Here is a 106,490-nt window from a genome sequence, read left to right on the forward strand (position 1 = left end):
AAAAAAAATCTGCATCTATCTTCTAACTTTGGTTAAAGCTTAGCATCAGAGTACCAGCATGTTAGGTTGCTTGATAGCTGTAGTAGTGGTCATGGTGAAAGTCATTTATGATGAGTTAAGTACTACTCAAGGGCAGATTTCTCATGCAGTGGTTTAACTGATATATCTTGCAACCTTGCAGCTAGATTTTCAGCTACATTAATGAGGACCATCGCATCACAGACAGATCCTACATCTGCCGTAGAGTCAAAAGCCAGTGTTTTCCTTCTCAAGATCTGAGGTAATTCCAGTAGTTCAAAAGCACCATTCAAAAGATCCTTATTTAAGGTTAGTGGTTATACACTACAAATAGTAGCAGGCTAATACCTTTTTTTTTTTTTTTTTTAGCAAAGCAAACAAAAAACATCAGACAATGGCTTCTCCATTGGTAGTAGTCATTGTACCTTAAAACATAGAACATATCTACAGTCATTACAGAATAAATATGGTCAAACATAAATATATTACAACACATATCTCAGTAGAGTATGGATGTTTGTGAGAGGTAGGGGTTGCAGGTACCTACAAAAGGCCCGATGAAGGGTGTGAGGGGAGACATCACACCTGATACTGTGTAAATGATGAGAACTTGTTTGTGGCGTAATTAAAGAACAAAAAATAACAAAAAAAGAGAATCCCCATAGTTCGAAAAAGCCACAGAAAACTTTTTTACTGTACTTAAACACTAGGGAAAGGCTCCACACACTCTCCTAAAGTTTGACCTTGGACAAAAGGCAGGTCATATCAGTAGTTAGTTGCTACCTTTTTCTTAAACTTATAATAAGTCTTGAGCCCTGAAGGAATAGTTCTATATTTTTGGATATACAATTGTTTACTTTCTTGCAAAGAGTAATATGAGAAGACCTATACATCTCTTATGACGGTAAATGTGAAGCTACCGCCAGCAGCCAGTTAGCTTAGCTTAGCATAAAGACTGGCAACAGGGGTAAACGTGGTCCAAAGGTAAAGATGCCATACTAAAGACCTTTAATGAGGTGAGGGGAATGGATAAACAGCACATAAATACGGTATACTCGCCTGCGAATATTTCACATCAAAACGATTCAAACTGGTAGCAATGTGAATTTGTTACAGTTTGCAACAACAGTTGTTCAATAAAAGGTCTAAATAGATTCCTGCAGGCAGAGGACAGACCAACCTGATCCTATTGACCCAGATTAGCAGCTGGCCCTCTGTCTAAAGTAAGTTGTTGTATAGCCTAAACTACTGTTGGCTCTTTTATTGAGTTTCCTTTTAGCAAAAAACTAAGTGAAATTGAGTTTCAGCTAGTAAACAATTATGTAGTGTGTATGTCTGGGGCTCTTGTATGCACTGCCTTTTTCATGGTTGAAAGTAGTAATAAGTTTGTCGTCTTGGTTCGGACTAGATTTCTGATGTATGGTCCTCATGAGTATACAACACAACAGAGTGGAGCTTCACATTTACCGTAAACATGTCAGGGGTATCCGCCTTCTCGGCTAACACTCGACAAAAAGATAAATAAAAGTAAATACCAAAACGTCAAGCAATTTCTTTAAAATTGTTTGAGGCCAAGATTATCTGCAGTGTAGCTCATTTAGTAGTCTCAGAAAATACACTGTTTTTGTATTAGACTTCTCTACTTTATATTATATATCAGCCCATTGGCCGTCATACTGTAAAACAATAACACAACCATCCCTCACATAATATTTCAATGTCTGTCTGTAGCACTTCTTTGTCACCAGAGGATTGCAATGATTATTACATGCATACAGTACAGTATATTGACTTTTACACTGTCACACTGACGCAAATCAATTAGATAAGTTGTCACTAAGTGTTTACAGCTGTAGAAATAAATATCTGTGTATGTAGAAAGACACATATAACAAGATTAGTTCAAGGTACATTATGATGAAATTCTGGAAATGTTATTTACCGGACATTTCTTCCTTTGAGCGTTAGTTTTTATCTACTGTTTGTGTAGTTGCTTTCCCAATGTTTAAACGTTTTTTAATCCCTTTGTATGATGCTAAAAAAAATGCATAACAATTTCAGAAAAAAATTATTTCAGGTTCAAACCCGCAGACATGTTTGAAAGCCATTGCAACACTGTTGGCATGAAAACACAGCTGGCTCTTCTTTAGAGTTAGCAGTTTGGATGGAGGACCTGACAGTAGCCTTGTAGTACTGCAGAGTACGTAGTGTCTTGTATGCTTTAGCTGCCATTTGGGAACTGGGGATGTCAATAGGATGTAGGAGGATAATTGTTAAATGCTCCTCCACCACACTCACATATGACAACAGGGTCCAACAAATCACTATTCTTGCCTGTTCCTTGGCTACTGTTTCAGGGTAGATTTAGGGGTTTGGTCTCTTCATGGCCCTCAGCGGACTTGAAGGAGTAGGCCGTTGTGATCCTGGGGAATGCACTTCCCACAGAAACCACCACAGCGGCCGTAGATTCTTGTTCCGTCCTACAGACAAAGACAAATGAAAAAGGGAAAGAGTGGGCAAAGGGCAGCTTTTGACATGGAGAATGAACGCTTCATAAATGTCAGTGGGGATTCCTCTTCAGTGAATCAGACAGAAATACAACGTGGAAATTCAGATGACATTTCAGAGCAACAATCTCATTCCAATGCTCCAAGACCCAACACAAAGCCCAGTTACACCCCAGTTACTCTACATTTATAACGTAATATATTCCAAATAGCATCAGTCATACACAAAACAACCATTATATAAATGTATTGTTAGCTTCGTACCTCAGATCTGTGGACTTTGACGGAAACATAGTTGCCCTGTGATGTCCACTTGGTGGCCTCAGCCACTTTGAGACCAGTGCCAATCAGATTAATGCTGAACTGGCCCTGAAATCACACATCAGAATGAGTTATTTCTGAGCTGTTATTTATGCAGGAAGTTTGAACTCATATTCATATGCAGGAAAAGGCAATAACTGCAGAAGGAGGGGCTTGAATACATACTAGTAAGCACTGCAAAACGAGTAACAGAGCAGTTGGAAGTAATTGACTAGGAAAGGGCATTTTCTCCGCAGGTCCAGGGAATTATAGCAGCAAATGTTTAGTAAACATCTTTTCTTTGCCTTTCAGGCCGCTAACAACAATATGATACAAAAACGTTGCATGAGACAACAATGTACAGTATTTTACAAACCTGTGGACACTTGGCTGCACTATAACAATCTCCTGCTGTTCCAAAGGGCACAGGTCGACCAAGAAGAGTCTGGGAAAACTGGAGGTCCGTGACTGGTAAACAGCAAAGATACAAATATAGAGTCACAATGTGCACCAGCAGAAGTAAACATTGACTGAAGACAGCTGCTCTAAGGTAAATAACCACACAGAACATCAGCAACTACAGTTTAGGCTATTAAATTTCATTGCAGGGTTAATGCCACTTCACTGTCACAGCGGCAGATGTTTTTCTCTTTCTAGAAGAGCTTTCCAGAAAAAGGTTTTTGAAGTGAGATTTGGGGTTTGAATTATTACTAATTCATCTGCTTATCAACTCTAAGCCCTTAAAACCCACAATACAATCTATTTTATTGATTTTACATTTTTTTAAGTTGTGAATATCTTAAGATTCAAGAGGTAAATTCAAAGAATTTAAATTTCCTATGATGTGTTCACCTGATATCAGACATAATTTTCAATTGCTTAGACTCCGTTTACATCTTCAGTCAACTCAATGAAGTGGGCAGATTCAAAGGTCTGGACCCAGGCGAAAAGAGACAATAAAAGATCTGATAAGCAAGGTGTAACACTTGAAGCTTATGAATCCAGATATTTTACTGACGTGGAACTGGATCCCTAGTGAAACCAGCTATCGGAAATAGTACATACATCCCCTATTACAGTAGATCTGTGAGGAAAATTTAACTTTATGTAAATCAGATCTTTTGTTTAACATTTAGAATCAGTGACTCAATCTGAACTTTATTTCCCTGACTCTCCTGTTCATTCCCATAAACTCTACATTGTCACACATGATAACCATGACCGGTACCTTTTCCTTCCCTCCTTTCACATTGCCTGTATAAAACAATGATGAAGTTCACGAGATGCTTCCCTTCGTCTTGAACACATTAGCCCCCCCCACCAAACACCCCCCCACCCCCGCCCAGCTCTCCTCAAGCCGTCTGAAAGCCAAATGAGTACCATGCAGATGGTGGAAACGTGCTGTCAGGACCCAGACCAGACGAAGAGGATGACTGTGTAGGTTCTAATCCAACTTCCCCTCAGCACAGACACAGACACAGACACAGACACACACACACACACACACACACACACACACACACACACACACACACACACACACACACACACACACACACACACACACACACACACACACACACACACACACACACACACACACACACACACACACACACTGCGCACTAATCCACATATTCTAATCAAAGACATACTTGGACACAACAGGGAAGGTGGAGCTGACTGTAATAATGAGTAGAGGAATATGGCCTGAAGATGTGTGTGTGTGTGTGTGTGTGTGTGTGTGTGTGTGTGTGTGTGTGTATGTGTGCCTGTTAGTGTGTGTGTTTGCTCTGTGTGTATGTGTGTGCGTGTGTGTGTGTGTGCCTGTTTGTGTTTGTTTGCTGTGTGTCTGTGAATGTGTGATTGCTTGCATGATAGTATAAGTGTTTGATACTGATGCATGCGCGGGTGTGTGTGCGCCTGTGTGTTCAGGTCTTCTTGTGCGTGTGCTCGCCAAAGACAATTTGTGCGAGGCAGCATCACATATTGTCAGTCCGTGCTTGAGAGCAGGCACGCATGTCTGTATGTTGCAAGCACGCATTCCTTTACTCTTGTGCTCACGTGTTTGTGCTGAGAGGCCCGGTTTTCAAGTCCTCGCCTAGTGATGTGAGCACGGAGCGCTGAGAGGTCATCGTTTTGACTTTAGCGGGGAAAGTGAGGGGAAAGCGGCACACACATGGTATTTGGACGAGTCTTTATTAAGCACTACAGGACTAGGCGTCTGTGGGTTAAGAAAACACTGATGTGTGGTCTCATTACAATAGGCAGTGGCGTAATCACAAGGTAATTACGCACCCATTATCCTCAGGGAGCTCAGGTCCAGACGAACTTTGCTGAAGAGTGTGTATCCCGCGGCAGAGTAGTCATTCCTGCAGTTGCAGTCCTGTCTTCGACTGCCATTATATGGACATTCAAAGGGGTTTAGCAACCTTTGTATTAAGGACAAACAAAGACAATGACAGCTATTTAGACATCACATAATCACAGCTCAAGTGGCAGTCAGTCATCGCTGCATGATACACACCTTTGCCCATACACCTCAGAGTAGTTGTCTGTCTGACCGCTGCGCAAGGTCACATACTCCTTGGGGAAATCAGTCTGCATCTCAGCACAGTAAATCTGAGACCAAACACATTGAGACAATACATGAGAACCTGTGGGGAAGCTGCAGGATTCATGACATGTAGGACCATTTCTGACAACCTGTAGGATCCGGGACTTGATTTTGAGATAGTATTCCCCATCTATCTTCACACCCAGTCTCATCTGGACCTCTCGGCAGGAAGCGAACAACTGGCCTGGGAGAACAAATATAAAAGAAAGGAAAGGTTTCAGTGCAACAGCAGGGAAACAAGAAACTTTGACACTGGAGTCTGCCCCCGCTTTTGAAACTCAACTTGTGCAAGACGGTCAATAAATCTGTTGTCAACAAATGCCACAAGGATTTCAAAAGCTAATAAATTAAACACCACGATGAGAACGGATTGTAACCTGGCTCTCGTCCTAATAAATGAGAGCCGTTGTAAATGTCTCCTTATTTGTGTTGCCTCCTCTGTTTTCCTGGAGTGCTATACAGCTCACATCAGGCTGATTAGCATTAATACTTGACCACAGAACTGGCTGTCACCCGAGCATATCATTTTAATTTCGGCAGTGCCTGACTTGGCAGAAGCCAAGTCAGGAATGAACAGCTCAATGCGCAAATACTGAAAAATCTGAAATGTGGGGGAGTGAACCTACAAACTTTGGCCCGCTGCCGGGGTTTCACAGAGCTTGCAAGTTCACAATGAAGGCTGCCTCTGCAACAGCAAACACCCCTGAAGCATTTTAGCAGACTGTCCATTTCCCAATTTATAGAAAACTGCTGGCTGACTGTCTATTTATTGTTAAGTAATTACTCTGAGAGGCTTAAAGTGGAGGTTCGCTGTTCTGCCTAATGTGTTAAAACAAAGCAAAAAGTTGAGTTTCTGTAAACGCAATCAGACATGGTGTTGGTTGCCATGTACGACATAGTCAATTTAATACTACCTCTCTACACATTCCTGGTTGGCAGTAAGCACTACATGGATGTGATGGTAGAATTTTTTGAGTTATGTTATGTTATGTACTACTGTACTACAGCCAAAAAGACCTCTGGGTGTTTGAAATGAAGGAAGTGAGGAGAAGGAATTTGACTTACATTCTCTGTCTTGGCATGCAGCTTGAGACTCGGGTCTTTCTGAAGGACGGCAGTGTTTGGACAATTGGCCCTTGGAGGTCACACACTCCACTCTGCGCTCCATCACTCCAGCCCCGCAGGTCTGCGAGCACTGGTACACAAAAAAAGCATTCAATCACACAATTATAAAACAATAAGCAAATAAGCTGCAATCAGATCCATATAGACAAGTAAGATTCATCATCACACACACAAGTCATTTGTTAGCTAGAGAGGATTTCTCACTGCCTAACAAGCGCTGTATGCATCACCTTGCTCCATGGGCCGACTTTCCAGTAGGTTGTGTGCGGACAGTCTCTGAGGAGGCAAGGCCGGGAGCCAGGTGGGTGGGGCTCAGGGCAATGAATGCCGGTAGAGGAGGACTGGGCAGCAGCGTACGAGCGTAGAGCCTGAGAGGAGGACGTCACGGAGCAGGAGACTATACGCTTCTGGTAGCCCACACCACAGCTGGCAGAGCACTGAGCCACCCACAGATGCACACACACACACACACACACACACACACACACACACACACACACACACACACACACACACACACACACACACACACACACACACACACACACACACACACAATGACTAATGACTGGCATAAGTTTGCACAGGGCAATTATATCCAACACAGAAGCGAGAATATATTCTGGGCTATTAATGAGAATCTGTTGTGTGACTCATTGTCCATAATTTCTTCTCTTTAATGGGATAATTTTTTGCCAACTGTATTGCTGTTCTTTGTAAACTATGTATCTCCATAACCTTTTAATAAGCTACAAAACAGCCTTCTTTACAGCTTTGTGACAATGTTCTCTATTTGGCAATCCAGTGAGTTTTCAAATTATCTATTTATCTTAAAAAGTTGGAGAACTTTCTCAACCTATAAAGTAAACAACCAAAATCCAGCTTTCCAGCTTTTCAAATGTGAGGATTTGCTGCTTTACTTAATTTTTCATTTTTTTTAATGTAATACTTTGGATATTTGGATATGTTTCATTAGTTTCTGTGTGTCCTGGATTATGGTGATGTTATCTATAGAAATGGCTCCTTCTCCAGTCCTAAACCTCTAGATTCAGCCTTTCACTCTGCCCTATGACTCATTACCGGTGACAGTTATTGTACACATCATTGCCTCTTGTATGAAAAGGTTGAATGGCCATCTCTTTCTGTAAGACGGAAAAGGCATTGGTTTCTATTTATTTATAAAGCCCTTAATTTGCGAGATATATATATATATATATATATCAGCCAGCTAGATATATCATATCAGCTCCTTATTAAATGGTCCTAGAGTCATTATCTGAGTTGTTCCAGTGCTTGGCTAATGCTAGTAGTTTAGAAAATCTGCCTTCAGTTTTTGTGCTGCACACTCTTGGTAGATTTTACAGCAAATATTAAAAGTTTGTAATTGTACTCAGGTCAATTTAAAACCATGTTTACAGACTACTGCACTCTTTTTTGTTTAAGCTTTTTCTGGCAGTTTTTCAAGCCTTTATTATATAGGACAGACAGGAAATCGGGTGAGAGAGAGAGAGGGTGAGACATGCAGCAAAGGGCTCTTGATGTCGACATTTCTTCAATGATTCCTTGAGATCAAATAAAGGTTGAATGAATGGATGAAACAGCTGTATTTGCAGCAAATTACTTATTTTACTCCTACCTGTGACCATTCCCCGGTAATCCACATGTAGTTGCATGGAGCTCCTTTGCAGGGCTGGTGTGATGGTGGCTGCGACAATGGCTCACAATAATCATCCTGGACGGGTGTCATCCCTGGGCCCATGCACCCCACCTTCCTGCTTCTCATGCCTTCTCCACAGGTTGCATTACACTACAAAGAAAATGTAAAACGGGAAGAAATCAGTTAAGAGTGAAGAAGAACTGGCAGAGGGGGGGCAGTGTTGTACTTTCACCAACATTGACTTCTCAGACTCCTGCTTGCCTCTCTAGCTCTCCAATTGTACCCTCCTCATTATGTAAAGCTTTACACAAGAAGAGAAAATTAAGTGTTGTGTGACAACGCCAACATGAGCTCTCAAGGAGCACAATCCCAAACATATGCTCTGGTTGACAATGTTTCCATAAAAGATAAAAGTTAAGCTGGTTTCCCTCAGGCTCAGTATGGTTTATAGGGGCATTTAAAAGTAATTATATGAACCAGAATCTTACAATTATTTTATGTAAAAAGTCTGTTGATTTTCAGGGCCAAACTGTGGACGAAACAAGGCCGTAAGTTCTTGAGGCAGCACAGACAGGAATCTGAACTCTGCAAACCTTCTGCAGCGTGAGGACACAGTGCTATGTCCCTATATGGTGCCCCTCTTTTATGCCTCACTTTCGAGGACAAAGCACAGGACATTAAAGAAAGACGAGCACATAAAAGAACCGTCCGCTAGCGTGACACAGAACAGTGATATTCAGCAGGACAAAAGGGATGATGGCCATCAGTACTTTAAGGTTTGATATGATTTGCCGACTGATAGTCATCACCAAAGCCCTCACGATGGTAGTGAGAGACCAAGGGTACCTGCAGGTCATCCATTTAATGGTGCAGAGAAAGAGAGAAAGAGCTGAGATCTCAGCCAATAAAAACCTTAATGAGATGGTTAAACATCTGTTCACAGGGGACTTGTAGATGGGAAGAGAGTGAAAGAATGAGTCTATACTTACTTCTTCCCATTCCCCGGAGACCCAAGTGTAATGTGTGCATTCTGCAGTTTGGCATGGCCGGACAATGGCAGGACGCTGGTGAGCGTCACAAAGATTCTCTCTGACCCGTCCAGTGCCTTTTAGTCTGCAGTAAACATCTCGGTTCTGAACTCCGACTCCACAGGTGATAGAACACTAGTAAAACAGACATATAACACACATCTGACTGAGAAAAAGGCAGTAAATGGAAACAATTTATGGCATACAGTATACAGCCAAGGATATAAGTTATGAAAATAAGTAATGTGGAGTGAGACAGTCATTACTGCGAATGGAACCCCGACAGGGTGATGCGGGACGGTGGTTGATGGTTTTTGAAAATCCCTGTCACTGTTTCCTGATAACCCAATCGCTCTGCATTATCCTACTTATTCAACAAAGCTGTGAAATAATAGATGTGACACTTTTTATTTTCTATTTTCAAATCACTCCAACCTCATTTCTCTCATAGGCTGGTCTTAAAGGAGGACTCTAACTGATATTACACGTGAAGTTCAGTTCATCAGAGTTATCCTGGCTTGGACTTGAAGAGTTCAAAATGTTAACAGAAAGTCTGCATTACAAAAAATAAGGGTGGAGTTTAAAATAAGTGGGAAACCGAGTGGCATTATGGGAAATGTAGAATGCAGTGTTTTTGGAGTTTGATCAATACTATGGACAAAGAGTGCTGCTTTGATTTTGGTCCCTCTGCATCCGCTGCCAATGTGTCCCAGTGGCTAACCACTGTACTGCAACAAAATAATTTTGTTCTGCTACAAAATAATTTTGTTCAGTACCCCATGAAGGTTACATATTTGAAAAAACTTATCCTAAAGGATAACAAAGCTATTTTAGGAGGGAGATGTCATCTCAATGTAAAGTCTACACCACAACATGATCTGAAGGGCTTAAGCAAAGACATGGGCTGTACAATGTGGTAGCAATGTGGTAGAAACCAGGAGAGAAAACCTGGGTATGTGCTGGATTATTGCAATAGAATGGGCGACATCTTAATACATCTATTGTAGAATGGAATGAGACAATAAACATGTCTTCCCGTGAATCTTTGAAATGTCTATCTGTGATGTGCTAAAAAATAGTGGCACAATGAGAAGACTTATAAAGTCAGCAAACTGACTCAATTTGCTAACATGTCAGACACAAACTATTGATCATAATAGACCAAATGGGGAGGCAGCTGCAAAACCACTGAGCGTATTTAATTAAGTAAGTGTGCATTTTATTGCTTATGAATTCAAGATGTAATTTTCAAGAGAGGAATTGTGTTGTTTCTTCTTTCATATGTTTCATAGACTCACTTTAATGTGACAATAAAATGTTTGTTTGGTCTGCAGTATCAGATTTACTGCTTTGATGCTCCTGAACAATGCACTTAATAAATCCAAAGCCAGTTTGTCGCTTCTTTGTGAGACATACGGTTTATCTGGGGTCACACAAAGGTCTATCTCAAACATCTCTTTGATGTGCTTTGAGAAGCATACCTGCATACTGAGGAAGCACTCTGTAAGGCTTGAGCTGATCAGCCTGATTTCTCTCCAACTCTCCTACAGACCTCAAAGAACAGTGCCAGGCCTCAGCGATTTCACACAGTCAGAAAATTTGTGCATTATACAGAGTATCAAATTTCCAGAAAACTTCCAGATGTATTTGTGTTGTTCGTTTCTCACTGCAATTGTATGTATCATTACAAAGTGTGTGGTTGAATGTGACGGGTCAAGACTTGAGTTTGGAAATAGAACAAAACGTTCCACATGAAATCTGACCTTCAAATAAAAATAAAAATGGCTTTGAAAAAAAAATCGTACAAAGCATGGAAATAAAACCTGCTGTTAAAGTGATTATAGTCACTGTTAACTTCAACAGAGTTTTAACTAATCCTGCTGTGTGAAACTCGGCCCAGGAATGCCGTTTCTGGGTAAATATATTTATGTTTCCAAATGTGTATGCATATTTAATGCAATAAAAACAAAATTACAAGATTCCAATCTAAAATATTTCACTGAAAATGTTTGCACAGCATTCAGACAACCACTAAAAAGAGGAAAATTATTATTATGTCTTTGGCTTAATGGGCGGCAGCAGCTCCTCCAGCATGTTGGCCGTTACATCCCAGTCAGAAGTGACTTCTGAGAAGGCAGAGTAACTGTGGAATAACTCAAACAGTGGGTGCTGAGGTTTCAAAGTTGTCACATGCATGGGTATTAAGATATAAAACATGTCTTTATACCCTAGTTGAGGATTTCATGGCTGCTGGTGGTATGTGGAAGAAGATGATTGCTTCCAGAGAGAGAGTGAGAGGGGAGGAGGATGGTAGGAGTTGTGAAAGGAGGAGGATGTGGGTCTTCATGGACCTTTTGGGATTCCACAGTTACTTGGAAAGGAGGAGGGATATGGTTGATTTTCAAACAAGAAATGTAACGATTTTTGAGAATATCTCGGATCCAAAGAAAGAAATGGGTGACAATATGTGGTACACTATTTTAGATTAAAGCAGCTACAATGTTTACTTTTAATTTTATACTAATTATCACCAGGCTCTACAGAGCTTTATAACTTCTTTTTACTCATTGTTTTGGTTTTCCTGCCCATCAACTTTACTGTTTAAATTCAATCTCACACTCACATTGGATTCTGAAGTTAAAAGTTGATAATATGCCAGTGCTGTGTTCACAGATATTCACAAAGCACTCAAGTGGCCAAAAAGCTGATATAGCAGGTTTAAGCAGCAACCAGTGCAAACTTTTTGTATGCATTGTATTTCTGAACTTACAATATGCTTGTTCCTCAGGATAATCTGACAGAGCATGACAGATTATTCCCTTCATTCTGCTCTATGTCTCAAGACACATTTGGTTTTGAATATGTTCCTCCCTGTGGGATCTCAACGGGACTTTAAGCCAAAACTGTGTTGCGGTTCTGCAAGCATCTCCTCTTGGCTCCATGATGAACTATTCCAACACTTTCTCTGAATATTTCAAACCTGACTAATCTTAATGTCAAGTGCACTGCATAAACAGTTTTACAAATCCAGCCTGTGATGTTTAGTTCACACTTGTGGAAATGACACTATTACTCTTGTCCAAATATAAACTGAGTAGTGATTGGTGTGTACATGCCCTACGTCTGCAACCCCTAGGAAACCTTCTGCTGTGTTTGTGCTTGTGTGTCAGCTGCTAGCAGACGTTATCGTTAGTATGGTCCCTGAGAGAGAGCCTAGGCTATTTTGTGAGCCAGAGGAGATGATGAGATGAGCATACATACCTCCCTCCACCTGTTGGCTTTCCAACAGGGGCAACCTTGTGCCCGGCAGGCCTTCTGCGTCCGAGGCCGAGGCAGATGACTGCAGTGTTGCTCCTCTATTTTGGTTTGGTTCTCATAAACACAGGCTATCTCCCGCTGCTTGGTCCCCTGACCACAGCTCACTGAACACTAGAGAGGGAAGAGGAGAGAAGGTGGGTGGGTGTAGGGTGGAGAATGAGAGAAAAAAAGGGCATATTAGCAAAGTCCTGTTGAATGTCTACTGATGGTGGTTATGATCATGGTTATGAAAAGGTATTACAAAATTAAATATTTAAATACCACCACAAATAAAATGATATTTGCCTCAAGACAATGTAGACACAAATGGAATCAATAGAACCAAAGATGTTAACATTGATGTATAACAAAGTGTTTCTCTTAAACCATTTAGACCTCAACACAGGAGCACTCGGTGCTCCTTGCGGCATTTCATGGCCAAGTGAACACACTGCAAACACATTTAACTGAGCAACGTAAATGGATTTCACCAAAAGCTTTTGTCAAACACTCACACACTGATGGAATGCAGCCAACTATTTAACCTGTAAACAGAGGAATTACTTGTAGATCTGCTATGAACGGCAAAGAGGAAGAAAAGATGTACACAGCGAGACAATCATGTGGTACGAATAAGGAACACAGAAATACTTCAGGAAAGCTATAGACACGACAACAGAGAAGGAGAAAAAAACACAATGAATAAAAACCAGACACCCTGATAGCTCTGAAAAAGGCCTTTGCCTTAGATCGTGGATGAAAATATTCTCGAGTCTGCGGTCCCCATGAGGCCAGACAGCAATTAGGGTGCCCGCTATTTCTGCTTGACAAGTGAGCGCCCCCATACAAAGCCACTGTAAAAATGGGGTGCTGGAATCGAATACACAAGACGAGGAGAGTTGCATTTTGTCTTAGCATATTTTCCAGTCCAGATAATAAACATAATATTGCATTGTCCTCTAATTATGATCTCAGAATGTTGCATAACACCAAACACACAGTTTTTTTCCCCCTGTGTGCTCATAGTACTGATCATACTACAGATGATGGACCGTGGATGAAACCTAAATTCGCAAATGTCTTGATTTTGTCTTTTCTTTCTCCAGTTTCTAGGAGCTAAAAGGCATTTTTTCCCAGTTTAATAATCTCTACTGATCAAGGTTCGAACATCTATTTGAACCCTTCAAACAAAGCCACCTCCAGCCTTTTATTCTTAAGTGTGGTGAGGGCAGTGGTTGACACTGCACACACATGCATCATACACATTGTAATTACTGAGGCATTTTAAACACAGGGCTGGCTCAGCTGACGGAGAACATCAAAGCTGAGGGCTGGAGCTGAGTGACTAGTCCTGAGCATGGCAGATTCACATACCCGCTGCACACTCACTCAAAAATGATAACAGAACTCCCTCTACCTCAGACAAGAGCAGAGACAGGCAAACATGTTGGAGGTGGGGGGTTGGAGGCTGAGGGTTAGCCCCTCCTAACGGCTGTAAAAGCAGGAGGAGAAAAAAAAGAGAAAGAAAAAAAGGGAGGAAGAAAGGAAATCGCAGCCATACGGGCTGTGCTCCCCCAGCTGAACTGTATCATCATTTTAACAGTGGGAGAAAAAGACGCTAAATGGCGATGTGCTCCTCCCTCCACCCTGCCAACCTCATCTGTCAGCCATTAGTTAATCAGGGCTGGTAACACAGAGCACGGAGAGCTGGCACAGCTTGTGGGACCAGAGGACAGCTTCACCTCTGAGAGCAAGAAGAGGGCAAGGACTCAGGGACCTTCTGCTTCAACCGATCGACAGCTGGGTTGCTTCACTCACCAGCACCCACTCAGGTAAGACTATTTCAATTATCACATACTTTGAGCCGCTACAAGTTACCGTCTAGCTGCTTTATTCTCTTTACTCAAAAAATAGTATATGTCTGTTGAGAAAATTTAAATGGATGATTGCGTGTCCTTTGAAGGTTGGTTGCCGTATTATTTTAAAGCATACTTTGTATCATGATAACTTTTGGTGTATGATTTTTATCCGAACAATATATGTCATATTCTGTTTAAACAGATTATGTTGTTTGCTCTGGTAACTTACTATGTACTACGTAAACGGCTACTTTAATGTGTCCTATGGTGTGTTTTGAATATATGGAAAGATTTTCACTTTAATGAAGGAGAGGAACAACTCCTTGAAAAAAACACATAAATCAATGGGTCACAAAAGAAATGAAACACTTGCCTGCCCACATTGTCCCAGCAACTATGGGACATCTAAGGAATAATGTGGATGACTATAAAATGGGATGATTCAACCGTGTTTGAGAAACAAGTTTCTGTCAAGCTAAACAGAATGTCTGCAGAAAGAGACATAATTGATATGCAGGCAGCTCTCCTCTTATTGATTCTACTTAGTGGCTCCAAAGCGGCTTTCTTGATTTGATAGAGGTTTACAGTTCTGGAACAAATCACATAATTGAGTGCTAAACCAGACCCAGCTAATTCATGACTTTCCTAAACCATAAAACAGCCCAGGGAGTTTTGAACATGTCTGAATTTGATTAAATTAACAAAAAATGTATTACACATCCTTCTAACAGGATAACCAGACTGATATCAGATACTTTTTTGAGCATTAATGTCTTTGTCTAGGATTGGCAGGCAACAACCTCAAGATGACCCCACCCACTGCTTTACTGTGAACAGGTAAGCCAATAGGACACATGGAAACTGTTAGGCATCCAAGAGAAACTCGACTAGAGTTTAAATATCTGTCACTCAGCCAATGTGACAAAGAAGCTCATGCTGTACAGTACCTCACACAGAGAAGGTGGATTCCAAGCCAACAAAGATCAAAACTGCTTTGTGTGTGAATGTGCATTAATTTGATCACTGATCACTATGGCTTTAAGCTATGCATGAAAACATTTATTACTGCGAGAACCATAATTACGCTACAAAAGTCTTTTTGTTTGGTGATGGAAGCAGAATGTATGTTGGGGCTTAATAAAAAACAAAACCTCATGAACACCAGAATTTGAGTTTTGCCAAATGCCAGTGATAAATATGTGGATCTGTATTGAACATTATTGTTTGACATGCTGTTCTTTTTTTCTTCTAAATTTCAGCTGGTTTCTTTACTACTATGACGATGTCCTGGGAAAGTAATGAAACAAACTGTATAATGAAACAAAATCTGCTAATAGGACTACATGTTTTTAAATATATCATAACCGTTTAAAAGAAAATATGCCTTATTAAGTATAAAGTAAACACTGCTAAAAGGCCATTTAGACCACCAATAAGGGTGTTTTGTTAAATGTTTCCTATATTTAGTGATTCAAAGTAAGACCATATCTTAAAATATGAGCGCCAAGGTCAAATTCCAATCACATTGCAGCATGTTCGCAATGCAAAAGGATGGTAATACCAAGCATATGGTAACTGTAGTTACACAGACTCTTCAAAGGAGCTCAGTGTTGACCCGGAGCAAGAACAAACTTGCAAGTGTAGACTGTGAAGGCGGGGTAGAATTATACCCTGGGCTACATGTTGTCAAGGTTGTGAGATACTAAAAAAGTAACTGCTCTCCAGGGTCAACCATGCTCATGCTAAATCTTAATTTATCAAATCATGCAAGGAGCAAGTAGTTTGGAACTGAATGCACTGTAAGATAGTGTCGTGTCTTTTGCATAATCGGTATCACCAAGTCTTCTGGTGCATAGATTAAATTGCAAATCAGAGAAAGAAGACAAGGGAGGAGGATAAAGGGTCACAGAACATTCAGGCTGTTTTTTTTGTTCATGGTATTGTTTTGCAGGGAGGTTTCAAAGACAGAAGTCAAAACAACACATGTTGTCAACATGGGAACAGCTGGTAATAGCGGCGTCATGGGGCAGAGGAATGTCAAGAGTCATAGATCTTTTATCCATCAGGCCAAAATAGCGACCCTGACTTCTTTGAAACCAAGCACAGGGGCAGTGTGAAATTTATATATTCAACTCAACTCACGCTAACCTTTACTAACTCTAATTTACTTTATCCATGACTAATCTCACTTAACAGGCTTTGAACTGTAGAAAGGATGACTAAAACATGTACATGCAAATATCTCCACATTGGCTAGTAAAGAACAGGAGCGTGATGAATTTCAGTTGTGACAATTTGATTCCACCACATTATTAATCCCAGGAATGGGTCTGATTGTATTATGTGGAAATATTTTCCTTTTCTCAGTGCAGGTCCTGACAGATAATCAGCTGCAGGAGCTTCAGTGCACTTTTGATTGACTAAAACTAAACAGCATATTCTACACTGCATGCCAAAGTACGACTTTGCCATCTTTAAAGAGTTAAATAAACAACCAGTTGAGTAGGCATAAACAGTTTCTTCAACACAGTTTCCTTTTTAAGTCAACACCACTCAGAAAAGATACACCAAGAAACCATAAGTCAAAACGAAATGACAAAACAGCCAAGTTTTTCCGCCTGTCTAAACATTCCACTGAGAGCTTTTTCCATTACTATATTATACTGAAACATGCAGTATCAAAGTCAAAGCAGTACTCTGCTGCAGATGGGAATGATGAATAACCATAGGAAAGATAGAAAACAACAAATGTTTGATGACAGAATTTGAAAAATACAGCAGACCAACCATAAAGTTGTGACCTTTGACACACTACATTCAAGTCTAAGTCCCTCTTCCTGCTAAATGTTACACAGCTGCTTTTCTAATCTGTCATAGCAACTTGCTTGCCACAGCTTGCATACAGGGAAGAATGGAAAAAGAGGATGATACTGAAATTACATTTACAAGACAGGGAAAAAAGATCAGAACATAAAGCAAGTAATTCAAGAGAAGGAGAATGATATAATTTATTTTATGGCCGCAATATAGAGGCGATAGGGAGCTTGTGTTTGACAAAACTGCTTTTTATACTGTACTACAACTATGTCTCTCTTCTATACAACAAATGCCTCCATCAGAGGAAAAACCAACCCAAAACACTGTTACCAGTGAGAAAAAATAAATAAAAAAGAATTTATTCAACCTGCCTGGTAGATACACTTCCAACACAGCTCAATGAGAATCCCTTTTGCCAGTTGCCAGTTTCCATCAATGGTTAACACACATTGGTGTTTCCCACAGGGAGTTTGTCTCAGTTTACTCAAGTGCATAATGCAATGGAGTGAAGTAGGTCCAAATCCTATACGTTGATGTAAAAGTGCTGAATTGTTGTTATGAAGCTATAATAAAGAATAAGTACTGTACATAAAAAGCTATTTTTTGTACACCTAACGTTATTTGAAAAAAGTCTTCCCAGAACATCCCTTAGAGCACATTGAACATTCAAAAATGTTAAGAAAATATATAGAGGTGCTATGATAAGTCGTTAAATCAAATAGTTTGAAAATCGATAACTTCAAATTTTCCAGCAAAATTACTCAAAATATGATGGTTTAGTTTCTCACATGTGAGGATTTACCACTTTTCTTTGTCTAAGTTGATTTTATGTTGGACTTGGGGGAACTGGACGGGACGTTTTTCACTATTTTCCAGTCATAGACAACAACAAAAAAAATCAATAAATCAGGAAAATAATTGTCGGATCAAGTTATAATGAAAAGAATTGTTAGTTACAGCCCTTAAAGTATACAGTGCACTAATACTCAAGGGTGGGTTTTTTCTTTGAACGCTTGTGTCTTTTAGTAGCAAGTTGAAATAACTTGGATGAATAGTGCATCAGGCACTGACTGACATACTGGAATTTCCTCACATCTGTGGACCAGTGGGTCTGCTAACATAGAAACATTAGAAACAGACCTGACAGGTAGCAAACTCACATGGAAAGTACAACAAATTCAAAAGTACAATACAAGTACAGCTAAATCTCTAACCCTCTAAAGTGCAGCTTAAACATTGCACAGTCTCGTACGTTGATGTTGAAATGAAGGACTATTAGCTGCCTGTTACTTAAAGTGGGCTTGAACACCCAATCTATCACTGTCTCTCCCATAAGAGGGGAAAGAGCTCTTTGACATAGATGTTATCCCACAAACTCCCATTTCGCTCAATCAACTTGATAGCACCGACAGGCCTGAACAGGACCAGGCCCCATCAAGTCTAATGCGGTAGCCTCATGTGGGAAGAATATACATGTAAGTGGAGTCTAGAAAAGCGACTCCTAGAGGCTTAAAACCACTTTATAATACTTGACCGACGTCTTGAGGAAAAACAGGCGCTCTCTACCTGTGTCAAAGTGAGGCCATGTTCACTATCATGCGATGAGCCTGGGGTTGACCGACCTAAATGCTTCCAGACTTTCACGCCCTGTCTCTTCTCATTTTGTCTCACTGCATCTGCTCTCAACCTCGGATCACCCCAAAAATAACATCTACCCTACTTAGATGGCCCCTCTCTTAATTTCTTCATTCATTGTGGTTCTGAAACACTTCTTATTCCTTTCCAGATGGAGCTTTACTTCTACAGGGACAGCATTAATATAATCTTTTGACCGCTATAATAAATTTTGACGATGTTTATGCAAGTGCGGGAAAAAAAAATGTTTAATCTGTGTTGTGTCTATGTACACTGGGTAATATATGTTTCTTATCTTATCTTCATGTTATTCGTCTGCTTGACCCATAAAGAGACTTGCCTTTCTAATGTGAAAGCCATGCTGTGATCCAAATATTCAAGATCTTCAGATAACATCTCACAGCATCTGGTTTTCTGCTTCCCAAGTCTTAATGGTTTGCCACAATTTGTAGGCTATAGTGCTTGACTTTTAACCAGCAAATCATCAACTGAACTATTTTGCTTTCTCTCAAAGGCTGAACTGAAACATTATCTTCCGACTCAGTACTACTAAATTAAAGCCATGACAAGAACCATGGACCGGGGGGGGGGGGGGACTTCTAGCCACCGCTTCAATTGCTCACACTCGACTGGCACATGGGCAGGATCAGGAAACACAAGCTCAATGATGTCACGACCAACTGACCCCAGGGTGACAGGTTTGGAGAGTGTTCTTCCCCACTGCCCTCAAGCCACAGTCAAGTATGTCAATGTTGTGCATGTGGATTTCATTTGAAGCAGCATGATTAGTTCACAGACGCTCAATTGCAACCCCCCAATGGAAGTCCATTCTCGACAGGAAACGGTATGTTTTTGTTAGCAACAAACAGGCATAAATTACTCAAATGGTGCCTTGGTTTCCAATTCATCACACACAGCCTTATTGTTGGAGCTTTCACACATTTGACATCGACATTGCTTTTAAGGTAATTACCATTAGTTAATGATATTTACATTTCTTATAGTTTATTTTGAAATGTGTCTGCATCATAAATTTGTGCAATAAATATGATAATTGTCGTGTGTCTTTTTATTCTTTATATATGACAAATGTGTATGGATGACCTGTATTTGGAAATTAATATAGTTTTGGCAACTACCAATGGATTTTTAAGATTGGAAATGATTAAAGGTCTAGGGGGAGAGAAAAATGGAGGCAGATTATTTTGGAGATACCATCTAAATCAGTGATTTGATTACATTTGAAAAATAGGTTTCGGAAATTATTGTCCTATTATTTCCAACATGAACTCAAAATACTCTTGTTGATCAAATATGTAGCAGGAAGCCATGTACATTTGTGAATCAAGATATCATTATTAATATAGCTATTTCCCTGTTTTGGTTTATTTCCAGGATATTAGCTTACATCTGAAACTTGAAAAAAAATAAAGAAATACTGAAGAAAAGGCTTGGCTAAAACGTCTCACATGTAATGGTATCTGTGGAATAATAAATGTGTTCCCAAAGAGGGGATTAAACAGTATACAATAATATGAACTATTTTTCATGGTTGAGATATATTTAAGAATTTGATAAATTGAAAATGCGTAACAACAACAACAAACGATCGATATTGCTGGTGTTTTTATTTAGCATAGCGAAAATATTTTGGAGATGAAACTACCAGAAGAGGCCATTACATAAGGTAAGACGCCCTCTGAAACCACGAGAAATATTTTGACAATTTTATCATCCACTGGACTCTAAAGTGCATCAGCTTCAGCTTCTAAACATTTCACTGAAACAATATTTCAGTTCTGATTTGATTAAAGTATTAAATGGTAATATATGATAGAAGCACATCTATAAAGGTAATTTGATAACCGATGTTAGCCTCTAAGTCTTATCATTTTAGATTTGTAGGCTTCACTGTTGCTTTATATTGGGCTGTATTAAACTGATGCTTCCCTGTTATTGGTTAATTAGAGGTTTCCCAATGTAGAATGTAGTGATATGATCTATTTTGAGGAACTTGAAGCCTGCTGTAACGTATTTACATTATTTTAATATACTGCCTAATATCACTTGTCATACAGGTGCTTTAAAAAGTTACTTTTCTGTGTGTTTTCCTCCAAAGGATGACCTTGGGATGGTATCAAATACATAATTCAATCATCAGTTTTGTGTAAACACTGGCTTTCCAGGGCTTTTGTTTGGATCTCCTCAACTAAACAACCCTTGCCAGCATGCATTAATACCAGTTATTGTTGTAGTAAAAGTAATACTCCTTCGGTCTCATGCCAAACACATTACAGAGAGCTCCATTAATGCAATAGTAAACAGATGTGCCACCCAGAGCCAAAGTTTGATTTGGACTGTACATGTTTTCTCCAGGGAGATTACAAAATAAAATGTTATAATGCATAAAAGAAAAAAGGCCTGCAGTGTTTTTACACTACATTATGCAGATGTATTTGAAGTACTACAGATTTTAATAATGCCCCCCCAAAGACTTACAGATTACTGATAAAGGCCACGGAACAGAATGAAGTCAATTGAGGGTCAAACACCAAAATACCACATAATGACGTACAAGTATTTTCTACAAGCTGCGTATAGTGACTCACTTATATACTATACACTGCATAACCATGCTGTATGTATTGCATGCCCATGATTTAGCAGAGCATATTAGTGTACTATGAAAATACTGTATATAAAAGAATAACTGTTACCATGTTAAACCAATAAACTATATTCCAAGTGTTACTATTTTGCAGTCTCTTATTTTGTTATTCCATCTTGTAAGGCTGACCCAGAGAGACGTCTGCAGGATTTATATGTTCATAAACTAGCTGAAATTGACCTCTTCCTCAAAGCAATTAATAAAGTTGTTAAAGGTACAGTCTTGTATTTTGTTTGCCAGGAAAATATTGCATTGAGAAACAACACAAATTTCACAGTTATGTTTCTTTAATAATCTTTACAATGGTAAAAAGCTAATTCAACATGTTTATGTAAATTTGCATGTGAATGAAATAAATAGCACAAAGACACAACCAACCAAAACATGCAAAATAAAGTTGAGTTGCCGCGGTGAGTTCGGCAACTTTGCACCACAAGATTAAAAACATTAAGGAGTGGGAGTGAAACTGCCATGGCTGAGGAGTCTTGGTTGTGGCGGAAGTCTTGGCTGAGAATGACACACATATACACACAGCGAGAGAAGCAAAGGGACAAAGGAGGAGACTGCACACATCCTCACTGAGAGGACGCCGAAATGAATACAGACCCAACAGCAACACTTCACCTGAAATATGTGTCATGAGAATTTTATGTGTCCTTAACCAAAATATTGTTCAGGGTTCTTACGTCACATTTTAAAATTGGCCACAAAATGTTTGTCTGAATCTGCAAAGATGCACAACCACTCCAAAGTGTCAGAGAGTGCGTGACTCAGAGTTCAACACATACTGTACATGGTAAAAGTACTGTGGCTCCTGCATTGAGTAAGAGCTGTACATTTGCCGTGATAAGTTAGAAGTTATCACAGAGCCTGAATTGTCAGTAAGTGTAACTTACACCCTGGAGTACACCTCTACATCCCTTCAGCAAGGTGAAGGGTTGAACCACCAAAACAATAGTTCATCTGGTGTTTAGTTGTTTAGTTCTTTAAGGCTATAACAAGTAGGAACATTATGAGCAGCTTCTTTTGACCATATTATCAAGATAAAATCTGTTCTTCCCACTTGACACTGGCTCACTAGCCAGATAGATTAAGATGTTTATGATGTTGTGGTGCTGTGAACTGCCAAGAATTAATAGTTTCTGCATGCTAGCCTATCCCAGTAGCATAATGTTTTAAGTATGGATTGGAAACAAAGCTGACCTTAGATTCTGAAAATGTAAGCAAGTGTTCTCTTTGCATACTGTAAAAGGTCCTAACCAGTAGCGTTCAGGTGACGTGTGTATAATGACAAATAATTCAAGTAAAGTGTTACATCAATCTAAACTGGAACAAAACATTAAAGCTGCAACAATTAATAATCTATTGTAAACAAATAAATAAGTTTCACTTGAAATAAAAAAAAAAAAAAAGAAAAATCCTTCAGAAATGCAAAAACTGGCCAAAGCAATAAAGACAACAACAAACGACTCTAACTTTATAAGGAGGAGGTATCTGTGTGCTTTAGTTTGTTTTATGGACAACGATGACAGGTGGGGGAAAAAAACAAAAAACGGCTCAATGATAATCCAGATTTTATGTTAAATAAGCACTGATGCTACCTACCATTAATAGAATAAATTAAACCATTCTAAACCTGTAAGTATGACAAAACTCTATCTTCATGATACACAATAAGCACCATTATATACTGTTAAATGTAATAGCACCTTATCATACTGAATATCAACATTCTATAACTTCCATTTCAAAGTTGCCATTATGTATGAATGGTACAATGTAGTTTAAAAACATTTATGCCTTTTTTTCCTATGTGATATAGACTGCATCATTCATTGTACAATATACTTTATTGACACTTAAAATAACAATTAATACCTTAAGAAAAACTATTTCCTATAATGCATATTTTTCAATCATTTTGCATTCTAAGGCACAAACTTTTAATTTAGTTTTTGGGATATTGTTTTTAAAATGGAGTTGTACTGTATCTTTTGTTTAATACATGTAGTTGTATTTCCTTTTGTGACTGTTGACAATGATTTAAAAGAGTTTACCCAGACAGAGATGAAGCCATTCTAAATTGCATTTCGACTTAAGTAAAAAACACATTATCAAAAATACAAATGAAACATGTTTTGAAAATATTTTCCTCTGTACAAACTGTATTTACTCATAGAGAGATACGAGAGGTCTGACCAAGAGCACCAGCAAAAATATTAAATAGAAATATTCAGTAACGAAAACTAGCTACTTGAAAAATAAAAATCGTACTGTACAAAGATACACATACAAAATATACTGACAGTAATTTGTTGCTGTTCAATAAAGGTCATAATATTAACTCTTATACACAAATATACACTTGTGTATACAGGATGAAGAGAGCAATTACGACCAAAAAACATTTACTTCACACCTCACGCATGAAATAAATATTTTCCAGAGTTATGCCTCTGCAAATATATGGCATTGTTGGACAACACTGTCCTGATTTATAGGTTTTAATTTGGAGCCTTGGCTCAAAATGGGATCCATGTGTTTTCAATGATCCCCTAAGTGAAGCAGCATTGTGTGTTTTTGTGTATTTTTTTTTCTTGATTCTAATCAGCACCATGCCACTGCAGGGCCCATCTGGGTGGGCTGGAGCTGGCTAGCCAAAAGTGGCGCTAGATACCCAGGGCTCACTTCAGGATCTCTGACAGTTTAGGGCTAAAAACACACTTCATACACACGTCTGAAGTAATTTCTGCAAACACCATGTCTACTCACAGTGACACGCCCTCAGTGGGGAAGAAAAGTGTTGGGGGAAAACGAGTTAGTACTATCGTACCGGCTTCCATGGTCGGCGGTGCCAGGAGGCGGAGCCTAGGCAGGGCTGCAGGTTGCATTGCTCCATGTCAGGCGGCTTGTCCAGGATGTCGCAGTTGTAGTCGTTGAGCCTCTGGCCGTTGGGCCTTTGACAAACAACCAGGCGGGTCCTCCTTCCTCCACCACAAGTCTGGGTGCACTGAGTTTAGAAAAAAAAAAGTATGTTTAATAATGTCCTATAATTAATCACATTATATTAAACTTATAATGTGCTTCAGTAAAGCCTTACTAACCTGTTTAAGCACTGACTTTATAAGACCTGTGACCTAACTTACAGTTGTGTCATAATAAGATTGGACAAATGCCTAGTGTTTGAATAACAAGTGATAAGAGACAGACAGACATTCATACGGAGGAGGCATTAGGGCTGCCCTCTTAGTTGATTAGTCAACGAATCGGTCGATTCGATCTTAGTCGACTAATCATTTTTTATTCTTTTTTTCATGCTGAATGACTTGTTTCCAAGAAACTTTCAAGAAAACTTTCCAAAAAACTGATCACACATCTGGTAAACACAATATTTAAAGTGATGCTTTTGCATGTTTTTTTGTGGAGAAACTCAGTTTTACAGATCTGTCGATTAAATCAACTAATTGATAAGCCTACAAAATGATATGAGTGTTGTTGAGTTGTATGAGTTTATTAAGAATGCCTTGGATGGAGGACAACCAGGACAATGAAACACAAAAGATGTGTGGGAAATATAACAAGGTTCACAATGATTGAGTGAGAAAGTATGACAAAATCTGTGTTTAGAACTCCAAATATAATCTTACCTCTCCCCAGACACCGTAGTTCCACAGAGGACAGGGCCCAGAATCACAGCCTTTGGACTCAGCAGGTTTGACCCTCTCCTCGCAGTAGCTGTTGCTGCGTCCGTCAGCATCCTGACAGACCACCACACGCCTCTGGAAGCCTCCTGCACAGGTACTGGAACACTGCAGAGCACACCGTGTGTCAATGGGACTATGACAGATACATCCATGAAAGTAAAACAGATCATGTAAGAAAGGCCTAGTGTGAGTTATCAAACACAATTTCTTTAGACGACTGGGACAGGTTGTGTGGACTTTTTTTTCCATGTATATATTATTTTTCCTTGTGTTCTTGTGTTAACTATTCTAAACTCAAACTTCTCAACTCAACAGTTACTTCTGGTTTTCTACTAAGTCCCATATTGTCACTTGAGCAAGTTCTATTTGATAAAAGGCCATGTGATACAGTTGAAAGCCCTGGAGAGCACTAGTAGTTAAGTCTGTAAATACAAATTCCACTGATTGAAATATGGTGGTTTCAGTATTTACACCCCCCCCCCCCCCCCCCCCCAAAAAAAAAAAAATGGAGGCGCATATATGCAAACACACACAAACAAACACATAAACAACATGTTATACTGAATTTACCTGAGTCTAACCAATACCAAAAGCAGCTGTGCTGTTCAAAAGGATCTTCCAGATATGGACAACATCAGTCCATGAAGGACAAGCTCAAACTCTGAACAACACAGCCTTGAACAGATCAGTGGGTACACTCTGCATCCAATTAAAATGACACATCCCCACTGTCAATGGGAGTGAGCACATTCAATGCTCTCTACATGTGAGGGAGGACAGCACACAGTGAGCCTGAACAGCAGTGCTTCCAGTCAGGTTCATTATGTGAGACTGGGATGAATGCCTCTGCTGGGAGGGGGAACAATGTTCTTCTCATGGCTTCCAGAAAAACAAGATAAAACCCCACAAAACATCTACAATATTCCAACTTCCAACAAACTCAAAATTGATCTCTAAAATAGAGTTTCACAGTAAAAATAATTAGGTCTTTCGATGGAGTAACAGCCATCTATTAAGTTCCTTGTACTTATTAGGCGAAAAACTGAAAAATGCCAACATTAAAACAACACATTCAGATCTTTTTTCATGAAACTGGGCATGTGCTCAAGTGAAAAGAGAAAGATTGCATACCATATAATGGCCACAGAGATTTAATCAACTAAAAACGAAAGGCCCTCATGCAACCTACAAGTGGTTGTGGGTGACAGTAATAGTAAGAGTCACCCATTACTTTACCTCATGTGCTACCTATGAATCGCTGTTAAGGTCAATTTTGCCCCTCTACCATGTAAAGCCAAAAATAGCTCTTGGCTCTCTTGTTTGCGATAAGGTCTGGTCTGAGTGCACAAGAGCAGTTTCACGGCAAAACGGATGCCAAAATAGCACCACAAAGCTACACACAGGAGACATAATTCCAACTGCACAAATGTACCTATTTTGGAATAAGCAAATGTGAAAAAAACAGACACGGTTAAACTTCAAGGACACTAAGAGAATACGAAGTTTGAATTTCCCTGAACCATTTGGGTTTGTTCAGCCTAAGAATTAAGGCTCTACCTTGAGGTTATCTAGAATATTTCTTGGTTACACAGCTATAGAGTCCCTAACATCTATATATACACTGACACACCATGTACTGTATGTATACACTCTGCAGTCCCTAGTATGCATTGCAACATGTCCCTTTACCATGTATGGCCCTCTGCCCTGGGAAATGGAAACATCTGCTACCTCCAAGTGAATGTGTTCACAAGAATGTGTTTACAGAAACAGACACACACAGGCCTTCTTGACAACACCTTATACATACTATATACCATGCTGGCCATATATGAAAGTTAACCTTTGTGTGCTAAAAAAGAATATTTATCAGACTCCAAGCCAAGAGAGGATCTTCATTTGTTTCCTGAACTGGACAAGTAAATGATGCAAATTCTGACTGGTATTTCCAAAATGATTCTACCATGTGAAAAAAAATACTTCTGCACATGCTGAACATACTGCGCCCCAGGGTCCGGTCCTCCACTGGTTGTCTGCTGAGGGCACGTTCCAGCTGCTGTGCCCAGGATGGCGTCCTGGGTCCTGGGGATATCCGTAAGGCTGATCATTGATGCGCTGACGGCGAAAGATAGAGGAGCAGGATGCAGCGGTACACTCCTGTTCTGTTGCAGGCTTCTCATCCGGGTCACAGAATGACTGATCCACTGACTGGTGGTAGTTAGAGCAGACCGCCTGCCTGGTGATTCTTCCGACACCACAGGTCACGGAACACTGGGGACAGAGGAAAGAGAATCAAGATGTCAAAAACTGAGTTGAGGGAGGGGGACCGTCAATTTCACAAACAAATAATATTTAAACATTGAATCTTGAAAAATAGTTATTATGTTTCATATGTGACTGGAGTATTTAGCAGAAACGTAGCAAATTGCCTGCAAGGTATTACTTCGTAATGTGAAGCCTTGTGATGTGAAGCCTTATGAGTCTGTAACTGTGAATGGGATTAGAGATCTACTAAATAAGACATGAATTTAATTAACTAAAGACTCAGTCCTTTTAGATAATTAAAAGTTAAATTTAATTGTGGATTTAAAAATGAGTTAATTTCACATGAACACATGATAAAAATATCATGACATCTGTAAATCATCCATGGCCTAACCCTAACACAGTTAAACAATCCCACCGCTGGTCTTTTAGTGACATCATCCATCCTCTCTTGCCATGCTTACATTGGCAAATCAATACATAGCTGTCAAAAAGCACAGCAATGTTTAAAGCCCATTTTGTTTTAGAGTGATTTGAAATTTGTCGGGGAATAATAAATCGAGTGATTACTGAAAGTTTCCGGAGTAGAAAACTTCTGTATTGATCGGACACAGTGTCGGATATTTTACTCACAGGAGACCACTCTCCGGCGCGCCATTGGCCACAGGGGCTGAAGCAGGCAGATGACTCCGGGGGCCGGGGCAGGTGGGTGCAGTGCGACTCGTCAGCGACTCCTCCCTGTGCATCTCTGCAGCTCACATAGCGCTCCCGCTTCCCCTTGCCACAGGACACCGAACACTGGAGGACATGCAGATACAAGCAGAGATGAGATAAATATTTGTCTTTTGTGGAATTTAAAAAAAAATGTTGTACTGTGTGGTTCTTTAAAATGATGCCGTTAGCTGCATTGTGACTGTTTATAAAATACACCGCAAAATTGACTGGTTTTAAGTGAAATGTCAGCTGTGCCATACAATCTTTGCAAACTGGCAGCCCAAAACGGCATTGAGTACTACAGTTTATACTGTAAACAATATATACTGTGCATCCATTTGTCTATAGAATCTGTACTAAACATTTAATTACCCAGATATTGTATAGTATAAAGTGACATTGGTAAGCTGCAATTATGTTCAATTTAACCAAATATCTGCTTAAATAAAAATACAAAATGGCTGTGTTCCCATTGATTTGATTCATACGTTTTCCCAGCACAATGCAAAACACATAATTCCAGAAAGTTCTTGTTTTGGGGCAATTAAATCTTTTTTTTTTTCATCTATGAGAAATAATTTTGTTAAGCACACTTTGCATTTGATTATTAAACTTGTTTGAAGGTAAATGATCTTGGTCTGACGAATAGACCTTGGTTTAGGCTTGTTTGTTTAATGCTAGCAAGTTCCTCGAAAGTATGTAATGTTTTGCTGGTTTGTAGACTGAATTTCGGCTCAGTAATACTTCCTGACATCACGCGTTCACGTTGTTAGGCATTTCTTAGACTGTAAAAGATAAGATGACATTTTTGTGGATTGTCACAAACAAATGCATTCATAGCTAATAGCTAATAGCTTTACCCTGCTTACACTCTCAAAGGGACATCGCAGTTAACAGTTCTGAGGGGATGAATACCTAATGCAATCAAATGGCTCCAGCTCAAACAGGCGTGTTATAATCTCTTTCATATCAATGTCTCTTAAAGACGGCAGCACTTCCACTGCTCAGGGGAATATATGCATGTGTATGTGTGCGTGTGGTGTGTGCATTATGTGTGTGTGTCTGTAAGACCACACCGGCGCTGGCCTCTTTGACATGTGAGCTCACACCGACTTGCAGATTGACAGATGGGGTTCAATCTTAGAAACCGTAGACTCGTGTTTAGATGAAATCTGGTTTTCATTTGCGACGAGTAACAATGCAAAGTATCAGAGAGACAGAGGGGCCTCTCAGCCCAGACAGTGGAGCCTGTGTGTGTGTGTGTGTGTGTGTGTGTGTGTGTGTGTGTGTGTGTGTGTGTGTGTGTGTGTGTGTGTGTGTGTGTGTGTGTGTGTGTGTCTGTATATGTGTGTGCATGTGCAGATGTAGCAGGGGGTAAAATAGACAATGCAAAAGAGGATCATGGTCCTGTAAAGTATGTACTATCTGAAAGAATGTTGGAATATAGAATAAAGTTTAATATGTCAACCTAATATTAACAAACATAACATAACACACATAAAGGAGACCAATCATTACTGGAGTGTGGTTTTCTTCAATTACACACACACACACACACACACACACACACACACACACACACACACACACACACACACACACACACACACACACACACACACACACACACACACACACACACACACATACACACACACACAATCTTATTCATCAGCATGCTCATTTTTAATTTTTTTTCAAAGACAGAGGAAAGTCTTATTCCAGAGCCAAGCTCAAAGCAGTACAATAATTTGTTTACCATTAAACAAAAAACGCATCACTTTTGTTTAAGGTAAACCCACAGACCGTAATATTCTCTAACAAACCCAATAAACCCAATTTGTTTCCTTACCGCAGTCCAGGAGCCGTATCTCCACTGAGTCAGGAGCTGAGCAGAGTTGTCAGGACGAGGTGTGCTATGTACTGGAGAAGCCCAGGGACACGCGGGCATGTCACAGTCCTACAAAAACAAGCGTGCAAATACAGTAAAATGAGTAAATATTGTGAGTCATACATCACAACACTAAAGCAGTGAGGTAATATGTCAAAATATCTTGAAACACATTTCGGAGACTCTTTTGTATGCAAAGATGGAGGTTGAGGAAGTCTCCAACACTCTTTACTTTTATCATTTAGTTCCATTTCTCAAAGGTTTTTAGACTCGCCTTTTACAGTGCCTGTAAATGTTTTGTTGACCTGGATTCCAACAGCTGAGACAGATCACCTACCTAGAGACTGAAAGGTCATCAGTTCAACAATCTCTGACTCCATCAGTCAGTATGTCCATTAATGTCTAAGAGCCCTTATGTAATACATCTAAACCACTCCGTGTGCCGCGGCCTCATGGTCTGTGTCCACCTTGACATTGATTTGGACTTTGGGTCAAAGCAAAGCAGAAGAGGCGAACATTTAACTAAGCTGCTTATTTTAAAGTAGGTCACAACTTTTGCTTGATTAAAGTTTGCTTGACCTGAGGAGCATCATCAAAGAGTGACGATCAAGGATACTTTGCAGGTGATCAGCTTTTAACCAATCAACAGACAATGGATAAGAGCCCTCCTAAAATAAAACATCAAAATAACTGAATGAATGTGTTACTCGCTAAGCTGTCAAATTTCACTTAAATGACCGACTGGAATCAGATTCTGAGTGACCCTGAAACACAAAAATATGTCGTACAGTTGCTGAATCATGCTTGATTTTAGATCTAGAGTGCCTCATTTATATTGTTGTTTACAAGGCATGGGAGTTGAGAGGCAGTGAGGTAGCTACTGCTTGTCTTCCTCACCCTCTAGCCCACCTAATTTGCTGATTGGTCTTGCAGTTGCCAGGCTCACTCAGTCCTCATTTGTTTTTTTCAGGCTTAAATTTCACTTCAACAATTAAAGAAATTCTTACCTTCATGGCATTTTACACTTTTCTTTTGTAATCTTAAAATGCTCCTAATAAGCGTATGGAACACTAAAATGTAAAAGAAATCCACCAGGGCAAAAATATTCAATTCTCATATATTTCTGATAAAAGTCTGACCAGTCATTCTGTTTAGTCCAAATAAAATTATTTGCCTTTGCTTCCTGCCTGTCATCCGTCGCTCCTCTTCACTCACACCTCATGCTGCATTCCAGTGCCATGGAAAGTCCGAATTTTCGGCCCTCTAACTAGGCAAAGTGCGCTGGAATGCCTGTCAAAGTGGAACCTCCTACTAGCAACATCGGGGTAGGTCAATCTCCCTCGAATTCGCCAGTAGGAGGTTCCACTTTGACAGGCATTCCAGCGCTCTTTGCCTAGTTAGGTCCAAATCTTCAGATTTCCAGTGGCACTTAAATGCAGCATTTCTCTCTCCCTGCACGTGTCGGGGGGAGGAGAGAGCGACATACAAGAAAGGTAAGAATTGCTTTAAGAAGATGAGATTTGAAGCTGTACTGCTCAAAATCTTAGGGATCAAATAACTGTGTGTAATCTCAAAGTGGTCGCTCGTAGTTATGAACCCACTAAGAATCATCCCCTCACTCTTCAGTTCTGATCAGCTCTACAAAGCATTTTAGCATCCCATTGTTTTGGTGTCCCACCCCTCAACTTTTGGTTCGGTTCTCCGGGTCTCATAAACCTTTGTTCACTAAAAAAAGTTCTGAAAACCAAATGTATGCTACCTTACCATCACAGCAACAACAGACAAAGTTAACTACTAGCTGATGAACATAGTGGAGTACTTCGTAGTGGTGCAACGTGTGTGGCAAATATTTCTTCCAGGAGTTTGTAGAATCCAAACACAGAAATAATGCTACATACTTGGGCCTAACACGGGCCGAGCTAGTGCAAACCACAAGAGTCCAAGTGGTTAATGTTGCTCCGTGTCTGCTGGATGTTAAAATAGAAAACTGCATTTGGTCGTGCAACCCCGTACTGAGCAATGACAATAAATGAATGTTAGTGGACCCATATTCCGTATTGTCTAAGAGGGCTCTGCTGATTGTAAACTGCATATTTCAAGCTTATAGGACACATTAAATCAGGGTGTATTCTTTTATAAACCAATGTACTAATTTCTTGTTTGCATCCAGATTCCATCCCAGATGATGCGAATGACATCTGCATTCAATCCTGTATACCATTTAAAGGTGGTGTTTTTAATAACTTGCATTTTATTTCTTTATCCTAAGAGCAAATCACAGAGTCTGGGACAAATAAGGGCGAAATTAAATGTTTGAGTTTGGAGAGTGTATGAGCAACTTTTTTTTACCTGACTGTCTCTAGGCCTTGCTGCAGCATTGCACTCTCTGTCGTTCACTGTGTCGCCATAGTCCCCTGACACACACCTAACAGCTCTCATCTGGTAGCCGTGGCCACAGGTCACCGCGCACTGAAAGATAAAATCACACACATACATACACAGAGAGAGAGAAACCCGGTCAACCACAAGTTATCTCAAACTATCTAAGTATGTCAAGGTTGATATCTTAGATGGGCCTCAGTCATGATTCAGCTCAGCAGAGCCTGGCTCAGACTCTGACATGCACACACACACACACACACACACACACACACACACACACATACACACGTATTCACATATACACCCATAGTCTTAGGCCGACCCTTTACCCAGTTCTTAACTCACATCAGGGCGATCCTACCACATTCAGGTACAACATGAGAGCAGAGGAAGTGCCACAGGATAGGTTTATTTGAGCAGTAAATTATAATTACACAGGCATTAACGAGCTGATATATTCCAGCTCTGTAAATACCACTATCTGACTTCATACAAACACATGTCAGGGAGGCATTAGATCTAAACGTATAAACTAGACTATGAATGGCCATAGAGACCCGTTCATGCAGGCTTCATTCCTTTTGTGCTTTACCCAAACAGGGCTTAATCTATACAGAAACAATTGGAAAATTATACATTTTAAATGCATAGGAAAGCGTGTATGCATGTGTGTGTGTGTGTGTGCGCACACACACATGCAGATTTAGTCTGACAGGATATGAGGGCAAAGTAAAAGCAACATGGAGGACATGGCAGCTGGAGTCAGAGCACACTCCTCCGTAACTTGTCATTATATCAGGTTACACACACACAAACCTGAAATATACACCATCACTGCTGCACACCACATTCTCTCTCTATGACGACACACACACACACACACACACACACACACACACACACACACACACACACACACACACACACACACACACACACACACACACACACACACACACACACACACACACACACACACAAACACACACACACACAGTAACAAGTCAAACTCCTAGACAGCAAGCCACACATGAAACCCATTTCCACAGTCAAACACAGCATCAAGTCACCCCGCCCCGGTGTGCCTACGTATGTCTCATCTTTCTGTGTCTGCAGGACTCACCGCTCCCCAGACGCCGACCTGCCAGGATGCACACTCAGGCTGCTCGCAGCTCCCCACAGCAGGAGGTTTGCTGGATGGGTCGCAGAAGTGCTCGCTCAGCTTTTCCTCCCCGGCTCCAACGCTGCAGGACACTTGCCTGTGCCTCATCCCCTTCCCACAAGTCACCAGGCACTGGGGTTGGGGAAGGGGTGTGTGGTAGAGTGTGTGATGATGGTGAATGAAAAGGTAGAGGAAAAAGTAATTCATATGAAAGTGTGCATGAGTGTGTGCATGTGAAAAATCAAAATCCGACATTCCCTCATTAAAAAAATAGCAAAATATGATATATATTATATGGCAGGGCTGTTATGTTGGGTTGCACTGAATGTGGCCACTAACTGATAACTGCATTGTATTTAATGGCAATCTGGCCCATTATATTATATAATACACCCCTGACTTTACGGGGAAGACCCAGGACTAGGTGGAGAGATTATATCTCCATACTGGCCTGGGAACGCCTCGGGATCCCCCAGTTAGAGCTGGTTAATGTGGCCAGGAAAGGGAAGTTTGGGGTCCCCTGCTAAAGCTGCTGCCCCCGCAACCCGACCCCGGATAAGCGGTTGAAGATGAGATGAGATGAGATGACCCCTGACTTTACTGTTAACCTCTATTAATGCTGAGCTGTCCTGAAAGCAGGTTTTCTTACTGTAAGTGTGTTGATGTTTTTAGATTTATGTATTGCGTGGTTGTGTGTCTGCACGTATGTGAGAGGTTCCCACCTCACTCCACTCGCTAACTGTCCACTTCGGACACGGCTGGTCGCTGCAGGTTTCAGTGACAACCCTCTGGTGTTCATTGCACTCCCGGTCCACCAGCCGTCTACCCAGGTTGTTCATGCAATAAGACTCTCTGCTACGGCTCCCGCGTCCACATGTCTTAGAGCACTGTTAACAAGAAAGCATTAAACATGTTAAGCCCACTTAATCAATCTAAATCTGATAATATCTCTAATAATTGTACAAATGTGTCGCTTTTATCTGCATTTAAATTGTATTCAGTGTGTTTTCCCAGCATATTTAATACAATTCTACGACTGACTGTACCTCTGACCAGGCGCTGTACTGCCAGCTCTTAAGCAAACAATCCCCATGGCAGGGCTCTCTGGTCTGAGGTTTGGCGGCATCTCCACAGGCGCTGGCATCCATCCTCTCACTCTGTCTTTTCATAAGGCTATACTTCATACACTGAACATCCAGGCTGCGGTAGCCTGGGCCACATTTAGCAGTACATTCGCTCTTTCCAGCGACATGCCACCTGTGTGAGAGGAGGTGTAAAACATTAGCGTTGTGTGTCCGTATGAATCAGTTTTGTGGGTGCATGAGTGTCTCTTTGTGTGTTAATGCGCACCTGACTTCACAGTCGGTGTTGCAGGGCTCAGCAGCAGCAACAGGACGAGGTAAATGTTCACAGCGTTGGTCCGATACCTCAAGGAGATCACTCTTACGCACACATACCGCCTTTCGTCTTCGATCACCTGCACACACACACACACACACACACACACACACACACACACACACACACACACACACACACACACACACACACACACACACACACACACACACACACACACACACACACACACACACACACACACACACACACACACACACACACACACACACACACACACAGAAACATGGGTTCAAATCAGATAACATCTGGCAGACAGTTTACATGCCGAAATATCACATTTCGTCACCTTTAAAAACTTTCACAGTTTTCTGACATTCAGTTCTTCATCATACAGCCTTGGGGGTCCATGTCGGTCTAAGACCCCACAAATACATCTCTTTACTGGATCCTACTGTGCCCTCTGACCCTCCGGGAGCCTGACTAGTTTGCTTCCAAAAGGGAAATTTAGGTGTCAGGCAACGTAATTGGCCGATGTCACATTGGGGTTGCTAGGAGGGAGATTTATGGAGGGAAGGGATGAGTGACGTGAGTGTAAGTGAACGAAGAGAAATGCTCATTCTAATGTTCCCTGACACTTACATCCATGTCCATGTAATACAATTTAATGCATTAAGAGCTGTAAAACACATTATGGTTTATATACCATAAATTTCAAACTACACGGATTTTGGTGGTAAATCTTAATAGATTATATCAAGAGTAGCTGGTAAATCTGTCAGTTAGACCACAAGGCTCTACATCAATAAACGGTTACTCTTGAGAACAAATGTTGCAATTTGTGAAATAACTATGGGCCTACAAGTACATAAAAAAATGTGTGTACTATAACAGTTCCCAGATAATCTGTGCAATTATAGAGTTTTATAAGATTCACAGATGCCAAAGAGAAATTATTATATTCTTCATGTGCGCAGCCAAGCTGAGGTTTTACCCTGACAGATGCGGTTGCATTCGAGCCAGGAGCCTGAGGGATCCCACACAAACTGCTCCCTGTGTTCCTCAATGGGTATGTTGAAGGAGTAACGGACATCTGGGTTGTAGAGGTTTCCCACACATAAGACCTGTGGAAACAATAGTGGGAAAAGCAAGGTCAAAAGACTTAAGAGTGCTTCTCTTATTTTGTCTAAGTCCACGCAGGGATAGCACCCTTTTAGACAGAGATCTAGCATTCTATGTTGGTAAGTAAGAAAACAGAAAACTTTTAAAGGAAGACGATATAGAGATCGGGACTAAACGAGGCAAAACAGAGGATACACAGTATAAATAATGTAGGAAACTAACTGATACAGAAAGAGTAATTAAGTAACAAAGAGAGCGAAAAGCCTCCTCCAAATACCTGCAGAACGAGCTCCTCCTCAATGCGGTCAGTGCAGTTGATGCGCTCCACTTTTGTGTCTGAGCCACTGTAGTCAATGACGGTTCCCTTGAAGGTGATTTCCCTTTTGAACATGGCCACCACAAAGTTCCCATTCAGAAGGGAGTTGGACTGGCTGTCAGATAATGCTGAAAGGGACACAAACCATAAACAACACAGAACTCCAAATGAGAAAGAATTCAGTGCAAGTGATGGAATGTTTGGTTTCATTACAAGAGTTTGTCCTCTTGCAGGATTGAGGTTTTGGGAATATTTATGAAATGTGGCATTTATTATCCAGGCTATATGTTAAGTACACAGTCTTTGAGCTGCCAACCTATTGTTCTGCAAACATCGTTTCAGGGGAGCTATGTTGAAACACTGGTAGCATTAAATTGCAGTTATTTAGAGTTAGACTGCGTGACTCTTCTTAATGGCTGACATTGTAATGCAAACAAAAGACCTCCACTGACTGCAAATACAAACAAGTATATAAACATACACAAACACATGGATAACACTTTAACATAACAATAACACAATAACAATTTGCAAACTAGCACATTAACCCAAAATGAAAACCGACCCCCACTCTCTCAACATCACACACTGAGTCCAGAAAACATGAAGCCAATTACAATCTGAGAGCGAATGCGGAAACAATGTATGTGATTTAGTCTTTAGATGCAACTTAGTTTACATTTAAGTCTACAAATTGTTGAATGCCAGCTAGTTACCTTTAGAACAACTCTGGTTGTTATCATTGACACAAGTTGAAAAAACAACAATGCCTTAGGAAATGTGCAGACAGTCAGAGAGCCATACACATAGAGTGAACCTCAACATACATGAATATCTTCATCTGGTACCCAACAGGACATGCTCCTTCTGAAGCCTATTTTCAAGCCTATTCAAATGCATACCTTCTTGCTTAAACAGTGGGAAAAAAAGAGTTAACGTGACATGTGTCACTGTGCATATTACAAGATTTGTTATTCTGCACACAAGCTGTTCTAAATACCTTTAAGTCTCATGTCAGATCCCCACATTCATGTCTTATAATGTATTTACATTATTTTGTTTTCATGATTGCTTTCTGTGTTGATTTATCCTCACTTTTTCTTATATGTTGATGTATTTCATTGCGAACAAACCTTGTGAATTGTTCCCATGTGTTCTTGACAAAGCACAGGTGTGTGTCCTCCCCTGTGTGAATTGTGAAACAATGCTCCTGATAAAGGTCTAGTGAGCAAAAATGTGGCTTTGTCTTTAAATACTTGCATTGGAATGGTTTTGCACCACAGCATTGTAAGAAGGTAAGTAACTTCACAAAGTGCTACACAATAAAATTAAAAGAAAGACACAATATAGAGACACAATATAAGAGTAACACATAATATAAACCTTAAAAATAAACCAATAAATTATACCAAACAAAGGTAAATCTAAACAGGTGGGCGTTGAACTTCTTTCTAAACGTGTCCGGAGTGTCTAATTCTAACGGGAGAGAGCATCAAAGTTAAATCTTCATCCACAACTTCAACGGCACAGTCTCCTTTTTTTGTCATGAGTGCGGTGATCTGCTTAAAAATACTGCACCAGAGTTAAAAAAAACTGACAAGGCGTTGCAAATACCAACCCTGTTTAATACAGACAGACACCACTTGCTCAATGTGTGGTTGTGGCACTCAGTAATAGCAGGAGTTGAGCTTTTCACAGCAGCATGGCGGCGAGACCCAGCCAGATGTGCTTTCCGACAATTTGACTTAAAACATCTTGAACCTGACTTGAACCATTTGAAAATGGGCACCCGCCCTTACAACATAGGCAAAACTTTTTTTTTTTCTCTCTCTCTCTCTCTCTCTCTCTCTGTCTGTCATTGTCTCTCACGTGCAGGCACGCACACGTGCAGGCACGCCTGCACACACACACACACACACACACACACACACACAAACACACACGCACGCACGCACACACACACACACATAATACACACACTAACACACACACACACTGAGCCCGGTGGGTCCATCTAACCCTATACCCCTATATCCACTTTCATGCAGCCTGCGCTCCACATGCCACTAATTAGCACCTATTGCTGCCTCATTTATCTTTCTCAGGGTCTGACAATCCATTTGCTTTCCCAACCGACCAACCTCTTTGCCATGACCAGATGGATAACGCCTCTCTACGTTTCCTCCGTATGCACCCAGTACAAATGACAGTTTCCTTTCCTTTCTGAAAACAGTTTGACAACAGTTTGGCCCATGTCTCCTTATCCTCCTTCACAAAAGCCTGCCTTTACAGCTCTGGGTCAACAAGTCTGGGTGGTTTATGGTCATGTTAAGGGATAATGACATTGACCTATGAGATGTGAACTGAAGGGGTGAAATGTATACATCTTATTACACTGGGCTGCTTCCATTTTGGATTGATTGTCCCAAGAAAACCTGAAATTTGAGCAATGTTGCTTAAAACAACATTGTTGCACTGACACACACATAGCACACTTACCAAGGTAGTTATCGTCTTCTGGTTTTCCAGAGTAGCTGACTTGTTTGATATCAATGTTGGTGGCTCCAGCTGGGATCCGCACAACTGTGTTGTAACCTGAAGAAAAAGAACAGATGGAGAGACAGACAGAGTGAGACAGAAAGCACGAAAAGTTAAACAATTTTTAAGAAGTTTCAAAAGGGAAGAAATAATATCAGTGAGTGGTCCCACCTAGATTTTCATACTAGCTTCACTATGCTACACCAAACTCCAGTCAGGGAAGTCCGGTTCCAGCCACATGGGATTTAAATGTCACACTTGGAAAAATACGAAAAAAAAGTTGAGTCCTCTCAAATAACCTGCAGGAGACCTTGTTTTAGTCTCAGAGGTCCGACCGTGAAATGATATGTTATTATTCCCTGGACCTACCTTTGGCCTGTAATTACGACACCGGGCCTGTTGTCCCATGATAAACTAACATACAAAACAAGTGAGCATGTCAAATCCAAGAGGCGACAAAAAAAATGTGAGGATGGAGACTGAACATGTTATTAAATAAGCAAATTAATATAAATAAAATTAGACCAATTAAATGAAAAAATAGTCTGTATTCTTGTGAGAAGTGCTGGGTATGAAAGCTAAACACTTTTTTGGCACTGACTGAGATGATCTGTAACAGCAAGTATCAGAACCTGTTAGCTGGAATTGAATGCTTGATTAGATTTGTACTATTCTTTGCTTTTGTAAAGTTTAGGTCAATCGACAAGAGATAAGCTTAGCTTAGTTTTCTGAAAAATATATGTATATTTCATGTAAGTGCAAGTAAGGTAAGCCAAAAAATAAAAGGGAGTAATGGCTACAGATTCTGTCCATTATAATTAACCCAAGCTAAATGCCAATTGTAACCTTCTATGGTTAAATAAAGAGAGAGCAGATGAGGAGGAAAGCAAATGCACAGTTGCTATTTAACTGCTATTTAATCAGTTAAGTAAACCCACACTGTTTGCCGGACGCCATCTGGTCTTCCAACTGCTTTCTGCTGCCTCCAAAATAAAATAAAATACTGAACAGAGTGAGAGGAAAGGTGTGATTTGGACGGATTTGATGGTTATCCTGACACCTTGAGCCACTCGGGGGCAGCACTTGGTTTACATATTTCCTCTCATCAGCCATCTAGATCTTTTCACACAAACACAAAGACACCCACACCCACACCCACACACACACACACACACACACACACACACACACACACACACACACACACACACACACACACACACACACACACACACACACACACACACACACACACACTCACACACACGTAGGCATACACATACTTTAACAACATCATAAGCCATGTAAACCATGACTTTTCCATTGAGGCCACACTATACAGGAAGCTACAACTATGCCTATTCCTTCACAATAAACTTTTCACCACCACACAAAAACCTATACACAATTTACTGTTACTGTTTTGTGTGTCATGTCAAATTCCCTCCCTAAACACTGGGGACAGGATAAGCTCTTAAAAAAACAGGGGCGTATGAACACCCCGCCGTGGAAACATGCTATCCACAAGCCATCAGAGGCCACATAGATCCCCCAGCTTAGCAACTGACCACACACACAATCCTTCGCCACCACAGAGTGACCCAGGGATGAACAGTAAACACACCACCCCGGGGGAAAAAAAACACAACCATGCTGAACTCAGGGAACGCTGGGGTTTACCTCAAACATGCTTCCCTCTGCCACTAGCAAGAAAGAAGATGATGTATTAATAGCCTGCAGGGGAAAATGTGAGGCGTGACGGGTCTTACCCTGATGCAAGTTGTCAGACGATACTGACATTGTTGATGACAAACATCTGCTTTTTGTTTTGTAGTCACTGTGATTGGATTATTCTTCCATTCTGAAACAGGAGACATTTAACCCCCAAGTTTGTTTTTCCCGTTTCCATTTTAATGCTCCCATTGCTTTAACATAAAATGTAAGCCTGTATCAAGTCCACTTGTAAATCTCAGGTACAGCTTAACTGTAAGCCTTTTTTTTCTTTACTTGAAACTTGCCAATCTAAAAACATGGAAAAACCTAACTTCAGTCCAGTTTGGCAGCCCTTGCACAGCGGCAGAATTTAATTATAAGGCATATGTACTGAAAGGACTTTAGCCTATAAAAAACACAGTTAACAGGTATAACTGTTATAACTAAACACCCTTAAAGGTGCTTAGTTATAACAGTTAAAATGTTCAAATATGGCTTCATTCCAATGGTCAGTCTTGCATCTTGACTTGGAATTTGCTAAAGACATAAAAACCTAGAGAAAGACCTGAAAAGTAATTCTGTCTAGTCTAGTGACAAAGGGAAGTAAAGAACAAGATAAAGACAAAGATTGACACTTAACAGAGAGAAATCAAATGGAAAAGGACAAAAGGGTGAAAGACAAGGCCTAGACCAAGGAGCAGAGGGATATCCTGCCTGAGCTGCACTCCCACTTGTGTTCTCTTTCTTAAGGTCAAGCCAGATTTCCAGGGCTGAGCTCAGTGTCTGGTTTGGTTAAATGAAGTTCTCAAACCCTGTACCCCCAACAACCGAGCGCCGAAAGAAAGCAGATGGATAGAGACGCTAAAGCTCAGTGCCAAACTAATGCGGAGAAAACATGACAGAGGCCACACCCAGGGCTTTTATGCTAATGCTTCTGCTGTTTTGCTGCCCAGACTTAAAAAGGATTGGATGCAATCAGCAGTTGGCCCGCATCGAAGCACCGCATTAAGCAGCGACACTTCAAAGGGGTGATGTCAGGTTTGTGTTTGCTATCGAATAGCCTGACAGAGTGAGATCGCTGTGTTCATCAGTTTCTAAAGCTTTAGAAAAGATTGGTGTGCAGCTTTTTTTCAAATTTGGCTGAAGCACGTAGTCTTGCTGAAACAATCTTAATATGTTTAAACATAACCAGACATCAGGTCAGCACCTAATATGCACATATTTCATGTCAGTGTCACAGCCACACGGTTCTGAAGTCTTTCTTACCTCTTCTATGTTTACTTCGTGTCAAATATATCATAGTTCCTCTGCAGAAGCAGCTGACATACAGTGTGTTTAATAGCAACACCTTTTTTTGTGAACAGCCAGCTATAAGTGTACCGTACATGTAATCTGAGCAGTGCAACTTACCATACTGAGCATCATTGAAGGTCCCTGCTAGGGTTTTACACGACGAGTTGTCACCGCCACACACTCCACACTTGTCATTCCTGGCCTTAGAGTTGAGAACGTGGTCGCAGCCTGCTTGCTGAAGAGGCACAGATGAAGAGAAGATAGATGTTTGGGATTTAATGAAATATGACATACTTTGCTTAAAAATTATTAGTTTGAATGTTTTCAGCTACACGTATGAGCAGTGAACCTGAACACCATGAACTTGACAAATGTGGGTGTCTCTGATTGTGACTTTTAAACACTGAAAACTCAAGTTTATTCCGTACAATTATCTACAAGACATGAATCATGTAAAAGAATGAGAAGACTGACAGCCAAAATGTAACTTTGACCCAGATATATGACACTACATATCACAATTGCATTGGAATAAGTTAAAGCCAAGATAGTGTTGATGTTGATTATAAGAGACATACCCTGCAGAGTCCTTGAACACAGATGTCGTATGTATCTGGCCCACACGGCGTGCCATCAGTGACGCGGTCCTTCAGCTGATAGTACGCTGTAGTCCCAGCAACCCGGCAGAAGAGCTTACAGCGATCCTTCATTAGTACTGCATGGAGATAGAAAAACAAACTATGGAAAAAGTTGGACTACAGCTCATTAAGTTAATTAAATTAATAAAATAATATTCTAAAAAATAACAAGATGAAAAGCCTCGAGATGACTTACAAGTGCTGATGAAGTAATCCAAAACATCGGACATTTTTGATCTTATTCATATTTATTATGTTTTTTTGCAAAGTTCAGAAGACTCCTGCTAGAATTGGCAATCTTGGCCTGTTTGCTTGTATAGCATCAATTAAATGAATAAATCACTTGCAGTAACTTAGACATGGTGGTCTTTGCCAGATGGTAATCTCATGTAGCTGGGCAGGCCATCTCAGGAAGGGATGAGATACGGCTGCAAGAGGGAAAGCTGCCAGGAGGCTCATATGGAAGGGCTGTGTTGTTTCAATGTTGCTGTTGTTCATTGTCTTCTAAAGATTTGCTCTTATCATGGGTATGCAAAGTATGACAAAGGAAGAACATGCACCCATTCTATCTGCTCTCCTCATGTATTAAAACTGCATTAGATTCAAATGCACAAGCTACATAGATGTGACAAGTCTGAATGCCTGGGCTCCACATTCCACAACACACAATGTGGAGTCCAGCATTTTAGTTACATTTTCAAAACTAACTGCATCACTGGCTTCAAACTACATTGTATAGTTGGATGTAAATAGTATCCATCTTTGATGTTACAGCACAGTTACCACAAGACATTCAAATTACATGCTTTAGGATTTCATTGGTATACTCACTGCCACTGTACTTGGGGACCCAGCGGACAGTGGGAGGTAGACCGTTGATATTGAAGTGCTTGCCGTCAAACTGAGAGCACTGCTCTTCTCGGAAATCTTTCCGTCCTCGCGGACATGGCTCAGTGTTGCAAGAGCGGAACTTCATCCTGCGGCCCACACAGAACTTCCCGCCATTTCTGGGCCTAGAGCAAGACAAGACAGATGCACCTAAGAGCAATGCACCAAACTTCAATTAAAAATGTCATGCTTGCTTGTTTGACTTATGCTTTATGCCTTCAAACCTGCATTGTTTACATTTAAATTCACACTAAAGAAACAGTCTCTCTGACTGAAAATCAAGCTGAGGCTAACTGAATCTGACATGCAGGTTTGTTACTTACTTAAGCTTGTTTACAACTTGTATGACTGCTTTCTTTTTTACCGCTTCTCTTACTGTTCAGAGGCTTACACATAACGTAACGGCTTTTATTGTCATAGCTATCTGATTCTTTCTTACTCAGGCTTGTTGCAGTCTCTAGCATTGCTCCGGGTTCCTCCACCACAGGACCTGGAGCAAACACTGTAGGGCCCCCACGGACCCCACTCCCCGTGGACCGGCTGCAGGTCCAACTCCTTGTTTACACACATGCCATGTCTGCAGTACTGCATGTGAATAGACACAAAAGAAATACATGACTGCAACTCCTGCAGACCTGAAGACAAACGCAGAGTGCAGAATTAGTGCAGGCACAGCTGTGAGTGCTGTTCTTCTTTGCCTTCTTAATCCTCTGTTTAGATCTCAAGCTATATTTTAAAAGAAATTCTAATTCAGCTATTGTTTACCCTCAAGGAAGACATCCAACTCCTCCAGCTGTCCAAAGAGAAATGGGAGAAGGAGGGAGCGGCATGGATACAGACAAAAATAGAGATAGTGCAAGACAGAAAAAGACAGGAAGTGTCAATGAACCAGAAACTGAAATGTACAGTATGTGCCACAATACTTCCTTTATGTCAACCAAATCTATAATGTATTTCAAGTTTTTTTTCTTTGTGGGAGCTAAGTCAACAGTTAAGTTCTTGCTCTGTTCTCATCGCAGTCTGAGACCCACAGGTTGTCTGATGTATATAAAGCATTATTGTTTCACAGCCTCTTTTATTTGCCACACTGTTTTCAATATGAGCTCTGTGTAAATAAGCCTGGTGTATTGATGGAAATGGTGTTAGACATTCAACACAAAATGTGTTCAAAATGAAAACTTTTTGCATGCCAGAGACAATGGAGGAAATTTCTCTTCAGCCAGGATTTTAAATACAAAACTACATAATACCTTTCATATGGAAGACCCACTTAAACATAAAAAAATGAAGGCACCTGGTATCAAACAGTGTGTACCCACTAACCAACCTTTGCCAAGAAGTGCTATCACCGCTTTCATAAGCAAAGCACGGCTGGCCCATTTCCCTTTGTGTGTAACCAAATCCCCTTCCCAGTGACTAAGATATCGGAGGGTCCTGTTCACTGAAAGAATGCAGGACAAGACGGCGTCTGTCTGGGTACGGAGCCCGCCGTCCGGGCACACAGGCACAGTGGCACCATGATAAGGAAACTCTAGAGTTGTGATAACAAGAGGAACAAAGTTCATTACTGGCTTGTCATCAGGAGCTCCCTTCTGTTGCTCATGCTGTCTATCTCTGCAGATACACAGATTTAAAACATTATACCTGGAAAGAGGATGCTCTTTGCGGACACCTGGATTTGTTTATTTTCACCATATTTCCTCACAGAGTTTGGTCTCTGAAGTTGATGCACAAGTTGTTTCTTTCACTGCCAGCTCTTTCCAGATGAAAAATGCAACTACTATCAGCTGGCCACACGCCCATTTCACTACAAGACATTCAATCCCCTACTCCTGATGAAAAAAAGATTGTGAGACCTGAGAAACCGTGTGAGATCCGCTTCACAGAATTTTCATAATTACGCTAATAAACCAGGGAGGATATCAGTCAAAGTCATCTCCTGGACAATGGGAAATCTTACCAGTTTCCACTTTAACATAAATTCACAACCTAGACATTATCTTAGGTGAACACCTGCAAAAATGGCAAGTCAAACACAAACACATGGAAACATACAGAGAATTTGGCACCGTTGCCCTACTATCCTGGCTGAGTTTGCATGTGTGTTTTACACACTTGCAGGCCTAATGATGGAGTGTAAAGTCTGTGTACAATGACAGACAGGTGTTAACAGCTGCAGGGTATGGACTAAACAAGCCACAAACATTTCCATAATGCAGACCTGGTTTGACTTTCTTCCTGTCTGGCTCCACTGTAAATGCAAACTGAAGGCACTGATAATTTTATTGGAGCACAAACAATGGATTTAGAGAACAATATAAATAAAAGTCACTAAAAGGAGTGTGATAAAACATTGTCTGGAAATGGCTTCCACACCACAAAAAGGCAAACAGGTGCTGGTCTTTATTTGGTTCAACAACAATTTCAAGAAAAAAACAGTAAACAATTTCATGAAAGAGTTCATGGAATTGTTAAAAGTCTTTTTTTTTTCATTTGACACGACAAACACTTTCTCTCCCATTATAACCCCAGGGACTGTCAACTGAGACCTGGACATCCCTTATGCACCTCCCCTCCACAGCCTCCCACCCCCCTTATGGGAGATTGCAAGGACAACGCAGGGACCACCACAGTGCAACCAAGCGGCAGGACCTGAGGAACTGTCAAACACAAGGCATACTGTCTGTCAGAGGACCAAAGCCTGTCTAAGCCTCTGAGGCATTCCACTCCCCCCGCTGGCACCCTGTGTTTACAACCGTTTTGTTTGGCTTGAAAAGGTGATGTGGGTGAAAAGAAGAAAGAAGGAAAGGGGGGAGTGGAAGGAAAAAAACATCTGTGTGAGATGATCTATGTGTTTGTGTGTGTGTGTGTGTGTGTGTGTGTGCGAACACACAAGTGTGAATGTGTGTTAGGTGTGAGAGTGATTGCTCAGAGTCTGGAGGCATCTGGAGGCCACGCTCATTTCCAATTAGCCTCTCTTTCCGAAGTGCACAAACACACCTTTGGAAAACGGGGAGGAGAAAGGCAAAGCTCAAACATGCATTAAGGACACCGGATGACCCTCTCCTAGAAAGATTGTCGAAATTTGCCCTCAATTGGGAATGTGGTGAGACATTTGAAGGTCTTATGAGAGAACCATGTCCAGCTGTGACTAGCATGTGTTTCAAATTAGGAATTTCACAAAGACACATGCTGACTCACCAACTCATACGATATCATCATAAGACATGTGCACGTACACATACTGTATATCACATGCATGCATTTTGCACATATAATATAGATAACATGAAATGGACACAGGAAAACACACAATACCCTTGCCTCTCTTTAAAATCACACCCAGACAAACTAAATAAAGTTTACCAACTCAGCCATACAGCCACAGAGAGAACAAAGAGACCGGCATGCTAGCCCCAACAGAGGGAATAGTACAAGACAGCAGCATCTGCTCTGAGCTCCTCAGCTGGCTGGTTTGGAAGTTAATGCCCTGTAATTGCCATGGAACTGTTGCAGAGAGCACCTCAATTCTGAACCCAAGCCATACATCACTGCAGGAATGAGAAGGCAGAGGACTGATTTAAAAAGCCCTCCGCTCTTTCATTTTAACATGGTCATTTCCAAAAGGCTTCATCTTTCATGTTGCAATGTTTTTTCTCATGGCTCTGAGTTCGGAGTTCACTTTGGCTTTGGCCTGTTGGTGGTTTGTGTTTTTGTCTCTGACGAGTCCACTCCACAATGTAAAATTAGAACAGACTGCGATCAGGAAGAAAATGGAGTCTGGAGTCACCTGTGGTGAAACACGGACCGCTGCTGTTGATATTCAAAAGTCGTTACTCACTATTACATGAGAAACAATAAGAGAGCCATGATGCTATGCAGTAGTGACAGATTCTCTGCAGAGCTCTCTCTGGGCGGGCAGGAGACTGAAAATAAGTCAAATGACAGCTGTTATTATAGACTGGATTTACACAAACTCGTTTTTCAGCCAAAGCATGCACTCTTTTCCCTGTTAGCTCCATATTTTCTCTTTCTTTGTCTTGAAAGGGTGTGAAGACAGGAGGAAGAGAGATGACAAGAGGGAGGGGAAGGTAACAAGAGAGACAACATGATGCAACCGTGACCCCAACCAACCTCTCTTTTCACTATCTCCTGACTTTGTTTTCATCTTCTTTTTCCAGTCTCACAACTCTGCAGCTCTATAGAGATTTTTAGTATCGTTTAGCTTATTATTTTGCTTTTAAATCTGCATTAAGTTTTTGACCACTTGGGGGCAGTACAATACATAAAAACATTGTATATTTAAGCCCTGCGAATTCTGCTCTCATCAACCTTGGTTTTATTCAGCAGCAGAAGGCAGTGGTTTTCTGAACAGCTGATAGAAGAAGCTAGCTGTTATTAGTTAGCTAAGCAAGTTCTTACCGAATCCAAAGGCACAGACATTTTTCTCAGGAGTTGATGGAGCTTAGAAATGTTGAGCTTATATTTGATAAGTTGCAGACTCCAAATTAATGCTAGTCTTGCTCCGTGTCCGCTAGATGTGTAAATAGTAAACTTTTTTGCTATCATGCTAGCCATATGAGCTTTATTGAGTATGTCAGTCAGTTTTTGTGTTTTCAGCTTTCAGAGAGTCATTATGTCATTTTTAAACATTAAGTAAGTTTTTAACGGATATTTCACCTTCTCACCAATTCACACAATAATTTGATTTTAATAACTGTACAAGCATGTTTGCCACATTTTGACACTACACTATAATCATCCAAATATATCTTCCTTCTTTAACACAGCAACCAACCAAGCTCCACTCACTGGCTAGTGGACACATTCATTCCATCAGCAAACTGCACGAGTGCTAAGACAACAATCCTCTTCCCCTCAAAGCAATTTCAGTCAAAAGCAACTGGACTGGTTATTTGTCTAGGAAGACGTTTCACCTCTCATCCTCTTGTTAGCCCAAATCAACAGATATGTCCCTGATGATGGCAACATCCTCCAAATATCCAGAGATTAGCAGAGAGTGACACTGATACCAGTCTCACAATCCCAAGCTCCAGTACAGGCACACACACCAACACAAACACAGACCCCGTCCCCACATCGTACGACAAGCCTGTCAGGCTGCCAGGGAGCTCGAGCCAACACTCAGTGCCTCCGCCAACAGACTTCATTCTGCCCTGGCTTCACTTTTCAAGACCTCGCTCTCTCACTCTAATTGGCTGAAACCAGAGCAGGTTGTCATTCTTTTCTGAGGAATGCTCTGGATATCAAAAACAACTTCCCGTTTATTCACTTACACTAACCACTCAATTAAGCCCCTATTAAGATAATGTGGGAAGCTTTTGGGGTTTTACACGTAAAGAAAAGTTCCGCAAGCACTCATCAAATTGAATGAAATCCAAAACACTTGAATGTTTTGTCCTTTTGTAACAAATTCCCAAACAAGAGTACATTCGCAATAGCTGCCGCGTCCACGGACACACACAACCTTGTAAACACTTGACCTCCATGCCAAATTTCAGTCTCCTGGGGCAAAAAAAGTGTGGCCTCCAAAGGTTTGGGAGATTTTGTAAACCTACCAATTGTCAGAGCAAGCTCTAGAGCTGTTGGTTGCAGCTAAAAATGACAAGGGAGCTTTTAGTCACATGTCCTCACATTTAATTGACATTAAAATGAACAAACGCAAGAACAATAAAACTTTGACAACAAAACACAACAGTTATTCAGGCTCCAACCCCGCTTATTTCCCCTCCACCACCCACTGAGTACCATCTAGCAAGAAACAGCACTGGGTTCTTCAAATTGTGTGGTTGTGAATAAAGGGCTAAGTGGTCCCCTGTTTTTGCCTGGCAGGCTCTTATTGACCATGCTGGCTGGGCCCTAATCTACAAATACACAATCTGCATGCGTGCTTACACATACATTAAACGTTGATAACCCTGCAAGAATATTAATGCAACACGCACACACGCAGGACACACACGCACGCACGCACGCCCACCCACACACACACACACACACACACACACACACACACACACACACACACACACACACACACACACACACACACACACACACACACACACACACACACACACACACACACACACACACACACACACACACACACACACACACACACACACACACACAGGCAGGATACTTTTGAAGACTTAGAGGGACCGAAAAGCGGGGGTAAGGGAGAAAGAGCAGGAGAAGAGAGGATGGAGGGGGAGGGAGGGTGGTGGCGGTATTTATAGACAACAAGTGATGGGATGCCCTCGTTAGTGCACGGCCCACTGATCCAGATGACAGACGCGCCGCCAAGAGGTCATGTGACTGCATTACTCTCTTTGGCGCCCTGTGAGAGGGCCTGTTGAGCAATAGGGAGGAAGCAAAGGGAGAGAGGCAGAAGTGGAGAGGCAGAGAGAGTCAGAGGAGAAGGGAACAGAGGGGGAGAAAACTACCCATGAACCCTCCAGTGCCCTATTTCAGCTATGCTGTATACAAACAAACTTTTTTTCACTCTTCATTTAGAGGATGGGCCTCTCTCCCACTTTCTGGGCACTGACCTCAATTATCCGATGCGGTCACAACTTTGTTTCGTAATCAAACAGAACAAAAAACTCTCTCCAGACAACGTAGTCACAAGAGGTGACAGCTAGCCGTTCAGAAAATTTACTTTTTTACGACAGATGACGTTTCCCATGTAAACGCTGAGAATGACATGGCAGGCTTTGGTCTAATTATAGGCTTTCAAAAAGATCTTTACAGGGGAGCTGTGGTTGCTAAGACAATACCTGCTGCTAGTTTCCCCCATAGAGGCCATAGCTGTAATCCTCCAGATCTGACATCCCCTAACACACATACTCCCCCTCCCATTCTGCAGACACCTCAGAGCCAGGAGATCGACCTCGTAAAGCCTTAGACCTGAACCTCATGACTTCTTTGAAGAAAGAATGAGAACGGAGTCAGAAGAAGGGGTGATAAGATGTGATAGTTGCAGTGCATAAAGGATGTCTATGACAAGTTTGAAAGGAAAGGAAGAAAAAAAAACAGGAAGAATAATCTGGGTTTGCAGATTATCAGACTTTTGAGGCACACAAAGATACTTGCACATACACACCATACCCAAATACCACATTAAAGAGCTCTTGTATGGGCAGGTGAGTGTCACTGCAGGGTCTCTTTCATCTCGCACCACTTCAAACAGCCCAATGCATGAAGAAGAAACTGGGCCCTCAGCATTACAAACAAAAACGGTATCTCCACTGACACAAAGAAATTAAGGAAAACTGTTTATATTTGTTCATATATAAAAAAAATACCATCAAAGGATCTCATATGATTTTGTGGTTATTAAGGTCTTTAGGTAAGGCCATGACCATGACATGAGGAAAATGTGTACAGACATTCATAGTCTCCAGAGGATGAACCCAAATGGCTTTGGTAATACCCTGATCTTAACGACAATATGTTACATAAGTTAACATTTTTGAATTTTTTGTAAAATGTTACGACAATTGTTGCAAAACATTTTGTACAATCATGTCCCCCAGAAAATGAAAAAATTACTTTGGTAATCCCTTAACTTTTCAATGTGATTTAGGGATCAGCAGACGTTTATATGACAAGGATAAATTGTAGCTAAATGTTGTTAAAGAGTAAAGTGTTATGTAAATGGTAAATGGACTTGTACTTATATAGCGCCTTTCTAGTCTTCTTACTTACGTGTAGTTACAGCCTTTAAATTACTATATTTCAGTGTAAGGTAGGTCCCAATTACAATGGTCATTACATTGTTATATGTAACTTCACTTTCATTTCAAAGTGGGAAAATTGCAGGGAAGTAATTAATTCCAATTGTTTTATAATAATTACAATTATTCTTATTTGTCTCTTGGAGGTTGCGCTGTCGTAATGAGAGTAGCAGAGTCCTAGACACGCTGGATGCTGGATGCTGGATGCTGGATGCTGGATGCTGGATACGCCATTATAGATCCCATATGCTTACGTACAGGTTACTTGACACAATTCTGTCAAGCCTAACCTACTGTTCATGCAGGAGCTGCCAGTGGAAAATGTCCTTGTCAAAAAGGAGAAAACTGGACACAGTAGAGTGTTGGGTTTTCCAAGAAAAATGGACCAACTCCTATTTTAAAGCCATACTCCGAGGGTGAATTTGTGAAAGCATGCTGAAGGCCGCAGGAATGATGTGCTTTGACAAGCGACAGGCTTTTGCCAACATCAGCTTGACAAGAAATGCTGTGGCAGATAGGATTTCTGATCTTGTTGGAGTAGTTTTACTGGTCCGGCCCACTTGAGATCAAATTGATCTGTATGTGGCCCATGAACTAAAATTAGTTTGAAACCCCTGGTTTACAGGGTTCCAATAAAGACCAGACATCTATTGTATCTAGCTTAGCCGGCTCAAAATGAGTTAAGGGTTTGTAGCTTATTAAAGCAAACCACTTAGTATGATTAAACCAGCACCATGTCTCCCAGATTCTCCCACATACAGGCTGAGAGCAGTATGGGAGCTGTGATCCCAGGACCATTACGGTTTAGCCTAGTTGTTATAGTTGGATTAAGATGTTAGCTATCCCCCGTTAACCTCTCCTCAGTTGACAGGGCTGATCCAGGACCTAACTTGGCGAGAAGGGAGATAGAGCCAGATGAAAGGATATAGGGGATATAAAACTTACATGGGCCCACACTGCAAAAGACTCCTGGGGGGCATAAGGTTAAGGAGAGACGAGAACCCTCCTTCTCTCTCTCCGTCTCTTTCGCCCTCCCTTATGCATGTTCCAAATGCCAAACACCAGCCCAAAACATCCTCATCCCCCTGTACCTCCTCCTTGCTCTCTACCTCCCTCCTCCCCTCTCGCCTCCTGCACTGCAGAATCACTGATGTGAGGTCTTTTGTGAGAGCACTGGCTGGCCTCAGCCTGGGCTCTGTTACGACCTGACCACTGACCCACTCACCCACTCATCCGCCTTTTAAAGAGGTTTTAGGGTCATGGGTTCACAACAAGGTGACTCAACTGTGAACGGCGGGTGGCATCCTCTTTCAAAGGGCCCATGTCTTCACCTTTCCCTCTTAAGACTCTCTCTCCCTCTTTTCCTTTCTGCCCCCCTCCCCTATTGCCCTTCTTTCTATGTTTCCTCAGTGACTGACCCGCCGTCTCAGACCTAATTAGCATAGCATCCCAGAGCGAGGAGAACATGAAGGCTAATGGGGGTTGGGGCCCGTAACAACACTGAGGGTAAAGCTTCAAGTTTCTAACTAGAGCCATCACCTGACCACATTTACATGGGTTTCTGCAACCAGAATACAGGCGAAGAGTAATGCATGATAAATTATTCCTTCTTCCTGGTAGAGGAAGTGAACTAGAATGGAAAGTCATCAGGATTCAAAGCAGCACTATGTGGGAGGTTTGGCTTGTGTCAGTAATGCATTTTGTCTAAAATGCAATGCGACCAGCTTTAACAACAATGCTGATTGGGAACAGAGGAAATACTGTGATCTGAAACAAATATTCAAATACTATATGGGTGGGCTTTACTGTATTTTTAGAATTTAGTGTGTCAGTCCAGTGGCAGCCTACCCCATAAAAATAGACTAAGGAGTTTGTTGTGATGCAGATGCATTTCATCCCACTACACTAAGAGAAGAAAACATTTTGGTATGAGATAAGGAGAGTTGAGGAATCATGCATGTTGTACAATATACAGTGATCATTTTCCAATAACGGGACTGCAGCTGTATTGAGACTTGAAACTGACAGGCCTTGAACATCGACTGCAATCATTCTAATTACTAAAACATCTGTGAGTAAACTCAAAAGTTTTAGTGTAGGAAATCAAACTATGATCTGTTCATTAAGCAACACAGATCGACATGTGGGCCGACTTACCATTCCATGTCCACAGTCAGTACCATCGGCCAGTGGCATGTGTTGTGTGCGACATCCTTTATGGTCCCCCTCTGCACTGGTACACCACAGCCTCTTGCACTGTTTCTGTAAAAATTGACTAGCAATTAATAATTTAGAAAAAAGAAACTGAAAAAAGAAATGGTCTATAATGTGTGAATGCAAACTTCCAACACATGCAAAATACAATCATAATTAGAAATGTTTCATTTATTCAATGACTTTCGACTTTATTGAATTGACAGCATAATTTAGCAGCTATTTACAAACATTATTGATTTCATGTTTTTGGAGGGAAGAGATATGGTTGTTGGTTTCTTCAAACAATATTTCAATGCAAGTAGCTGGGAACAGACACTCTCCTTTGTGTGTCATGACTTTCCAGACATATGTAAAATGCATTTTAAATGGCCCAGCATCAGGTTGTAATTTGTGGCTATGCATTCAACAATAGGTAGAGTTTATTTGTCTATATATGTTGGAAAAAAGTATGCCCTACAGTCTATATGGGGATTTACAGCTTCAATTTATGCCACTGTATATTACAAAAAAGAGTCATAAGGGACAGCTGTCGGCACATTACTGCATGTCTACCCCTCTCTCTCTCACCCCATTTCCTGTCTGTCCTATCTAATAAAAGGCTGGAAATTTGGCAAAAAAATGAATCTTTAAAAAAAAAAAGATTCATAAACACTTGATGTAATTAACTGACTACAGTTTCATATCTGTTGGCCTTTATGGATAACTGCTCTGCTCAGATGTCTCAGGGTTCAACAAAGTTCTTCTGCACATCTGAGTAGATGACAACCATCTCAGATCTACTTCCACCTGAAGTCTTATTTTTTCACTTTTTTAATGTGGTTTTGCTTGCTTTGATAGCAAGCCAACTTACCATGTAAGGGCAAATTTGGGAACCGGGACCAAACATCAGTTCACACTGTCTGTTGGCATTGTAGATTTGACCAGGGAGGAGGGTGGGCAGCTCGTACGCCCTTCCTACAGGCTCATCAAGGAGGCACTCTCCATAGCCGGTGCTAAAAGAAAAAGTAAGAATGTCTGTACAGTAGATGGAAAGGAAGGCACAAAACCATACAAATGTGTGCACATATAGACACATTTGCATGTACACATCTCTTTCATAAGAACAAAGTAAACATTTCTATGTCATTGTCTGTGATCATTCTCAGCTGCGTCGTCCCCTGTGGGTGGTCTGTTAAGTTACCTAATGGAGAGAATGATACCACTTCCCCTCTACAGCCAGTTAGTAAATGCCGTCACTATGAAACTAGAGTCAGGAGCCACAGACTGAATAAAACAGCATTTTGATTTACACTGAAAAGGATCTTTACACTGACCACATTTTTATCCAAGGTGTATTTATCTGCTGAAGGAAAACAAGAGAATTTGGAACATAATTTGAATCATAAAGCACCCTGATGAAGTTACATAAATTGGTACCAGCATTGCAGTATAATGACAGATTGTGCTGTATATCAGCCACACCCTGAGCCACGACACAGTCACAGAGACAACAAAAGCACGAATGGACTAAATGTATGCATCACCACCTGCATATAAAATCATCGGCCTTTACGGTTGTGAAAAGGCACAAACCAAACATGTTAGCAGAGTGAGCCAAGCCTCAGAGGATCTCTTTCTTTTTTTGTTTACTTTTGAGAAAGGAAACTGGAGGATGAGACTTGTATAGATGTGTAATTACACAGCATGTCTGCACCGCTCTGACAAATTTAATCCGGGAATGAGCTGCTAAAACACCTGCTCCATAAAGCACCAGCTGATGTGACAGGCCAATAATTACACCGGATTATCCTGAGGTACCATCACTTTGTTTCTTTGCCCTTTCATTTGAAGCCATAATGTCATTAACTGCAGTGAATAGCACTGGGTGGCATGGGAATGACTCCATGAAAAAAATAAACCAGCAGTGGAGGAAAACTATGGAGCAGCCTGTCAAGGAATCAAACGGACAGTCCTATATTACTGCATCTTTCAGCAGTTGGTCATCTATCTAATCAGTGTCCTGGAACCTAATGGAATGATTATTAAGACCAAGAGAGACAGACAGAGAGAGAAGGGTCCAATGTGGTCATTTTTTAAAAAGAAATGTTTACTTTTTTTCAAAGAATATCGGCTGTGTGGATTTGAGACAGCGAAGCAATTCCTATCTGGCACCAGAGGAAATTCCACACCTGGCAGCCATTGGGAAACTTGAAAGTGAGTTTATTTATAAGATGACTTATAGTTTTGGCTGTTGTGTGCTTGTCATAAGAGACTAAACAATAATAGTTTCCATGTACACCATACTGGGTTTCCCTCCACAAACAGATTGAAGTTTTTTGCTGAGGAAATGACACAGGGCATTACTGTACAGTGTTTGATCAAACAGCACCAAGAAAACTGCTGCAGTGCTGTCCGAGTTTTTTCTCTGTACTGATTATTGTGCGGGGAGATATAAAACAAGATAATGACGGAAGTTTAGCTGAATTTGGAGCGACATAGTGAAAAAAAATCCATCTTGATTCTGTTTTTAAAAAATGACAGATTGGAAAAAGAATCTAAAAGTGATTTCACAAGGGAATTTTTAACAGTTGTTGCTGCTGGAGCGGTTTGGCTAATTTCCGAGGTGTCTAATGGAAATTGATAGGGCTCGCCTGCTACTAATGGTTATGTGGTTTCAACAGCCAGCAAACACAACAACTAGGGGGTGAAAATGGTCAAATATTTGCATTTTACTTGTATATTTGGATTTTGAGTCTTAGATCAAACGGTGCAGTGCCATAAAGGGAATGAATGGTTGTTTTATGTGAAACATAGTGAAACATAATAACACCGCACAACAGCAGGACACTTTTCATCAGCTCTCAGGTGTGGGAGTTCAACACACATTAATACAGCAATAGTTAGATAAGGGAGGGGGAATCCTTTGCCTTTTGAAAACGGATGTTTGAGAGGTGGTCGAGTCCTTTCGTTTTTATAAACTGGTAGTAGAGTGGTGCGGATTGAATTTGCTCTTCAGGGAGAATGGGCAGTCACAACACTGACGTACTTGACCAGGTCAGCCCACTGAGCAGGAGCGGTACTGTAGAAGTGTTAGTTTGAATCAATGCTCCTCATTGTTGGCTGAAGACGGATTTCAAAAAGCACTTGGACGACATTCTCAAGGGCCTTTCCCACCGCTGCGGCTCTCACACTGAAAAACTCTTCATACCTGCATTGTTTGCTTTATATTCCATATGGTTAACACATGTTCAAAGTTATCATAAATGCATTTTACATATACATCATACTCCTGGTTTATGTGCAGTAATCAGTCACACACAAAAACCCAACACAGCTGACATGGACCGAACCAAAGAATAAAGACATTCATGGATATTGTCCTCATCTTCAGCTGAATGTTCCGACCACTTCATGTTGAGCTCATCGCTGGCTGGAAACTATGTGAAGCACAACCTTAAAAACTCCACTCGCCTAACACCGCGCTCTTCGAGATGCATCTAGTCAACAAGGCCGTCCTTTGTGTAAGCCTCCACAACTAACAGAGGAAAGGAGGCAAAGATTAGAGGGTCATGTCCAGGGAAGATATAATTATAACTGACATTTCCCATCTTAAAGGGAAGCCTTTCACTGGGATCAGTGACGACGGTGCGAGTTAGGAGTTGCTGAATGAGCTGTTGCCCCGTGTTACAGGTTTTGGTGTGAAAAGCAGGCTAGTGACTAGATTACTGTTTGCCCAGCATCTTGAGACCAGGACTCTGTCTGAGTGGGGAGACGGCTGAGGGGCTGAGGAAGCTCCATTGCTCAGGTCAGCTGAGGAAGACCCGGATTCAAACAGGAAATACTCTTTCAACACCAGGCAATAACAAGTCCACACAGTTTACATTGCGCTGACCTGTTTGCCGAGTGCTGCGAGAGATGCAGAAGCAGTTTGTTTAGCCGGCCATGTCACAACAAGTACTAAAAATGTGGATGATAATATGAGATTGGAAAAGGAATGGAGAAGCATCACTTTCTTCCATGAGAAGAGCATGTAATCATTTGTTTTGATAGTCAATCATTTGAGGAGAGCTGGTACCTACTCTAGAAACTCTGTGATGTACTTGCGGCTGCACTTGGACCAGGACCAGGGATGGGTGTCATAGTTGAGGGTGGGCGCCATGACGTGATACTGGTGCTTCATGCCTGCCTCCCGACACTTTGGGTTGTCATCATGAGGCATGTTGAACCTTGTGCAGAGAGGAAGACGAAGGGGGGGGGGGGGGGGTTACAGATGGAGAGAGGGATATAAGGAACACACACAAAGTAATTATTAGCTGCTTAATGGCTCAGTTGTCGCAAGGAGGATAAATGTCACAGGATTTACATTCAGCCGTTTTTAACAGGGGATCACCCCACGTCATCCATGTGGGCCGCCACACACACATGCAGACACATTTATGCGTAATACCACACACTCTTCTCCTTAATCTCCACTTGTCTGTTTTATGTTTCTGTCTTGTTTTACACACACCTCCTTGTCTGCGCTAAATTGTTTAACTGTAAAAATCCCAGAGAGGCTGTAATAAAACTCCAACTTGTCAGTAGGTGGATTGACATTTTATGCAAAATGTCATTCTTTATATATCAGCATCTATCCTCCCAACCAACATGGCCAACATGCTAGTGAGAACCACCTCCAGCTCACCCCCTAGAGGTCAAAGGTCAACATCTCACATTTTCAAAGGGCTTAACGCAGAGGTAAAGGCAGGGGCAATAACGGCGTCTGCCTCAGCATACACATATATATGTATATGTTGCTCCAGTGTAAAACATGTAAGAGTTTAGATGTATTTTCACCAGAGTCATGATTAGAGCATGATTTTGATGTCTTATGTATCAGAAAATTGTGAAACAATGGCCATCACAAGTTCCCAAAAAAGGTTACCTTTTCCTATTCCTTGTATTATCTGACCAACAGTCCAGAACTCAAAGATATTTAATTTGCACTGAACAGCAACAAATCCTCAAATGTGAGAAGCTAGAACCAGCAAATGTTTGGTAATTTTTGTGTAATAAATGACTTACAAGATTAAACGATTATCAAAATATTTGGTAATACATTTTCTGTTGATCCACTAATCAGTTAATTGACTAACTGTTTAAGTCTCAGTCATAACAAACAATAAAACAAGAGTCTTCACAGAAGAACAGCTGTATTTAGTGAAGTTCGCAGCATGGCATCAGATTAATGAATTCATCCAGGCTGTCTGCAGTTGGCAGTCTCATATAGCAAGTTTTTCTGATCATGTCCAGAACAGCATAGTCCAGTAAAGATGTCCTGTTTTGTTCTGCGGTTTGGCGGACATCCATAAATACACATAGTGCATGCACACGAACATGCAAATGTATATAGTATATACACACACAAACCCATGCAGCTGTATGATGTCTGAGATGTTTACAACAGGACATGGGCCAGTGCTGGGCTCTGTACTGTGGCTGAGGGTCAATCCGTACCTCCACACAAACAAGACCTAGCATGGCTGGCATGAGGCCCACCCTACAGGGTCCAAGGGCCTGAAGGCAAACACCCGGGGGATAATTAAGCCTCTGGCACAGTAATGAGCTCTGCATACAAAAACCAAGCTGTTGGCTGATGCTGACAACATCAGCTCTGGCTCAAATGGTTTTGCACTATTAACTAACTACCCTTTATCAATTATGATGATGCAGACAGTGACAGGAAAGTTTAAAATAGGAAATAAACAGATTAGAGACTTTATTGTGCCTATGTACTGTAGGGCTTATTATCGGGATAGGGATTCGTGACAAGCTCCAAACTATTTGTACTCTTCTAACACGTTATGCTGATTTAGTTGACCCAGATCATAAGGGCACAAATAAGGGTACTTCCTTGAAATCCTGAGATGAGAGCCTTTTAGTGTAATTAGGTCATAAATCGGGATGTTTTGTAGCTCTCTGTTTGGCAACCTCAAGGGACAGATCAATAAAGGAGTCAATTCCAGTGGGAGGGTACCAACTCAGCACTTTTTTTATCAGCATCCAGACTAAGATGTGATTAGTTAGGAGTCCACTCACTCTCAGTCTCTCAACAAAACATGCGGCTTAGTTCTCTGCACGTCACATCCTTCATGTCATGCTGTCATCCAGCTAGATTTGCAACGAGACAAAAATAGAATTCTGTGCTGAAATGCCGATAAATAATGTGAGAATAACACATCTTGCTGGAGCGATGACCCCATGATGGCTATTAGGAAACTCGCAGTCATCTGAGAAAGGCCTACATCCATTAGCCTAAATCTTTCTTTAATCTGCAATGCTCTCAAGTGGCTCCCACTACCCGACACTTGCTTTCTCAGAGCGCTAAACACTCTGGAGAGCTCCCGCTTGTGAACGTAGCGATTAACCACGCCAAGAGGCAGAGCCAACTGGGCCTCCAGCTGCTTGAACTTTAGCATAAACAGATCCGCACGAGATGCAAGGGGAAGAGAGGGGGGCCCGTAGACTCGTCCATCTGGCTGCTCTGGTCCGATCTCTCCACTGGAAGAATGCGTGAGTGAGGACAGAGGAGGTAGAAGAATATATTTCATTCTTCACCAACGGCTGACACGACACTGGTCCTTTTCACTAGCCTACACAAACCGACGGGCAGACCGGAAAGAAAATCTCTCATTGACTTCACTTTTAAACTCTGGGAGGGGAGGTGGGCAGGAAGACAGAACAAGAAAAGAAAAAAAGACATCATCTTTCTCATATTCTATGCCCTCGCTGAGATAGAAAAGAAGATGTTCATGTGAAATGAAAACCAGTGCATTAAACTTCACATGTAAGGCTAATAGTAGTCTCACTTTGCCACACCCTACTCCAACGCTGGAGGCTCTGGCTACCTCACACGTACATTCTGGGATAAGGGAATGCACAAATCATAAGTCTTGGGTGGCACTAAGCTCAGGATGCAGCAAACAGCGAAACTTGTTTTGGTGGAACACTTTAACGTAGGTAGGTGAGACCTGGTATTAAAACGGCTAATTGGCAGCCAGAGTTACAAGATGGGGCAAATCAACAATCAAAATGATGATGGCTGAAATTAACAATTAACTGAGCTGAATTCAAGAAAGAGGCAGTTATGAGTGGTTTATCAATATTTTGTCTGATGGATGTTTGGACTAAACATCTCCCATATGAGAGATAAAGTCAGATGTTTTGACTTGGTCATTCAGATACAGATTAAGCACCTCTTTTTTTTCACTTCACACATGTGGCAATATTTGCTTGTTGTGAAAACATCTCTGGCAGACAGGCGTGTTGTGATAACACAGCCATTACTTGCTAACAAACAAGTTACGTATGACGGAACTGTGACATCTTCAGGTTGTTTTATCAGTCTTCGGGGCTGATACCTGGAAAAGGCGCTGGGAACAAGCGGGCTCCCGAATGCCAAACAGAATATTTAGCCTTGCACTCATCTGAAAATGTTCTGTGTGCCACTTTTAAGAAATCTTTGGATGTATCTACTGTATTTAAAAAAAGAGAAGCCCACATGTCCACACTCAATTTCATCTGAGCTTGTCGCCCTCTTAAGATTAAGCTCTGTCATATACAGGGTTAACTTCATGAACTGTATAATAAGGTATTATAGGCTGGCATGTTATTAAAAGTCTGTTTTTTTCACTTTATTATGCTTTGCACCTGTGTCTGCTCTGCCCTACGTCTCTTGATAAGAGGGCTTTTGTTGGTCCACGCTGGTTGTGAGGGGTGAGATAGGGTGTGTGCATACAGCGTGTGCCTGTGTGTATGTTGGGGTAGGGGTGGGGGCTTTTTTACAAGTTCTGTGTTGAAACTTACACATGGCCCAGCTCATGAGCAATGGTGAAGGAGGCGCTAATACCGTTTTCCTCACTGATGGAGCAGCTTCGGTACGGGTCGCACATGGTCCCCAGCTCCGCAAGCCCTACAGGGTCACGTACACACACAGATGCAGATAAAGACTTTTAGACACACAGTTATTTGAAGAAAAAAAACTGCTGCTTGAGTGTTAAAGGCGATTAAACCATCACAACTTCTGTTCTGTAAGAGAGATTAGCCCCGCCACCGACTCCCTCCATCCTCGCTCCCTCCCTCCTCCCATTTCTACCACTCGGTTCTGTCACTATAATATTATTAGCTGACAGCTTGCCATAAACTCATTACTGCACAGTTTATGAGTTGGGGTTACGGGAGTGAGAAGTTAATTGAACAGGACATGAGGTGGAGATATTTTTGCAAAGAGAAAGGTAAAGGTTTACCTAACGTGTCACATTTATCTTTTGCACGGCAGATGTCTTCCCTGAAATAAAAAACAAAAAACCATACAATGCTGTTAGCCATTTGTCATTTGTTTTGAGCAACTTGGCTTTGCTTCCAAAGTGAGTGTGGGAGAGGAGTATGTACCTGGTGATGAGGAGTGCTGTGTCATGGTGAGATGGATGGCTGTCATCCTGGACATTTTGGCTCTGCTGCCAGACACAGAAGTTATGGAGAGTCGTGGCAGCATTAAAGCTCACTGTGGGTCCTTCCTGTTTTGGGTGAAACACCACAGGGGATGTGAAGAAACTGGATATACAGTAAATATTGTAATGTTGTAAATAGTAGTTTAAGTATGTCTCAAAATCTCACATAATAGGGATGTCCTGTGTTTTTCAACCTGTCGTATTCTCTCATTTTTATACTTTGTAACTCCTGGTCATGATAACATTTTTTTCAATTTGTTTGATAACATAGTTTTTGGAAAAAAACTTATAAACCCTCAGTTCCCTTTAATTTAATTTAAGAATCAAACTACAGTCAGCCTCTTAAGCCTCCTCTCCTTTGCAGGTGGCTAGCTGCCTTACTATAGTATCGTTTGTTTTACAAGGACTCTCTTGAGATTTGAAGCTTACAAGGAAGGCAGTGTCCTTTCCAACAGGCCCCTCAGAGAAAAAGCCAGGCCAGGGACACCTGCACTGACGTCAGCCATATTGGAGACCTGGATACAGGTAGCATTCAAGACCCTGCACTCACCTGTTCATTGTGGACGACGACTAGCCTGACAATCATGACGTTGATGAGGTTTCCTACGCTGGGGTCTCTGTACACTGCTGCTACCTGTAACAAAGACAAAACACACAGACAAAAAATGCAAACCTCCACTAACCTGAACCAGAGCACAGAAAGGGACAGCATTAAAGCTAGTCTTCTTTTCTCAACTCAACACTTGGAATGAGAAAATAGAGTCAATACATTTCTGGTTAAACTCCATGGGGTTTTATCAAAATAACAAAAAGTATCTCCCGTAGGGTAAGTTTAATCAACATGGTATTAAAAGCAATTGCAGTTGCCCCACAGACCTTGGCAAAGAAAAAATAAACTAAAACCTGGACTCAGCAACAAATGTGAAACTTCAGCAAAGCAGGAGCTCTCTTGCTTTTCTTGTGCACCCCTGTCACGGTCGGCCAGAAGTCTCTTGAGGCCGTGTGCGGCCTCCTGACAGGAACTCATTACTCCACTATAAACATTTAGCTTGTATTAGCCTGGGGGGAGGCAAACATGGCCCAGGCCTGCCCAGAGTGGGCAAAGGGAGCCTGTCTTTGCATGCTTTAAGTCCAACTGTGACACAGGACGTCTCTTTTCCCAATGTTTTGATGGTATGATTGATGCAAGAAACCAGAAGTGAGGGGGACTGCAGCCTACACTTGACCATCACTTCAGTATCTCACACAACCAGTTAGCTAAAAAAAAACTCTAAAAGTAAAAGGAATGTCAGCAGGGCCAAAGCCAGGTTTAAAGTCAAGGGACACTGGAGTCAAATTTACTTGGCATTACAGAAACGCTGGTATTGTTTCATCTTGTGAGTCTTTGAGGGTGTTTTGTCTGTCTGTCATCATGGCAAAATGTGGTCCTGGAGACACTTACTGTAATGGGAATTACAGCGGTTTCGAGTACTTTGCCAGGTGTTTATATGTCTGTCTGCGGCCAGATTTTGTCCCCATGATAGCACCCCAAATGTGCAAGATGCAGTCATGAAACTTAACAGGTGTGTATTTGACATTAAAAAATGAAGGCAGACTTCAAAGATGGGTGTGAATAGAGCAATAATGCCGAAAGTAGGTGGAAAGAAAATAGCAAAGGGGCTTTGGCTCCCCCACTTCACATCCCTGGTCCGATTTGGTAATGCAACTAGTGTAATCCTATAGCAAGATGGTTTCTAGTCTGGGTATTAGGTCAGGGAATATTCGGGGTTAAATAGCACAAAGAGGTGTTAACATTGTTTGATTACACACATTTTACACATGGTGTTTTTGTAAGGATGCTCAAGTTTGTTTCTACCTAACATATCTTAAAAATTGACTGTATTGACTATATTAAAATAAGAAATGTTTTTTACAGAGTTTGGTTTGTGGCTCACCAAAAAAACTCTTATTGTGGTCTCTATGGCAGAATTAAGACTTATTTACTAGTCAAAGACAATGCACCAAAAATCAACCATTTTAAACATGTAGAAAAAAGATGTGGCTCTTTATCAGCATAAACAAAACTTAACAATTTCACTTTGATCAAACCCAATGGATCAGACTTTGTAGATTTCTCTGTTCTTCATAAAATTGTACATTCATAATTTGCCCGTTGGGTTAAACTGTGGCGAGAGACTGTGAAAGAGGAAAGGAAGAAAACGTGTGTTTGTGTGTGTGTCTGCACCAGTGATCTGCAGACACAAGCATGGCCGAACTAATGTTTTGACTTTAAACCTGGCAATGAAAACTGTCCTGGCACATTTAACACTGACTGTACTTTCAAAGTCTTATAAGGATAACACGCCATTGACAATCATTACTCTGTTATATGTTAATGAGTGTTTTTAAACAATCTGCCTGTCATACTAGTGAGAGACAGACAGTAGAAGGTACACACAGTTCAGTACAATTGATAACCTATCCTGCTTTGACACACAGACTTCCCCCAACACTTTTACTCTAATATATAGAGAGGCGGTCAATGACAGCATTACTTGCTTGATTACCAGCCAGCTCTTCCGGTCTGATATGGGACTCATAAACAGGTTTAAGGTGCTGAGTCAGGATTTCACCAATTAACCGGGCCACTTTAGTTGAAGCAGCAGCATGATAGGGTCACATCAGGGTTTACAACCAAATGTCAAACAGTAACATCTGAGGCTCGAAAAACACAGACCTGGGTTGGGGGATTTAGTTTCACATTTTAAAGGCTTCGTTCCACAAATTACAAAAGAAAACATAATCTTACCTCCATGCCATGGAGATAGTTTAGATTTGATTTGCCTCAGATTTAGAGGTGTCCGGTTCTAAGATGCCACCTACCCCAATAAAATAAAAGTAGTCAGGCTCACCCAGTAGCTCACCTGCAGGAGCAGGCACCCCATAGAGTCCTTGGCTCACCTCCAATGTTTATGTTGTGCTCATAGCATTGAAAACAACTTTTCAGCAACACCTTTCACACACACGCATGTGGGCATTTGGGGGTTGTGACCAAGACGCTATTTTGTTTAAGATGAGATCACTGGAGGCGGCGTTACAAAACAATATGATATGCATTGTGTCATCATGTAATCGTTAAATCACTTTTTATGGCGTTTTTTGGTACATGTCATCCAATAAGATTTTTCAGCTCAACTAATTGAAAACTTAAATATTTGATCATGCTGATATATCCTCTTAATACCCACCGGCTCACCACCCAGTAAGCTAACGTTAGTTCTAGGCTGCTTATTTGCATCACCTATAAATGTTGAACTTTGAACTCTTCTTCCTGCACAGTGTTGTTGGGTATGCATGTGTTTGTTAGGTTGCTGCCTACAAAAGTATCTGCCACTTTTTTTCAAACTGCCAGTTTAGATGAAACTGAATAAATACAATGTATATGGAGAAGTAAGATACGTAGTCCTATATCTGCCGCCCTCCATACTCAAAAAGTTCTGTCAGGCTTAGCGCACCCAAAGAACACCTGAGTGGACACCAAACCTTTATTCATAACGCTGTCTGCTATAATCGTTCAGCATCGCAGCTCTGTGACATTGTGCATGTGTCATACCCCATAGCTCCCATGGGGTCAGAGAATGTAACAGCCTTCACAGCCTTGACTGGAAGTTAATTGACAGTTAGCTAGCTAGCTATTACAGAAAACTATAGTGACAGGCTAGGATTAGCATGTTCTCAGTTGACTGGTGTGTTAGCATTAGCTCACAGTAACTAACTCATAGTCATTATAACTCTGAGGGTCTACATCCCTTAAGATGTACATATTCATTTCACTTTTCACATTTTGTTGTGTTGTAATTAAGGCAGGGGCTGAAATTTCAGAGATGGAAACCTCAAAACCGGGACGAATACTGGAAGACCAAAACTATCTGCATGGTCTGGTACCAGTAAGTAGATAAAAAAAAAACATATTTGTTTTGTTGTAATTTGGGTGAATCAGACTTCTTAAATAAATACTCACAAAATAATGTGCATACATTCATACACATGTAGGCCTACTGAAAGTTAGCCTTCATATTCTCCTAAAATGATTCTCAAACTCAAACCAAATCATCTAATAATACTACATCCTTAAAAAATATTCAACATTGAAACAAAATAATATTTTTTTAGAAACATTGTTTTACTTACTACTGACATGATTGTTAGGATGTAGTGCTCTAAGTTGCGTCCATGGTGACGCACCATTTTGGCATCTGCCGTCACCATCAGCTCAACGTAGCGAGGGTAGGATAGAAATCGCTTGCGTCTGTGTGGGGGTTTGGGGTGAGTGTTGGTGGAGTTGTTGTCATGAATGTGTTGATCATCTATGGTGGCTCTGAGAGAGTCCAGCTCCTCTCCCATACTCCCTCTGCTCTCAAAAGCAACTGGCCTCTTGGAGTTATCTGTTTTAAGAAAGAAAAATGAATATGAGTGATGATGGAACATATTCATTGGATTTAAAATGGTAATTGTATGGGAGAATCTGACTATGAAATACTGAATAATTCTTCCTCACCAGACACCCACCACTTTATGTTATAAAGGCATTTCATGAGAGTGCATGGTACATCTACAGTTAAGAGCCAAGGGTTTTAGCTTAGCTGAATTCCAATGACATAACAGAAGCATGCTGGACTTTAATGGCAAAAACCCGCCATAAATGATTGTGTCATTCGAGTGCTCAGTTAAAGTTGTACCAAGAGACACGGGGTCGGTGGTGGCTTTGAGAATAACAGTTTTCAGGTCAGGCAATGTGCACAGGCTCTGCCTGAGTGTAAGCCACACAAACTAGATAATGAAGTTCTACTGATTCTACTGATTCTCAAATGACCCCACCTTTCTCAGCTTGGCTTTATTAGCTGAAAATTAAGTCAAATGTGGACAACCAAAGGTTACATTAATTATATACAATGCCAGATTAAGACAATTACATTTATAGGCTTGCAGTGAACACTTTCAACACCAGCCTCATATGAGGAAAAAAAAAAAGAACCAGTTCTGAACATATGCATACATTCAAACCCAACTGCAATATTGAAATATGTATGAAGCTGTTTGGCCATGTATTTTCCACCAACTATATACTGTGCATACTCAATTGGCATTCTCTCAGCTGAACTGCAAGTGTTAAGCTGGCCATGAGCAATAGATTCCTTCACCATGACAGAGTGAAGTTAAAAGAGAGAGACAGAGGCTGAGATGAGGAAAGAAACAGACAAATCTGCAAAGGTTAAAGTCAAAACAGATTTAATTACACATACACATATGACTGTCCATGTCCACAGGGGTGTTTTCTGAAACAGCCTCTTGAAAGAGTTTGTAAAGAGCCACAGGTAGAGCGGGGAATGAGAGGGGGTCCAGGCTTTCTAGTCTCCATATAGGAAAGCTCCAAATTGCTCAAAAAAGGGTAATTTTGTTTAAAAACACATGGCTGCAGCCTATCCTTGGCACTGAGCAGCAAATCAATTCACTCCTCATAGAGCTTTCTCAGGAAAAATCCCTTCAATATCATCAATCAAGTTAATGATGAACACATCAAAAATCTGTATATTCTCAACATCAAATGCCTTGACCGCAATAAATTATTTATTAGCATGGCATGGATTTCAATAGCCATTTTGTGATGTAACAGGCCATCTGAGGAAAAAGGAGTATTTGCACAGGCTGTGCTGTCCAGATATGCACATGTAATATGGTGCAAGAAAGAATGATAGTGGTAGTTTCTGCCAGCCAGGGGAAGATTTAGGATTTAAGCAGCTCCTCGACAGTGATAGATAAGTGTAGCATGAGTGAATGGTAAATCATGGAAACACAAACACAGCTGTAAAGTTACAATCTGGGAATTATTTAATTAGTTCTTAATCTATCACAACTAAGATGCATAGTTCCATTTTTTGCAAATATGGGGGCACGTCTTCACTTCCACAACTCCTATTAAAATAACTATATGTAGCCCAAATACACTCACAACATTTAACTCAACAATTGTAGCCTTCTGTGTTGCCTTCAAGGGAACATTCAAACTTATGGGAATTAACAATTTGAAGAATAAATTAAACATAAAATGACATTCAGTAAATAAATGACTTTCAGTCATTTTATGAATGTCAGCGTTTACGAGCCAAGCATAGTTTGGAGTCCGTCATCCTAAACAACCTTCTCAACTTTAGATAACCCGATTATAGTGAAGAGTTCCATTGTCTTCTAAAAACTCACTCTTTCCAGACAGTCACACAGAGAGAGATTGTGTGCGACTGTTAGGTCAGAGAAAAGCCACAAAAAAAACTTTCTGAGCGCTCTGAAATTATTCAAGTGATGCCCCCAGCGGGCACGCGAGGCGGAGCGTGACTCCCTGGCACAAAGGCACACAGCTCTTGCCGTGAGGCCCAGCCCCATGCCAGTGCCAGCATCCAAGTCAGCGCCAAGCCTGTCTGTGTACACAGCCTGGGCAGATGGGCCAGAACAGAGCTTTGTATTTTCCAGGAAAAATCTCTCCAGGGCCAAACCCACTACACTAAACCCCTTAAACAGACTCATCACTGCAGACAGTCTGACATCAAAGGGATTATCAAAGCACAGAAGAGTATCTACATCTACAGAAATTGGTGTTAAATCTCAGAGCAAGCGAGTGTGAGATGAAAAAAAGAGGAGGAGAAAATATGGTCCCTGTTATAATAGCCTTTGAATCAGTGGAGATTAGCCACACACAACCTTTCTCAAATCGCCTTAGGTTCAAATCCCCCTCTCACTAGGTAGTGAGCTGCTACTTACACCATGAGAAGACAGGGCTGACTGCCCTGACCCAAAAGACATACAGTACAAAAACATGACAGCTCCCTCTGGAAAGGGATTCAAACCAGAATCACCTACGCAAATCTCTATATTTTATTTTTGTACATGTTGGAATTGATTTCCAACATTGAAAATGTGACACATTCAATTTCTTTTTACACTAGCAAAACCGCAAGCACTTCTTCTTAACAGAGAAAACAATAAAAGGAGCCTGGCACGGGTTGAGTGTAAGCATTTATAAACGTTGTAATTTAGTTGGCTCCAGTTTTCACATAGCTGAAACAGACCCACACCACACTCACTTTTCTGCTCTAACGCCTACTTTTCATCACTGGGCCAAATCTTAATCAAACACAAGTATTAAAAACAATGTGTATCTTTTCAGTTAATAACATGTTTAATTGCATGCCAAGTATGCCACACACATTATGACCAAACAGTTTCATATCTATTTCAATATTGCAGTTGGATTTGAATGTATGCATATGTTCAGATTTCCCTATTAACATTCACTCATGTATGGAGGCATTTTGTTTGCTTGTATATGCACTTACTGTTTGAGCCCATTTATGTACACACAGCTGGTCTTGAAGGATCTCTTTGAGATTTCAATGGAGATCAAAGAGTTGCTCTTTGACTCTCCTTCAGCTCTCTGTCAAAAGTATCAATGCCAAGAGCCCAACAATGGGGAACACACATTTCATTGTTGAACTAATTAACATTCTTTTACAATGGCCCGCTGAGAGTTAAAGCGCCCTATTCCCCGGGTGCCAATTAAATTGACAGTATACCTTACATTAAGTATAGGTACTGCCTTGGTTCTATACAAGGTCAGAGACTCTGGTTACTGACAGTACAACTCCAGAGGGGGGAAAAAATGTCAAACTTCTGCAGACAGGCACAATTAAGTGTGATTCTGTGGCTAGACAGAGAGAAGCAAAGGCAACTAATAGTTGCTGCTGAAAAAAGCTTTTAAAAGTGAAGTGGCATGGCTTTTGACCTCATTGGAAGAGCTTTGTACACTAGTGCTCTCAGAGTTCAGTTGTTATTTTCAGTTCAGAGACATGCTAAAGCCAGCATGGTGGTCAGCTGAAGAATGTGTTTGGAGTAGCATACCTCCTCTAAGGAGAAAAAAACACTACTTATGGATCTGGACTCGTAATGATGGGCATGGGCCTGAAGTGTTTTCTTTTGTTAGACTCAAACTGAGATATCAGATTTAAAGAAATTCATCCTAACAGATTGTCGTTTACATGACATGCACAATTCCTTTAATTTGTTGTTTTTAATATTAGGAAATGTTTAAAAATGGGTCTGCATTTAACAAAAAATGCCATTGCATCGGACATACAGTATAAACAAGGCTAAAAAGATCCCTCCTTGATAAAGGTAACTAAGGAAATTGCATTTAAAAGGGACACTTAGTGTGAGTACTTGACTGCCATTGTGATTTTGGACTATTTTGAAATCAAAATTTCCACATTTCATGTCTTTCTATTGCAAAAGGAATCCACTTTGAGAAAGGAGGTTTTGGTTTAAAGTCAGTGCGTTTACATGCAGTTAAAAAAAAAAAAAGGGCATACTCCAGTTTCTCAAACACCATGTAAACATCATACCCCGGTTAACATACCTTAACTAACCGAAATTCTCTTGTATATAAACCTCTTACCCGGAGTAATATCAGGTTTCTAAACTGCGCATGCTCCATTGGTAACTCCCCCTCCCTACTCTGCGGCGGTGCCTTTTGACCAGTGAAAGAATAAACCAGGAAGCTATGGCGTCGAAAACAACAAGTGTGAGTGTTGTCTTTACACCGAGGGAGGACTTCGGCATGGCAAGTAACATCACTACAAAGAAGACCCGTTTCAGTCGTTTTCCCCCCGCTTGGGATTTTGACAAAGGTGAACCGGAAAATAAAACCCTATTCTGACCAGCCGTAGGTTGGCGGGGCGCCACCTACTGTACCAGAGGTCGAGTTACTCAGTAATTTTCTCATTCCACCCCATCTCATGTATATACTTAAATAATCCAATTATTCTCTTAACCGGGGTAAGGCGGTAATCACGAGTTACTGATGGGTGTAAAGTTAAGGTGAAAGTCTTTTGAAATCCACAGCATCATCAAACCAACAATTAACATAGCATTTAACTTAGGCGTCTAACGAGAAACCAAATAGGGGCACTTAAAGGATAATTCCCGTTTATTACAACTTGAATCAAATTATCCTACTTTTGGCCATCATTCCTATCAGCAATAATAAAATTGCACTCATCAGGTTCTAGGAACAGCATCCCTGAGTCAGACAAATTGGCTCTGTAGTCACAACGTCGTGCCAGAACTTAAAAATGAACATAGAAAAGATGGACAAAACTACAAAAATAAGCCATAGATTGGAATACCAGTAAACCCAAAATCTTTGAAGAACTTATGCAACCCACCATTGTGAATACAGTTTGTAAACTAAGAAAAAATGGGAAACCAATTGTGTCAAAATTGTGAATAGAAACAACTGTGAAGGTTGATGGTTAATAGGTGTAATGCTACTCCAACACAGTTAGTATGAATTAATCCATTACGTACATCTCCCATATTTTCAAGACCCTGAAACAAATAGTTCTGCCTTCACATATACAAAGCATGTCTGCAGTTTGCAGTGATTTCTGGCCTCTCAGATGATAAACAACACATAGCTGCAGGGGATGACACTGATGTTTCACTGGCCAGTTCTCAGCACTGCCTCTCCCCAGTCAACCGCAGTGGGAAACTGTCGCTCACCTGTCAATCCCCCCCCCCCCCCCCCCCCCACACACACACACACACACACACACCTCTGACTGTCACTCATGCCACCATGTAGTCAGTCACTGTCACTCAGGTTGCTCTAACCCATCCAATCAGCCCCCATCCGTTAAGAATGCCCAGACGGCAGCCAGTGGCAGAAAATAGCCCCAGCTGGAATCTGTCACGGGAACTCCCGAACACAACACATTGGGTTCAATAGGGCTGAGGCCTCCGGGCAGGCAGACACATGGCAGCTATTAAAGTTATAGACTGTCTGTAGTTGCCCAGCCCTGTCCAGAGTATCTACTATCTTAAAATAATGTGCCAATGAGTGCAATGGGCCATATTATTAGCTGTTTGCATTATTATTATTATTATTATCGTTATGAAATTTGAGGTGATGATGGGACAAAGCATCAAGCTTGGAGGGAAAAGGTGCACGTTACGCAAAACTAACACATTTGCTCACGACTCGCAGTAAATGTAATCTATCAAAAGACAAAATAAATTCTGATTCTTTTTTCTATGTGGGCCAATAGCAAGTCAGTGGGTGAGATAGCAGGTGTAAAAGAAGAAAGGCAGGCAGTGGGAGTTGGGGAAAAAGCTGGGGCCTCTGCCAAGCTCTGCAGCAAAATCGACAGGCACATGCAGCGCAGGGCAGGGCTGCTCAAACCCATGAAGAAAGAAGCTTCCATTCCTCTGCACTGCTTTGCTCAGCAATACCCAATACTCAGTGGGACTCTTCATCCACTGACAGGCCAGGGAGATGACTTGTACTCCTGACACACACTCACAAGCAGACCACATCCATGCATGCACACAAAAGGCCCAAAACAAACTTTTTTTTCCTAGCAACAATAGGTACTTCCTGGAATGGGGGAGGTTCAGTCTATCAGGGGGCATGAGGGCACAAAGCAAGTCTAAGCCTTTTGGAGCCATCTGACATTCAGAAGCTCCACACCATCTGAAGCCAGACCCTAAAGGTGAGAGAGGTTGTCCGAGTGATCAGCACCCGTCCATCACACCCTGGCCAGCCACCTTTTCTGACCTCTGTCAGGAGCTGATGTTAAAAGGGAAAAAAAGACATTAATGCATACATAGTTGCAACTGAGGTCTAGCAAACAAGCCAGTAAGCCCAGTAAGCACGCAAACTCAAGGTCACATCCACATGTCCAATGAGTGACTCCAAACAAAGAGGGAAGTGAGGTCACAATCAACAAGTGCTTCCATTCACATACATGAAAGCGCAAAGGGAGAGCGGGCAGCGATTCAAGTCGGCTAGTTCAAACCCCAGGCGGGGGAGGGCATTTTTTCCATGTAAATGAACCCATTGACCAAAAACCTGATGCTAGCATTTGAACTACCATGTATACACAGTGGGCACCAAGGGGGGAATCTATACAATGGTTGTGTTGAGGGTCAGGGGGCACAGATGCCATGTGTGCCAAGTATTGCTGCATCAAAGCCGATCACTTTGCTGTCCCAGCTAGCCTCAGTTAGCCATCAAGAAATTGGGTGAAGCGTTCCGGGGCCAACGCTGGTGTTTGGGTTTACAGCTAGTAATGTTTGCTGTCAAGCTGACTGTGTTCAACTCACTGTTTCTAATTCAGACAAAATATGACACCCCGCAGCTTTAGACACACAGCTAAAGACTGTGAGAAAGAGATTCTGCACGGCTCCCCTTCACTCTGTCTCTTGCTTGTCTTCACATGGATTATAGAGAGCAAAGGGAAGAAACTGAGAGAGAAGAATCTGCCCGTATCTCTAGCCACCCTCATCCCTGTGGATATCTCTATCGAAGGACAACGCAGGGAATCACAGGCAAGCTTGGAGACAGATACCCCGTAGAATGTGTCATTAAAGGTCGGAGCCGTGTTGTGATTTGAGCTTGGTAAGTTTCTTCCCCAGAGGCTTTTAAAAGCCAGAACCAGGCACAACAAGGCCCTCTGTGACTTTAAAACATTAATCACCCACTCAACAGCTATCTACACTAGAGGTATTCTAAACAGCAGGGAAGCCACCCAGGTTGGCTGAAGACAGAAGGCAGAAGACTGATACAGTTGCTAGAAATGTCAGTCAGTCAGTGTGATTATTTGTATTTATTCTTTACTCTGTTGGGGTTTCTAATGTATTCACTCTTTTGGAAACTTTAAAACATTTAAAAATCCATTCATCAGTACATCATATGAACACACGCAGTGGATTGAAACAGCTGAAGAGAAATAGTAATGTCATGACTGCTGAAAAAACAAACCCTAATTTTCCATCAAGGTAACACTTTAAAAGCCCTTATCATTGCACTTCTTTTACTGACACTTGACAGGTAGTGGTAGTGACTGTAGATGGACGAAAAAGTCAAGTATCTGTACATGTCAAAAATGACAAGTGCAAAGTTAAAAACAGAGGTTGACCTTTGTTAAACTCATGTGGAAACAGCCTTCCTCTTCTTTCAACACATTTTGCAGAGATGTGCAGGGACCGTACAAACTCTGGAAACTCTTACTTGCCACAAAGATAAAGAAGTCCCAGTTGTTCTTGCACTGTAAGTTGTGCACTAAGGCAGAACTATGACACATCATATCTGAGGGAAAAGTTTATCTCACCAGAGGTATCTTTCTGCTGATATACATGTTGTTTCCTGGCGGTCTACTTGATAAGACACAGCTTGTTTAATTGTAGTTGTGTTCAAAAAGAAGTTTTATTTTGCAAAGACAAAGACAGATAAAGAATAATAATCACCAGAGTGAGTAAATCGCTCTTGCAACAAAAAATAGGTCTTTGCAGGGGAAGAAGGCTGTCTGGCTAGCAGATTGGAGGCATTGTTGACCATTCTGCATTTCCATGTGTTTGGACCAAGTGAGATAGTTGGCATTTTTAAGAGCTACAAGGCCCATAAAGCTCCCAACCTCTTCAAAGTCCCAAACCTGCCAAACCCCTCAGCACTCAAACTCCAGCTCCCAATTTTGATTTAAGGCAAGAGTCCTCTTCACAGGAACATAAATTGGAGAAAGAAAGAGAGAGAGGGAAAAAGAGAGAGGTCCATAAAATGTGTGACCCCAACAAAGAGTGCTTATATAGCTCTTCAAAAAGAGGAGATATATGATGAGGTAAATGAGAAACTTTTGTTTCTTTACTTGATATCAGTTGCCTCTACTGAAGACAGAAATAAAAACCCAAGACACATTGAGATCCGATTGCTCAGACCACATTTGGAGGGGATGATTTTTTTTCTTGCAGTGTGTAGGCAATTGTGTCATCTGTGTAAAATTTCAAAAAGCTCATATTACGAGTACATCAAACTCTTACATCACAGAAACCACTGAGACATTTTTGTTTGTTATTTTCATACTGTCTGTGATGTGTCAGTGTTTTTCTGCATGATGTGCATATGTGCATTGCAGGTCTTACACCTACACTAACCCTCTTGAAAATTTCCTCTGAAACTTTGTATAGTGGAATTTAGGTGTGTTTGAAGTGTGTAACTATATTCTGAGCTTATGAAGTGTATCTAGGCACGCATGTATTTTCATTTGCTTTTTCATAGATGTATTTGAACTATGTACACAGATATTTCCCCTTTTTCTTTCTTATGTTATTAATTTGTACACCTGTGCTTGATCACCTGATTGTGTCAGGTAGGGAGAGTACATATAGAGGTACATCTCCATTTTTACCACTTCAAGCCTGAGGAAGGGTAGGTGCCTGAAATGTTACTTCTTTTTTGGCAGTTTTCAAGCCTTTTATTAGATAGGACAGACAAGAAATGGGTTGGGAGAGAGAGACATGCAGCAAAGGGCTGCAGGTCAGAATCAAACCATCCGCCGCTGCCTCAAGGACCTTCAGCCTCTTTACATGGGGCAACTGCTCTAACCACTGTGCCACCAGCAGCTCCACGAAACGTCACTTATTAGAATACATTTTTCAAGGAGCAGCTTCTGGTGTGCTGACTTTATTTCCTTTTCACTACAGAAATTCCTGTATTAGCGTGTTTACTATGTGTATATTTGCATAAAGAGCGGAGAAGTAAGATCAGATCACAAGTGGTCACTTAAGACGCATTTGGAGACGTATTCTACTGCCATGTGTGAACTGACAGACATAGATCTGTTCACTTGTGATTGGATGACCCAAGACCTATTTTAATGCCAGGTCTGAACAGGTCCAAATTCAGTGCAATTCAACATCCCCACAATAAACCATACCCTTAGGAAGGTTATATGGTTTGTATGAGAGGTATGAATTCAACTCTGTGGTCATTTTTATATGTTGCCGTTTAAACGAAATGCATTATAATGAAAAGTATTTTTAATTTTGCAGAGGTGGAAAATATTTTTTGTACAAATTGGTGTAGCTCCAGTAATAATTATCAACTCTCTATATACAGTATGTATCCACCTGTAAAGACAGTACCGTACATGGACTGGATTACATTCCTGATAATCTACTGTCTACATTATCTGCATATACATAATCAAACGTTGATCAGCAGTTAGATTTCCACTGCAAAAATTGCTGTAACTTACAGACACATTACAGGTACACATTTACATTTTAAGGGCACAGGCCACAAATGTTTGCTGCTTAGAGACCCATTCCCCAATTAAAAAGGATTCTACTTGTTGGCCCTGTGTTTCTCAACAAAAAAAAATCTTTCTCAGCAATTAGGCTGTGGTTAGGAGCCCCATACTTAGACACTGATTTAGTCTGATGAGGAACATAAGGAAAATAAAGAAAGACAGACTGTACAGACATGGTGTACTAGAGATAAGAGAAGGGGAGAGCTACAGAGACAAGACCATAGTGCACAGAGCTGGATGTGTGCTACACATTCTCCCAAAGATTTAAACACATTTAAAAGAACAAAGCCAAGAGGAAAATGTCCAAATCCAAGACTAGGAGCAGCCACTACGAGTGTTTTGCAAGCAGAACAACACGTGCCAAGCCAGTGTTTATATCTAACCTGCTAGTAGCAGTATTCATTGCACTCCTTCCCATAAAAAGACAGACAGGCCTGTTAGTCTTGGCTTAGTATGGTCTTCAAAGAGCACATTTATCACTGCATCTGGAGAGGGGCCTATCTGATAAAGCTGAGGAACCCCAGCCTGGGACACCTCACAGTCCTTTCCCAGTTCCACTGATTCTTTTAATCCTGCTGCTCATTGTTTACCTGCAGCCCTTTGATGAATCACTACAGGCATCTAATCCATGTGTGCATCTTGCTCCCTATCTCCTGCTGTAAACTCAATATAATTTCTACAAGGAGTATACCGGTTCATAGTTGAAGTTACGTGATTAAAAGTTAGGATGTATCTTATTTAGGCCTAAGTAGATATAAAGGATAACAGGCTTAGACATAAAATAACTGAATGGATGTTCCTGTGACATCAGAAGTCAGGGTCATTCTCCATGCTTCCACTCACATTTCTTAAGGGAGAGTATATTTGAAAGTGCCTCAGAGTGGGGGCTGAGAGACCTTCCCGCTTTCTCAGTCTCTATTTACCACACACAGACAGAGCGAGTGAAAGGGCAAAGTATACTAAGGAGGTACTGACCTGGCCCATCAGGTCAGTCCAAGTTCTTTAAACCGCCACCACACACAATGGCCACCACCAGGCAACAATGGCCGAGTTCAGACAACAAGCAAATCAAGAGGTCTGCACATGAGAGATTTATTGCATCATGCAACAAAGGCCGCCCACAGAGCTCCCTGCAAGGACCACTCTAAGGCCTTCCATCGTGGTGAACTTCACTCGGTCAACCCCGCTTTATCTCGAGGGCCTCTACACCACCCAAAGGCCTCAACCATAAAAATTCAAATGAAATTGGGGGAACTTTCAAGCAGCCTCCCATGACTTTTTTTCACTGCAACTGCAACCCGAAAAGTAATTATTCATTCCCTCTGAGCTCCTGCCAAAGACCTGAGATTGAATGCTCCAGCAGAACGTGAGTGAAAACACCAGGCAGTGTTGGAGCGTGTTTTTTTCTTAATTAAGTGGAGGAGTTTTCAATAACACCCCTTAATCAAGGCTGAAATCTTTTGGGTATTCTGCAAGCAAAAGATCGTGACTAGGTATAATTTCCTTTTCAGAGCAGTGTTTTTTCGCTATGGCTCAGAAAGTGAATGCAGGTCATCATAAGAAAGTGTTTGTGGGTGAAAGTTAGACAGACAGTGGTTACAGGCAGTATAGTTAGGCAGTCTGTAGTCTGTTACCTGAGGCAGCACAAGGCACTGTGTTGTTGTCAGTATACGAGATGTTCTTGTTCCTCTCATGTCGATAGACGAGATGAGGTTTGTTGTGCTCTTCGTCATATTCCTCCCCCGCAGCATTTAAAAGGGGCTCCATGAAGTATTCACCGTGTTGTGTCGTAAATGTTCCAATCTAGAGCAGAAAAAAAAAAGATGTCATTGATGGATTTGGTATAAAGCATGCACTTGCATGTGTGCATACTGTACTGTATGTGTGTTTAATTTACAGATTAGGACATAGTTTCATTCAAAGAGGTTGCTGTTTGATTGCAGTCATACTGTGTCACCCCTAGGCACCACTGTGCACATTATTTCCAGGCTTTTGTGCAAGTTGTTTTTTTTGACACATGGAAAGAACATGCTGACTCACAAAGGTCAGAGAATACCTATAACAGCTCATCGTCTAAAGTGTAACAATGAGAATCAAGGACAATCGCAAGACATTTTAAACTTTACATTTAGCAACGATTCTGTAAGTCATGTGACACCTTTATGTATTTATAACAGGCTGTTAAGTGTCTGTATTCTGACTATGAAAATACATTTCCCCTTACAACCTGACACTGAGACGAGTAACATCATCATCATACACGGACAGAGCGGCTGACAGAGGAATGCTAATATTGATTTGGCAGCTCAGTCCCTCACAAAGCTTCTTAGCTCACTCAGCCATAAGGCACAATGGTGTTTGTATGGTAATTTCATGCGCACACTTAAACAGGATATTGGACACTGGAATGTTTTCTTTACGGCAACATTACTCCATAACCACGAGTGATGGACGTTTGACAACGGAAAACATACAAATCGGATGTGGAAAACGTGTACAAACTGTAAGTATACCTTTCCTTTCCATCTTTCAAAGGATGAAGGATTAGTTGACTGGCACATATGCACCACACTTCCTTGAAAGTGCTACGGGCCTTGAGTGCAACATGTGTTCAGTACTGCAGTTTAATGAGCTTGTGAAAACAAGACATAGGATAGAAACAATGCCACTGGAAAAAAAACGCCTCAGAGCCTCAATGTTTCTCACTGTACATCGCTGTCCAGCAATATTATCATTTTCTATCACAGTTCTGACAAGCCAGTGTGAATGAATTAAACTGATTCTGCAATAGAGGACTGAATCAAAGTTTTGACAGAATCCAGTTACAGTGTGAATTTGTAAAGTAAGGAAGCACATGCTGAGAGATTTTGCACAACGAATCATGTACTTTTTAATTAAATATGCAAATGTTACAGCCTTACTACAACTACCAGTTGTAGTGATTTAAGTGCAGTGAATGATTTATACAGTGTAACACCTGGTAGATGTTTACGTGTTTCTTGTAAATCACTATCTAGGGTGAGTTAACTTTAATTAGATGATTGTGGTTGAGCCTTTCTAAAATTCGCATATGGTGTTAAAGAAAGGCTGAACAGACAAATGTTCTATTTAGTCAATGGAGGGGGCAGAGTTTCAGGGTTTCTCAGCATTAGCTCAGCAGCAAATCTGGCAAAAGTTCGGACAGACACAATGGTTGCTGTTCAGTAACGGGTGCTGAACTGGACCTTACAACTAAGGGACTCCTGTTTGAAACAAGGTCACCATCATGAAAATGGATGGGGTGACTGTTGGGACATCTGTTTTCATCAAATCCCACAAAGACACTTTCAAACTGTGTGGGGGCTGAGTCATCCAAAAGTGACGTACAGTTGCAGACAATCCCTTCAGTTAAACAGAACATAAAGGTGTCATGAGCCTGATCTTTACACAGAGGTACATTGCTTGGTGCTAGAATGAAGATGGCCTCATTTCTCAGGACAGGCTGACTCACAACGCATTTGTATTATGTGAGTGAACTGAGAGAGAGAGCTCCTTCAGGGACATTTCCCACGGTGTGAGCAACCCTTAAGTTCCTCACGACCTTCATTGGCAGTTGTCTCCTCTTCACAGCATTTTTCCCCTTTTCTGTCCGTCACAGCTCACTTTGAAAAGGCCAAAAGCTCCTCAGCCTGCCCCCCAATTCCCCCCTGGGGATGGCTTTGAGCAACTCTGGACGAAAGGGGAACCTGCTTTTTCTAGAATGACCCTTTTGTTTTAGGGCTTAGTTTTTCCTTAATGACCTCATCCCAACAAAATGTGCCTGGCCATTAAGCCCCAGTGATCAGATAGGGACACATTTATGACCGAATAGCCTCTGGTGCTGTCTCCATTGTCCTGTCATTCTCAATGAGTGATGATGCGGATAAGCAACAAAGATTGCTTGAAAAAGGATGCAAACATGTTTGGATAAGCGAGTCATACATCAAAGTTGGGCAGAGGGGCAATTAAAGGCTTATTACCCTGATAATTTCAGCATACCTCATCGTCTTAAATTGCTATACGATTTCTCCTTTCTCCACTAAACGTTAACCACCACTAAGATGTACATAAAAATGTCTTCACTACGCCAGGTTTCAACAGGAGTACTATGCACTGCAAATGTTATAGATCAACATGCTATCCTGGTACTGTACACAGTGCACATATCTAAAATAAGGATTGTGTCACTGATAGGGATTGTAACGCAGATGTAGACTCCAAGGCTATGGTCCTCCTGTCTGTGTTGCAGTGGCCAGCCAAACACCCCCACCATGCAGAGTCCACGCCAGAATCCGGCTGGCGCGACTGAGGTCAACCCCCTGCCCCTGGACCAGTAACCTTATGTGACCCATGAAGTCATCCCCTTCAACACTTATCAGGTTCTCTCGCACAGAAGTCTGCAATCTAAATGACTTGGTTATCAGGATCCTCATATGGTATAATTGGGCTGTAAACTCATTATTACCCAATAACTCTATTACAGCCCCATTAGATCTAATAGATACCATAAAGAGCAATCAACAAGCAAACAGCTGCTTTCCACTGAATGATAATATCTGTAGTTTGGGGCTGTGATGATTACTTTCATTAACGACGGTTTTGGATGATTTTTTCCCCCATGAATCAAATGCTTCTTTAGTCTTTTTGAAAAACTCCCATCACAAGTTCCCAGAAACTTCCTGTGACATGTTCAAATAGCTTTTTTTCTCCAACCAACAGTCTCTAATAAAATATATTCAACTTACAATGATTTAAAACAGAGAAAAGCAACAAGTTGACACATTTGAGATATATCATTTTCTGTCTATCAACTATTCGAATAACTGATCAGCGTGTCTGATGTTTTTACAGTTATTTTTTTTAAATATTTAGAGATGTCTTGGAGCAGCATCTAAGTGATTCATAAAGTAAAAGCACAGGTGTCTGATAAATAACTGCAAAATGCACACACTGTAGATCCAACACATTTTAAATACTGACACTTTATAAATATATATACTGATATATACACATACATATATGTGAAGGAAGTCAGCCTTTTTGCTTGCCCTATCCTCAGAGGTCAGGTCACATAGCAAGGTCAGTCAGATATTAACCTCAGCTAATCAGGGACTATGAGTGTATCATGCTCAAGAGCACTTCAGAAGAGTGGAGGCTTGTTGTGACATCAAACCTCAGTCTCTAAACCCCACCGCCATCCTGATGCCCAGAGTGCACTGTGCATTTAGCAGCATCTCCCCACAGACGCAGAGCTGCGCGCTCTCCACAGTGACTGAATATCCTGTAACACTTGATCTTGTTACACTCCTACACACCTCACTTAAACTGCGGGTTATGGGGGACATGCATGGATGGAAGTCTTTCAGCATCGCTTGATTAAAGCATCTAAAACCAAAAAAAATACTCACGAGGCCAGTGCACAGGCTGAAGACGGCAGGGTACTCGCTCTTGGCGTTGACTTGTCCGCGGAAAAAGCAGTGGCGCATATCGCTCGGGTCATGGAAGTGTCTGTCCGTGTCGTTGCTCTGTTCCGCTCCCAAGTGTGTCACTATGTAAGAGGGGGCGATGAAGCTGGAGTCTGCGGTCAGATTGAGATGGAAGCGTTCCCCGAATGCGTCAACCCTGTAGTGAACCCGTAAACCCGACAGGTCATCATTTAAACTTCTCCGTCTCCTTCTGTAGTGCAATTTGTGAGGGAATGATTCTCCGAAGTCATTTACACGTATCGGGGTGATGATTTCATACGAGGACAGCTGCTTGATGAAGCTTTCTGCAACAAAAAAGTAATGAGAGAAAGTATTGGCATTAACAGCGGTAAGTCAATGTGATAAATGCAGCTGCAGCCTGACAAGCCAACAGTGCCCAGGCGTCATTCTCAACCAACACATATAACAGTTTTAACACCTTGAGCCTATCACTTCGCCGTACTTTTACAATCAAAACATTACCTTGTTTCGGATGCAATCGGTGTTGCAAAGTGTCACGGACAAGCGCTGACAAATGACACATTAGTCCAACCAGCCAGATTGCAAACTGCATGATTTCCTCCGCGAAGAAACCCAGGCTGTCGTCTCCAAGGCAAGTACCCTCTGTCTCTCCCCGAGCGGCTCCCCCTCTTCCCTCTCCTTTTCCCCGGCTTGTCAGCAACAGGTCGTGGGATCCGCGGAGGCTCTCTGCAGCGCAAGTCTTGCAAAGTGCACTGGCCTCATCGCATTGCTAAACATGCATCCACTACCATCTATAAAGGCCAACTATTTATGACACATTCACCCCCCTGACAATGATAAAAAAAAAAATGCTGCCTAATGTAAACAGCAGTCTATACTGAAAGGAGGGATCAGTGCCAAGTACGCTTTCCCTTAGCCATCCCTTGAACACCCTGTGCACCCTAAGCACTCACCAACCGCGAAGCAACGCCCCTAAAGGATCCAGAGCCAATGGTGAGTGCGCCTCGACCACCACACATGGGGCAGGCTTGAGTGCTGCAGTGTTAAAAAAAACAAAAAAAAACTGGAGATAACATATTCCAGTCATTATGTGACAAAAACAAAACAAATCATCATCTCGAATTCTTGGTTTTAGATTTGCCCTCAGTAGAGATTATTGCTGATACAAAATGTGAATGACACAAACACTTTTGAGGAAACTACAGTATTCAAGGCACTGATATTAGAGCTCAGCTTATTTTATTTCAAGATATCCTATAATAAAATACTATATATATCGCTATATTAGGCTAATACAAATATAGAAGTATGTGAGGTGGTAGAATAAGTAGTGAGTTCCTGTTTGTTTTCTGCATATAGCTAGACCGATATATTGGCAGAGGCGATATATTGCCCGATATTAGTTTCTCATTGATAATATGTATCTGCTTAATGGCAGCCGATAGGTATCAAGAAACTGCAGCACAGACCAAAGATATGTTTAAGGTAATCTAGTGTCGACACTACATAGTTTGTCCACCAGATAGCATTGAAAGTGAGCAGAGTTGAGTAGTAGCCGAGCGCCTTATTCAGTAACGCATGTATTTTTGCTTTCCCAGTCCAATAATGCCATTTTCTTAGCTAGCTTGCAAACATCTGGCGAGATAGAGCAGGAATAAGCTGGGTTTGTCCAGAGTTGTGGTAAATGTGGGTGGGACTTCACTTCACTAGGGCTAACATTAGGATAGATGACGATGGTCAGTAAATATCAAAGAGGTTAATTGGTGGCTTGTAAAACCATAATGCCTTTTTTCCTACTGTGTTTATTACAGAGTTGCAAGTTGAAAAGCACCTTTGACTGAGCTTTTGAGTAACAAAAGGAACAAGTAATGTAACAAATGTATTTTTCTGCTGAGTCATTTGTAAAGTAATACAATTACTTTTTTCAAATAGTCATATGTAATGAGCAACATCCAAAAAAAGACCAAGTTTATTATTCAACAGTACAATGACCCAATCAGTACATACATATATTGGTCTTTAATAAACAAATCTAAGAAATCCTTATCAGAAAGTTTGTTGATGTTAAATGTATATGGAAAATAATGAATAATGAAAATACTCCCAATTATTAATATCAGGATCAGCCTTAAAAATCTAGAATTAGTCGGTCTATAAAAGACTGCATGTAACAACAGCTTTGAGAAGTAACTATATTAAAATATAAATAGATATATAAAAATATACAAACACCTTTCGGATTATGGGTAGTCACCTTGCTATTGTTGGTACTGTTTGTGTATGAAGTAAAATAAATGAATCAAGAGGGGTTGAATCAAAACTTAATGTCAAGAGCTTCATAAAGTAAAGACTTACTTGAGGGTTGATGTATTGAATTGCATAGCATGTAGCTACAGGTGAGCCTAGTAAACCAGGAATTGTGTAGAATTATCTTACATCCTTACCTATAGTGGTATAACAGTCTCAATATCAGCTACACTCAGTGTTGTAATGTGTTGAGTATATGCAGGTATACAGAGTACACCCCTTTCTTGTGGTTTACAGTATACCCATATACCCACTTTGGAATTTATAGAATAGTATACCCAGTTCCTTCTCAGTAACTTAGACATCTACATAGTAATACACCCATCTCATCAACTACCACTACGCCATTAGTAACACATCTAATAATACTATGATATGAGTGTCATTTTGGGCATTTTGCTGCAGCAATATCACCAATGCAAGTCTGTTATAGTGTTATATACATTTTGTACTGCACACTGATCAGTCTCTTTAACCCAGATGAGAATATTTTAAATATTAATCTTAATCTACGGTTTATTGACTGTATTGTACATTTAATGTATTATTTTGTCTAAATATAACTCGTGGGAAAATAGTAGGTAACCAAAGCACAAAAAACACAAAATAATTAGCAAAGAGGGCATTATGAGCTATTCTTCACTGTCATCTATTGGAGGAAGTTAGACTTTCCTTGGCCGTGTTGTGGTCAGCTTCTCGTTAATCATTTGGGCACGTTAAGTCTTACAAAAAGTTGATGGACGTGTGAAAGAAGTCTTGTTTTTCATGTCCTTTGAAGACTGATGTCACAGCATTGTGAGTAATTAGACTCGGTGGTCTCACCGGAAACACTTTTGGATCCTGTAAGCTCTTTCTTTGACACAAAACATCTAGTCTCCAAGTCATGGCTATTACTTTTTAAAAGTCTCTCTCTCTCTCTCTCTCTCTCTCTCTCTCTCTCTCTCTCTCTCTCTCTCTCTCTCTGAACTTTGAAGTTTCATGGACAGATTTAAGCTTAAATCACAGTGTGGTCAGTGGTCCGCCACATCCATTTTATTGTTTTTGCCGAATATCAGATATGGTCCTGTCATCATTGCAAATATGTGAAGTTCACAGCTAAAATATATGCGACAAACTCATGAGACAAACCATTCATGTTTAGTTTATTTTAATACACATACCATTCGCCTTTTTATCACATAGGTTAATTCTTATGTAGAGAGATCAATGCACCTCAAAATGTTCTCATCAAGATCGATTACAGTTTCTCTCTTTTTCTATCTAAATATGTAAACATCTGCTATGATAAATCCTCACGAAGCAAATTCACAGTGAAAGACATCTGGAAATTTGCTAATAAAACAACAAAATTCACACGTTCAATTTTTTTATATTTCAAAACTTATGACTCAAAAGAATGGAGTCAATTAAAATACTCAGTGTTTAAGCTGCATCTGGATTTCAGAGCTCCTGAGATGAAGTTATTGTTATTTTGAGTAGAATCTCTCCACTGTAACAACCCCTATGCCTCCCTGATGTGTTATTCATACAGTTTCCTAGCCTCCTGTGAGGCTATTCATGCCACTAAACCAATGTCACTGCTCTTTCATCATCAAGAGACGTGAGAATGTGCAAAAATAATTGATTTTGACAAATAGAAACCAGCTGTGACAAAAAAGGCATGTTTATAAGTAGCTTATAGTGATATGAGTCGAAACTAAACAGGTTTCTAGTAGAACGAAATAAATAATATATAAAATATCCACTTTATTCTAGGGCCATAAAAATGTCACATCTTCAAGAAGTTATCTCAAATTTGTTTTTCTCATTTATGAAAAAGAGGAATTGGGGCAAACGGACTCTGAAAAGCTTGTAAACTTTTTTGGGGGTGAAAATAATGATGATCCCCAGATCTGCTGCTTGTAAGGGACGTTACCAAATTGGATCTTGTACTGCATGGCACATCGGTGCCAAGGCCTCTAGCTATCACTTTAACCTAATTTTACCCAGCCAGCCGCTAACTAGCTTTTATCACCTATGGCACATTATAAAGTTAGCCATATCACTGGGCTGGATGGCTTATTTAGGGTTACTTTAGCTACCCACATACTCATTAATTCTCCACAGATGCCCAAGTTAATGGATGAAACATCCCAAATTTCTGCCAGATGTACAGAGTCAAGTCTCTGCATGAGTCAGTTTCTGCTTTAGGCTTTTACTGTATATATCGTGGAGTCCTCAAATTTGAAGTGTCTTCTCACTGTATGTAGTCCAATGTATTAATGTTTGTATAGAGCCCTAATATTCATCAGTCTGCATTAAGCCAGTGATGCTTCCATTTCTTATATGACTCAAACAAAATCCACCAGGAAGTGATGGCCTTAGTAGCTTCTTATTGTGCACATATTGAGGCCATTGTTTAATGTTGTAATTAAAGTTCAGCTTAAAGTGTTGATCAGGGGCTGGTTGGTTTTCATATGTTAGAAATCAAATGCGTGAAATCTGAAATTTTATATTCTGGACTGGCCCTCTGCCTTGCATGGCCCTTGGCCATAGTTGACCATGTGGGGACAGGGGAAAGGGGAAATTGAGGTTTGGTGAAAGGAGTACTAATTATTGAAACTTGAAATGTCATTGCATTAACCAATATCATATTACACTGAAAAAAATCAATAACAGAGATGCCTGCCAGATATGTTTGGAACTTTCCAAGAATCACTGTACAAAGCACCCCTCAGTTATTCCTACTGTACTCTAACTAAATGCAGCAGTGGAAGCTCTTCCACTGACATGTCAGGTGATTTATCATCCAGGGTTCGACTCCTCCCCTGCTTTACCCAAAACTTGAGCAGAGTGCAGGCCTGAGAGCTCAAACAGTTCCAGAGACACTCTCCCTCTCATGGTTCAATGGATTTGAACTCCACAGTCATAACAGCGATCTATACCTCCTGATGCACACCAGGGTCTAGCTTTTACCAGCCACTCCTTGCTGTGTTGCAACCTTGGCTTTCTTTGATGCATATCTGCACGTGTAAGAGGTCCCCCTGTGCAGAGATTGTAACATGACCACAGAGAATAATTCCTCACAGGAGGGTAACCAAAAACTGCAATTCATCACAGCATATTGTTGTAGTCATGTTTGACAAAAAGTTCATCATGACATTCCACAGAATTCTTCCTATTGCATATTGTATTACAATGTGCATGGCGGTCAGTGGGGTGTGTATAGCAGGTTACTGTCTTACTGGAGCAGTTACCATAACATACTGGCCACATCTCCCCTTCTATCCTATCTCTGCTCCCACCCTCCCCCTTCTCTGACCGTTCAGGTGGTTCTCATGGTGCAGTGATCAAGGAGTTTGGCCACCTGAGACTTGTGTTGGCTTGCACTGCAGATTAAGCCCCCCCTTTAAAGAGGCTTCCACCCCCCATTGCCGCAACGAAGCTTCATAAGCCACTGAATTCCTAGTGCCCTTTAAACACAGTGGTCTGTCAACCTCTTTCCTGCTCCCATTGAGTGAGCCATTGTCTGTTTTAGCCCTGCAGACAGCTGTAAAACAATGTCAAAGCAGCACTCTCTCATCACTCTCCTGAGTATCGTCTCGTTGATGAATCATCATATTATGGCAAAATAACAAAAAAGGTTGACAGAAAACAAAAAGATTTCTGTTTGCAGAAAGAAACGAAACTGACGGTTTTAATTTTACATGGTGATAAAGGCAGTTGTGTAAATAAATGATGAGGTCTTGTATTTTGACGTCCTCTTTTCACGGCGGGGTTAGGGTTTATTATCGTACTGCTGAGGTCATGACATCACAAGCAAAAGCCTGCTGAGTGACCTAAGTACAGAAGGAAGGCCTGCATGAGGTACAATTATCAGTTACACATCACATTATAGGACACAGAATTTTGAGTACACTGAGAACCAAGTGAAGAACAAACTGGGAACTAAATGATTAGGAAAGCATCACTAAGTTCTTAAATAACTGAAACTGAGGACTGTATAGTAGATAATATTAAGGTACATGAGAACAGACTTTGAAATCTTATGTTAATTAAGCAGTAGTCCTAGATATCTGTGATTCTACATATTTTCCGTGTTCTTAATGTGTTGTTTCTGGCTGATTCTGAACTGGACACTGAGAAGCACTAACTAATAAACACAAATTTATTGTCATATTAATCTTTTTTTTGTATCTTGAGTGAAGGACTCCATGGGCTCAACATCATACACAGGTTTGACATAAAGGCCTTTTACAGTTATCATGGCTAAAGTCCCAGCAATGTTCATTGCCAGCGGACACATGGCAAAAGCATTCATTAGGATTCCTATTTCTGGCCACCTGATGAATGTAAGTCCAAAATTTGGGCACCTTATAGTTCCTTTAGTCACCATGTTATGCCAGATGCTTTGCAGCCTCTGCTATGTTCATAACATAAGTTGATAACTGTGTTGACTGAATGTACAACAAATGCTCAAAATTGAATGACAGAACATGTTGTTCGTTACAGCCCTCCAGGAAGGCACAAATAAGCATTTTCTGGTCTGATGCCACCATGGGCAGGACTTTGTCTCTGACTGTCATAACTACTATGGCTGCTACAGTGAGCTTTGGTCGATTAAATGTAAACGTGTCGGTTTTGTGCATTCTCTGACATACTGATGCTTCCGTTTTTCTTTGGAGGACAGTTTCAAATGTAAGTCTAATACTCACTTTCCTTTTAGCTCTGTTTTGGTCTCCACCAACTCCTGAAGGAAGTTAGTTGCTTACTTTGTCTTTCTGCTGTTTGGATGTGCATGTAGTGTACAGTGGGTTCATCGCTGAATGTAATGGACAGGCAATCATGAAGAAAATAAAGATTGAATTGCTCAATATGACTACAATGCTCCTCTTTACCACATTTGTGTCACTCAGCAGCTGTTTCAAGAATGATTCAATAAAAAAGTGCTCGGTCTGCAGATTCAGATATCAAGAAACAAATGACATAGTGTTTTATTACAGTATCTTGAAGAAATTTGTCCTGAAGTAATCATTATCTACTATGAAGTCCCTGATTAAGGGTTCTTCAGGAACTATTACTAGTGATTCATTAACTATCAGTTTGTTCCTGTCGGTAGGTGCTCAACATTTTGTGTAGCACATGGTTAAGTCTTACCCAGGCATCTTTGTTCATATCAGTTGTGTTTTCTACTACTCGCAAATAGCGTCTCACAACCACAAAGGTGTTAAATGACCTCCTTCTGCTCTGTGTTCTTTTTCCATCCCAGATTTGCACCATATGTGAGCTCTATCTGTAAATACGTAAATAGGTTTGGAAGCAACACCCTTATTCCAAATATGCACCATTACAAACTCCCTCATCTGTACCTCTGTGACTTCTCAGCTGACTCCCTCAAGGGCCAAACATTTATTTGGCTCTTTTTGCCATACCAGGAACTATATACTTTTCCACTGCTAATAGGGACCATAGGGATACAGAAGTGAGAGGGAAAAGTTGGCACGGTCTGCATGTGTGTGTTTTCAGTTCAGGGGAAGGGTGTGAAGGAGGAAAGGTCTAAGTGACCAAATTTAATGCACATGATCACATGATTGTATCAATTACTCTAAAACTGGGAGACAGATAATACATTCAAGGGAGGTGAGATCATATTTAATGCTGAAATTGACTTTAAAAAGATCACCCAGAAGAGGGAGTCATAAACTGTAATAAGACATCACACTCATAAATGTTACGCAGAGTGGACGATGATCTAGACAGAAGCTATGCGTAGCGTTTCATGCCCAGGATATACCTGCCGCGACTCCACTCACAACAGAACGCCTGCTACAAGAGTCACGTGACTGAGTGATTAGGTTTCACTGAGGAAAGAATTCCCTTTCTGCAGTTGTCTGCAAGGCAATTGCACATCCATCCCCGTGATAAAAATAGTGGGTGCTGAATTCTTCTGACTATTTTCTCATATTCCTCAAGAGCAAGTGTTGATTTTTTTTTTTTTTCTTCTCGAGCAGGTGGAAATGGGATAAGAAATGTTTTCAGCATGGAATTCCTCACTTAAAGGGGAACTATACGGCCATTTTCAAAATCAATATGGTCTGAGACATTTCAAAAATAGTAATAAACATTCTCACAAATGCAAAAACTGGAGTGCTAAAATGTGTGATGTGATGATGACATATATATCATTCATCAGCTTTTCAGTTTGCTTGATTTTGATGCCAAATGCCTGAACTTTCTAAGTGACCAACATTAATCTGCCACCTTATATGTTTTCATACCGCAACTGAACACCACACAACTCACAAGCATTCATCATATTTGGAGGCAAAATGCTGACGATTTCACTTTTCTAGGACTTTGCATTTTCTCATGTCACACAGTGGACTAATCTGGTAGTGATAAGTGGCATGCTAGAGACAGCTGCCTAGTATTTGGGATATTGACAGCTGTGAACTTAAAGCGGGCAGTGACTCATGAGATTTGATGACAGTCCAGTAGGGGGTACTCGGATCTCTCTGCAGGTCCACTTATAGTAAATAGTAACATCCTTGAGATGGAGCCATGTATGTGAGGTCATGTGGTAAAGATGTCCTGGTCTGAGCTGTTGCATGTTTAAGCACATTTGCAAGTTATGTACATACACACACATATACTTTAGCAATAATGCAAACCTACAGTTTAAGCATAGTATTCATTCATTCATATACGATATTAAAATGTATGTTGAATCATTGACAATAATTAATGCAGCTTTGATATCAACTGTGATGGATGACAAAAAAATTAAGAGACTTCTTGTTTTGTTACGACTTATGGAAATGAATGGTTACCCATAGGCTGCCTAGAATAGTTTGGCTAAAAAACAAATATAAAATGATTTGCTATATTAAGTACAGAGCAAGAGCCGGAAGGTAATTAGCCTAGCTTAAGCGGAAGCAGGAGGAAACAGCTTGCTTATCTCTAAAGCTTACAAATGAACACTTTAAAAATCTGTATTCAAACACAAATGTAAAAATGACAATTTGTAGTTTAAATGGGAGAGATTTCTTCTTTAGTGAACAATAGAATATCCATCCACCCAGCAGTCACTTTGCCTGGCTGTTGGCAAAGAAATAGTAACAGGACCTAACTTTGCCTTAAAACATAAATTAAACGGATTAAACAGATACAGTACGAGATACAAACAAGATGTGCTGTTAATTGTTTGTTAGGTCTAAGTGTCTTGTTAGTGAGATTAAGAGGTGCCGGTGAGTGTTTTTGTTGCTTTACCTTGTAAAAAATAAGGCTTGCTATTTTTTTCCTGTACTTGACACACAATCAGTTAACAGGGCTTGGGGGGGGGGGTTACTTTACACACACACACACACACACACACACACACACACACACACACACACACACACACACACACACACACACACACACACACACACACACACACACACACATACACATCCTTAAATCTCCTCTTCCTCTGCTCACATGAGGTTTGAATGAACTATGGCGAGGACCAGTTTTCCGCACTTGACAACCAAATTATGTTTTTATGCACAAACTTTTTGCATAAGCTCTGCATTTTTAAGTGCTGAGACACAAATGAATGATTGACATGTGATTTCAATATGTTTGAAAACAATAGGATAAATTAGGATAAAGTAATTAATCCCCAAAGGCCACAGGCAGGACAACTGCTGCACTATTTGTGACCAGCAACCAAATATACCAGTGAGGTCACATTGGGTGGTAATAGATAACACCACCCACTGAGAGCTTGGCGTGGGTGTTTTCTACTTCAATTGTGGATGCCCAGTGTGTGAGGGTAAACAGCTCTTTTTCCAATCAGCTGTACTGCTCCACTGGTTCTCCTCAAGGCTGCTGTATCTCTCCACTCTTGTACACTAATGACTGTTGCAGCAACCATACTGTATAAACAGACACATTATCAAGTTTTCAGATGAGTCTTAATCATTGATCAGAAGTCTGCTTGAAGGAGAGTAGCATCAGCATGGGCCTGTGGTCGATGACTTTGTAAACGTGACAGCAAAAAACGAAAGGCGTGAAAGTTTAAAAAAGTCTGGTTCAGACCCTGTACTAAACACTACGAAAGGTGCATTTGACATTTCCCCTTTCTGACAAAGTTACAGTTTCATATAGAAGAGGAGATCCACAGAAGACAGTATCTATGATAATAGCTGACAAAGTAGAATCTGAGACTATATGTGTGACTTTAAACTGGAATGGGAATGTAATCAGACAAATATTTTTCCTAAGAGGGTTCGGTTTCAGGTTATAGTGAGCAATATTCACCAATCTTCTGGTTATTAAATGTTGATTTTAATGCATGTATTAAAAATACCTATTACAGTATGGTAAATAAATAATACAGTTTTGTCACAAATGAATCATTAAGGCCCGAGCACCAACAAAGTCGGTGAGGTGATTAGAGCCTCAAGAGGTGTATGATGCTTCATTGTGAACAAGGGACAATGTAGTTTCAATGAAACGCCATGATAAAAGACACTACTGAAACTCCACACCAGGTGTTCAGATCTTTTCCAAACTTCACAATTTTGAATCATAGTCATAGCGCCCCCTACTGGCAACAGGAAGTTACATTTTATATATTTTGATGTCCTGCTCATAGCCAGTTGAACACATCCACCTCAAATCCTGTCAGCACAGACTTAAGACCTTTGTCATGCTAGATCATAAAGCTTTTGGCTGAAACATGAAGTGGTTGTAACTTGAACATACAATGTGCAATCTGCGTCAGTCCAGGCCTGAACACATCTACATATCAATAGTTAGTCATAAGCATAGGGCCCCCTACTGGCAACAGGAAAATGACAAATATCAACTGATTGACATGAAACTTACATTTTTGGGTTCTACATTTGATGTATATGTTTGGTAATGGCATGGCAGCCATTTTGTGCTACCCGCCATAAACAGGAAGTCGTTCTAACTTTAGCATAAATTGTACAATCCTGACCAAATTTCTGAGGCATGGCAAAACCTCCAGCCTGAAAGCACTAACATCTCAATATTATCTCACAGCCACAGTGCAACCTGATGGCAACAGGAAGTCAACCTAATATGAGAAACTTCATCCGATTCACATCAAATTTTCAACATGTGTTAATTTGATGTACAGCAAGGCAAAGCAAGTTTGATATGCGCTGTCTAGTGGGGAAAAAGTTGCCATAGATTGCCTGCTGTGCCACACGGTTCGTGCAGTGTCTAACTGTTGTTTACGCGTGGCCACACTGGCTGGAGTCTGGACGGTTCCCCCGAGGTGCACCAGGTGCAAGGGCATGTTCATCACTGCTTGCAGCTTGAATTTCATTTTGATTTTGTGCTGAGGTGTGATTAGGCAATGATATGTTCTGTTGCATGAATGTATTATCTGTATTCATTTTCTAATGTTTCATCTCTTTCAGATGAAGTTTTTAGATAAGTCCATAGTGGGTGTCTGCCTCGCCTGCATATTAATGCTTAAGCTGACTCTATCAAAGGAGGGTTTCAGTGTGCCAAGGTGTCCCTTGATGAAGACCTGGTTCTCCCAATCTTAAAGATGGCAGCTCTCAGAGGGCCCGGGAAACTTTCAGCCACAGATAACCTGTCCTCAGAGATACTAGGACATCTAAAATTAGTGTTGTCAGAATGCTCCATGATAAGGAAGTCTGAGATTTCACACTGCATACTGGTATTCATTTTGTTCTAGTCCCACTGCTGTGTGTGTGTGTGTGTGTGTGTGTGTGTGTGTGTGTGTGTGTGTGTGTGTGTGTGTGTGTGTGTGCGCGTGCGTGCGTGCGTGCGTGCGTGCGTGTGTGTGTGTGCCTGAGTAAGAGACACAATAACAATACAGTGACTGAAAAGAGAGCACGCTTGTCTATGTGTGTGTTTATAGTGATTTTAGTAGCATGCATGCATACATCATAATAACTCTATGAGGGACCATATAGTATATCGTTCACACACACACACACAAACAAACAAACAAACAAACAAACACACACACACACACACGCACACGCACACGCACACGCACACCCACACACACACACACACACACACACACAAAAAACATCATTCACACTAGCATACAGATTCGTAAAGGCTAATTTTAAAAATATATATAACTGCACATTTCCACCATCTGTTTTAGGAAAATGTTGTTGTTTTTTGCAGAATTACCCTGTACGTTTGTGTTACAAGCCATGCAGCTGAGAGTGCAGTGGGCCGGATAATCTGACAATCTGAACTCACTTTTTGGTGATCAGTAATAGGTCCCAAGGTAAAAAAAAAAAGAAGCAATTTGCAACTCATAAAGTCATGTTGTTGTATGGATTTATACTGACTTTATTTTTGCAACAACCTGCATCACAATAATGGAAATCACTTCCCTACAACATTTGAATAAGAGGCACAAAGACTGTTAAAGTCTTTTGACTTTTTTTGAACTCTCTTCAATACCAAGACTACCTGCAGCCAACAGGAAATGGTTGTAACACCAGGCAATCTGCTGTCCACTTTTACCTTATCTTGAGACAACCAGTCTCCATAGCCTATTTATTCATGTTATCTGCGTGTATGTTTGTTGGTCTGTGTATGTGCATGTGTGTTGGTGTATGTGCTGTGTCTGCGTAGCACAGATGTATGTGATCTATGTTTGGTGCAACAAAGTCAAATATGACACCAGATTATTGTTTGAAGCTACTATGTTATGCACAACTTCAAAAGATCCTATATCCACAAATCTTATCTTGATTAAATATAACCACCACAAAGACCTCAATTCGCTACGCATTCATTTGGAGTTACAATTGTATCATGTAGACCCATGATTTGATAACAGATACAATTTGGCAAAGACCAAATGGATATAAACGTGAAACTTGTGCAAATTTACAATAGACAGTAGATGCAAAGTTTGGTAATAAGAACCATATGTCCATTTCCAGATGACAAATACTTAATCCAAAACAGGCACTGGGAATTGAAAGTTTGAAGATAGTACATTTTATGATGACAAATCCATCACCCATAACAACCCCCAATAGGAAGCAATGTTCAGCTAGTATGCATGAGCTATGACCTTCGGCAGGTTTGTACTATCAGAGACTCTCTAAAAATGTTCAGTACCTCCTTCCACCACCTTCATTCACTCTCCAACCCAAAGAAGAAAAAAACTCATAGGCCTGTTTCAAATCCAAAACTGGCTAAATCCTGTGGCATGAGTCCACGAGGCAGTCCTGGGGAAGGAGGACAGTGTTTGCAGGATTAGTCCCAGTACAGGTGGTCTTCATTTAGCCCCCTACCCCCATGAGGGGGCTGTGAGCTGCTGTAAGAGCTCAGCACGTGTTCATCACAGCTTCCACCCGGTTCTGATCTCCCATCCATCCACAAGCCTTTGTCTTTTTATATACATTTCAATGGTATCCACCTGAGTGCTGCGGCGCATGAATCACTATTGAATCTTTATAAGGCGTGATAGGGTTCATGATGGACTGCGTGTCTCGTCATGTTGCCTCTGTTTTGCAGCTGTGGTATCAGCTTATTACTTCAAAATTAGAATAATTTATGTAGAAAAGCAAAGCAGACATAAAGACGTATAGTACAGTTACTTGGCATGTAAAGTGACATGCTTGCATCTTTTGTTGGAGGCTAATGAAATCAGGTGTTCTGAGATGAACAAGAGCGTTACGTAGAAATAAAGAGCATGTTGAAACTATAAAAGAGCTATAAGAGTAATAAGAAATAAAGGAAAATTAGAAGTCAAGGAATGGAAAGAAGACCTTGACAACAATTGTGATGACCTGACAAACTCAGGTCAAACTTATCAGGTCAAAATATGTCCTCCATCATACATCTTCCCCAGCTCCTTAAATGGGTGTTCCAGGTATTGTCCCCCCCTCTGCTAGTTAGAGTTTAGAAGTTGTGTAAACAGGACTAAATGGCAGGGAAGCTGCTGAAGATCTGAGAGAAGCTCGGATCAAAGGCACCTTTACATGCAGCCGGTGTCAGAGTTGTGCATCTGCATGCGTGTGTGTGTGTGTGTGTGTGTGTGTGTGTGTGTGTGTGTGTGTGTGTGTGTGTGTGTTTGTGTGTGTGTGTGCAGGCATCCCACAATGAGATGACAGACATAGATCTGTCTGGTGTGGTTCCTTCAGAGGCCCTGCTGCATTTTGACAGCCTCTGTTTGCACAACACAAGCCACAGAAAGCGCGCTCACCTGCGCCAAAGCTCACACAACACCTCACGTTGTCTCCTCCCGCTGGACTGAGGCCACGATATGTGCTAAAATAAGTGTAAAAAGCAGATCTAATGGCAATTTTAAAGAAACACGGGGAACACATCAATGGGGAAGGTGAATGGACAAATTACTCTGCTTCAGCTAACTGGACAAGTGGCATGTGAGTGATGGACAAATTCCCAGGTAAAAGCTTTGCGAGTTAAAGACACCTTTATCCTTGACACCTCTTGAGCAAACAAAGGGAGAGAAAAGATAGAAGGGTGAAAGAGAGAGAAGCTGTGGGGGTTGAGTTCAAGACAGCTTCTCTGCTCAGCAAGAGCTGCCTTTGAAAATCCCTTTAACAAAAAGAAATGAGGCAAAGTAAATGTCTTTCCAGGAAGTCCAAACTCTGGAGCGATTTTGTCGATTATTGTCTGAGGTGACATTGCATGAGAGCTCTTTTGGCTGGGCTGCTTCCATGCAGTCCAATCCCTAGGTAAACGGACCACCCATTAGCCTTGTCTGAAGAAATGCCCATTCAGTCTATTCACAGACCTGCCTGTCTCTCTGGGTTTGCTCCTGGCCAGGGATCATGGCTGGGGAGTGGGGGGAGCGGCAGGGTTCCTAAAAGCGTAGATCTGGGGAGTGATGTCTGGTTGCTGTGGGCTGCCGAACGGGCTGATCCAAGCCAGAGTCGAGGGGATCTCCTGCTGCGGGAGAGCAGGGCTTTGATTCGCCACTCAGCTCCACAGTCGTGTCCCAGAACAATCGAGAACTAAAAACCCCAGGGGCCAGGCTTGGTGAGAGGAAAGGTTAGCAGTAGGGTGGGCGCATGTTGTGCATGGTGGTGACAGTGACATTGACAATGATGGGGGGACAATGTGGCGGCAAGCAGCTGTGTGGGAGGTGACAGTGGGGTGAGGAGAGAGGTTGAGTCTCGAGGGGCTTTGCTAAGAAACTTCTTGGACTGAAGTGTTGCAGTGAAAGGGACAGGCTTCATTTGTGGGCATGCCTTCACTTTAGTTAATAAATGGGTAACCACAGAGGGCATGCATTGAAACTCTGAGACATTTGTAGTGTTTAAGTTCTGTTTGTGTTTGTGACTGCAGCAATCACAAAGCCAAGCTGTGTTTTAATGCAAAATGTGTAGTTGTATGCAGTCTGTCTGCTCCTTGGATATCAATTAATTAAAAGACAATGTTTATGTCTCACCCTGTGACTGTCTGTCAGAAGTGCTGTAGGGTTGCCTTGACAGAGCCCTAGCTCCAACAGATGGGATCAGGCCCACCTGAGTACAGCCTCACGTGTCTGCTTCATATTACTGTTCCCAGCATCTGACAATGTGGCTCACATTATGGGAAGCTGCACAGCACTGCGGTGAGATCGGAAATTGATTCAGATAGTGTGCATTGAAGGGAATGACCTAATTACTTGGCAATTCATCAGTTGCAGCAACCTCCCCGAGAGCGACTCACAAATAGACCCCCCGACTGTACCTTTTATTGGGTGTCCCCAAAAATTGAATTTCCTTTGACAGATTAGAGAGCTTTGTGAGGTTTCCTTCACTTCAACAGCTGGCATGAAGCCGAATTACCCTGTACGTTTGTGTTACACGCCATGCAGCTGAGAGTGCAGTGGGCCACTTTTTTACCCAAGGTAAGAAAGCAGTTTGCAAAATTATGTCGTCATATGGATTTATACAGACTTCTAACTGCAACAACAACTGTCCAGTAAACAAAGCCTTGGACCACTTCAACATAAGTCAGAATTGTGTTTGAAAAGGAGAATTTTTCATTTTATGTCGTTTTCATTGTGCAGTTACAGATATGTCATTGTATCAGAATTTTGCATAATCTACAATATGGTGCACTATAATCATGCAGGTAAAGTAAATGTTTCCAGTACTTTCTAGCTAATATTGCTCAGCTCTTTAAATGTCCTATGGTAGGAAGAAAAAACTTCACAGGATGTAGACAGAATGTGGACATTTGAGATTTTATCAGGACTAACTAACCAGGAACAAACCCCTGCTGCCAGCCCTTACAGTCAGACCCGTAGTAGGTAGACATAAATACAAAACATGCACAAAGTCTGTACAATATACACTATAGAATACATGCATTTTAACAATCGTATATAGTAGGAAATTCAATACATGCAAGTTGCAGGAGAAATTACGTTTTTATCAAGCATCTTGATTAGCACTGGAGCATTTTAAATGTGTTATTTATCATCCCATTGTACTGTATGTTGTCTGTGGTGTATGAAACTGTGTGTAATGGATTCCCTGCACTTTTTAACTGTGCAACAAATTTACCTATAGGTACAAATAAATTAACTTGAACCTGAACCTGAAAAGATACTGCACAGCAACTCAGAGTTTTGAGCATAACTTCAGTGAACTGCAGGGTCAGCAAGTGTGTGTGAAATAAGGTTATGTGTGGCGCCTTTAACACTACATGCCAGCACAGCAGAAATACCTTTCTTTAAAATAGCCAGTCTCATCCCAGAAGAGACTTCCAACACAGAACACCTCCCTTCTCCTTGAGCTTGCAGGGGCCCAGAGAAGGAGCCCCCAGAATGCTGATAACTCCTCCCACCATTCACTGACACTCTGGTTCATATTTTTGTGGAGGTCCATTGACTTTCTCCTTTTCAGTCTCCCTTTAATCCCTGGGTCTGTGTCCTCGGTGGCTCGCTACAGAGGGGCTATTATTCAGGGCCTTATTACTGCGCCCCTCGCGGCTTATCTCCTTCCTGGTGACAGTCTTTTCAAGCCTCTCCCTAATGACCTGGGGAAGCTCACATGCTCAACTTCCCAGGGCTGCGGGGCCCCGCTGATGTCAGAGGGGGTGGCCCCCACGCAGGGGGCTCCTGGTCCTGCCAAAGAAAAAGAGAGAGGCACGGAAAGGACCTGCCACAGCCACCAACACATCACACATTCATGGTTTCCATGCTTCTGCTGCCTCCTTCTCCTTGTGCAGGTGACAAAGCCAAGCCCAGCGTGCAGGAGGACTCCATGGGACCAGGGCTCAGAGGAGATCGGCCCATTCTGATTCTTCAGCTCCTCAAAGGTGATGCCAGAGTCTGTTTGGACAGACTGAAATGTAGTACCTTTGTGATTTAGTCTTCTGTGATGATAGATGGAAATCTGAGCTTGCTGTGATGCATCACGGTGATGTCACAAAAGTTTTTTTAACGTGTAAAGCATAAAACTTCAGGTGAAGTGGAAAGAAATCAAGTGATGCAATTTCATTAGTTAAAAGATCCATACCTCATTTTGATATTCCAAAGTGGTCTGCTGGCACACATTGTGATACATTCTGTATTCTTAAGCCTTGATTAAAAGTCTGCTATAGCCAACCATTTATCTTTGTCAAGACAATTGCATTTATAGAAGTGAAAGCTTTTCATTCTACTGGAATTTCTTGTCCCAGTAAATCAAAAGAATATATCCCCATATGGGACCTCTGTTTCTATTCTATCATATTAAATTGCCTCCGACTCCCTTCAACACGTCCCAACCATTGCATTACAACGTACAACAGATATCATGCATAGAGGCTATTGAAGCACAGAAACTTCCAGCTGTTTGCAGCCCAGCTTGCTCATTCACATGCAATTTTAAATCACATGAATGCTATAGGAATAAATGAGGACTCTCTTTTCGGTGATTGTCAGCGAACATTGTGTCCCACTGATATACCTTCTAATTATCATCCCCATGTCCCTGCTGAACCCTGTGGTGTCTTTGGAGAAGTTCAAAAAGGACATGCATGGCTGTCCATTATACTTTCATCTCAGATTGGACCCCCAGGATACAATAAGCTGACTCCAATTCGGTCATCACAGCAGGCACGCTGCTGTCTGCTATATACAGAGATCACGGGAAATCTGACACAGGTGTCTTCCTACTTCCTCACATGGCACGCAGGCCTGTCGCCCTGGGGCCAGGGGGATACGACGGTCCTTAGTGTTTGTGTCTCTGAATCATAAACTACTTAAGACTTTGAGAAAACATGTTGAGTTGGTCCAATTAAGAAAGTAATGACTCTAAGAGACTATTTACAGCGCAAACGCTGGAGACATGCAGGGCGAGCCCTGGAGGAGATAATGTAGTCTTCTGCTTTGCCTGTACTCAGCTCCTTTTTCTCTTCCTTCCCACATTCCCATCTGGTCCATCTTTATAGCTGAGTGTAGTATAAGACCTTTGAAAGAGAGTGAAAAAAGGGAAATACTGGTTTTACAAACTTGGGTCCTGTTTTCGTTGTTTGGCCATAACTTCAAACTCCTAAACTGTCCGTTGTAAACATCAATCGACTGACCTACCTCCAAATAAAGTGTTTAAAATAATCTTTGTAATGTTGGTTTGTTTACAACCCGTCTGACTATCTGACTGCACGTTTCTTGCCACAACTACGATGTAGCTATGTCACTGTGTTCCCAGATCTTAGCTGTTTCTTTGGTGATTATCAAAACCTACAGAAATGATGCAAATCAGCCCCAAGCTGCAGTGAATTATTCATCTTCATCTCCAAAATGCCCAACTTCCTACAAGTTATCGTTTAATCCACTGAAAGGTACCTGTGAGAGGAACTTGTGGAATCCGCAGAGCCTCTTGGAGCGGGGCCACTGATGCCCTTTAACCCTTTGCATTGTGTTTTCGTTGGTGCTTTAGCCACGCCTAAACCAACTTTTAATTACCCCCAAAAACACTCATCCCCGCGCCTCCATCAACAGGGTCACTGCAGGGACAGAAGAATGCTCAGGTAACACCGGAAATGCATTGAGATCTGTTTAGTGAAAGAACAGCCCAGAAGTTGAAACCTAATTATCAACAGCACAAACCAACCACACACCCAAAACCTTCAACAAAGCAGTTCCACAAGAGAAGGACTTTGCTGAGAGTGCTAAACAGATAATCACATTTGGTGCAAATCCATTAACTGGTGGAGTCTTGTACAAAAAAATGACCTTCCCTTTAGATAATAGCTTTTACTTCAGCTCTGTGAATCAGAGATTGCATTAATGGAATACATAGTTCAAAGTCAGTCAATCAAATTCCAATCCTATTATCAATCATTCATAGACAGTTATAAAATTATATAAATACCCTATAATATTATTTTACAAAGAAAATGCTCTGAGCAATATATCTTATTTTATTCAAGACTGTGGGTATAAAGTAGTACTTTGTTATACAGTATGGTTCTGTAAGAGTATGTTTACTCCTAGTCTTTAATAAGAAAGAAATGAGAAATCATCAGTGTCTTATTCTTATTTCTGTAAAGAAGCATCACATCTTATGGCTGGTCATATATAAAAGTGAGTTACAGTATCGTGTAGTATTATCCTGACAATTCTGCACAATATCCTGAAATCAGACAAACAGTTGTTCTGTCCCCTGGGATGGACTTAACTCCTGTGGTTATGGATCCTGACAACTCAGTTGAGCTAAAAAACCCAGGGAGTGTGTTCCTGCATGGTAACAACTGGCATCAAAGGAAAAGGGGGGAAGGGGGCTATGATAATAATGGAAAGTGTTTTGACATCCAGGTTTAAGTAATTATTGGATTTAGATAAGAGGGGAATTCCATCCGATGTGAGGTAAAACAAACAAAACAGGAGATTGCAAATTATTCCACCAACAGCAGAAGTCCCACTGTAGCCTCGGGGTGGGTGTAGCACACTCACATTACATCATGGATGTAATGACACATGGAACAATGGAAAAATGCATGTTGGTACAGTGCTGTAGAGCCCTGTAGCTTCCCTGCAGGGTCAGCATCGGGGCAGAGGGAATTTACTGCACAGGGGAAAAGTGTATTTCTGCAGTTTCTTACATTTCTTTTATTAAGTGTAAAGTAAAAAATTAGATCTTTAAGTAAACTAATGTAATTTAAGTGAGTGAATATGTAGCCATATGCTCTGTTCCTGACACCAAACCAACTGTGACTCAACTTGTTCCACATCCTTTGCGTCTGTGTGTTCTCTAATTAGAAATGTTACAACAAAATGCAACATGTAATCATGGCCTGGGAGGCACTGTTTTTTTTCCAGATGCAGGTGGAGACAAATACAAATTCTATTAAAGTAAACTCTGGGTTTGAACAAGCACAGACAGTATGCTTATAATACCAGAAAGCAAAAACTCATATTGCAAATTGTGTGAATTACTATTCTAGCTGAGTATCTGGATTTCATTTTTCCAATACTGTTTCACAGAGGCAGAGTATGCAGAGGTAGAAAGCTCTCCTTTCAGACTAGAGTTCCTTAGGAATTATTCCAGTCAGCCAACAGATAGTAGCCTAAAGCAAACTACACGGTTTATAACTTGTTAAAATCCCCCCTTTGCTAGATAGCTGTTAGCATGTGGAATATAGCTTGATTGAGCATGCTATTTGACAAGTTTGAATCCATTTCCATTCATTCTTTATTGAAAAAGATCTATTTTTAAAACTAGTTCTTGACTTTAAACCCTAAGTTTGTACACAGCCCACACTGTCACCTCGAATTTTCAAAGATTGATTTTGACTGGCTGCTTAGGTAAAATGTTAGTTTCTATCTACATATGCCATGGTCAATACAGCACAAGCAGATAACCTGTTAAATCCCAAAAAATCCTGTTAATTCCCGTTGAAATTTTCCACCTCTATTGTTCCTGGAATTTTGCCCCCACAATCAGGGTCGCTGCAGTGGGAGACAAAGTGCACTCCCTGCCCTGTGACCTAGTGCTTACCGTCTGAAAGGACAATAGAGGTAATGATACCTCTTCAGACATCACAAGAAATCACTGCCCTGTTACCCACAGACATTATTCCTCACATACCAAGCAGCCCTCAAACTCATCTACCTCCATCCTACATACAGAAACATGGTGTAAGCAAACGTGCTAACGTCCTCCTTCCATCACACTTAAAATATATGACCCATAAAAAGCCCCCGGTGAGTATCTCTCTCTGTCTACAGCGCCTCAATTTGTCTTCTTTATCCCCGAGGACCTGTGTGGTGCTTATGTGTTTATGGAGGGAATATAGCTTTACAACTGCCAGTGAGCATTCCCGGGTTTAGTGATACACATCAATCATTTTGAAAAGTTTGTGGTGTGAGGTTGTTGCTGTACCCTGACAGCTGGAGATTCTGTTGAGATGCACCTTCCATGACATTACATGTTTTGTCTTAATTGACCATTGGTCTGTCATGCTTTGAATTTCACAACAGCATTCACCCATACACACACATTCATACAATGGTGGAAGAGGCTAAAAGGTACTGCCTCCTCATCAAGAGCAATAAACATTCATCCATATACACATTTTGGGGGTTCATTATCTTGCCCAAAGACTCTTTGATGAATCACAGACCTTTTAAACAGTAGATGACTGCTTTACAGCTTTATCATTTTACCTTCTGAGATGACTGCTTTACAGCTTTATCATTTTACCTTCTGAGCCACAGCCATCCCAAAAGATGAGCAAGAGGCTGTAGTAAAGGGCTCTTGTTTTAAAATGGAAAAAGAAAGATTGACAGGTATGGCGACAGTAACTGAGAGGGACAGGGCTTGACAAATGGTCAATTACCCTGGTGGTTCAGCTGGTCTACCTGAAACATAGAGTAATCTGAAGCCCAATCTGACTCTCCCTCCTTCTCTTGCTCCTCTTCCAGCTGTAATAGACTCAGAGAAAAGTAGGTGACCAGTGCACTACAGGAGAGCAAACAGTGTTATCCAGCCTCCCCCAGAGCTGGCGGCATGCGTCCCTGATAGCATCTGTACTCTATCAATGACAGACGGGGTGTGGCGAGGCAGATTCAAGGGTTTGGGAGTGTGTGTACATTTGTGTATATCTTGATGGATGTAGGGCAGTTTGTGGTGGGATTTAGGGAGGGCGGGTTGCTGGACAAACACTCAAGGTAATCTGTCAGGAATGGAAGGTCAGTCACAACCTTAGTCACCTATACTTTAGAGTTTCTGTGAATGGGACTGTCTGAAGTGTGGCTGTCTGTTGTCTGCAAATAACTGCAAAACCTGATACAAAACCATTTTACTTCCTGTTGTGATAACAAATAATAGAACTTCAACTTTACTTTTATACATTTTCTATTGTAAATAATATTTGGTGTATACAGTGTAGCTTCTCAAGAATTCCAGAAATCAGGTTTATAGAGTTAAATCTGATCTTTCTGGAGTTTTTTTTTTTAAATCTCAACTTTATTTATTGAACAATAAAACTGATATAAGGGACATTTAGCTTAATTTCAAATTTTAGACAGATATGAAACAGAAGCAAGGAGAAGATCAAAAACAGACAAATTAAAAAGACTGCTGAAAATAATTCTTGTTGTACGTAATGGAGAATAGAATATTTGTGAACTTGAATCTCAGTTGTCATGCAAATGCAATGGCTACAGCATATTACCAATAAACCAAACCAAATGATGTAGTCCAAGCTGTGCATTGTTAAAATGATTTGCAGATCAGTCTTCTCTGGGCAGGATTCGCTTCTCACCCAACAACTGTCATAGTGATAATCCCAGGTCTGTAATCTCTCGGACTCTGTTTCCCAACAGTACCACAGTCTGTACTTGCAGCTCTCTCCATGGACACTGACACTCGTCTTCAGCAAGCACTTCTGCTTCGGCTTTTGATCTACTCTTCAATTACACCATGTAGCAATCATCTCCACATCCCAAAGATGGTGATTGAAGTTAAAAGGATTCACACTGATAATTTACAAACACACTCGGCTATGTTAGGCAGCCACATTTCAGAAAGCAGAGTTTTCAGGGAGTTTACAAGTTTGTTATTTTTGATCCTTTAATCTATAATTGTAGATATATATTTTTCCGGTTAATTTCCATGCCCTACAGTAGTACCTGTACTGGGCTACGTACTGTAACACGCAGAGCTATTGACTACACTGTGTGTTTTCGTTTATGATGACACCCTCAGATTTACATGACAGCTAAGTGCTCATAAATGGGGCCCCTGTTCTGAACACCCACAAGCCTTCCTTTATGAGACAGGTTTTTCCAAAGATGCAAAGATGAAGCATGAGTGACTTGAAATGTACTGAAAGTCAGAACTTTTCTTGAGGGAAACACTACAGGCCTTCTTTTGACACGTGTATCCCTTGCATCTTTCATTATCACAGTCCATTGCAGACTGTTTAAAGAATCTTAGAAGTTAATGTGACCACATCATATTTACCAGATATTTCACTGGTAAAAACATATCATGATGTGGACCAAAGGACATTGAACTATAGGATGTACATAACATTATATATACATCTACTTTGGCTAAAGTGACAGAAGTTCATTATTTAGGTCATGAGATGACATTCACTGAAGAAGGCCATGATATACCCAGTAAAAATATAAATATAAAAGTAAGTAAAACATACAGAAAGTGAACCTTGACTTTAGAATATTCTAAAACCACATGTTCTGTTTTGATCCAAATCGAATCAGAAAATCTAAAAGAATAGACTACCCATATGCTCATTTTGGTGGGTCGGTGCTCAACAAAGAAGCCATTTATTACCATACCTTTCACACACATAGTCATCCTGTCCACCATTGTTGTGGTGTTTAATCCATAGACTAAGTCTGCAGTGGATGTGCTCAATCCTCCATATCATCCACAGCCACCATTATTCTGGGCTGTTCTTATTTATAGTTCACTAAACATTGCCACCAACAGTTTTCACTGCGGATAATGGATAAAGCCATTGGATTAGGATGATTCAGCATTATAAGTATGATTTATAAGGGCTTGCCGGGCGTTAACCTCAAGTGTAATTAATACACAAGACAAAGGGCTTTAGTTTTGGAGATTGGGAGGGATGAATTGCCTGATAAACACACAAAATCTTCGCTTTAATGAATGGAAACTGTGTTTGTGCCTCTGAGGGGTGATTATGAGATTTATGATTTGACCACAAAGAGAATATGATCATGGGCTGAGGAGCTGTAACTTGGATACTAATATTTTCTTTTGTATATCCGTTATTTATTATAATGGATTATGCAAGTTTTAACAGAGAATGTAAGTAAAAAGGAGCATACAGGGTGATTCTGTTACCATCAGCTGACTTAACTAGTAAGAATAGTAAATGTAAATTATCAAAGTATGCTTTTTGTGTTATATATTATTTTAGCCACCAAAGAGCAAACAGGCAAACCTTAGCAAAAAAAGGTGTATGTCAATGTGTCAACCTCTTTATTTATCTTCTTTACTCTTTCCTTGATGTAGCCCTTAACCTCATCCATCAACGTGTCGTAACAAGTTTTCAAGAAAAAGTGAGGAACAAATAAGGTGGAGCATTGTTTTATAGTTTGAAGAATAAACCACCTGTGGCAGTCTTTTGTC

At 41.0% G+C, this 106,490-nt stretch overlaps 1 protein-coding gene and 1 long non-coding RNA gene across 2 annotated transcripts; one reads left to right on the forward strand and one right to left on the reverse strand.

The window, feature by feature from the left end:
* Nucleotides 1-1,692: 1,692 nt before the first annotated feature.
* Nucleotides 1,693-82,234, reverse strand: LOC310949212 (A disintegrin and metalloproteinase with thrombospondin motifs 20). The gene is made up of 39 exons (XM_083916570.1): nt 82,099-82,234; nt 81,559-81,920; nt 77,767-77,935; nt 66,132-66,385; nt 62,512-62,595; nt 61,903-62,027; nt 61,758-61,798; nt 61,318-61,423; nt 57,552-57,698; nt 54,344-54,485; nt 53,434-53,538; nt 43,953-44,098; nt 43,457-43,638; nt 42,566-42,702; nt 42,105-42,222; nt 38,943-39,038; nt 36,405-36,571; nt 36,000-36,129; nt 34,997-35,123; nt 34,693-34,903; nt 34,369-34,533; nt 33,608-33,778; nt 32,452-32,571; nt 30,064-30,171; nt 28,131-28,295; nt 27,234-27,503; nt 25,176-25,337; nt 24,362-24,538; nt 12,514-12,681; nt 9,214-9,387; nt 8,204-8,374; nt 6,798-7,004; nt 6,508-6,637; nt 5,532-5,626; nt 5,353-5,447; nt 5,124-5,257; nt 3,202-3,293; nt 2,790-2,894; nt 1,693-2,498 (listed from the first exon to the last, which is right to left on the reverse strand). Exons 1-39 carry the CDS (start codon nt 82,187-82,189, stop codon nt 2,409-2,411), a joined length of 5,739 nt encoding a protein of 1,912 aa, XP_083772696.1. The 5' UTR covers nt 82,190-82,234; the 3' UTR covers nt 1,693-2,408.
* On the forward strand, nt 14,124-21,345 carry LOC310949213. The gene is made up of 3 exons (XR_014593271.1): nt 14,124-14,381; nt 15,192-15,245; nt 15,668-21,345. It is a non-coding gene; the product is annotated as an uncharacterized lncRNA (long non-coding RNA).
* Nucleotides 82,235-106,490: the final 24,256 nt, after the last annotated feature.

The sequence above is a fragment of the Echiichthys vipera genome, assembly GCF_963691815.1.
Source record: "Echiichthys vipera genome assembly, chromosome: 7".
Taxonomy (NCBI): Eukaryota; Metazoa; Chordata; class Actinopteri; order Perciformes; family Trachinidae; genus Echiichthys; species Echiichthys vipera.

Bases quoted from the DNA above. Each gene is read 5' to 3' on its own strand.
- LOC310949212 (XM_083916570.1), bottom strand. From the start codon at position 82,189: ATGCAGTTTGCAATCTGGCTGGTTGGACTAATGTGTCATTTGTCAGCG. The intron at 33,779-34,368 runs GTGGGAACCTCT...CCCCAACCCCAG, and splicing joins CAGTTAGCGAGTGGAGTGAG to TGCCTGGTGACTTGTGGGAA. The intron at 25,338-27,233 runs GTATGTTCAGCA...TGTGCTCTGCAG, and splicing joins GGACCGGACCCTGGGGCGCA to TGTTCCAGTACCTGTGCAGG.